Source organism: Oncorhynchus gorbuscha, linkage group LG06 (assembly GCF_021184085.1).
Source record: "Oncorhynchus gorbuscha isolate QuinsamMale2020 ecotype Even-year linkage group LG06, OgorEven_v1.0, whole genome shotgun sequence".
NCBI lineage: Eukaryota > Metazoa > Chordata > Actinopteri > Salmoniformes > Salmonidae > Oncorhynchus > Oncorhynchus gorbuscha.
The window spans coordinates 49591381-49735559 of record NC_060178.1 but is presented as its reverse complement, the minus strand read 5'-3'; the positions used below and the strand labels follow the sequence as shown (position 1 = coordinate 49735559).

Sequence of the window (144179 nt, the reverse complement as noted above, 5' to 3'; positions counted from 1 at the left end):
GAGGTGCAGACAGCCTGCAGGCTCTGGTACACTCTCAGGAACAGACAACATCCTGCACACAACACAAAAATGAAATATGCATCGCAAATTCAGCAGTGCATCATAAATTGTATATCTGAGAACAATGTGTATCATTTTGATGTGAGATGTGTAGTGGGGTGTTTCTGTCAGTATTTCTAACTTCCCTCAGGCTTGATGTTGAGCATGCCTTGAAGAACAACACAGAGGAGGAAGAGAGGGATTCCTCTTCATCGCTCCCTTTAGTGGACTGCTGAACATCCACATATACCTGATGTGAGGAGAGAGAGGGGGAGAGGAGAAAGAGGGAGGATAGAGAGGGAGGGGGTACAGAGAAAAATAGAGAGGGAGGGAGAGAGAGAAAGAGACAGAGAGATAGAGAGAGAGAGAGAGACAGAGAGATAGAGAGGGTTGAGACAGAAGAGGGGATAGAGAGAGAGAGAAAGAGACAGAGAGATAGAGAGGGTTGAGACAGAGGAGGGGATAGAGAGAGATAGAAAGAGACAGAGAGATAGAGAGGGTTGAGACAGAGGAGGGGATAGATAGAGAGAGAAAGAGACAGAGAGATAGAGAGGGTTGAGACAGAGGAGGGGATAGAGAGAGAGAGAAAGAGACAGAGAGATAGAGAGGGTTGAGACAGAGGAGGGGATAGAGAGAGAGAGAGAAAGAGACAGAGAGATAGAGAGGGTTGAGACAGAGGAGGGGATAGAGAGACAGAGAAAGAGACAGAGAGATAGAGAGGGTTGAGACAGAGGAGGGGATAGAGAGAGAGAGAAAGAGACAGAGAGATAGAGAGGGTTGAGACAGAGGAGGGGATAGAGAGAGAGAGAAAGAGACAGAGAGATAGAGAGGGTTGAGACAGAGGAGGGGATAGAGAGAGAGAGAAAGAGACAGAGAGATAGAGAGGGTTGAGACAGAGGAGGGGATAGAGAGAGAGCGAAAGAGACAGAGAGATAGAGAGGGTTGAGACAGAGGAGGGGATAGAGAGAGAGAGAAAGAGACAGAGAGATAGAGAGGGTTGAGACAGAGGAGGGGATAGAGAGAGAGAGAAAGAGACAGAGAGATAGAGAGGGTTGAGACAGAGGAGGGGATAGAGAGAGAGAGAAAGAGACAGAGAGATAGAGAGGGTTGAGACAGAGGAGGGGATAGAGAGAGAGAGAAAGAGACAGAGAGATAGAGAGGGTTGAGACAGAGGAGGGGATAGAGAGAGAGAGAAAGAGACAGAGAGATAGAGAGGGTTGAGACAGAGGAGGGGATAGAGAGAAAGAGAAAGAGACAGAGAGATAGAGAGGGTTGAGACAGAGGAGGGGATAGAGAGAGAGAGAAAGAGACAGAGAGATAGAGAGGGTTGAGACAGAGGAGGGGATAGAGAGAGAGAGAGAAAGAGACAGAGAGAGAGAGGGTTGAGACAGAGGAGGGGATAGAGAGAGAGAGAAAGAGACAGAGAGATAGAGAGGGTTGAGACAGAGGAGGGGATAGAGAGAGAGAGAAAGAGACAGAGAAATAGAGAGGGTTGAGACAGAGGAGGGGATAGAGAGAGAGAGAAAGCAAGAGAAAGAAAGTCACATCTGCTCCTGCCACGCCCTCTAATGCTCATCCTGTGTCTCCTTGACCTGCCGCCACTCCCCCAGTGCTCTCTCCCTCTGTGTGTGTGTGTGTGTGTGTGTGTGTGTGTGTGTGTGTGTGTGTGTGTGTGTGTGTGTGTGTGTGTGTGTGTGTGTGTGTGTGTGTGTGTGTGTGTGTGTGTGTGTGTGTGTGTGTGTCCGACTTTTCGTCAGTCCTGCTACTCTGTCCTGGATTCCCCACTCTATGCTCCCTTGGATTCCCCTCCCGACCTGTTTACCCTGTCTCAACCCCTCTCGCTCCAGCCTCAGCCTCCACTTTTGGTTTCCGGCAACCCGCCCAAGATTCCCCCTGTGTTTCAATAAATACCTTGGTTACCTCATCCCACTCTCCTAGTCTAAGTCTTCTTTTAGGTTCCCCTGTTCTGCTCCGTGTGACAAGAAGTATGTCAAGTGATTGACCTCCCAAGTCTGACCCCTGACCGTGTAATCTCAGGTAAAACTTCAGAACAAGGAAGCCCTCAACCAGAAAACATCTGAATCGCACTGTTGACCTGGGAGTTGACCTTTGAAATATATTGACCTGTTGTGCAGAGGAGCTTTAGCAGATCGAAGTCAACCAACCAGATTCCTACTGTTTCTGTGAGGGAGTCAATAACGAAGACACTTTGTCGTTGGAAAAACATTCTCATGGCAAAAGGGTCTAGAGCCAGGTCTGCACTGAGGGAGACACACACATATTCAGTCTAGACCCAGGTCTGCACTGAGCTAGGCACACACATTTAGTCTAGACCCAGGCCTTCACTGAGAGAGACACACACACATTTCAACACCACAGCTATGGCCCAATCACAGGCCAGCCCACATCCCGGCCTCTCTTTTAACAACACTCAAAGCGAAGTATCAGTTTATTTACAATTAACAATTTAACTTTATAGAACCCATAGCAGCTATCGACAGCCTTTCTTTAAATTACAATAGCGACCACGTACAGCCTTGTTTTTTCGAACAATATTATGTGTCAATTATCTGTCAATATTGCAACATTTACTTGCTAACAACCTGTTGTAGTATTCACATGGCTGTTGTCATCAACCAGAAACCGGAAACAGGGTATGTTGTCATTTGACTTTTCAACAAAAAAAAATGTTTGACTTCATTACTCAAAATGACAGCGCCCGAAGTAGACAACTTTTCACGGTGAAAGAGGCTTTATCTATGTTAGTTGGTGATATGGATTCGCACACATCCTTGCACTTTGAAAAGCGATGATGTCGAGGTGAGTGAAATACGTAAACAGCAGATAAGGCAGTTAACCCACTGTTCCCCGGTAGGCCGTCATTGCAAATAAGAATTTTCAACTTAACTGAATTTAAATAAAAAATAAAATAAACATATATGTTTAGTGTTGTAAATGTTTGATGCTGTGAAACTTGGGGTATAGTTTATAGATTAGCAAGTTCTGTCATGTCATGATGACTTGGTTGGTACAGTCGAGCACATCAGCTGTAGAGCTCAAATGATTGCTCCCTTTACCATGGAAATTGTTGCAGTGTGTATTTGTATATAGTAAGCTAACTAGTTGGTTGTTTTGTCTTGTTTTTTACCGATGTAATTCATATGGAAAAGTTAGCTGCTTGCTAACTAGTTAGTCTGTCAGGCAAGAAAGGTTGTGTGTAGCTGTGAATTTGGGCTGCGCTCACAAAGCGTAAACCTCATCTATCACTTTCACCAGCTAGCCATACAGACAACCAACTAACTAGTCACCGAAATGAAGGCTAGAGTACATTTAGTTTATTTGTTGGGCTTAGTTTATGATGTGTCTTGTTTGCGAGGTGAAGATATTCATAGGCTATACATTTTGTATTATATATATATATATATTTTTTGACCTTATTTAACTAGGCAAGTCAGTTAAGAACACATTCTTATTTTCAACGACGGCCTAGGAACAGTGGGTTAACTGCCTGTTCAGGGGCAGAACTACGGATTGTCTCGTTTTCCTATTATTTGACTGTTTAGCTGTCTTGTTAGGTTAGTAGAGTTGTTTACATGGCGTGGAGTGGAGGTCATATGACGAGTTGGAGAGTTGTTTACATGGCGTGGAGTGGAGGTCATATGACGAGTTGGAGAGTTGTTTCCATGGCGGAGTGGAGGTCATATGACGAGTTGGAGAGTTGTTTACATGGCGTGGAGTGGAGGTCATATGACGAGTTGAAGAGTTGTTTACATGGCGTGGAGTGGAGGTCATATGACGAGTTGGAGAGTTGTTTACATGGCGTGGAGTGGAGATCATATGACGAGTTGGAGAGTTGTTTACATGGCGTGGAGTGGAGGTCATATGACGAGTTGGAGAGTTGTTTACATGGCGTGGAGTGGAGGTCATATGACGAGTTGGAGAGTTGTTTACATGGCGTGGAGTGGAGGTCATATGACGAGTTGGAGAGTTGTTTACATGGCGTGGAGTGGAGGTCATATGACGAGTTGGAGAGTTGTTTACATGGCGTGGAGTGGAGGTCATATGACGAGTTGGAGAGTTGTTTACATGGCGTGGAGTGGAGGTCATATGACGAGTTGGAGAGTTGTTTACATGGCGTGGAGTGGAGGTCATATGACGAGTTGGAGAGTTGTTTACATGGCGTGGAGTGGAGGTCATATGACGAGTTGGAGAGTTGTTTACATGGCGTGGAGTGGAGGTCATATGACGAGTTGGAGAGTTGTTTACATGGCGTGGAGTGGAGGTCATATGACGAGTTGGAGAGTTGTTTACATGGCGTGGAGTGGAGGTCATATGACGAGTTGGAGAGTTGTTTACATGGCGTGGAGTGGAGGTCATATGACGAGTTGGAGAGTTGTTTACATGGCGTGGAGTGGAGGTCATATGACGAGTTGGAGAGTTGTTTACATGGCGTGGAGTGGAGGTCATATGACGAGTTGGAGAGTTGTTTACATGGCGTGGAGTGGAGGTCATATGACGAGTTGGAGAGTTGTTTACATGGCGTGGAGTGGAGGTCATATGACGAGTTGGAGAGTTGTTTACATGGCGTGGAGTGGAGGTCATATGACGAGTTGGAGAGTTGTTTACATGGCGTGGAGTGGAGGTCATATGACGAGTTGGAGAGTTGTTTACAGCTAACAAGTTGCTTGTTTTGTCCTGTTTCTACCGATCCAATTCATCTGGAAACTGTCCCAGCTTCATAACTAATCAGCTAACATTGCTAACAAACTCTGTAGCTAGTCTGTCAGGCAAGAAAGCAATTGATTGCAGGAGACAGAGAGTGTGTGTGTGTGTGTGTGTGTGTGTGTGTGTGTGTGTGTGTGTGTGTGTGTGTGTGTGTGTGTGTGTGTGTGTGTGTGTGTGTGTGTGTGTGTGTGTGTGTGTGTGTGTGTGTGTGTGTGTGTGTGTGTGTGTGTGTGTAATGGGAGCTGTGCAACTGTATCACACAATTTATTATGGAAACCCATTATTAGGAAGAGAGTATGTGTATGGTTGAGAAAAAGAAAGAGTAGAAGGAAGGAAGAGAAAGACCGTGTGAGAAGGAGAGAGGTTAGATTATGTTCCTGACAACAATTGTATCCTATTTGTTGCTCCTCTCCCTAAGTTACTCTTTTCCTCTAGGTCAGTGAAAGTGAAGGAAGTGATGTGGAGAGTCAGGGCTCAGCAGCAAAAACGCAGGGAGGAAGAGGAGTTAGAGATGATTGGAGGGATAGAGATGTGGCGCAAGGAGGAAGAGGAGTGGAGCCTACCTTTCCATAGAGTGTGTCTGCATTCACCCTCGGACCACACTGCCTGGGCCTAAAGTGACAGTGTCAGGGGTGTGGTATCCCAGGAGGTCTACCCCGGGGGATGGTAATAGAGGGGAGGTACGTGAGGCGACGTTGGCTCCCTCTGCTGGGAATACGGGAGCTGGGCACCCCGACACGGACAGCTCTAACTGGAGGTAATTAGAGGAAAGTGTCAACCAGCCGTGGAGGCCAAATAAAAGGAGCACGGTGGCACACTGTGGGAGAGAACGGGGAGACCGACACCAAGCCATAGAAGAAGAAGAGGAGAAGGACAGAGCCAAACCTTTGTGATTGTCTTGTTATGTTTATTTTCTGTGTAAAGTTGTTTCTGCAGACTAAAGCCTCCCTGTCTCTGTGTCAATCTCTGCACGCTCAACCCAACACCCCATGGTTTACCACAAGGGGTTTAGTGTCACGAACGTCGTAGTGAGGAGACCAACCCAACACCCCACGGTTTTACCACAGGTTTTCTTTTTCACTCTGGAACTTATATCAGTTCCAGAGCTTGTAATGGATTACAACAAGAAAACGGGTGCAGTTGACCATCTTGACCAATGAAAGAGCTATTATAATGTTGTACACACAGGCAGAAAATGCTGGAGGTATGTGTTTTGGAAGACCTCACATTCCTGTCAATAGTTGGAGTAGGATGATTGCAGAGCACCCTGCCTCAGACCGTTGAGATGTTCATTTTCTAGCTCTCAAACTACATTCCTGTGATTTATTTTATTAATTGTCTCCCACCTTTGTATTGCAGGATCTTTTCAACTCCCCTGTGTCCTGCTCCCAGCGATCAACCAAATGCTACTCATTAAGCATGAGCTGATTCAATCACCTATGAGGAGAACCATCCTACTGCATTGTGAACTAGCCCTGCCGCCTCTATTTGGACAGTGGGACCACTAGGCATTTGCATGTTGTCTCTCGCTTGTTGATTTTGTCTTACACAGCTAAGTGCATTTTAGAGTTGAAAAACACCCATTTCAGATACACGTGCTTGTTTAACATCTTCATTCATTATTGTCTCCCATGATCTATTCACCAAGTCCTGCAGTTTACTATTAGACAATCAGACCATATAGTCTATGCATTTGCCTGTTGTCTATTCTTTGTGGGTTTTGTCTTGCACAGTGTAGTGCATTTTAGAGTTGAAAAACACCAACTACAGATTCACATTGCTTGTTTGAGAGACTTAAATGAATGCTGCTTCTGAAAAACAGGTTAAAAAAATACATTATTGTAACATTCAGTGATGGGAAATATTGTCCCTGTCGGTAGTCTAGGCTTTCCCCATTAATGGTAGAGTTCTCATCTCTGGACCACATGAGCTTCAGACCACACAAGCATTCTGCAAAGGCACTTGTCTCTCTACATCGGTCAGCTACTGTCACACTCTGGTATTAGTATTTTGTGTTTATCTTCATTTATTTGGTCAGGCCAGGGTGTGACATGGCTTTTTGTATTTGGTGTGTATGTAGTGGGATTGTAGCTTAGTGGGGTGTTCTAGGTAAGTCTATGGCTGTCTGAAGTGGTTCTCAATCAGAGGCAGGTGTTTATCGTTGTCTCTGATTGGGAACCATATTTAGGCAGCCATATTCTTTGAGTGTTTCGTGGGTGATTGTTCCTGTCTCTGTGTTTTGCACCAGATAGGACTGTTTTAGGTTTTTGCACGTTTGTTGTTTTGTTAGTTTATTCGTGTTCAGTTTCTTTATTAAAGTACAATGAATAACAACCACGCTGCATTTTGGTCCGCCTCTACTTCACCGCAAGAAAACCGTGACAGCTACATTGGTGACCAGGGTGGGACCCTTTCGATACGCCTATGAGGCTTAGGCACACAAATGCTCCTAGAGAGAATACTGAAGCTGATGACAGTTCAAAAGTCTGCATCAGATGCCCAGGCTTTTGGCATAGATGGTAAATCTAGTATAGAACAAGAAGGCCCGCACACTGTTAAAGCTCCCAATTCACCACTTTATTGACAACGTTTTGATCTGAAACGGATCTGCATCAGATCAAACACACGGAGTGTTCGTTCACATCCCAAAACATTTCACCTCACATGACCATTGCGGACATGACGCATCGTGGGTGCAACAAACGTTTGTACATCTCTAATGATTAAATAACAATGAGATGGGTGCATGTAATGGTTCCCTAACCTGGAAGGCAAGACAAATCAAAGTCAAGTAAGATATTCAGGTAAGAAATGGACTGATATCAAACTCTTGATTTTGACCTCTAGGAGACATGGTACCCAAACAGGGAATCCAATACAATTCTCTTCTCAGTAATAGATAGTATCTCTGCCTCTCCTGTGAGTCTTAACATGTTCCGCGCCAATGTGTCTCTAAGATGTTGTGACGAGTCTCCATGACATGCGCAGCCACAGGGTTTCTCTGGTCAAGGGCCCTGATATTACTCAATGTGTCTCTAAGATGTTGTGACGAGTCTCCATGACATGCGCAGCCACAGGGTTTCTCTGGTCAAGGGCCCTGATATTACTCAATGTGTCTCTAAGATGTTGTGACGAGTCTCCATGACATGCGCAGCCACAGGGTTTCTCTGGTCAAGGGCCCTGATATTACTCAATGTGTCTCTAAGATGTTGTGACGAGTCTCCATGACATGTGTAGCCACAGGGTTTCTCTGGTCAAGGGCCCTGATATCCTGTGTTCTGCCATCCTTGTTTCCAGAGCTCGTTTGGTTTTTTCCTACATTGCATAGACCACAAATACATTTGATCAGGTATATCACATTTTTTGTGGAACATGTAATGATGCCCTTAATCTTAATGGCCTTGCCCGTAACAGGGTGATTGAACATTGTGCATTTGTTCGTGAAGTTACACTGGGTGGATCCGCCACATGTATAGTTACCGTCCGGCACATTGTCTAGAAAAGTATTGCGTGGCACTGGTTGAAGATCAAACCTCACCACCAGACTGATGTTGGGGGCACATCTGAAGACTGCCCGCGGGGGTTCCTTAATCGTCTTTTCCAGTTGTTGATCAGTGCTCAGGATGTATCGGTGTTTTTTTAATGATGTGGTCGAACTGTTTACCAAGTGGGGAGTACTGAAGGAAGCTTTGGGGTTTTGTACAACATGTCTCCAGACCTACTCACTGCCACAGTCATATTCTGGACCTAGTTTTGTCCCATAGAATAAATGTTGTGGATTTTCATGTTTTTCCTCACGATCCTGGACTATCGGACCACCATTTTATTACGTTTGCAATCGCAACAAATAATCTGAGACCCCGAACCAAGGATCATCAAAAGCCGTGCTATAAATTCTCAGACGACCCAAAGATTCCTAGATGCCCTTCCAGAATCCCTCCACCTACCCTACAAAATCAGCCAATTTAAGGAACAAATTGAGGAACTCAATTTAACCTTGCCTAATACCCTATATGCAGTCGCACCCCTAAAAACAAAAAACATTTTTCATAAGAAACTAGCTCCCTGGTATACAGAAAATGGTATACAGCTTCCAGAGAATGGGAACAGAAATGGCGCCACACCAAACTGGAAGTCTTCCGACTAGCTTGGAAAGACAGTACCGTGCAGTATCGAAGAGCCCTCACTGCTGCTCGATCATCCTATTTTTCCAACTTAATTGAGAAAAATAAGAACAATCCTAAATGTATATTTGATACTGTCGCTAACTAAAAAGCAGCATTCCCCATTAAGAGGATGGCTTTCACTTCAGCAGTGACAAATTCATGAACTTCTTTGATGAAAAGATCATGATCATTAGGGGTGACAGGTAGCGGCTGTGGTTAGGGCGTTGGACAAGTAACCGAAAGATTGCAAGATCGAATCACCAAGCTGACATTGTAAAAATCTGTCATTCTGCCCTTGAACAAGGCAGTTAACCCACTGTTCCTAGGACGTCATTGAAAATAAGAATGTTCTTAACTGACGTGCCTAGTTAAATAAAATTAGAAAGAAAATTACAGATGCCTCTTTAAATCTGTGTATTCTTCCAAATCTCTATTGTCCTGAGTCTGCACAAGCTAAGATCAAGGGAGAAACTCAAGTGTTTCAATACTATATTTCTTGACACATAATAATAATCATGACCTCTAAACCTTCAAGCTGCATACTGGACCCTATTCCAACTAAACTAGTGAAAGAGCTGTTTCCTGTGCTTTGCCCTCCTATGTTGAACATAATAAACGGCTCTCTATCCACTGGATGTGTACCAAACTCACTAAAAGTGGCAGTAATAAAGCCTCTCTTGAAAAAGCCAAACCTTGACCCAGAAAATATAAAAAACTATCGGCCTATATCGAATCTCCCATTCCTCTCAAAACATTTTGAAAAAGCTGTTGCACAGCAACTCACTGCCTTCCTGAAGAGAAACAATGTATTCGAAATGCTTCAGTCTGGTAATAGACCCCATCATATCACTGAGACTGTACTTGTGAAGGTGGTAAATTACCTTAAATGGCGTCAGACCGAGGCTTTGCGTCGATCCTTGTGCTCCTAGACCTTAGTGCTGCTTTTGGAGAGATTGAAAACCCAAATTGGTCTACACTGACAAGTTCTGGCCTGGTTTAGATCTTATCTGTCGGAAAGATATCAGTTTGTCTCTGTAGATGGTTTGTCCTCTGACAAATCAACTGTAAATGTTGGTGTTCGTCATGGCTTCGTTTTAGGATCACTATTGTTTTCACTATATATTTTACCTCTTGGTGATGTAATTCGGAAACATAATGTTAACATTCACTGCTATGCGGACGACACACAGCTGTACATTTCAATGAAACATGGTGAAGCCCCAAAATTGCCCTCCCTGGAAGCCTGTGTTTCAGACATAAGGAAGTGGATGGTGGCAAATGTTTTTTTTTTTAATTCAAACAAAATAGAGATGATGTTCTAGGTCCCAAGAAACAAAGAGATGTTCTGTTGAATGTGACAATTCATCTTGATGTTTGCTCAGTCGTCTCAAATAAAACCGTGAAGGACCTCTCTGCGTTACTCTGGACCCTGATCTCTCTTTTGACTAACATATCAAGATTGTTTCAAGGACAGCTTTTTGCCATCTACACAATATTGCAAAAATCAGAAACCTTCTGTCCAAAAATGTATCCATGCTTTTGTCACTTCTAGGTTAGACTACTGCAATGCTCTACTTTCCTGGCTACCCGTATAAAGCACTAAATAAACTTCAGTTAGTGCTAATTATGGCTGCTAGAATCCTGACTAGAACCAAAAAATGTGATCATATTACTCCCATGCTAGCCTCTTTACACTGGCTTCCTGTTAAGGCTAGGGCTGATTTCAAGGTCTTACTGCTAACCTACAAAGCATTACATGGGCTTGCTCCTACCCATCTCTCTAATTTGGTTCTGCCGTACATACCTACACGTACGCTACAGTCAGAAGACACAGGCCTCCTAATTGTCCCTAGAATTTCAAAGCAAACAGCTAGAGGCAGAGCAGCTCCTATCGAGCTCCATTTTTATGGAATGGTCTGCCTACCCATGTGAGAGACGCAGACTCGGTCTCAACCTTTAAGTCTTTACTGAAGACTCACTCTTCAGTAGGTCATATGATTGAGTGTAGTCTGGTCCAGGAGTGTGAAGGTGAACGGAAAGGCAATGGAGCAACAAACCGCCCTTGCTGTCTCTGCCTGGCCGGTTCCCCTCTTTCCACTGGGATTCTCTGCCTCTAACCCTATTACAGGGGCTGAGTCACTGGCTTACTGGTGTTATTCCATGCCATCCCTAGGATGGGTGCGTCACTTGAGTGGGTTGAGTCACTGATGTGATCTTCCTGTCAGGGTTGACACCCCCCATTGGGTTCATGCCATGGGGGAGATCTTCATGGGCCATGCTCAGACTTGTCTCAGGATAGTAATTTGGTGGTTGAAGATATCCCTCTAGTAGTGGGTGGGCTGTGTTTTGGCAAAGTGGGTGGGGTTATATCCTTCCTGCTTGGCCCTATCTGTGGGTATTGTTTGACTGGGCCACAGTGTTTACCGACCCCTCCTGTCTCAGTCTCCAGTATTTATGCTGCAATAGTTTGTGTCAGGGGGCTAGGGGCAGTCTATTATATCTGGAGTATTTCTCCTGTCTTACTCGGTGTCCTATGTGAATTTAAGTATGCTCTCTCTAACTCTCAGTAGAAGAGGCGTCACTACAGACCCTAGTTCGATTACAGGGTGTATCACAACCGACTGTGATTTGGAGTCACATAGGGTGGAGCACAATAGGCCCAGCATCGTCTGGCTTATGGTTTGGCCGGCGTAGGCAGTCATTGTTAATAAGAATTTGTTCTTAAGCCATTTTGCCACAACTTTGGAAGTATGCTTGGGGTCATTGTCCATTTGGACGACCCATTTGCGACCAAGCTTTAACTTCATGACTGATGTCTTGAGATGTTGTTTCAATATATCCACATAAATGTCCCTCCTTGCGATGCCATCTATTTTGTGAAGTGCACCAGTCCCTCCTGCAGCAAAGCACCCACACAACATGATGCTGCCACCCCTCTGCTTCATGGTTGGGATGGTGTTCTTCCGCTTGCAAGCCTCCCCCTTTTTCCTCAAAACATAAGTATGGTTTCCATGGCCAAACAGTTCTATTTTTGTTTCATCAGACCAGAGAACATTTCTCAAAAAAATAGGATCTTTGTTCCCATATGCAGTTGCAAACCGTAGTCTGGCTTTTTTATGGCAGTTTTGGAGTAGTGGCCTAGCAGCCTTTCAGGTTATGTCGATATAGGACTCGTTTTACTGTGGATATAGATACTTTTGTACCTGTTTCCTTCAGCATCTTCACAAGGTTCTTTGCTGTTGTTCTGGGACTGATTTGTACTTCTCGCACCAAAGTAAATTCTTCTCTAGGAGACAGAACGTGTCTCCTTCCTGAGTGTTATGACAGCTGTGTGGTCCTATGGTGTTTATACTTGCGTATTATTGTTTGCACAGATGAACCCTCAGGTGTTTGTAAATTGCTGCCAAGGATGAATCAGACTTGTGGAGGTCTACAAAAAAAATCTTGACTGATTTCTTTTGATTTTCCCATGATGTCAAGCAAAGAGGCACCGAGTTAAGGTAGGTCTTGAAATACATCCACAGGTACACTTCCAATTGACTCAAATTATGTCAAATAGCCTATCAGAAGCTTCTAAAGCCATGACATAATTTTCTGGAATTTTCCAAGTTGTGTTAAAGGCACAGTCAACTTAGTGTATGTAAACTTCTGACCCACTGGAATAGTGATACAATGAATTGTAAGTGAAATAATCTGTCTATACAATTTTGGGAAAAATGACCTGTGTCATGCAGAAAGTTGATGTCCTAACCGACTTGCCAAAACTATAGTTTGTTAACAAGAAATTTGTGGAGTGGTTGAAAAACAAGTTTAATGACTCCAACCTTAGTGTATGTAGACTTCCGACTTCAGCTGTATATACTACATACATGCTGGGAAGATTGTATCCATGTATACAGTGCCTTGCGAAAGTATTCGGCCCCCTTGAACTTTGCGACCTTTTGCCACATTTCAGGCTTCAAACAAAAAGATATAAAACTGTATTTTTTGTGAAGAATCAACAACAAGTGGGACATAACCATGAAGTGGAACGACATTTATTCGATATTTCAAACTTTTTTAACAAATCAAAAACTGAAAAATTGGGCGTGCAAAATTACCCTTACTTACCCTCGACACCCCCTCACTCACCCTTTCCCTCTCTCATTTACTTATTCCACTAATTCAATACACACACACACACACACACACACACACACACACACACACACACACACACACACACACACACACACACACACACACACACACACACACACACACATCCAGTCAGTTGAGGCAAATGCGGATGAGGCTGTGTCTGGAAGGGTGATGGTGAGCGTTAGCCACAGAGTCGAGGCTGAACGACAACATGGATAAGATTCAGCTGGTGTGTTTTTAAGCTTTTTCGTCAGGATAGAACAGCGGCCTCTGGTAAGACAAGGGGTGGTGGTCGATGTATATTTGTAACAACAGCTGGTCAATGAATTGTAACAAAGTCTCGAGGTTTTGCTTGCTTGAGGTAGAGTATCTCATGATAAGCTGTAGACCATACTATTTACCCCCCAAAAATCCGTAGCTGCCTAAATACAATGACAATCTGATATTGGCACTAAGTACACACTCAATTGTCACGCCTTGGTCATTGTATCTTGTGTTTTTGTTATATGTTTGGGTAGGCCAGGGTGTGACATGGGTTTATATGTTGTGTTTCGTATTGGGGTTTGTATTAATTGGGATTGTGTATTATTAGGGGTGTGTCTAGTTAGGCTTGGCTGCCTGAGGCGATTCCTAATTGGAGTCAGCTGATTCTCGTTGTCTCGGATTGGGAACCGTATTTAGGTAGCCTGAGTGCGCGTTGTATTTCGTGGGTGATTGTACCTGTCTCTGTGTTAGTCACCAGATAGGCTGTAATTAGTTTCACTCATTTGTTGTTTTCTTCTTCAGTTATTTAATGTACCGCATTATCTTCATTAAAAGTCATGAGTAACCTACACGCTGCATTTCGGTCTGACTCTCTTCAAACAACAGACGAACTACTTTACAGAATCACCCACCACCATTCACAGACCGAGCAGCGTGGGAACTGGCAGGATCTGAAGGTGGACGTTATGGACAACAGAAGCAAGGAGTATACTACGTGGGAAGAAATCGACAGGTGGGCGGCAGACCCAGAGCGAGTGCAGGAGCCCGCCTGGGATTCCCTACAGCAATGCGAAGAGGGCTATACACGTATGGAATCGAGAAGGAAAGCATTGCTATACAGAGCGAAAACCGAAGGTAACGGGGGAAAGCGCAGAGAGAGAGTGGCTGAGTCAGGAAACAGACCTGAGCCTACTCTCCCTGTTAATCGTGAAGAGCAGTTGCAATGGGAGAGACTGCATCATTTGGAGATTTGGACATGGGAGGAGGAATTAGACGGTAAAGGACCCTGGGCGCAGCCGGGAGAATATCGCCGTCCCAAGGAGGAAATAGAAGCAGCTAAAACGGAGAGGCGCATGTATGAGGAGGCAGCACGGCGACGCGGTTGGAAACCGGAAAGTCACCCCAAAAAAAATATTGGGGGGGGCTAAAAGGGAGAATAGTTATGCCAGGTAGGAAACCTGCGCATACTCCCTGTGCTCACCGTTGGGCTAGAGAGACCGGGCAGGCACCGTGTTATGCTATGGAGCGCACGGTGTTTCCAGTGCGGGTGCAGAGCCAGCTGCGACACATACCATCCCTTCCTATTTGCCGGGCTAGAGTGGGCATCGAGCCAGGTAAGCTTGGGCAGGCTCGGTGCTCAAGAGCTCCAGCGCAGCCAGAGCCTTTCTCCTCTCCTGCGCTGCCGGAGTCTCCTGTCTGCCCAGCGCCGCCAGTCGGCCCAGCGTCACCAGTCTGTCAGGATCCGCCAGAAGTGCCAGTCTGCCAAGATCTTCTAGATCGGCCAGACAACCTGAATCATCCAGGTCCACCAGCCAGCCAGGATTTACCGGAGCCTACTACCTGCCTGAGCTTCCGCTCAGTACTGAGCTTCCTTTCAGTACCGGGCTCCCTCTCAGTACCGGGCTTCCCCTCTGTCCCGGGCTGCCCCTCTGTCCCGAGCTGCCCCTCTGTCCCGAGCTGCCCCTCTGTCCCGAGCTGCCCCTCTGTCCCGAGCTGCCCCTCGGTCCCGAGCTGCCCCTCTGTCCCGAGCTGCCCCTCGGTCCCGAGCTGCCCCTCGGTCCCGAGCTGCCCCTCGGTCCCGAGCTGCCCCTCGGTCCCGAGCTGCCCCTCGGTCCCGAGCTGCCCCTCAGTTATGTGGGGATCAGGGTGAGGACTATTAGGCCATGGTCGGCGGAGAAGGTGAATTATCCTAGGACGCGAAGGGGAGGAACTAGGACATTTATGGAGTGGGGTCCACGTCCCGAGCCAGAACCGCCACCATGGACAGACACTCACCCGGGCCCTCCCTATGCTCTTGAGGTGCGTCCCGGAGTCCGCACCTTAGGGGGTTGGTTCTGTCACGCCTTGGTCATTGTATCTTGTTTTTGTTATATGTTTGGGTAGGCCAGGGTGTGACATGGGTTTATATGTTGTGTTTCGTATTGGGGTTTGTATTAATTGGGATTGTGTATTATTAGGGGTGTGTCTAGATTTACATTTACATTTAAGTCATTTAGCTGGCTGCCTGAGGCGATTCCTAATTGGAGTCAGCTGATTCTCATTGTCTCGGATTGGTAGCCTGAGTGCGCGTTGTATTTCGTGGGTGATTGTACCTGTCTCTGTGTTAGTCACCAGATAGGCTGTAATTAGTTTCACTCGTTTGTTGTTTTCTTCTTCAGTTATTTCATGTACCGCATTATCTTCATTAAAAGTCATGAGTAACCTACACGCTGCATTTCGGTCTGACTCTCTTCAAACAACAGACGAACTACGTTACATCAATGAGCTGTATACAGCCATAAGTAAACAGGAAACGCTCACCCAGAGGCAGCGCTCCTAGTGGCCAGGGACTTTAATGCAGGAAAACTCAAATCTGTTTTATCCAACTTCTACAAGCATGTTAAATGTGCAACCAGATGTGAAAAAAACTCTAGACCACCTCTAAAACAACAAACAGAGATGCGTACCCTCCTGATTCCTGCTTACAAACAAAAACTAAAGCAGGAAGCACCAGTGACTCGATCAATAAGAAAGTAGTCAGCTGAAGCATATGCTAAGCTACAGGACTGTTTTGCTTGCACAGACTGGAAAATGTTCAGGGATTATTCCAATGGCATTGAGAACACCACATCACTCACTGGCTTCATCAATAAGTGCATCGATGACATCGTCCCCACAGTGACCATACGTACATACCCCAACCAGAAGCCATGGATTATAGGCAACATCTGCACTGAGCTAAAGGTTAAGGATGCCGCTTTCAAGGAGCAGGACTCTAACCCGGATGCTTATAAGAAATCCCGCTATGCCCTCCAACGAACCATGAAACAGGCAAAGCGTCAATACAGCGTCAATAATACTGACCCATAGCACTCATGTCTGGAGCCATGAAGTGCTTTGAAAGGCTGGTCATGGCTCACATCAACACCATTATCCAAGAAACCCTAGACCCACTCCAATTTTAATACCGCCCCAACAGATCCACAGATGATGCAATCTCTGTTGCATTCCACACTGGCCTTACCCACCTGGACAAAAGGAACACCTACGTGAGAATGCTATTCATTGACTACAGTTCAGCATTCAACACCATTGTGCCCTCAAAGCTCATCAATAAGCTAAGGACCCTGGGACTAAACACCTCCCTATGCAACTGGATCCTGGATTTCCTGACAGGCCGTCCCCAGGTGGTAAGGGTAGGTAACAACACATCTGCCACACTGATCCTCAACACGGGGGCCCCTCAGGGGTGTGTACTTAGTCCCCTCCTGTACTCCCTGTTCACCCATGACTGCGTGGTCAAACACGACTCCAACACCATCATTAAGTTTGCAGATGGCACAACAGCAGTAGGCCTGATCACCGACAACGATGAGACAGCCTATAGGGAGGAGGTCAGAGAACTGGCAGTGTGGTGCCAGGACAAAAACCTCTCCCTCGATGTGAGCAAGACAAAGGAGCTGATCATGGACTCCAGAAAAGGCGGGCCGAACAGGCCCCCATTAACATCGACAGGGCTGTAGTGGAGCGGGTCGAGAGTTTCAAGTTCCTTCGTGTCCACATTACCAGCAAACTATAATGGTCCAAACAAACCAAGACAGTAGTGGGCAAGAGGGCACGACAAAGCCTATTCCCCCTCAGGAGATTGTAAAGATTTGGCATGGGTCCTCAGATCCTCAAAAAAGTTATACAGCTGCACCATCGAGAGCTTCCTGACATGTTGCATCACCGCCGTATAACTACATCACTTTGGCCAAGCTTCCTGCCTTCCAGGATCTCTATACCAGGCGTTGTCTGTGGAAGGCTCAAAAATTGCCAAAGACTCCAGCCACCCTTGTCATAGACTATTCTCTCTGCTACCGCACGGCAAGTGGTACCGGAGCACCAAGTCTAGGTCCAAAGGTCTTTTTACAACTCCTACCTCCAAGCCATAAGACTCCTGAACAGCTAATCAAATGGGTATCCAGACTATTTGCATTGTTCCCCCCCCACCCCCATTTTTACACTGCTGCAACTCTCTGTTTATCTTCCATTACAGTGGTAACAATGTGCCTGATTCAGCGAGGAGTCAGAGAGTCTCTTATCACCTAGGTCTGTACCTTTATCTTCAAAAGGAAGCAGAGGGTGAGGTACCATGGCTCCCTTTCACCATGGCAACATCTGACCCTTATCTCCCTGGCCCTCATCGACAACACACTTCAGAAGTTCAATCACAGGTGGAAATTCATTGATGACATAATCATTGCAGAGGGCATTAGGGTGGGCCAGCTCTCCAGCCTTCAACATGGTCTAGAAAATATGTGCTCCTAGGTGGATGAGCACTCCATGCAGTTCAACCCAAACAAATGCTAAATCCTGCATGTTTGCTTTACCAACAACCCACCCCCATTATAACCCTAAACGGACACATCCTACAAACAACATCTGATATTACAATGATGGGTTAACAGGGTGACATGAGGTGGACCAGCAAGGGGAACATGGTAACCCGAACCTCTTTGTGGTTCTCTGTGTCTTCGTTGGTAGAACATGCCCATGAGGCATGGTGGGTTCCATTTTCCAAACCCGGCCTAGTCACCATCTTACGCCACACACACTCAGACCTGTCAGAACAAGAACTGAACGATCTCAAAGATCATCCATCCCCTACACGACTCGGTTATTGAGCAACACATCATGACAGCAACAACAATAGTTCCCTAAAAGTATGCTGCATGCATGTGTCACGCCTTGGTCATTGTATTTAGTGTTTTTGTTTATTGTTTGGGTAGGCCAGAGTGTGACATGGGTTTGTTTATATGTTGTTTTTCGTTTTGGGGTTTGTAGTATTTGGGATCGCGGCTGATTAGGGGTGTTGTATAGGCTTGGCTGCCTGAGGCGGTTCCTAATCAAAGTCATTTGATTCTCATTGTCTCTGATTGGGAACCGTATTTAGGGAGCCTGAGTTTCGCTGTATTTCGTGGGCGATTGTTCCTGTCTCTGTGTAGTGTTCACCAGATAGGCTGTAATAGTTTCACGTTCCGTTTGTTGTTTTCGTATTTCAGTTATTTCATGTACCGCATTTCATTCATTAAAGTCATGAGTAACCTACACGCTGCATTTCGGTCCGACTCTCTTCCTTCAACAGACGAACGTGTTACAGCATGTTCCTTTTGTTCTTTTTTAATTTGATCTTTATTTTAACGAGGCAAGTCAGTTAAGAACAAATTCTTATTTTCAATGACGGCCTAGGAACACTGGGTTAACTGCCTGTTCAGGGGCAGAACAACAGATTTTGTACCTTGTCAGCTCGGGGATTTGAACTTGCAACCTTTCGGTTACTAGTCCAATGCTCTAACCACTAGGCTACCCTGCCGCCCCGCTTCTTACATATATATTTTTTTTCAGAGTTCAGTCGTATTCTGCTATGTGAATGAATTAAATTAATTTGTACTTGTAATATCTAAGAAATAAAAATAAGGACAAAGCACTAGTAATGTCTAATTTTAGCCATGAATTTGCCACGAGCCACAGCATCCTGATAAGTCTTCTAGATTGCTTGTCATCCGCACACCGCATGTGGCAGACTAGGTGATATCTGAGTATGACAGGGTCGACACCGTTAGGAGAATGGCCTTCATCGTCTCCCAATGTAATTACAACTATCGCACAAGGAAGAGATAGAAGGAATAAAGCGACTTGGGAGTAAAACAATCGTCTTGTGAAATCGCCTTGTGAAGGCTACAATCAGGCCATGTTGTGCAGAATGAATTTGAAGTGGAAATCTGTACTGAACAGTGGGGAGAACAAGTATATGACACACTGCCGATTTTGCAGGTTTTCCCACTTACAAAGCATGTAGAGGTCTGTAATTTTTATCATAGTAATTCATTTGCATTTTATTGCATGACATAAGTATTTGATCACCTACCAACCAGTAAGAACTCCGGCTCTCACAGACCTGTTAGTTTTTCTTTAAGAAGCCCTCCTGTTCTCCACTCATTACTTGTATTAACTGCACCTGTTTGAACTCGTTACCTGTATAAAAGACATCTGTCCACACACTCAATCAAACAGACTCCAACGTCTCCACAATGGCCAAGACCAGAGAGCTGTGTAACGACATCAGGGATAAAATTGTAGACCTGCACAAGGCTGGGATGGGATACAGGACAATAGGCAAGCAGTTTGGTGAGAAGGCTGCAACTGTTGGCGCAATTATTCGAAAATGGAAGAAGTTCAAGATGACGGTCAATCCCCCTCGGTCTGGGGCTCCATGCAAGATCTCACCTCGTGGGGCATCAATGATCATGATGAAGGTAAGAGATCAGCCCAGAACTACACGGCAGGACCTGGTCAATGACCCGAAGAGAGCTGGGACCACAGTCTCAAAGAAAACCATTAGTAACACATTACGCAGTCATGGATTAAAATCCTGCAGCGCATGCAAGGTCCCCCTGCTCAAGCCAGCACATGTCCAGGCCCGTCTGAAGTTTGCCAATGACCATCTGGATGATCCAGAGGAGGAATGGGAGAAGGTCATGTGGTCTGATGAGACAAAAATAGATCTTTTTGGTCTAAACTCCACTCATCGTGTTTGGAGGAAGAAGAAGGATGAGTACAACCCCAAGAACACCATCCCAACCGTGAAGCATGGAGGTGGAAACATCATTCTTTGGGTATGCTTTTCTGCAAAGGGGACAGGACGACTGCACCGTATTGAGTGGAGGATGGATGGGGCCATGTATCGCGAGATCTTGACCTAGCCAGGCTCCAGACCTGAACCCAATAGAAACTCTGAAAGTTACGAACTGAAAGTCCGTATTGCCCAGCGACAGCAGGAAACCTGAAGGATCTGGAGAAGGTCTGTATAGAGGAGTGGGCCAAAATCCCTGCTGCAGTGTGTGCAAACCTGGTCAAGAACTACAGGAAACATATGATCTCTGTAATTGCAAACAAAGGTTTCTGTACCAAATATTAAGTTCTGCTTTTTTGATGTGTCAAATACTTGTCATGCAATAAAATGCAAATTAATTACTTAAATCATACAATGTTTTTTTTGTTTTTGTTTTAGATTCTGTCTCTCACAGTTGAAGTGTACCTATGATAAAACATTAGACCTCTACATGCTTGGTAAGTAGGAAAACCTGCAAAATCGGCAGTGTATCAAATACTTGTTCTCCCCACTGTATATGGTCTGATAGCCAACCTGCTGTCAGCCAATCAGCAATCATGGCTCGAACCACCAAATTTGTAACTTACTTTAAAGCCAAGGTAACTTATGACCTGCCCTGCGGGTACTAAGTGGTCATCATCCAACTGTGCCTATAATAAGTATGCCTAGTCTCCTTACAAAATCTGCTCTTATACCTGTAGCTATGTTAGCGTAATTACATACTCTAGCATGCCTACCTGCAACCATGTGGAGCTGTGGGATAAGCAGTGGGGTCACAAACCCTTCATTGTACAAATAGTCCTTATAGTATTAGCTGAGACATAAGCCTGCACACCCCATGTCTCTTCAAGTACAGGGATGGTGACCAATGTCCTACATGCCATGACAGGAAAGGCTCATTCCTTCTGACCCTACATTCTTAGAAAAATTAATGGTGCTAAGTTGAACCCAACAAGGTTCTTCGGTTTGTCCCCATAGGGGAATCCTTTTTGGTGCTGGGTAGAACCCTTTGCAGTGTTCTATCTAGAACCCTCTATGTACGGTTCTTCACAGACCCTTCTGTATATAGTTCTACCGAGAACCCTCTGATTGGTTCTGCCTAAAACTCTATGAATACTTCTACCAAGAAACATTTTATCGTAAGGTTCTTCCTAAAACCGCCTATGAAGGGTTCTACAGAGTTCCACCAGCCTTAGTAGCCTTTAAAATTGTATTATTTATGACAATATATTAAATATATCATAAGGACTTTCTTTGAGGGCCTAGTTATACCCTAACACGGTGGTGTTAGGAAACTCCTGGTTTACAAGCCACATCAGGCCTACAAATCACATTATGCTGGCTGGTAAAGTGATGTGTAATTCCTATTGGAATCCAGCCTGAGTTAGGATAGCCACCAAGTGGAATTGTTAATAACCTGCAACCTGCATTCAAAAGGACTGCCAGGGTAGGGAAGATTGAATACTGAGATGACCTCAAGCATCTAAACTGGAACAACCATCTCAGTAACTGGTGCAATGCATCCAACACATTGGATTAGTTTAAAAAACAATTGTTTTTATTTTCTGTAGCAAACTGTATTAACCAATCAATGTAAATGCAACAACACAGATACAAATAACACCTGAAACAAAAATTATGTTTATAAAAATGCATTGTATTTCCTGGCTGGGGTCATGAAGTAAGGAATATAAAATAATGTAAACAATAAAACAACAGTCTTGATGGTCTGTAGCAGGTAGCAGGTAGCAGGGATGAGGCATCTTGAGGACAGTCAGACAGTCAGGGTGGGTGTGTTTTGGGAGGGGGCTGTGCATGTACACACACACACACCAGTGACTCAGTAACTCCTCTATCTCTGATCCCATTCATTGTTTGCGTTCCAAATGGTATTTTATTGAATAGGTTGACATTTGGAACACAACCATACTTTAGCTCCTATCCAGACATTCTGTAATAACCTGTAGCAGGGAATCTTCACAGGCCCGTCTGATGTGCTGTAAAGGGGTTGTAACAGAACAGTCTAGAAGGGCGTGACAAAGTTCTGTGGCAGGGGGTGGCAGGGTGTTTGTCTGGTAGTCCTGGGTGTGTGTCCGACTCTGCTCCTGTTGTTGTTTCATGATCTCCCGGACCTCTTCCTCCAGCTTGCGTGGGATGATGAGCTGGTTGTCAGAGTCCGGCTGGGCCGGGGTGTTGAAGGATCCCCCCAAGCTTCCGGACGTGGGCATCAGCAGTCTTCTCTATCACGCCTTGGCCTCGTCCCTGACACGCCGCTGAGCAGTTGCATGCTCTTCAACCGATCGCTGCCTGCACCTGCCCGCCTGTCCAACATCACTACTCTGGACGGCTCGGACTTAGAATACGTGGACATCTACAAATACCTAAGTGTCTGGTTATACTGTAAACTCTCCTTCCAGACCCACACCAAACATCTCCAATCCAAAGTTAAATCTAGAATTGGCGTCCTATTTCGCAAACAAAGCATCCTTCACTCATGCTGCCAAACATACCCTTGTAAAACTGACCATCCTACCAATCCTCAACTTCGGCGATGTCATTTACAAAATAGCCTCCAATACCCTACTCAACAAATTGGATGCAGTGCAATCCGTTTTGTCACCAAAGCCCCATATACTACCCACCATTGCAACCTGTACGCTCTCGTTGGCTGGCCCTCGCTTCATACTCGTCGCCAAACCCACTGGCTCCATGTCATCTACAAGACCCTGCTAGGTAAAGTTCCCCCTTATCTCAGCTCGCTGGTCACCATAGCATCTCCCACCTGTAGCACACGCTCCAGCAGGTATATCTCTCTGGTCACCCCCAAAACCAATTCTTTCTTTGGCCGCCTCTCCTTCCAGTTCTCTGCTGCCAATGACTGGAACGAACTACAAAAATCTCTGAAACTGGAAACACTTATCTCCCTCACTAGCTTTAAGCACCAACTGTCAGAGCAGCTCACAGATTACTGCACCTGTACATAGCCCACCTATAATTTAGCCCAAACAACTACCTCTTTCCCTACTGTATTTATTTTATTTATTTTGCTCCTTTACACCCCATTATTTTTATTTCTACTTTGCACATTCTTCCACTGCAAATCTACCATTCCAGTGTTTTACTTGCTATATTGTATTTACTTTGCCACCATGGCCTTTTTTTGCCTTTACCTCCCTTCTCACCTCATTTGCTCACATCGTATATAGACTTTTTTATACTGTATTATTGACTGTATGTTTGTTTTTACTCCATGTGTAACTCTGTGTCGTTGTATGTGTCGAACTGCTTTGCTTTTTCTTGGCCAGGTCACAATTGTAAATGAGAACTTGTTCTCAACATGCCTACCTGGTTAAATAAAGGTGAAATAAAAATAAAATAAATAAGTTGCCCCGCCCCTTATGCCCCAGAGTCCTACTGGCCGAGCCAGAGCCCGCCTCTAACCGCGCCTCTCCACCAATCACACACAGCCGTGCTCCAGTCTCTAAAGTGTATTTGGGTTATACAGTGTCTGTCTCTACCGCCCTCAGCTCCTCTCCTCCTACACCTACAGGGTTATGGATAGGGTCAGGGTTAGGAAATGGCTGAGGAGGGTATGAGGGTATGGCAGGGGGGTGGGGGTAAGTGCACTCCCTCCGGGGGCTACGACCTTCTGTCTGATTGGCTGACACATCCGACAATGCAATCGACCTCACCTTGCTGCTGACCTCACTTCCTGTCACCATCGGCATCGAGGACGTAAGTGGCGGTAATGGTAGCATTCCGTCCGCCGAACTATAGCCGGGGTGGTGGTGTGTGTTGTGTCCATGTTCTCAGGCTGAGCCTGGGGCTGGGTGGGCGTGGAGGGGGCTCACAGCAGCAGCAGCAGTCTTCAGTGATACTCATCTTCACTACCACGGCAACAGATTGGCAACAGATTGTCAGAAAAGCAGTAGCCCTGCCCCAGAGTACACAGCTTATGGCTGCCACTAGGGAGTCTGGGACGTTATGCGCCGCCTTCAACCCCTCAAAGGGGGACATGATATCCCACAAGCCCCAGCTGGCCAGGATGAAGAACTTGTCCTGGCGGGGTGAGGGATACCATGGAGATGTGGGGTCATGGCAGGGAACAGGATGGAGTAGCTCATGAACCTGGTGGAGTCAGTCACACCGTTAACCTTGTTCTCCTGAGGAGGGGGGAGGAAGGGATAGGATATCTCAACAGAAGGACAGACAAAATAGACAGATTACCAGGACGTGTACTCTGAGCACGCACTGAACAACTGGCAAGAGTCTTCACTGACATTTTCAACCTCTCCCTGTCTGTCTGTAACAATAGGTTTCAAGCAGACCAGTCCCTGTGCACATGATCACTAAGGTAACCTGTCTAAATGACTACTGACCTGTAGCACTCAAATCTGTAGCCATGAAATACTTTAAAAGGCTGGTCATGGCTCACATCAACACCATTATCCCAGAAACCCTAGACCCACTCCAATTTGCATACCGCCCTAACAGAGCCACAGATGTGGCAATCTCTATAGCACTCCACACTCTCTTCCCCACCTGGACAAAAGTAACACTTATGTGAGAATGCTATTCATTGACTACAGCTCGGCGTTCAACACCATAGTGCCCTCAAGCTCATCAATAAGCTAGTCATAGACTGTCCTCTCTGCTAACACATGCAAAGCGGTACCCGAGCGCCAAGTCTAGGTCCAAAATATTTCTTAACAGCATCCTCCCCCAAGAATTAAGACTCCTGAGAAGCTAATCAAATGGCTACCCAGACTATTTGCACCCCCCCCCCCAAGCTGCTGCTACTCTCTGTCTCTTACAGTTGAACTTGGGAGTTTACATACACCTTAGCCAAATACATTTAGACTCAGTCTAACACAATTCCTGACATTTAATACTAGTAAAAATGACCTGTCTTTGGCCAGTTAGGATCACCACTTTATTTTAAGAATGTGAAATGTCAGAATAATAGTAGAGAGATGTCACGCCCTGACCTTGGAGATCCTTTTAATGTCTCTATTTTGTTTTGGTCAGGGCGTGATTTGGGGTAGGCATTTCTATGTGTTGTGTTTCTATGATCTCTATGTTTTGGCCTGGTATGGTTCTCAATCAGGGACAGCTGTCTATCGTTGTCTCTGATTGGGAACCATACTTAAATGCCTTTTTTCCCACCTGTCTTGGTGGGAAGTTGACTTTCGTTATGGCACTTAGCCTTAAGATTCACGGTTTTGTTTTGTAGTGTCTTGTTTTGTTCGGCGTCTTTTTCTTTATTAAAGAAAATGTACGCTCACCACGCTGCCACTTGGTCCGCTCCCTTCATCAGCCGTGACAAGAGAATGATTTATTTCAGCTTTAAATTTCTTTCATCACATTCCCAGTGGGTCAGAAGTTTACATACACTCAATTAGTATTTGTTAGCATTGCCTTCAAATTGTTTAACTTGGGTCAAATGTTTCGGGTAGCCTTCCACAAGCTTCCCACAATAAGTTGGGTGAATTTTGGCCCATTTCTCCTGACAGAGCTGGTGTAACCGAGTCAGGTTTGTAGGTGTCCTTGCTTGCACACGCCTTTTCAGTTCTGCCCACAAATGTTGCATAAGATGGAGGTCAGAGCTTTGTGATGGCCACTGCAATACCTTGACTTTGTTGTCCTTAAGCCATTTTGCCACAACTTTGGAAGTATGCTTGGTCATTGTCCATTTTGACGAACCATTTGCGACCAAGCTTTAACTTTAACTTCCTGACTGATGTCTTGAGATGTTGCTTCAATATATTCACATAATTTTCCATCCTCATGAGCCATCTATTTTGTAAAGTGCACCAGTCCGTCCTGCAGCAAAGCACCCCCACAACATGATGACACCCCTGTGCTTCACGGTTGGGATGGTGTTCTTTGGCTTGCAATTCTCTGCCTTTTTTCTTCAAACATAACGGTCATTATGTCCAAACAGTTCTACTTTTGTTTCATCAGACCAGAGGACATTTCTCCAAAAAGTATGATCTTTGTCCCCATGTGCAGTTGCAAATCGTAGTCTGGCTTTTTTATGACGGTTTTGGAGCAGTGGCTTCAACCTTGCTGAGTTGCCGGTCTTTCAGGATATGCCGATATAGAACTCATTTTACTGTGGATATATATACATTTGTATCTGTTTCCTCCAGCATCTTCACAAGGTCCTTTGCTGTTGTTCTGGTATTGATTTGCACTTTTCACACCAAAGTACGTTCATCTCTAGGAGACAGAACAAGTCTCTTTCCTGAGCGACATGACGGCTCTGTGGTCTTGTGGTGTTTATACTTGCGTACTATTGTTTGTACAGATGAACGTGGTACCTTCAGGCTTTTGGAAATTGCTCCCAAGGATGAACCAGACTTGTGGAGGTCTACAAATGTTTTTTTCTGAAGTCTTGGCTCATTTCTTTTGATTTTCCCATGATGTCAAGCAAAGAGGCACTGAGTTTGAAGGTAGGCCTTGAAATACATCCACAGGTACACCTCCAATTGACTCAAATTATGTAAATTAGCCTATCAGAAGCTTCCCACGTGTCTTCCCACCTGTCTATGGCACTTAGCCTTAAGCTTCAGACTTGTGTTTTGTAGTGTGTATTGTTTGACCTCATTTTCTGGAATTTTCCAAGCTGTTTAAAGGCACAGTCAACTTAGTGTATGTAAACTTCTGACCCACTGGAATTGTGGTACAGTGAAATAATCTGTGATCTTGTTGCTTGTGTCATGCCCAAAGTAGATGTCCTAAACGACTTGCCAAAACTATAGTTTGTTTACAATACATTTCTGGAGTATTTGAAAAATGAGTTTTAATGACTCCAGCCTAAGTGTATGTAAACTTCTGACTTCAACTGTATCTGTAGTTACTTTAACTCTTCCTACACATGTATATTACCTCAACTAACCCGTGCCCCCGCACATTTACTCTGTACCGGTACCTGCTGCTCTTTAATTATTTGTTTCAGTTATTTTTTATTTAACACTTTTTTCCTTAAAACTGCATTGTAGGTTAAGGGATTGTAAGCCTTTCACTGTAAGTTCTACACCTGTAGGTTAAGGGATTGTAAGCCTTTCACTGTAAGTTCTACACCAGTAGGTTAAGGGCTTGTAAGCCTTTCACTGTAAGTTCTACACCTGTAGGTTAAGGGATTGTAAGCCTTTCACTGTAAGTTCTACACCTGTAGGTTAAGGGATTGTAAGCCTTTCACTGTAAGTTCTACACCTGTAGGTTAAGGGATTGTAAGCCTTTCACTGTAAGTTCTACACCTGTAGGTTAAGGGCTTGTAAGTAAGCATTTCACTGTAAATTCTACACCTGTAGGTTAAGGGCTTGTAAGTAAGCATTTCACTGTAAATTCTACACCTGTCAGGTTGGATAAGGCTTGTAAATGACTTTCAAATGTAAAAATGTTAAATGTTCTACACCTGTAGGTTAAGGGATTGTAAACCTTTCAAGAGCGTCTGCTAAATGACTTAAATGTTAAATGTTAAATTTCACTGTAAATTCTACACCTGTAGGTTAAGGGCTTGTAAGTAAGCCTTTCACTGTAAGTTCTACACCTGTAGGTTAAGGGCTTGTAAGTAAGCCTTTCACTGTAAGTTCTACACCTGTAGGTTAAGGGCTTGTAAGTAAGCCTTTCACTGTAAGTTCTACACCTGTTGTATTAGGCGCAAGTGACAGATTTGATTTGATTTGATTTTGAGCGGTCTCGTCTGATTGTGCCAGGGTGCAGAATAACTGACGAATATGGCCAGTGTCAAACGTTTGCAAAAAAAGCAGAACTTGTTGCCAGCAGCAGAGTTGCAGTCACCAACTCTCAGGATAACATAAAAACAGCCTAGCCAGCTCTGCTAGGGCGAGTAATGGTCAGTGAGCTGTTCTGTCATTTGTCTTGAAGTAGCTAGCAAGCTCTCCAACGTTTGCCAGTTATCTTGGGTACTTGACTGCTCTTAGGACAGAACGCTCGGATCAACCCTTATAGAGATGGGTGGGGCTAAAGCTTAAGAGGGTGTGAACAATGCTGAATGGGTGTAGACAAAGAAGAGGTCTCCAGTAGGTATACCAAAACATTCAAAGGCCATTTTCTCAAAAGTGATCTGACAAGTTTATCTACTTTCCCAATGTTCTTCAAATGAAGTGTAAGATAAACCATTGTGTAACTCCGTGTCTGCTTTTATCCAATGTAAGATACAGAATTTCAAATTGTGCTATAAAAAAACGAATCAAGGTGGTCAGTCACACATGGATTAAATTGATTTTTTCCCTTGTCAATCTACACACAATGCCCCGTAATGACAAAGCGGAAAAGTTTTATTTTAGCAAATTTAGCAAAAATAAAAAACAGAAACACCTTATTTACTAAAGTTTTCACATCCTTTGCTATGAGCTCAGGTGCATCCGGTTTCCATTGATCATCCTTGAGTGGAGGCCACCCGTGGTAAATTTCAATTGATAGGACATTATTTGGAAAGGCACACATCTGTCTATATAAAGGTCCCACAGTTGACAGTGCACGTGAGAGCAGTCAAGCTGTCGCAACATCTCAAGGATGATCAATGGAAACAGGGTGCACCTGGGCTCAATTTCGAGTCTCATAGCAAAGTGTCTGAATACTTATGTGAATAAGATATTTCTATTTACATAAGTATTTGCAGTTCACATTTATTGTTCTTTTTCATCATTTGTTGATCACAAAATCTGAAAATACTCTGGATACATCAGGAACATGATGTGACATTTCCTGGAAATTGTGGGAAAGGTGGGATAAGACCAGAAAATTACAAGGGTTTGTGTAAGAGGACCAATACTGGTGTCTCCAAGTGGCCACACCAAATAAAAGCATTGTATTCAGGACAAATCATTCACTAACTCTAAACCTCAACTAAATCTTGTAATGAATCACGTGGAAATGGAGAAAGTTGAGAAGACGAAACTGTCATGGTCAAAACATACTAATGCAACGGTAGCCAAGATGGGGAGAGCTCTGTCTGTAATTAAGCACTAATCTCCTTTCTTGACATTTCTATCAACAAAACATGTCCTACAGGCCCTAGTATTGTTGCACCTGGACTACTGACCAGGCTTGTCCCACAAAGAAGGACATAGGCAAATTACAGTTGGCCCAGATCAGAGCAGTACGGCTGGCCCTTAAATACACATGTCTCCCCTGGCTCAAAGTGGAGGAGAGGTTGACTGCATCACTACTTGTCTTTGTGAGAGGTATTGCCATGTTGAAAGCGCCGAGCTGTCTGTTCAAACAACTAGCACACAACTCAGTCACCCATGCGTACCCTTCAAAACATGCCACTAGGGGTCTCTTAACAGTCCAAGTCCACAACAGATTTTAGAAAACGGACAGTACTACACAGAGCCACAGACACTACATGGAACTCTATTTCACATCAAGTAACTCATGTGAGCAGTAAAATCAGATTTTTTTAAAACCCAGATGAAACTACACTTTAACAATGTGAACTGTGATGAGACACACATCAATCAAATAATAAGTGGTTGTAGGGAGGGCAACAGGTCAATACCTCAAGAGTAAATGTCAGTTGGCTTTTCATAGCCGAGTGAGTGAGTGAGTGAGTGAGTGAGTGAGTGAGTGAGTGAGTGAGTGAGTGAGTGACGCAGAACAGCTGAAACTGGAGCAGCAGCACGATCAGGTGGACTGGGGACAGCCAGGAGTCATCAGGCCAGGTAGTCCTGAGGTCCTAGCCCCCCAGCACATAGACTATTGATACCCCCAGACAGGGCAAACCAGGCAGGATATAACCCCACCCACATTGCCAAAGCACAGCATCTACACCACTAGAGGGATACCAACAGACCCCCAACTTACTACCCTGAGACAAGGCTGAGTATAGCCTACGACGATCTCCTCCACCTCACAAGCCTGAGAGAGCGCAAAACCAGACAGGAAGATTACATCTGTGATTCAACCCACTCAAGTGACACACCCCTCCTAGGAACAGCATGGAAGAGCACCACTAAGCCAGTGACTCAGCCCCTGTAATAGGGTCAGAGACAGAGAATCCCAATAGAGAGAGGGGAACCGGCCAGGCAGAGACAGCAAGGGCAGTTCGTCGCTCCAGTGCCTTACTGTTCACCTTCACACCCCTGGGCCAAACTACACTCAATCAAAGGACCTACTAATGACTTAAAGGTCGATACCAAGTCTGTCTCTCGAACATGGATAGGCAGACCATTCCATAAAAATTGAGCTCTATAGGAGAAAGCCCTGAAAACAGCTGTTTACCTCAAATTTCTAAGGACAATAAGGAGGCCTGCGTCTTGTGACCGTAGCGTACGTGTAGGTATGTGCAACAGGACATATGTATGTATGTATGTATGATGGTATTATAAATGTTGTATTTTAGATATGTGGTGTAATATTATGTGTGCCGTTTTATTTGATTAAAAGTTTTGCCTTAATTTGTTTGGACCCCTGCCTTGACAGCAGCTAACGGGGATCCTTAATAAACACAAATAAAAATACTCATCTCCAAAGTAATTGCAATGTACTTTTATGACTCAAAGAAGACTCTTCAACTATAAGGGGCTTTTTTTTGAGCTCTCCTATCTGTGTCGTAAACTACAGAAAGCACACATTGTTCGTTGTTTTGTTTGGAACACAACCCTGCATCCATAACGCAATTACTGTTGCTGTTTGCGCAATGCGTGTGCCGCAGGAACATGTATTCACAATAGATAGGCTCATTCTGTTCAATACAACCCAGGGTATGACGTCGTGTCAGCTTGGAACTGTACATCAAACATCCTAAACTAAAATACATAGATCCTATTTAATAGGAAATAGGGTGCCATTTGGGAAGCAACAAGGTCTATCTATGACTGACAGGAACTACTAATAGACCACTCTTTAACCTGCTACACAATTCCACATTTACAGATCCTACCCACCAAGCTGTCCTTAACCCCAGATGATCTGTGGCATTTCTAATCACAGGCGGTGATAAAACGGACTTCTGATCTGCTGTTTGGGGCCACTGCTACCCATGCATGGCTACACACACAGCAAATATGCAAATGTAAAAAAAATGTCAATTTTGGAGGTTAAAAGTGTGTCCTATATCTGTGTTGATTTGAGTGGGGTTAAAGGTCCTGGACAGTCATCCTGAAAAGTACTTTCTCTCTCATAGCAACTACCAGGAAGTTTGAAAAGACAGGGGAAGTGGGCGGGGAGTTTATATTCATGAGCTCACCTTTATTGACAGCTCTTTGAAATCCCTTTATCAAGCAACTTGGATGCAGGGAAATCATCAAGCAAATTTGGTGAAACACAAAGCAACTTAAAAATGCATCAATTCTATATAAAAAAAATGTTATATTCACATCTCTTCTTGGCATGTCTCTTGTGCTGCAGTTCACAGCAGCACTGATTGATGTGTTGACATGACAACTGCATCAGAATTTTGAAAGACCCTTCCCCCTCCCTTCCCCCTCCCCCTCCCTTTGTTCCATGCTGGCTGAAGACCTAGCTACCCAGTAACTAACTAACACCAGGCAAAGATGAAAGATGAGACATACAAGTATACAGTGCATTCGGAAAGTATTCAGACCCCTTGACTTTTTCTACATTATCTTATGTTAGTCTTTTTCTAAAATGGATGAAATAGATTTTTTTATCTACACAATGACACAGTGAACAGTTTTTTTAGCCATTTTTGCAAATGTATTAAAAATAAACAAAAATACCTTAATTGCATAACTTTATGGACCCTTTGCTATGAGAATCAAATTGAGCTCAGGTGCTGTCATGGTTTTCATGTGGTGAAGGAGAGTCGGACCAAACTGCAGCGTGTATATTGCGATCCATGTTTAATCAACAACGTAACACGAATCCAAAACACAAACTCAACAAAACAATAAACGTAGTGAAAACCGAAACAGCCTTAACTGGTGCAAACTAACACAGACTAAGGACATCAAGACACTAAGGACAATCACCCACAATACAACCAAAGAATATGGCTGCCTAAATATGGTTCCCAATCAGAGACAACGATAAACACCTGCCTCTGATTGAGAACCACTTCAGACAGCCATAGACTAACCTAGAACACCCCACTAAACTACAATCCCACTATCTACACACCACATACAAAAACCCATGTCACACCCTGGCCTGACCAAATACATGAAGAAAAACACAAAATACTACGACCAGGGCGTGACAGGTGCATTCTCATTCCATTGATCATCCTTGAGATGTTTCTACAACTTTATTGGAGCCCACATGTGGTAAAGTCAATTGATTGGACATCACTTGAAAAGGCACACACATGTCTATATCAGGTCCCACAGTTGACAGTGCATGTCAGAGAAAAAAAACAAGCCATGAGGACGAAGGAATTGTCCTTAGAGCTCAGAGACAAGATTTTGTCGAGGCACAGATCTAGGGAAGGGTAACAAAAAATGTCTGAAGCATTGAAGGTCCAAAAAGAACACAATGGCCGACATCATGCTTAAAATGGAAGTTTGGAACCACCAAGACTCTTCCTAGAGCTGGTCGCAGCACCAAACTTAGCAATCGCAGGAGAAGGGCCTTGGTCAGGGAGGTGAACAAGAACCCCATGGTCACACGATCTTCAAAGTTCCTTTGTGGAGGTGGGAGAACCTTCCAGAAGGACAACTCTCTGCATCACTCCACCAATCAGGCTTTAATGGTAGAGTGGCCAGACGGAAGCCTCTCCTCAGAAAAAGGCACATGACAGCCCGCTTGGAGTATGCCAAAAGGCACCTAAAGACTCTCAGATCATGAGAAACAAGATTCTCTGGTCTGATCAAACGAAGATTGAACCTGGCATCATCCCTACAGTGAAGTAACGTGGTTTCAGCATCATGCTGATGGGATGTTTTTCAGAGGCAGGTACAGGGAGACTAGTCAGGATTGAAGGAAAGAACAGAACAAAGCACAGAGAGATCCTTCAAACTTGCTCCAGAGAGCTCAGGACATCAGACTGGGGTGAAGGTTCACTTTCCAACATGATAGAGATTGAGAGGATTTACAAAGAAGAGTGGGAGTAACTCCCCAAATACAGGTGAGCCAAGCTTGTAACGTCATACCCAAGAAGACTTGAGGCTGTTATCGCTGCCAAGGGTGCTTCAACAAAGTACTAAGTAAGGGGTTTGAATACTTATGTAAATATGATATTTTTATTTTATTTATTTATTATTTATTCATTTGCAAAAACTATATATGTTTTGCTTTGTCATCATGGGGTATTGTGTAGATCTATGGGGGGGGGGGGGGAACTATTTAATTATCAATTTTAGAATAAGACTAACATAACAAAATGTGGAAAAAGGAAGGGGTCTAGATAATTCCCAAATGCAGTGTGTGTGTGTGTGTGTGTGTGTGTGTGTGTGTGTGTGTGTGTGTGTGTGTGTGTGTGTGTGTGTGTGTGTGTGTGTGTGTGTGTGTGTGTGTGTGTGTGTGTGTGTGTGTGTGTGTGTGTGTGTGTGTGTGTGACATAATATACAGTTGAAGTCGGAAGTTTACATACACCTTAGTCAAATACATTTAAACTCAGTTTTCCACAATTCCTGATGTTTAATCCTAGTAAAAATTCCCTGTTTTAGGTCAGTTCGGATCACCACTTAATTTTAAGATAGTGAAATGTCAGAATAATAGTAGAGAGTGAGTTATTTCAACTTGTATTTCTTTCATCACATTCCCAGTGGGTCAGAGGTCTATGTACACTCAATTAGAATTTGGTAGCATTGCCTTTAAATTTGGGTCAAACCTTTTCGGGTAGCCTTCCACAAGCTTAAGTTGGGTGAAGTTTGGCCCATTTCTCCTGACAGAGCAGGTGTAAATGAGTCAGGTTTGTCGGCCTCCTTGCTCACACACGCTTTTTCAGTTCTGCCAACACATTTTCTATGGGATTGAGGTCAGGGCATTGTGATGGCCACTCCAATACCTTGACTTTGTTGTCGTTAAGCCATTTTGCCACAACTTTGGAGGGATGCTTGGGGTCATTGTCCATTTGGACGACCCATTTGCGACCAAGCAGATCATTGGGACGCTAGCATCCCACCTCGACAACATCCGGTGAAATTGCAGAGCGCCAAATTCAGATTACAGAAATCGTAATATTAAACAATCATGAAAATACAAGTGTCATACATAATTTAAAAGCTTAATTTATTGTTAATCCAGCTGCGTTGTCAGATTTCAAATAGCTTTAAGGCGAAAGCACGCCATGCGATTATCTGAGGACAGCGCCCCGCACACAAAAGCATTACAAACATTTTCCAACAAAGCAGAAAATCAGAAATAGCGATAAAATAAATCACTTACCTTTGAAGATCTTCATCTGGTTGTAATCACAAGGGTCCCAGCTACATAACAAATGGTCATTTTGTTCAATAAAATCCTTCTTTATATCCCACAAAAGTAAGTTTCAATGGCGCGCTTGACTCAGTAATCCACCGGTTTCCCTCCTTCAAAATGCATATAAAAGGAATCCAGTAAGTTACCAATTAACTTCTTCTAAACAAGTCCAACAACGTTCCTAATCAATCCTCAGGTATCCTATTATGTAAATAAATGATAACATTTTAGACTGAGAATAATGGAGACCAATACCGGAGATAAATAACGAAGTACGCTCACTCACCGGAACGCGCTACAAACACTTCAGCCAAAATGGGACCCACAAGCCTGAATATCTTTCTAAAGACTGTTGTCATCTATTGGAATCCATAGGAACTGCAATCTGGGAGGACTTACTTATATATTCCCATACAGCCATTGTAATCAGAGGTGAGCTGGAAAAAAAAGAATCTGGATGGATTGTCCTCGGGTTTTCGCCTGCCATATCAGTTCTGTCACAGACATGGAACCTTCAGAGTGTTTTCTATCCAATACTACCAATTATATGCACATTGTAAGGGTTTTCTTCTGGTGAAAGAGAGGCGGACCAAAATGCAGCATGGTGGTTATTCATGTTTTTTTAAAAGACGACTATACATGAACAGACTAAACAAAACAAGAAAAGTGAAAACCTAAACAGTCCTATCTGGTACAGAGACAGGAACAATCACCCACAAAACCCAACACAAAACGGGCTACCTAAATATGGTTCCCAATCAGAGACAATGACTAACACCTGCCTCTGATTGAGAACCATATCAGGCCAAACATAGAAATAGACAAACCAGACACACAACATAATGTCCACTCAGCTCACGTCCTGACCAACACTAAAACAAGGAAAACATCTACGAACGATGGTCAGAACGTGACACACATACTAGCTTCTGGGCCTGAGTAACAGGCAGGTTACTTTGGGCACCTCATTCATCCAAGCTTCCAAATACTGCTCCCTAGCCCGAAGAAGTTAACTTCCTGACTGATGTCTTGAGATGTTGCTTCAATATAGCCACATCATTTTCCTAACTCATGATGCCATCTATTTTGTGAAGTGCACCAGTCCCTCCTGCAGCAAAGCACCCCCACAACATGATGCTGCCACCCCCGTGCTTCACGGGTTGGGATGTGTTCTTCGGCTTGCGAGCCTTCCCCTTTTTCCTCCAAACATAACGATGGTCATTATGGCCAAACAGTTCTAATTTTGTCTCATCAGACCAGAGGACATTTCTCAAAAAGTTAAGATCTTTGTCCCCATAGGTTTTTTATGGCGGTTTTGGAGCAGTGGCTTCTTCCTTGCTGAGCGGCCTTTCATGTTATGTCCATATAGGACTTGTTTTACTTTGGAAATAGAAACTGTTGTACCCGTTTCCTCCAGCATCTTCACAAGGTCCTTTGCTGTTGTTCTGGGATTGATTTGCACTTTTCGCACCAAAGTACGTTAATCTCTAGGAGACAGAACGCGTCTCCATCCTGAGCGGTATGATGGCTGCTTGGTCCCATGGTGTTTATACTTGCGTACTATTGTTTGTACAGATGAACGTGGTACCCTCAGGCGTTTGGAAATTGCTCCCAAGGATGAACCAGACTTGTGGAGGTCTACAAACGTTTGCCTGAGGTCTTGGCTGATTTCTTTTGATTTTCTCACGATGTCAAGCAAAGAGGCACTGAGTTTGAAGGTAGGCCTTGAAATACACCCACAGATATACCTCCAATTGACTCAAATTATGTCAATTAGCCTATCAGAAGCTTCTAAAGCCGTGACATAATTTTCTGGAATTTTCAAAGCTGTTTAAAGGCACAGTCAACTTAATGTATGTAAACTTCTGACCCACTGGAATTGTGATACAGTGAATTAAAAGTGAAATAATCTGTCTGTAAACAATTATTGGAAAAATGACCTGTGTCATGCACACAGTACATATCCTAATCAACTCGCCAGAACTATAGTTTGTCAACAAATCACTCACCTAAGTGTATGTGAACTTCCAACTTCAACTGTATACAGTACCAGTCAAAACTTTGGACACACCTTTATTTTCAATACTTTCTACTTTGTAGAATAACACATAATAAGAGATCGAAACTATGTAACAACACATATTGTAGAATAATAGTGTAGACATCGAAACTATGTAACAACACATATTGAGTCATGTAGTAACCAGAAAAAAAACACATTTAGATGGTAGATTCTTCAAAGTAGCCACCCTTTGCCTTGATGACAGTTTTACACAGTCTTGGCATTCTCTCCACCAGCTTCACCTGGAATGCTTTTCCAACAGTCTTGAAGGAGTTCACCCATAATATGGTGAGCACTTGTTGGCTGACGTTCAACTCATCCCAAACCTTCTCAATTGGGTTGAGGTCGGGTGATTGTGGAGACCATGTCATCTGATGCAGCACTCCATCACTTTCATTCTTGGTCAAATAGCCCTTACACAGCTTAAGGTTTGTTGGGTTATTGTCCTGTTGAAAAACAAATGATAGTCGCACAAACCAGAGGGGATGTCGTATCGCTGCATAATGCTGTTGTGGCCACGCTGGTTAAGTGTGCCTTGTATTCTAAATAAATCACGGACAGGGTCATCCTCAAAGCACCCCCACACCATCACACCTCCTCCTCCATGCTTCACGGTGGGAACCACACATGCAGAGATCATCCGTTCATGTACTCTGTGTCTCACAAAGACATCACACCTCCTCCTCCATGCTTCACGGTGAGAACCACACATGCAGAGATCATCCGTTCACGTACTCTGTGTCTCACAAAGACATCACACCTCCTCCTCCATGCTTCACGGTGGGAACCACACACGCAGAGATCATCCGTTCACGTACTCTGTGTCTCACAAAGACATGGCGGTTTGAACCAAAAATGTCAAATATCCATTGCTTGTGTTTTTTGGCCCAAGCAAGTCTCTTCTTATTGGTGTCCTTTAGTAGTGGTTTCTTTGCAGCAATTCGACCATGAAGGCCTGATTTACGCAGTCTCCTCTGAACAGTTGATGTTGAGATGTGTCTGTTACTTGAACTCTGTGAAGCATTTATTTGGGCTGCAATCTGAGGTGCAGTTAACTCTAATGACCTTATCCTCTGCAGTCTTTCTTTCCCGTGGCTGTCCTCATAAGAGCCAGTTTCATCATAGCGCTTGATGGTTTTGCAACTGCACTTGAAGAATACTTCAATTGAAATCTTCCACATTGACTGACCTTCAGGTCTTAAAATAATGATGGATTTTAATTTCTCTTGCCCTATTTCGAGCTGTTCATAATTTTTACTGAACTTGATGGACTTTTACTGAATATAGATATAATATATATTATATAATATATATTATATGAATATAAGATATAGATATCTTCTGTGTACCACCCCTACCTTGTCGCAACACAACTGATTGGCTCAAATGTATTGAGAAGGAAAGAAATTCCACAAATGAACTTTTAACAAGGCACAGCTGTTATTTGAAATGCATTCCAGGTGAGTACCTCATGAAGCTGGTTGAGAGTGTGCAAAGCTGTCATCAAGGCAAAGGGTGGCTACTTTTAAGAATCTAAAATAAAAATAAAAACGCTAGCTGTCTGAATCAACGTTGATTCGTTTAACACTTTTTTGTTTCATAGATTATTCGTGTTAATTCATAATTTGATTTACGGTATATAGGAAACCCTGGAATGACTACGTGTGCCCAAACTTTTGACTGGTACTGTATATATTGATAAAAGAAATATGTGGGGGATTGGAAATGATGCAGACAATTACATTAATGGAAGCTAGAATATTAAATCTGATCCACTCCCCAAAAAAACAACCTGTGCTTAGTCTTATACAGTGACAACTAAAAGATACCAAAAATAATTTTGTATAATCTATGTTACCTAATATGATGTGGCTGTCTATGGTTCTGATTTATGTGTGTGTGCGTGTGTAACCGGTGTGAAATGGATAGCTCATTAGCGGGGTGCGCGCTAATAGTGCATCAATCGCTGATGTCACTCACTCTGAGACCTTGAAGTAGTTGTTTTTGTTTGCTCCCTTTTTGTGGACCGATGGGTAACGATGCTTCGTGGGAGGAAGTTGTAGATGTGTGCAGAGGGTCCCTGGTTCAAGCCCAGGTAGGGGCAGGGGGGGGGACAGAAGCTATACTGTTACATGTGTGTGCGTGCGTGCGCATTTGTATGTGTTCATACAAGTAGAAAAAACATGCTGACTCAATGTACTTGTAGAGAAACGTCAATGCCACCCTCCTCTCTTTCATGTTACGATCTATGACTCTGTCATACAGTACACACTTATTTTATGTTGTCGTAGGCTACCTGGCTAAAATGCTTGCTCTCTAGCCTAACTTCATTTCATGAGTAACGTTAGCTAACCTTCTTCAACATTAGCCTTCTACATCTAGCTACATATTGAACTTCTATCCTCTTAGGCAAGGGGCACAATGTTTGAATTTGGTTATGGTTGGATCACAATTGCCGTTATAATCATTGGCGAGTGTGGAGAATTAAGAAAAGTCCAAATCCATATCTCTAATTTACAAAAGGGCCAATATTAACAAGCTAGCTGGCCACGAGAGGACAATGAGGTGCAGCAATTCAAGTTGTTTCTGTCTGACGTATCGGTCTCGATGTGATTGGAGGGAAGCCAAATCCAAACTGGCTTCCCTTGACATTTTTTTTTTGGTGCACCAGGACCATTCAAACTGATGCAGTAGTAGCTGAGATGGGGAGAAGTCTATAATAATGAAAAGTGGTGCGACACAAACAACACAGAGTTACACATGGAATAAACAAACATACAGTCAATAACACAATAGAGAAAAATGTCTATATACAGTGTGTGCAAATGAGGTAAGATAAGGGAGGTAAGGCAATAAATAGGCCATAGAGGAGAAATAATTACAATTTAGCAATTAAACACTGGAGCGATAGATGTGCAGAATATAAATGTGCAAGTAGAGATACTGGGGTACAAAGGAGCAACAAAACAAATAACAGTATGGGGATGAGGTAGTTGGATGGGCTATTTACAGGTGGGCTATGTAGAGTGATCTGTGGGCTGCTCTGACAGCTGAAGCTTAAGGTTAGTGAGGGAGATATGGGTCTCCAGCTTCAGTGATTTTTGCAATTCATTCCATTCATTAGCAGCTCAGAACTGGAAGGAAAGGCGGCCTTTGTAGGAATTGGCTTTGGGGGAGACCAGTGAAATGTACCTGCTGGAGCACGTGCTACGGGTGGGTGCTGCTATGGTGACAAGTGAGCTGAGATAAGGCGGGGCTTTACCTAGCAAAGCCGTATAGATGACCTGGAGCCAGTGGGTTTGGCGACAAATATAAAGCGAGCCAACGAGAGCGTACAGGTTGCAGTGGTGGGTAGTATATGGGGCTTTGGTGACAAAACAGATGGCACTGTGATCGGCTGGATCCAATTTGCTGAGTAGAGTGTTGGAGGCTATTTTGTGAATGACATCGCCGAAGTCAAGGATCGGTAGGATTGTCAGTTTTACAAGGGTATGTTTGGCAGCATGAGTGAAGGATGCTTTATTGCGAAAAAGGAAGCCGATTCTAGATTTAATTTTGGATTGGAAGGAGAGTTCACAGTCTAACAAGACACCTAGGTATTTGTAGGTGTCCAGATATTCTAAGTCAGAACCGTCCAGATTAGTGATGCTGGGCAGGCAGGCAGCGATCGGTTGAAGAGCATGCATTTAGTTTTACTTGCATTTAAGAGCAGTTGGAGGCCACGGAAGGAGAGTTGTATGGCATTGAAGCTCACCTGGAAGTTAGTTAACACAGTGTTCAAAGAATGGCCAGAAGTATACAGAATGGTGTCCTCTGCGTAGAGGTGGATCAGAGAATCACCAGCAGCAAGAGCGACATCATTGATATATACAGAGAAGAGAGTCGGCCCGAGAATTTAACCCTGTGTCACCCCCATAGAGACTGCCAGAGGTCCGGACAACGATTTGACACACTGAACTCTGTCTGAGAAGTAGTTGGTGAAACAGGCGAGGATTTTTTGAGACATTTGAGAAACCAAGGCTGTTGATTCTGCCGATAAGAATGCAGTGATTGACAGAGTCAAAAGCCTTGGCCAGGTCGATGAATACAGCTGCACATTATTGTCTCTTATTGATGGCAGTTATGATATAGTTTAGGACCTTGAACGCGGTTGAGATGCACCCGTGACCGGCTCAGAAACCAGATTGCATAGCGGAGAAGATAAGGTGGGATTCGAAATGGTCGGTAATCTGTTTGTTAACTTGGCTATCGAAGACCTCAGAAAGGCAGGGTAGGATAGATATAGGTCTGTAGCAGTTTGGGTCTAGAGTGTCTCCCCCTTTTGAACAGGGGGATGACCGTGGCAGCTTTCCAATCTTTGGGGATCTCAGACGATACTAAAGCAAGTTTGAACAGGCTAGTAATAGGTGTTGCAACATTTTGGGCTGATCATTTTAGAAAGAGAGGGTCCAGATTGTCTAGTCCGGCTGATTTGTAGGGGTCCAGATTTTGCAGGTCTTTCAGAACATCAGCAATCTGGCTCTAGGTGAAGGAGAAATGGAGAGGCTTGGGCAAGTTGCTGTTGGTGGTGTTGACCAGGGTAGGGGTGGCCAGGTGGAAAGCATGGCCAGCCGTAGAAAAATGTTTATTGAAATTCTCAATTATTGTGGATTTATTCTTGGTGAAAGTGTTTCCTAGCCTCAGTGCAGTCGGCAGCTGGGAGAAGGTGCTCTTATTCTCTGTGGACTTTACAGTGTTCCAGACCTTTTTGGAGTTTGTGCTGTAGGATGCAAATTTCTGTTTGAAAAAGCTAGCCTTTGCTTTCCTAACTGCCTGTGTATATTGGTTCCTAACTTCCCTGAAAAGTTGCATATCGTGGGGGCTATTCAATGCTAATGCCGTTAGCCACAGGAAGTTTTTGTGCTGGTCAAGGACAGTCAGGTCTGGAGTGAACCACGGGCTATATCTATACTTATGACTGTATTTGTTAGTGACAGAGACATGATTGTTGCATTCATCCATTTTCGGTCCTATGGACTTCACCAAGTGAGATACTAAGGGAATATGTTGTCATTATAATTGAGTTTTAACACAATACTATGCATATTTCAGGCATTATTTTGAGGGCCTAGTTTTACCCTAATACAGGGGCCTGAAACTCATCACATAACTTTGAACCAAAACCACACCCATTATTAATCATGTTTACCAACATGCTTTATTGCAGGTTGATTTTTACAATTGCTTATTTCAATATCTATGTTTGTGCTGGGTTGGGCCCAGTGTACTGGGTTGGGCGCAGTAGTAGGGGCTTCTATGCAAAGCTCGCCAATGTTCTATATCTCCCTGCATCTATGCTGAATGTCCAGTATTAATAGTCTTCTCTGCTATTAGAATCTTGTGTAAGTTTCCATTTTTAAAATCAAGAAAATGAAGCGGTCAGCACTCATTGTCTGCTGTGTTTTCTTCTTCTTCAAATGCCTTCTTATAACTTTTGAAACCTGTTTTAGGTTTGCAGAACGGACAAAGCCTTGGTGGTGGTTTGGTTGAAGATATAAAAAGTGAAATGATGAGGAGCTACCTGAAACTGCTATATTTTAAGTATTGAAACTCACGCATGATTTTAGAGTAGAGTAATAATACTGGACATCCAGCACGGATACAGGAAGAAATAAAACATTTGCTAGCTTTGCATAGAAGCCCCTACCACTTGGCCCCAAGAATGGCTCCTTGTTTTGGGTGAAGGAGTGTCATAGTTTTTACATCTAATACAACTCACCACAGTAATTCATCATTTCAAGTATCCTAGTCTTAACCATGGTCCTAACCAACCAAATCAATCCCTAACTTTTGAGACCTGTTTAAGGTTTGCAGAATGGACGAAGCCTTGGCGATTGTTAAGTTTAGTTCAAAATAGATATATTTGGTTGGTTAGGATCATGGTTAAGACTAGGATGCTTGAAATTATGGTGATTTGTATTAGTTTAGCAAAAACTATGACACTCCTTTACCCAAAAAAAGGAGGCATCCCTACAGTGTAAAAAATAAGAAAAAACTATCCGATGTCATTGTGTGAAATATATTTTATTTTGTTTTTATATCGTTAAAGTAATATTATTTGATGGACTATACTGTGTTTATGTTTTAGGCAATATATAGATAATCTTTGTTTTTAGGTCCTAACCTATCCATATCCTTTCGTGGCCCCTCGTGATTCCATTCGGTGAATTGTTTCAGAGTCGCTTCCTACTCCAGGCTTTCCTTTCCTCTACGGCTCGGCGTTGTTATGGGCAACTGTAATTCCAAAACGTTGTCACCGCCCATGGGATTCACAATTGGACAGTGTTAGTTGTCATCAAGAGAAATATGATATTCCGATTCGTCGACATTAACGTCAATCAATAGGAGTGCTATTTTCATTGGCTATTTTTTCATGTATATGTACCGCCTCCTGGAATAGGACCACGCCGCAAGTTTTTTTCTCTTCAAGGGTTTGGTGAGGTAGAGGTGAGACCTTGGCCTGTGGACATTTGTTATTTACAAAAGTATTGGTTCAACAAGTTGCCTACTGGCGTCCTGGCTTGATGAGGATGGCAGAAGAACCTGCGACAAGGCAAGTGTGCATATTTGCTGTCTAGTTGTGTGGTACAATGTCTGGTGAGTTCATGCAAAACAAACTGCTAACCCGAACGAGCTCATCCATTCAGTCCCAGTTCACTTGTTTTTTTTTTAGTTTCAATGTAGTTGAAACAAGGTATGCTCGCTAAATGCTCGCTAAATAAATACCGTAACAATAACTGGTAGTAGGGGTAGAACGGGAAAAGTGATGGTTTTTAAAATTCTGTTTAAATGGGCATTTCTGTTATAGAGAGCCGGAGATGTGTGACTCTGGCTCGGACGAGGAGCTTCCCGCACCCATGATGGAGCAGGGGAGTCACGACGGGAGTACCAGAAAGGTGAGCGGTACGCAGTTGTGGCTAGAAAAACACGACACTGTACCAACACACGTTTATATTGAAGTACATGTTCCGTCGGGACGTGTATCTGTTATGAACAGGACAATACTATTTGGGCCTAATTGTCAGTTTCATAATGCATACAGCTTAGGTGTTCCACATGATCAATACCATATGAAATGCACCGTTCGGTTATTTAGAATTGACACGAAGTTTAATTACTGAACTGATTACATATTCACTGAGGGCTATCTTGGTCCTGCATTAAGTTGCCATTATGTTGATAAACTGTTGGGTCATTGGGGGTAGATTGTAGCAGGATGCTGTCCTGGGGGAGATATTGTACTGATGGGATGTTGCTGGGAGAGCCAGGTTACTCCTTTCCACCACCTGCTGTCCCCTGGCTGTGGGTACACTTATAAAATATGTTATTTAGCACATCCCTGTGTCTTGTTAGGGATGGCACATGTGAACTTTTAACACAATCACTGTGTTGGCACAACATAATTTGTGTAATTTTCTTTCATCACGTTTTGTGTCAGGTCATGCAATTAATGTGTTAAAAGCTGAAAACCATACACCCTAGATGTATTTGATTATTGACCAATCGCATTGCTCCTCTGAAGTCATCATGCATCTAGGAGAGCTGGGTCTGAGCTAAGGCTGTAGCTAGGGGGTTGTAGCATGGCTATGGCTGAGCTGGATACCGGAGGCAGGGGGTTGTAGCATGGCTATGGCTGAGCTAAGGCTGGAGCTAGGGGGTTGTAGCATGGCTATGGCTGAGCTAGATACCGGAGGCAGGGGGTTGTAGCATGGCTATGGCTGAGCTGGATACCGGAGGCAGGGGGTTGAAGCATGGCTAGGCTAGCACCTTAATCCCTACAAGCACTCTGAGGATTACTGAGCACACACTCGCAGAACAAACACCTCACTAAGAGAGAGGGATGAAGGCAGGGGGGAGAGTGAGGTAGAGAGGAGAGTGAAATAAGGTGAGGGGGAAAAGGGAGAAGGTTGGCTTGCCTGTGAGAGGAAGAGAGAAAAAGGGAGGAATAAGGAGAGAGTTTATCATTTTGGGGATAGCATACCCTATTATGGCCTTTCCTTCCATGTTGTGGTCTGTTTCTTCCTTGTTTCTTTGTACTGTATGAGTAAGAGCCTAGTCAGATGGCTTTAAGGACAAACACACCATGCAGATGACCAGTTAAAAGCAGCGTGTGGCTGTCCTATCGCCTCTGACCACAACATCAGCCGTAATTTTATTTTAATTTCCTGATAATTGTTGGCCTACATGTTGACGACATGTACAGAGCATTCGGAAAGTGTTCAGACCTCTTGACTTTTCCCACATTTTGTTATGTTACATATATATATGTGGTCCTTCTGTAGCTCAGTTGGTAGAGCATGGTGCTTGTAACGCCAGGGTAGTGGGTTCGATCCCCGGGACCACCCATACGTAGAATGTATGCACACATGACTGTAAGTCGCTTTGGATAAAAGCGTCTGCTAAATGGCATTTTATTATTATTATTATTATTATTATATATAGGAATCAGCCGATATTAGCTAAAAATGGCAACATCGGTATCGGCCCTATGTTTAGTGTAACGCCGATGTGCAAAACAGTAATAAGCTTCACGACATTCTATGGAACGCCATTTTGGTCTTGGCGTGTCAAAGATACACATCAAATAACATTTTGACAAGAACACTATTTGACGAGTTAAATAATATTTTAACTTCTGGGATAGCTAGCAGGCTTTAGCTTGGTACCTAGCTAGCACCAATACAACCAGCCCGAAAACAATGACCAGTAGAATCTGCAGTCATTGTCATTATTCTTAGCAATGGTTTAGGAATCCTTGTTAGTAAGTATTAGCTAGGTAGCCACTTGTTCTTCCCCTATTGAAAATAAATAGCTAGCCAGCTACTTAGCTTTGGGCAACATGGTTAACGTTATAAGCGGCCAGCTAGCTTCATCTGGCTAGTGAGGCTCGACCGGACAGAGTTATGTGGTGAGAAGCTAGCCACAATAAGTATTAGGCACGTTAGTGGAATTTGCTGTTTGGCTTCAAACTAAAAGTACCTATTTGAAAGTGATGCAGAAGGTTACAATTGGTGGAATCATGCCATATTTAGACTAAAGAATGTTAAACAAGGTTGGAATATGAAATGGGGTATGAAATGGGGTCTACTCAGTCTACCAGTCTACTCGGTGACACCGACAGAATGCAACTGTGAAGAGTTTACTCAAATATTAGCGTTGTAGCTCTTATCGCGGGAAATCACCTCCCCCAGTCAGCCTATTGTGTGTATTGACATTCATATTGCACTGTACAGCTTTACCTAATCTCTTGAGTCATCTTCATGACCACCACCCACTACTTTATAACGAATGCAATCTAAGTTAACTTTTAGCTCAATGCATGATGTGGGTACTTCAAAATGGGGGACAATTTCATTGTTTTTCTGTCTAACTTGCTAATAGCTTGTAAATAATTTAAACTGAAGATTTGTATTACATACTCTTGTTAAAACACGTTCTGCTGCTGTATGCGTCGTGTGCTCTCACTCTTCGCCCATTGTTCTCCTGCTGTATGCGTCGTGTGCTCTCACTCTTCGCCCATTGTTCTGCTGCTCTATGCGTCGTGTGCTCTCACTCTTCGCCCATTGTTCTGCTGCTGTATGCGTCGTGTGCTCTCACTCTTCGCCCATTGTTCTGCTGCTGTATGCGTCGTGTGCTCTCACTCTTCGCCCATTGTTCTCCTGCTGTATGCGTCGTGTGCTCTCACTCTTCGCCCATTGTTCTGCTGCTGTATGCGTCGTGGGCTCTCACTCTTCGCCCATTGTTTGTTAAAGCGTTCCAACAGGAGAAACACTATATATGCATATACAAGAATCCTGTATTTATGTCAATTATTTGGCTCGTTGCAATTACTATCACTGTCTTAAGACTCATTTTTTATTTATGTAAATTGTGCATGGGGTCATTGCATATACTCAAACGCAACACAGAATATTGTGTGTGTGATGCAGTAGTAAATAATACATTTGCTATTCCTTTGTTTACAGAGTGGGCGTGCAGCAGGGAAACCTAGTAATGCTACTGGTCACTCTACAGTTGTGACAGACACTCGAGCAATCATTTAAAAGGCAGTCTACTTATGCACCCACATCAGAAACCTCACTGCAGCCCTTTTATATTACATTGCAAAGGACATGATGCCATTTCAAAATGTTGAGAGGCCTGGCTTTTTGAGACTGATGAAGGTTGCCATGCCTCACAACAAAGTGCCATCACAAACATTTTTTTCCAAGAATGAAATCCCAAACCTGTACAACCAAGTTAAAGCTACATCATCTTCACTATCCATTACCCCATACTGGCAACTGGAATGAAACTGCCTGGAGACAGTTCTTCCCAGACGATTACTCGGCTCACAAGAGTTTTTTGAGAATTGGGGGATCAACAAGAAATGAATGGTCTGCATAACCAGACAACGCAACAAAAATGATCAATGCTTTTGACGAGTTCCCAGATCTGTGGCTTGGGTGCTTGGGCCATAATCTGAACCTGGCCATCTCAAAGGCTCTGAAAATTCAGAGAGTTGACAGCAGTCAAGGCCTGCCATCTGGTCCAAGGCTTCTCACGGAGCTGGAAGAGATAAGAGCGTCTGCTAAATGACTTAAATGTAATGTAAATGTAACTGAGAGAAGCAAGCTGCCCTCAACATGCCACAGAAGGCTGTAATCCATGATGCGGTGACCCTATATCTACACACAAGATACTTTAGCATTTCATCAGCCAGGCTGTGTGACACTGGCTAGGGAAAGAGGAACATGGCATCTGATGCCGACAAGTGTCATGGAGCAGCTGTGCCAGCTCCTTGAACCTCAGAGCAAGTTTACAGATGCACTTGCCTCAGAGACATGAGTGACGCGGTCAGCCATCAGGCCTGTCCTGGACCACATCACCCGTGATGTTCTGGTGGAAAAGGATATGGAGCCATCCTTGACCAAGGAGACGAAAAGGGTAATGAGAGAAGACCTTAACAGATATTTATTTTATTTAACTAGGCAAGTCAGTTAAGAACAAATTCTTATTTTCAATGACTGCCTAGGAACAGTGGGTTAACTGCCTGTTCAGGGGCAGAACGACAGATTTGTACCTTGTCAGCTCGGGGGTTTGAACTTGCAACCTTCCGGTCACTAGTCCAACGCTCTAACCACTAGGCAACCCTGCCGTCCCAGATACAGGAAAGGCAAAGAGAGTCATGCACATGACTTGTTTTATTGACCCCCCCCCCCTCCACTTCAAAAATGAGCTTTTTAGATGAGCCTGAGGCTGCAAAAGTTGCCAGGAGGCCTTGAAGCTGGCAGCTGCACAAGTCAGGGAAGGACCATAAAGCACGAGCACCACCAACACCCCCACAGCAGCATCGGAAGGGAAAGGCCTGGCTGGGTTGCTGAGAATGATCACCATCAAGGCAGCAGAGAGGCGAAGAGGGTCAGATTCCGACCTCCCCAGAAGACCGAGTGAAAGAAGAGAACAAGGTCTACTTGTCTCTGCCACCCATTCCAGCAGAAGAAGATCCACTGATGTGGTGGTCGGGGCCATGAATCAGACCTGCCTCACCTTGCCAGGATGCTTTTGTGCATCCCAGCAACCAGCGTGCCATCAGAGAGAGTGTTCAGTACCAGTGGGCACATTTTAACAATACTGCGATAATACTGATCACCGTGATAATTTTGGTCACTATGATCGTTGGAAGGTGTACTTTCGCCTCGGGTCTATGGTCCTGAGCACTCTGGAGCAGGTTTTCATCAAGGATGATCAATGTAAACAAGCAAAGGGTCTGAATACTTATTTAAATAAGCTATTTATTTTTACTACATTTGCAAAAAGTGTCATTATGGGGTATTGTGTGTAGATTGATGAGGAAAAATATGTTTAATACATTTTAGAATAAGACTGTAATGTTACAAAATGTGGAAAAGGTCAAGGGGTCTGCATACTTTGAATGCAAGTCTTGTACTTCAGTTATCAGACTACAGTGGAATCAATGTCTAACTGTACCTGTAGCATATGCAGTGGTGGAAAATGTACACAATTGTCTTGTGTGAAAGCAAAGATGCCTCAATAGAAAATGACTCAAGTGAAAGTCACCCAGTAAAATAGTACTTGAGTAAAAGTCTAAAAGTATTTGGTTTTAAATATACTGTACTTAAGTATATTTTTGCAATTACATTTACTTTTGATACTTAAGTATCGAATGTAAAAGTATAAATCACTTTAAATTGCCACTTTAAATTGCTTAGATTGTCCTCTTTGGGCTGAGATCCCGTTAACAGGATTCATATGACAACAGCCAGTGAAAGTGGAGGGTGCCAAATTCAAACAGAAATCTCATCATTAAAATTCCTCAAACATACAAGTTCTTCACACCATTTTAAAGATACTCTTCTTGTTAATCCCACCCACAGTGTCCGATTTCAAATAGGCTTTTATGGCGAAAGCACCAAAAACGATTGTTAGGTCAGAGCCAAGTCACATAAAAACACAGCCATTTTTCCAGCCTAAGAGAGGAGTCACAAAAATCAGAAATAGAGAGACAATTAATCACTAACCTTTGCTCTTCATCAGATGACACTCATAGAACTTCATGTTACACAATACATGTATGTTTTGTTCGATTAAATTCATATTTATATCAAATAATCTCAGTATACATTCATATTTTTATTAAAACATCTCAGTTTACATTGGCGCCTTATGTTCAGTAGTTCCAAAACATCCGGTGATTTTGCAGAGAGCCACATCAATTTACAGAAATACTCATCATAAATGTTGATGAAAATACAAGTGTTATACATGGAACTTTACATACACTTCTCTGAAATACCCATCCCGGATCCGGTATAATTGTCATCAGCAGCGCTGAATAGCATAGTGCCACAGTCAAATAATATTACTAGAAAATATTCATATTAATGAAATCACAAGTGCAATATTGCAAAACACAGCTTAGCCTTTTGTTAATCCACCTGTTGTCTCAGATTTTGAAATTATGCTTTACAGTGAAAGCAATACAAGCTTTTGTAAATGTATTGATCACTCAACAAAACAATAAGTACACTTAGCATCAGAAAAGCAATCAAATTAATCGTTTATCTTTGATCTTCAGATGTTTTCACTCACGAGACTCCCAGTTAGACAACAAATGTTCCTTTAGTTCCATAAAGATATTTTTTTATATCCAAATACCTCCGTTAGTTTGGTGTGTTATGCCCAAGAATCCACCGGAAAGAGCGGTCACGACAACGCAGACAAATACCAAATTATATCCATAATGTCCATAGAAAAATGTCAAACATTTTTTATAATCAATCCTCAGGGTGTTTTTCAAATATCTATTTGATAATATATCAACCGGGACAGTTGGCTTTTCACTAGGACCGGGAGTAACAATGACCGCCTTACTCTTTTGCGCACAACTGATTCTGAGAGCCCCCACCTATCCACTTACGCAATGTGGTCGTTCACGCTCATTCTTCAAAATAAAAGCCTGAAACTATGTCTAAATGCTGTTGACACCTTAGGAAACCATAGAAAATGGAATATGGTTGATATCCCTTTAAATGGGCAATAGGGATGCATAACAACAGAGGTTTCGAAAACAGGGGCACTTCCTGATTTTCCTCAGGTTTTAGCCTGCAATATCAGTTCTGTTTAACTCAGACAAAATTGACAGTTTTGCAAACTTTAGAGTGTTTTCTATCCTAAGCTGTCAATATATGTATATGCATATTCTAGCATCTGGTCCTGAGAAATAGGCCGTTTACTTTGGGAACGTCATTTTTCCAAACATAAAAATAATGGCCCCTAGCTTCAAGAGGTTAATGCAACCGCTGTGTCAGAATAAAAAAAAAAACTTTACGGAAAAAGCAAACCAATAATCTGAGTATGGCGCTTCGAGACCAAAACAACCCAAACAGATGTCCGCATTGTTGGAGTCAACAAATGTCAGAAATAGCATTATAAATATTCACTTAACTTTGATCTTCATCAGAATGCACTCCCAGGAATCCCAGTTCCACAATAAATGTTTGATTTGTTCGCTAAAGTTCATCTTTATGTCCAAATACATCCTTTTGTTAGCGCGTTCAGTTCACAAATACAAATTCATGACGCATGAGCAGACAGTCAAAACATTCCGTTACAGTCCGTAGAAACATGTCAAACGACGGATGGTAGCAATCTTTAGGATGTTTAACATAAATCTTCAATAATGTTCCAACCGGAGAATTCCTTTGTCTGTAGAATTGCAATGGAACAGAGCTCGATCTCATGTGAACGAGCGTCACGATCTCATGTGAACGAGCGTCACGAGCTTATGGCACTCTGCCAGACACCTGGCTCAAACAGCCCTTATGAGCCCCACTTCACAGTAGAAGCATCAAACAAGGTTCTAAAGACTGTTAACATCTAGTGGAAGCCTTAGGAAGTGCAACATGACCAATATCCCACTATCTTCAATAATGAATGAGTTGAAAATGCCAAACCTCAGATTTCCCACTTCCTGTCTGGATTTTTTTCTCAGGTTTTTGCCTGCCATATGAGTTCTGTTATACTCGCATACATTATTCAAACAATTTTAGAAACTTAAGAGTGTTTTCTATCCAAATATACTAATAATATGTATATCTTTGCTTCTGGGACTGAGTAGCAGGCAGTTTACTCTGGTGAACCTTATTCATCCAAGCTACTCAATACTGCCCCCAGCCATAAGTTATTAAGCAAACCAGATGCACACTTATTACTTTATATATATGTATGAATACCACCACGGGGGAGCCATGTCATTGTCTGAATTACAGCTGTAACGACCCTTTGGGAAGAATTCAACTTGGTTAAGCTTCTCTAGTGTCCATGAGTTATTTACTCTGAAAAATAAGAATGTAACACTGCTATAACTTGATGACCCTTCACATACCTAACCATTTCCTTGGCTCTCTTGTAGAGTGTATCCACTGTTTTTAGTGCAATGTTGTCTTGGAGAAGCAGATTCAATGAATGAGCAGCACAGCGAATGGGTGTGATTGTGAGGATAGGACTCCTCCACTTTAGACCAAGCAGCCTTCATGTTCGCAGCATTGTCTGTCACCAGTGCAAACCAGTGCTCCAAGGTCATTGATAACTGCCTTCAGTTCATCTGCAATGTAGAGACCGGTGTGTCTGTTGTCCCTTGTATCTGTGCTCTTGTAGAATACTGGTTGAGGGGTGGAGATGACGTAGTTTATTATTCCTTGCCCATGAACATTCGACCACCCATCAGAGATGATTGAATACAGTATGTGCTCTCGGATTTGCTTGACCTTCACTTGAACTCTGCATTCAGCAAATGAGTAGCCAAAGCATGTCTGGTTAGAGGGGTGTATTCGGGGCGAAGAACATTCAGAAATCTCTTCCAATACACATTGCCTGTGAGGTGATCCAGTTGAATACACAGCTCAAGCAAGACATTCATCAGCATTTCTCTGACTACATTCCTCCATTGAGTCAAAAACAACTTCTGATTCCAGGAGGACCATGAGCTGTTGCTATCGATAAGGTGTCTGATTCATCATTTTCACCTCGAATAGAAGTAGAGGGACTTTTTTCAGCGGTTGCTTGCTGTGAGCGTTGAGGGAACTTTATGCACTTGGCCAGATGATTCTGCATCTTTGTTGCATTCTTCACATATGATTTGGCACAACATTTGCAAATGTACACAGCTTTTCCTTCTTCATTAGCTGCAGTGTAATGTCTTCACACATCAGATAGTGCCCATGGCATTTTCCTGTAAAGATTAGGAAAGAAATTTGTAAAAAAACTCAAACAATTCCCTGTACAGAAATTGTTAAGTTAATTTAATTAAAACAACTCCTTTGTAAGATACATGTTTTAAAATGAAACCTGTATGGAAACAGGTGAATTAACACTCCTCAATAGGCTCAATCAAGTCAAAACCCACATGGTAGTAAAAACTAACTAGCAGAAACTGTTAACAAGTTAGAAATTATATATATATTTTTAAACACTTTACTGTAGGCTACTATTTACTAGTTAACAAAAACATTGTCATAAAATATATTCACCCCACCCAGTATAGTAATCAAAACTCACCAGAAAGCATGTAGTCCTTGGCTCAGACAGTGTAGTAGTGTGGGTTCAATAGCATCTCATTAGATCTTGAGAATCAGCTGTACATGTGATAGAAGAGTGCACTGCAAATGTGATGGAAGAATGCACTGTGCATGCAGAGGGTTCCAATTCCATTGAATTGGCGATAGTATAACCAAAATATGCAAGACCTAGAATTGCCATGTGTATCCCACAAACAAAACGCTCATAAGCTGCCTTTTTGTTTTTTTAGGAATTTAAGCAAAATTACCCCAATTCCAGGGCTTAACTTCCAATGGAAAGTTTCCGGAAAGTTTCCAACCCTACTAGTGACCATTGATGCTGCTGACGATTAGGGAATTTCATGTGACTATTAATTCATTTATTATTATTTTTTTTAATTTTTCTTTTTTATTACCTTTATTTTACTAGGCAGGTCAGTTAAGAACAAATTCTTATGTTCAATGACGGCCTAGGAACAGTGGGTTAACTGCCTGTTCAGGGGTAGAACGACAGATTTGTACCTTGTCAGCTCGGAGATTTGAACTTGCAACCTTTCGGTTACTAGTCCAACACTCTAACCACTAGGCTACCCTGCCGCCCCATTGTCATGCAAATGGTCAGTTGTCATAAATGTGACAATTCGGCTTTTAAAATGAATACCAAAATATACCCTCATGTAAAAAAGAAACTGCTATTGGGTAAACTACCTACTTTAAACCCAGAGACATTTTCCCTGTGTAATGTACTTCACTATTAATATTTTATTTGACAACGTTCACTTTGCTACACTCCTAAAGAAGATTATGTACTTTGCGCTCCATACATTTTCCCTGAAAGTACTCGTTACATTTTGAATGCTTAAAATGGTCCAATTCACACACTTGTCAAGAGAACATCCCTGGTCATCACTACTGCCTCTGATCTGGAAGACTCACTAAACAGAGAACATCCCTGGTCGTATCTACTGCCTCTGATCTGGAGGACTAACTAAACAGAGAACCTCCCTAGTCATCCCTACTGCCTCTGATCTGGAGGACTCACTAAACACAAATGTCTGAGTGTGGAGTGTGCCCCTGGCTATCTGTAAAAATAAAAAAATTATATATATCTGTAAAAAATTTATAATTTTTTATTTTACAGATAGCCAGTGTTACATTCTTATTTTTCAGAGTAAATAACTCATGGACACTAGAGAAGCTTAACCAAGTGTAATTCTTCCCAAAGGGTCGTTACAGCTGTAATTCAGACAACGACATGGCTCCCCCGTGGTGGTATTCAAGAGGATCCTTTTGGATGATGTATTTTGGAAGAGAGTGGGAAGCAGCCTGAAACTCCTGAAACCTATAGCAGTAGGATTGAGGGAGACATTGCCATCCTGTCTGATGTTCAGACTCTGCTTGCAGATGGAAGAAAATAAATCCATACTGCCCTGCCCACTTCACTGTTGCTCCAAACAGAGGAAACTGTAGTTCTGAAATACATCAAAAAGCGTGAAGACTTCTGCCTTGAGCTCATACAAGCCGCAGCGTACATGTTGGACCCCAAGTATGCTGGCAAGAGCATCCTGTCTGGTTCAGAGATCAACAAGGCCGATGGTGTCATCACCACCGTGTCTTGCCACCTTGGCCTGGATGAGGGCAAGGTACTTGGCAGTCTGGCGAAGTACACTTCCAAGCAGGGGCTTTGGGAGGGAGATGCAATATGGCAGTCGTGCCAACATATCTCAGCCACCTGGTGGAAGGGACTTTGGAGATCTGAGGCTCTTTCCCCTGTTGCCTCCATAATCTTCCAAATCCCACCAACATTAGCCGGCTCCGGAGGAGTAACTGGTCTTTGTTCGGGAACGCACTCACCAAAGCACGCAACAGGCTGACCAATAGAAGGGTTGAAAAATGTGTGGCTAACTGGGCAAATTTGAGGCGTTTTGAGCCTGACAACAAGCCATACTCAGCAAGGTTGGAAAGTGACAGTGAAGATGAGGCCTCAGAGTCTGATGTTCATGAGGTGGACATTGAGGAGGTCCAGGGAGAAGACATGGACGCCTGAGAGGAAGACAACCAAAGCTTTAGTTTCTAGACTATCATTTTACAGATATTTGTTAATGTTTTTGGGAGATGTGATGGATCATTCAATATTCCCTTTTGTTTAGTGGAGAGTCAAAATCATTTAATTAACGTTAAATTTGTAACCAAAGTGTTTTTTTTTTCTATTGGAACGTTTTAATAATTTGCATTTATGTTAATTATAAGGTAAAAGGTTTGTCTCCATATGATATGGTAAATATATCCAATGCAAAAAACATTTAAATGGTATTAATAGGCATATTTCCATTTATTCCAGTTAATTCCCACGGAAAGTTTCCACCTGAATATTTCCCAAAATGTGTAATCCTAGTCACTCGTACAGTCCTGATCTAGGTCTAAACTTGATCTCATAGCAGCACCCCATAACCAGTGATTGCACACTTTTTTAAAAATGTATTTTTTTTAAACTCTTCCCAGCTTCATGTGTCTTCTAAGCTGTGATCTCAGAGCCCATTTGAGCCTTTCCATTAGTGTGCTCTGCATAATCATGGATCATTTGGTCTACTCCTTTCCTCAGTTCCAGATCATATGTGAAGGTGTAGGGCTTGTAACTGAATACCACCTGTCGAGGCACAGAGGCACACCTTGAGTTGATCACATGACATGGTGGGGTGACGAAGTTACACTATTAAAAAGAGCATTGGTAACTTTTGGTGCGTGTGTGTGTGTGTGTGTGGTAGGCAAAGGTCAGGTGTAAGAGGTCTTCAAGTCTCCTCTGTTCTGTAGACCATGACGTCTAAGGACTTATCTCACAGCAGGCTACCGACCGAGATCTGCTGGGGCTTGGTCTCCTGGCAACCATCACCACAGAGAGCCAACTACATTGACAACAGGATATTTGATCCTAATTGTGATGGAGGCAGGTGGTCTTAGTCACCCATACTTAATCAGGGAGGGAAGCTACCCAGGTGCTCAGGTGTATGTCTCCCTCAGTCAGGTGTATCTGCGACAGGTTTGTGTAATGTACTGAATAGTCAGTCAACCCCTACCTGTTCGGCTTGGAATACTCTTCCTTACGTACAGTTTGTTTATTATACACTAATATTCAAAGGCATGTGAACTACACATAGAGTTTAGACACAAGCAAGAGGAGATGGACATATGTTGTGGTCTAGCATGTTATGCATTAACCACAATCCCCCTCTTTCTCTCCAGGGTTGTGATCCCTGTTCCCAGACCCAACGCAGTAAGCTGCAGCACCGTAGAGCTCGTATCAACCAGCAGATAAACAAGGAGATGAGGATGAGGGCCGGGGCTGAGAACCTCTTCAGGTGAGCTGGGGGTGGGTGGCAGGGTCAGGGGTCAGGGAAGGGACAGGTCATTGTACAAGTGGTCGAATACTGTCTCTGCTCCTGTGTGTACACAGCTCTGCGGGGCATCCACTCCCCTCCCCTGTGGTGGAAATGGGAACCCCAAGCCCTACTACCTGTGGAAACATTGAGCTGTATCATATACAAACACTGGCAGGTGGAAATATTTTAGGGTATATTGGGAGCACCTCCAAAAACCCACACCATCCTGTTTTTAAATCACTATTTGTCCCATAGTGTGTGGGGGTTGTGTATTGCCTTTCCACAGGTTTGATGCCTGTTATTTTCCACCTTCATTTTTCACGTGTATTTTGTCAGAAGTGTAAATCTCACACACTTTGACCTGTGCTGAACTTTAACAGTTATAATACAGCCTGTTATCGTTCTCTCCTTTTAAAGTCATTTGGGTTTTTTTCTTTCCAGAAAAGTAGCTGGTGGCAGGACATCAACGCTGAGCTTGGTTTTTAAAGTGCATCAAACCAAACCATCTCAAGAGCATTAGCATAATTTTGATCCTCTCCCCCTCTGCCTTTTCTTCTCTCCCCCCAACTCTTATTTCATCAAGTTTATCCTACACTTATTAGTAGTGTTTGAGCCACTGAAGGACATGGTGTATGGATTGGTCTGAGTGGTATAATAGGACACTCTCTCTTTAACATGCATATTAATCTGAGAGGAGGAGATGATGATGAGTAGGACGTACTTATAGCAGTGTGCTTTATTCTTCTGTTTTAGTGGTCTGTTTGGCTGAGTCATTATCTAATAAGACAAACACCTAGAACATCAAGCTAGTTGAAAGAATCATTCCTCCTCTGTATGTGTGTCAACCCTCCCTCTTACTATTTTTCTTTCTTGCCCGACGTAATTAGGTTTTGAGAAAGATGGCAAGTTAGATTAGTAAGATTAGTAAGATCATCGAATGAGTAGATATTTCATGCACCCTGTATCCTGTTCACCAGCGCTTTTATAGTCGAGTCATGGTCAACAGTGTTGATTCAGGCTAGGACATGAATCACATTGTCGTACTTGCGAATATGCAGCTTGGCTTGAGAGAGAGAACTATTAAAAAGGGAGTACTAGGGGATGGGGGTAATAACACCCACCAGCAACACCCAGTCCTTCCCCCATTTTTGGGACTAGGTCACAGAGACAAATAGACCCCCAGTCAGCCACCAATCAACAGGCTTTGTGTCCTGCTGCTGCATCTTTCCCTTTCCATTCCCAGGTAGAAAGAAGGATTCCCAGGGAGGGCAGCTGTTGTAGGAATCTCATTGCTGATTGTCATTGGAAGACCAGGCTTTAGTTCAGTGGGTTAACACATAGTATTTTGGCATCATGCAGGAAACTACGGTTCAGTGCCAGTCGGACAAACGTGTGTGTCGGGATATCCCAGACATAAACAAAAAAACAACTGTTGATCTAAAGTCATCTGTCCTTTCGACCAATTTATTTTTCCATATATATAATCAACTATATGCAAATATATACATACTTTTCCATATATAATCAACTAAATATGCATTGAGCTTGTCTGATGCTTTAAGTTCACTGTTTGATGAAATAAGACTCAAATGACTCAAGGGAGCCAGAGATCAAGATTACCATCCTCATCCTGCTCCAACTGGCTTTTGCCATTACTCTCCTGAAGTTGCCGGTAATAGGCTACACAAGGAGCCAATGTAGCTTACCATTTCTACTGATCTGTGTCCCAGTTATGGTTTTCATTTGCACATTTTCATGGAACCATTTAATTTATAATGTCTTATCTCAAAATCTTTGTCGTGGTTAATCAAAATTCTATCCAAATCTAAATGATAAACCTGAAAAGTAACTTTATTTCCATTGCCAACTACGTAAAAATACCCTATAAAACCAACAAATAAAAACATTGCTGCCTGCAGGTAGAACATTTCCTGAAAAAAATGAAATATCCTATGTATGGTTTGTCTGCAACAAACTTGAAACATTGTATCAAATATTAACTCCAGTCTGACCTGAAGCTCCTTGCAACATTGTATCACACATTCTGGGCCCCAGAGTTTCCGTGCCAGTGAGTAGGCCTATTTTATGACATTTCCACTGGATCAGAGCATTTTCCCTTTCACGCTGAGTGGTTATCGAAAGGTAGAGAGCTGGAAAGATTTTTCGAATGCATTGAGGAATTGTCATTCACAATGGATTTAAGGAACAGCCTTGCTGTTTGAGGTGAAGAAAACATTACTTTGAGAAGTTCCACAGCTCATTAGTGGTGCGCATTAAGTCAATCAGAAATACTAGCAGATCCCCAAATGGGCATTTATAGGCCTACTTCAATGTGTGCGTGTCCTTACTCAACATTGACAGGAGCGCTCCAAACAAAAGACTACCAAATTAACAAAACTCGTAAATTAAATAATCCAAGTCTAGCTTAAATTGTGCGCTCTGCAAACATTTCTTATTTTACCTTTTTTTTTTTTACATTCTAGAATATTAGCGACAACATCAAAACTATGAAATTACACATGGGAATCATGTAGTAACCAAAAAGTGCTAAACAAAATCTAAATATATTTGAGATTCTTCAAAGTAGCAACCCTTTTCCTTGATGAGCTTTGCACACTCTTGGCATTCTCTCAACCAGCTTCATGAGGTAGTCACCTGGAATGCATTTCGATTAACAGGTGTGCCTTGTTAAAAGTTAATTTGTGGAATTTATTTCCTTAATGCATTTGAGCCAATCAGTTGTGGTGACAAGGTAGGGGTGGTATACAGAAGATCAAGTCCATATTGTGGCAAGAACAGCTCAAATAAGCAAAGAGAAACGACAGTCCATTACTTTGAGACATGAAGGTCAGTCAGTATGGAAAATGTCAAGAACTTTGAACGTTTCTTCAAGTGCAGTCACAAAAACAATTAAGCGCTATGATGAAACTGGCTCGTGAGGACAGCCACAGGAAAGGAAGACTGCAGAGGATAAGTTCATTCGAGTTAACTACACCTCAGATTGCAGCCCAGATAAATGTTTCAGAGTTCAAGTAACAGATATCTCAACATCAACTGTTCAGAGGAGACTGCGTGAATCGGGCCTTCATGGTCGAGGTGTGGGGGTGCTTTGCTGGTGACACTTTCTGTGATTTATTTAGAATTCAAGACACACTTAACCAGCATGGCTACCACAGCATTCTGCAGTGATGCGTCATCGCATATGGTTTGCGTTTAGTGGGACTATCACTTGTTTATTTTTTGGTTACTACATGATTCCATATGTGCTATTTCATGGTTTTGATGTCTTCACTATTATTCTACGATGTAGAAAATAATAAATCCTTGAATGGGTGTGTGTGTCAACGTTTGACTGGTACTTTATGGCACACGAGACACCCCTCTTAAACAGTGCATTTGGAAAGTTCAGACCCCTTGACTTTTTCCACATTTTGTTACTCTACAGCCTTAATCTAAAATGTATTAAATAAAATAATCAATATACCCCATAATTAAATATACCCCACACTATACCCCATTATTAAAAATCAAGAACAGGTTTAGACATTTTTGCAAATGTATTACAACTAAAAAAAAATACATTTACATAAGTATTCAGACACGTTGCTATGAGACTAAATTGAGCTCCGGTGCATCCTGTTTCCATTGATCATCTTCTGTGGTAAATTCAATTGATTGGACTTGTGTGCCTTTCCAAATCAACTGTCCATGTAAGGTCCCATAGTTGACAGCAAAAACCAAGCCATGAGCTTGAAGGAATTGTCTGTAAAGCTCCGAGACAGGATTGTCGGCACAGAGCTGGGGAAGGGTACCAAAACATGTCTGCAGCATTGAAGGTCCCCAAGAACACAGTGGCCTCCATCATTCTTAAATGGAAGATGTTTGGAACCACCAAGACTCTTCCTAGAGCTGGCCACCTGGCCGAACTGGGCAATCGGGGGAGAAGGGCCTTGGTCAGGGGGATGATGGAGAACCCAATGTTCACTCTGACAGCACTCCATAGTTCCTCTGTGGAGATGGGAGAACCTTCCAGAAGGACAACCATCTCTGGAGCACTCCATCAATCAGGCTGTTATGGTAGAGTGGCCATACGGAAGCCAATCCTCCGTAAAAGGCTCATGACAGCTGCTTGAGGTTTGCCAAAGGCACCTAAAGGACTCTCAGACCATGAGAAACAGGATTCCATGGTCTGATAATCTTAATTTCAACTTTTTTTGGTCTGAATGGCAAGCGTCATGTCTGGACAAAAGCTGGCACCATCCGTACAGTGACGAATGGTGTGGCAGCATCCTGCTGTGGGGATGTTTTTCAGCGGCAGGGACTCCTTCCAACAGGACAACAACGACCCTAACAACACAGCCAAGAGGACACAGGAGTGGCTTCGGGACAAGTGTCAATGTCCTCGTGTGGCCCAGAAAGTGCCCGGATTTGAACCCGATCGAACATCTCTGGAGAGACCTGAAAATAGCTGTGCAGCGACGCTCCCCATCCAACCTGACAGAGCTTGAGGATCTGCAGAGAAGAATGGGAGGAACTCTCCAAATAATAATAATAATAATATATGCCATTTAGCAGACGCTTTTATCCAAAGCGACTTACAGTCATGTGTGCATACATTCTACGTATGGGTGGTCCCGGGGATTGAACCCACTACCCTGGCGTTACAAGCGCCATGCTCTACCAACTGAGCTACAGAGGACCACAAAGAGGACGTACAGAGGACCACAAATACAGGTGTGCCAAGCTTGTAAAGTCATACCCAAGAGGACTAGAGGCTGTAATTGCTGCCAAAGTTGCTTCAACAATGTACTGAGTAAAGGGACTGAATACTTATGTAAATGTGATATTTCAGTTTTATTTTTAATAAATGTGCAAACATTTCAAATCCATTTTTGCTTTGGCATTGTGTGTAGATTGAGGGGAAACAAAGTAAGAATCAATTTTAGAACAAGGGTAACATTACAAAATGTGGAACAAGTCAAAGGGTCTGAACACTTTCCGAATTGGGGGGGGTGTATTTTATTTATTTGCTACTGCTCGATTAAAACCATTTTGGTCGACCAACAGCCTGTAGACCAGTCGAATAATTGGGGCCAGCTCTAATCTCATTAGAGCTTCATATTATGTGCTGTCATGCTGGTGTAACAGACCAGTGTGTTATCTACTTTGGGAAAGGAATTCTACTGCGAGCGACAGTAACTAGTCTAATCCTATAGGGGATGACATCACTGAGTTCGTTACTGGAAGTCCGAGCAGTACAGGGGCTTTTACTGGGGGTGGTGTGACCGTGACTTAACTGAAGTGATGAGCACACACAGGCCCTTATCTTTTTCCTAGAGTAAAATTACAGTTATGTGACTCAACACAGACACACATTATACACTGGTGGTATCAGACAGTTTAGCAGCAATACTTGGTTGTTTCTTTTCCCTCTGTTGTAGATCGTTTGTGTGTGAAGTGGGATACATGGCAAGCCTTTAAAGCTAACCATAATCCGATTGAAACTGGCTTGTCCTGGAGAGAGAGACGTGCATGTTTTTGGGGTGGGGTGAGGAGTGTAGGAGGGCTGATGTGGGGGGCAGGGGGAAAGAGTCACAGATGCGTGCTTCAAGGTGTGTGTGTGTGTGTGTAAGGACGGGGGTTGTTTAAATGTTATTGATAACCTTATAATTAGGGGACAAGTCACCTGCAGTAGGTATGTTTAACTCGCTCTTGTTGATTCCTAATACTCTTTTTGAAAAGGGAATAGCTATCACAGAATTGGGTTGAGTGGGTTCCTCTTGACTGTGTGTATTGGGGGTAATAGTAAAAAATCAAGTGTGTGTAGTGTGCTGTGTTATGTCCCAAACTGCTTGGGGCCCCAGAAAGTGAAGTAGAAGTAGGCCCCTTTCTCAATAAATACAGGATGTATGAGCTACTGTACATCCATTCAGAACTATGTCGAACCGGATTGAGCTGGATAAAGATCACAAGGTGACGATGAAGAGCGACTCGTGGTCTCGTTAGTACATCCTATTTCAGGTAGGGTGTCTCATTTGAATGTATTTGTGTGTTGCAGAGCCACCACTAACAACAAAGTGAAGGAGACTGTGGCTCTAGAGCTGAGCTTTGTCAACTCCAACCTGCAGCTACTGAAGGAAGAGCTAGAGGAGCTCAACAGCAGTATGGAGGTCTACCAGACAGAGAGGTAACACACACTGAGGTGGAGGGTGTGAACACTCAATGCGTCGATGGCCTATTTGCTTTAATTATAGCTTAATGAGAGTGGCCTGGTATGCTAGTAATGAGGCACTGGTAATCCAGCCCAGCTGAAGCTCAGGGTCACAAGTGGTGCAAATCCTTTGATTTAGACTCATTACAGTTTTTGTTCAGTCGCTTTGGTGCAATTTTCACAACTCTTAGTACGAAACTCCAAACAGATCATCAAAAAGGTAGCTGTTTCAAAACACATTTACATTTGACTAAGTACAACACACAGTCACTTTTGCACCAAAGTGTTTCATCAAGGAATCCATGTTTCGCATTGCAATACATGTTCATATAAAGTAATTGCCTTTCACTTAATCCGACTGCTATTAATTCAATTGAACGTTAGAATGGGGAAAAACAAGTGACTTTGAGCATGGTATGTCTTGCCTAGTTAAATAAAGGTTAAACTATATATATATATTTTAATGATTGTTGGTGCTAGGCACGTCGGTTCGCCGGTTCCAGTGTCTAAAACGGCCTGCCTCCTAAGATTTTCACGCACGACAGTGTCTAGAGAACGGTGCGACAAACTAAAAAACATCCCGTCGGCGATAGTCCTGTGGGCAAAAACAGCTGAGGGGTCGAAGGAGAATGGCAAGAATCATGCAAGCTAACAGGCGGGCCCCAGGCGGGCCCCAAACAGGCAAATAACGACACAGTACAACAGTGGTGTGCAGAACGGCATCTCGGGAACACACAAGTTGTTGGTCCTTGTCAAGGATGGGCTGTTGCAGGAGATGACTACAATGGGTTCCACTTGTATCATCTAAAAACAAGAAGAAGCGGCTCCGGTGCGCACGCGATCACCAACACTGGACAATTGAGTTGAAAAACATTCCCTGGACCGACAATTCCTGGTTCCTGTTACATCATGCTGATGCCAGAGTCGGGATTTGGCGTTAGCAGCATTAGTCCATGGCCCCATCATGCCTGGTGTCAACGGTACAGGCTGGTTGCGGTGGTGTTGGGAATGTTTTCCTGGCACAAGTTAGGTCCCTTGATACCAGTTGAAGAATGTTTCAATGCCACACCTTAGAATACATGCCCTGAAGAATTCCGGCTGTTCTGGAGGCAAGGGGGTTTGTCCCGGTACTAAACTCAGCAAAAAAAGAAACGTCCCTTTTTCAGGACCCTGTCTTTCAAAGATAATTGGTAAAAATCCAAATAACGTCAGATCTTCATTGTAAAGGGTTTAAACACTGTTTCCCATGCTAGTTCAATGAACCATAAACAATTACCTTTAGGGCTGCGGGATTGATATGACAACAGCCAGTGAAAGTGCAGAGCACCAAATTCAAACAGAAATCTCATAATTAAAATTCCTCAAACATACATGTATCATATACCATTTTAAAGGTTGTTAATCCCACCAGTGTCCAATTTCAAATAGGCTTTACAGCGAAAGCACCACAAACTATTATGTTAGGTCACCGCCAAGTCACAGAAAAATTCAGCCATTTTTCCAGCCAAAGAGAAGAGTCACAAAAAGCAAATAAAATGAATCACTAACCTTTGATTTTCATCGGATGACAGTCATCGGACTTCCATGTTACACAATACATATGTTTGATAAAGTGCATATTTATATAAAATAAATCTCAGTATACATTGGCGCGTAATGTTCACTAGTTCCAAAAACATTGCAGAGAGCCACATCATTTTACAGAAATACTCATTATAAATGTTGCTGATAAATACAATTGGTAGACATGGAAATATAGATACACTTCTCCTTTAAAGGACAATAACACCCCCTAAAAAAATGTATTTTTCCAAAACCTTAAAAATGATCTGTGGTTTAAGCTGTTGTGTTTAGAACATAACATCTATTTATAAAAATACATTTTAAAAAATAAAAGTGAATTTGAAAGTGAAAATCTCTAGGAAAACTCAAATGCCTTTCCTTCAGGCGGCCATTTGGGAATCCTTGGCAAAATCACTTCTCCAGACACCACTGGATAGGGCCGATTTGAAAGACTGCAGTCACACACAGCCTGATGTTAAAGGATAAGCAATCCATTCAGTGGGCATAAGTCAACAAGTCCCAATCATATGAATACAAAAACACAGCCATTTAGGCTAAGCATTTCCAAATTCGAAATGTACAATTTATCACTTCCCATTGCATAGAACATTTCACATTTAGCACACACAGTAACCGGCAATAACAAACACAGTTCCACTCACCAGATCATTTGAAACGTCTTGTTGAAAGTTATTATTTAAAAGGGAGAAACTAATGCATTTAGCAACAACATCCTCTTCGATAACACCTGCTGCGAATTAGCCTAAAACAAAAGTTGTTGCACGGTGACCTGTTGGCCTTCTAGAAAGAAGGCAGAAGTTTTTGGGAAAAATGGTCCCACTTATTACAAGTCAAAATGTGATTGGTGATTGGTCCACTGTCACTCCAATTTTTTGCCCTAATATAGTTGAATGGCAGAGGCCTTCCATCTAGCTTCTGATGGTCGAGCCAATGGCTGACTTGGCTAGCTAGATTTATCTCCCCAGAGACCACCAAAGAAAAATCCTGATTGGATATTTATTTTCTCTGCAGCGTTAACTCTTTCCTTTCCAACAAAAACTGAAGTTTATTTTTTATTTTTATTTTTTATTTTTTAAATCGCTATCACTGAAAATAAGAATAGATTTAGAATTATTATAATGATTTGATAATTCCTTAGCCCTTCTCTGAAGGCATAGAAGGCATTGTTCCCCACTGTTTTGGTAGAGTGGCTCGATTTGCCCATCGTTTGTATTTTGCCCACCACATGTATGTCTAAAGAATCTATATTATCTTCTGAAATAAGAGCACGGAAATACTGGATATTTTGAACTCTTATTATAGTGGCGAATTGACAAAATTACAATCATGGTATCATTGGACTTGCATTTTTCTGGTCTTGGACTCTCGTCACGCTCTTGGTCTTGAATTGGTCTCACTTTAGGTGGTCTCGAACACAGCACTGTTATTGCCCAATGTGATAACAGCGTAATGTACTGTGGCATAATACATTCACGGGTAATTTTTAAATATGTATCTTAAATGTTTTGCTATTGGATTAACTGGTTCTTAGAATAACTAAACTGAGAAGATGTAATTTATTGTGTTTTGGTGATTTTTAAACCAATGTACTCAATATATTTCACAGTAAATGTATATTTTTGATCAATGGTTTTATGATAAAATGTCTACAAACAGAATGTATGCACAGTTAAAAGCTATGAATGTAAGAGTGGCTGCGTTACAGTAGTGCTGTGCGACTAGTACTTTTTGAGGCCGGTTCGGTTCCATTAGTAAAAAAAAACAATGGTTTTCGGTTTCAATTTTAAAAAATTAAAAACATTTGAAATGCATTATGAAGAATTGACATTCAAATTATTTTAGAGCTTTTTAATAGGAATTCCAAAGCCAACATTCGATTGCTAAAACAGTGAAAATTATTAATTTATCTCTGTCAGGTCCACATTTTGTAAACCTCAACAGAAAAATGGGAAATCACTATGAAAAAATACTATTTCAATTGTGTAGAGTTGACTTTTATTTTTAAAGTCATCGCATCTCTGCTGAGGCAGTTGCAGCTAGCCAACCAGACAATGTTATCTGTGCTCACCATACTGTACAGTCTTTAGTCATGCTTTTTGGCTTGGCTAGCCTGCCTAAGTATGCTGCAGAGCTGTCTGATGAAATAATTTGACGAGTTCTTCAAAGTACAATATATACAAAAGTATATGGATTCGGCCATTTCAGCCACACCCGTTGCTGACAAGTGTATAAAATCGAGCACACAGCCATGCAATCTCCATAGACAAACATTAGCTGTAGGATGGCCTTACCTGAAGAGCTCAGTGACTTTCAAAGTGAGACCGTCATAAGATGCCACCTTTCCAAAAAGTCAGTTTGTCAAATGTCTGCCCTGCAACTGTAAGTGCTGTTATTCTGAAGTGGAAATGTCTAGGAGCAACAACGGCTCCGCTGTAAAGTGGTAGGCCACACAAGGTCACATAATGGGGCCGCTGTGTGCTGACGCACGTAAAAATCATCTGCCCTCGGTTGCAACACTCACTACCAAGTTTCAAACTGCCTCTGCAAGCAACCTCAGCACAAGAACTGTCGGAAGCTTACAGACGAGCCTAAGATCAGCATGTGCAAGGCCAAGCGTCTGCTGGGGTGGTGTAACGCCCTCCGCCATTGAACTCTGGCGCAGTAGAAACACGTTCTCTGGAGTGATGAATCCCGCTTCGCTATCTGGCAGTCCGCCCGACAAATCTGAGTTTTGTTAATGCTAGGAGAATGCTAACTGCCCCAATGCATAGTGGCAACTGTAATGTTTGGTGGAGGAGGAGTAATAGTCTGGGGCTGTTTCTCATGGTTCGGGATAGGCCCCTTAGTTCCAGTGAAGGGAAATATTAATGCTACAGCAAGCAATGACACTCTAGACGATTCTGTGCTTCCAACTTTGTGGCAACAGTTTGGAGAAGGCCCTGTCCTGTTTCAGCATGACAATGCCCCCGGGCACAAAGCGAGGTCCTTACAGAAATGGATTGTTGAGATCTGTGGAAGAACTTGACTGGCCAGCACAGAGTCCTGACTTCATCAGCCCGCTCCGCTCCAGTTACAAGTATTACCAGTTCTGAGTATTGTAATGAGTTTATTTTTTTATTCACCACATACTTGTGAAAATAGTACCAAAGTGATAATAACGACGAATTACCAGGGAGGGAGGTGGAACATTTAGGAGGGGTGAGGGCTTACTGTCATAATAGGGATGGTGTGGGGGGGGGGCAGATTTGGGTTGGTCTGTGGAGGTATGTGATGTGTCTTTTCACACACATTGATCTCTCTTCTCTCTCCTTCAGTGAAGCCATCAATGTTCCCATGATCCCACTGGGTCTGAAGGAGACCAAGGAAGTGGACCTCACTGTTCCTCTCAAGGTGAGGAGAAAAATGTCTCTCGCTCTTGCGCGCTCGCTCTCTCGGTCTCTTTGTGTGTTTTGAAGTGACTGATCTCTCTGTTGAAGTGACTATCCTCTGCCCTTCTGCCCTTCTCTCTCAGGAATATATCTGTGAGCACTACAGGGAGGACAGCTCTCTGTTTGAGAAGGAAATCAAGGAGTTTATGGAGCTCAGACAGGTTAGAACAGAAGTCAACCGCTCTTGAAAGCACTGCCACCTAGTGTCTTTAGCTATATCACTAAAAATATAAACTGGCCTGCTAAATGTTTGATAATTCTGAGTATCATATCATTTATACACTGTGGGTGTGTAAACGATATTATACACTGTTTTGTGAATTAACAATTGTTTTAGTTGGTAAATGTGGTCACATATTAATGTTGTTGACATAACTTGTAAATGTATTGTTATACAGTCATGTGTTTCATTGAGTGTGTGTGTTCTAAAATATGAGTGTGTGTGCTAATATATGCCCCTGTGATCATCAGGCCATGCGTACCCCCAGTCGTAACGAGGCAGGTTTGGAGCTCCTGGTAGAGTATTATAACCAGCTGTACTATCTGGACCAGAGGTTCTTCCCCCCACACAGAACACTAGGAGTCCACTTCCACTGGTCAGACTCTTAGTCTCACACAAACTCTTCACTTACAGTGCCTTCAGAAAGGACACACACACGGAAACCTTTCTGGGTTCCCCCTCTCCTTTATTCATACCCTTGAATTGTTCCACATTTTTGATATTTTCTCACACTACCCCATAATGACAACGTGAGAACATGTTTTTAGTAAAGTTTGCTCATTTATTGAAAATGAAATACAGACATCTAATTTCAGAGAAGTATTCACACCCCTGAGTCAATACATGTTACAATCACATATTTCTGGGTGTCTCTAAGAGCTTTGCACACCTGGATTGTACAAGTTGGTTGTTGATCATTGCTAGACAGCCATTTTCAAGTCTTGCCATATATTTTCAAGGAAATGTTAATTAAAAACTGTCGCTAGGCCACTCGGGAACATTCAATATTGTCTTGGTAAGCAACTACAGTGTATATTTTGGCCTTGTGTTTTAGGTTATTGTCCTGCTGAAAAATGAATTTGTCTCCCAGTGTCTGTTGGGAAGCAGACTGAACCAGGTTTTCCTCTAGAATTATGCCTGTGCTTAGCTCTATTCCATTTACTTTTTATCCTAAAATACTCCCTTGTCCTTGCCATTGACAATCATACCCATAACATGATTCAGCCACCACCATGCTTGAAAATATGAAGTTGTACTTTGTGATATGTTGCGTTGGATTTTCCCCAAACATAACACTTTTTATTCAGGACATAAAGTTATTTTCTTTGCCACATTTTTTGTTGTTTTACTTTAGTACCTTATTGCAAACACATTTTTATTCTGAGTAACTACAATGTTGATCCATCCTCAGTTTTCTCTTATCATAGTCATTCAACTCGAACATGCTGACCAGACTGGACACGTCGCTTGCGCGAGCGTTGCAAAATAAGTTTAGAAATCCATGTTATTCAATTATTGCACAAAAACTGCTCGCACGCGCCAACGAGCATCTGCGATGCCAAGGGCTAAAATGGAACTCGTTTCTATTTCTGACGCAAATCGTGTTTAAAGTCCTGCCTATCCCATCTCCTTATTGGTTTATAGAAGCGTGTACCCACGTGCCATCTCCTCATTGCTTATACCCACGTGGGTGATTGAAAGATGAACTGTTTTACCTGTAGTCGTGGTAATACTATGAAAGTTTAGATGCCATATCACCATGTAAGTTCAAAGATGAAAAAGCATGGAAGGAGGAGAGATGACTAGAAACGATTCAGTTGGCTGTTTTATGTGTGGATTAATTGGCGGAGTAGAGGAGCTTGTGCATTTCAGGTAAAATAACAAATCAATGTTTATCCCAGGACAAATCCTCTCCGGCAACTGAGTTCAAAATGATACACCATCCAAATTGTAATGAATAACTTCATCATGCTAAAAGGGATATTCAATCTCTGCTTTGTTTTCTTCTTTTTTCTCTACCAATAGGTGCCCTTCTTTGCGAGACACAAGAACTTGTGTTATTGTTAAGCACATTTCTACTCCTGAACTTATTTAGGCCATAACGAAGGTGTTGAATACTTATTGACTAAAGACATTTCAGCCTTTCATTTGTGAATAATAATTCTAAAAGCATAATTCTACTTTGACATTATTGGGTATCGTGTTAAGGCCAGTGACACAAAATCTAAATGTAATCTATTTTAATTTCAGGCTGTAGCACAACAAAATGTGGAAAAAGTCAAGGGTTGTGAATACATTCTGAAGGCTCTGTATCTACCTCACCCACTCAACCTTTTATTTTCTTACACAATAACCTTGGAGGTTAGGAATGACTGGTGAGACAATCTTCGCTCTTGTGTTTTAAGTTTAGAATTACTCTAAACACCTCTCTCTCTCTCATGCCCCCCTAACTGTCTCTAGGTATGACTCTCTGACAGGTGTGCCGTCATGCCAGCGTGCGTTGGCATTTGAGAAGGGAAGTGTGCTGTTCAATGTGGGAGCTCTCTACACACAGATAGGAGCCAGACAGGACCGCTCTGCTGCAGCTGGCATAGACAGGGCTATAGACGCTTTCCAGAGAGCTGCAGGTAGGCCTAAACACACACACACACACACACACACACACACACACACACACACACACACACACACACACACACACACACACACACACACACACACACACACACACACACACATATATATAGCAGGCACACACATACAAAGTACTATTACAGGAACACAACCACAAGGGGCCCTGGTGAGGAAATACCATTGCCTGAGATTCTACACATTAACACACCACAGTTGGAGTTCACACACAACTGCAGATCATACATTTCATATGCAACTGTCATAATTTTTTCTGCGTTTCTAGTTGTTTTTTGTATAAAACTGTAAACTAAGTCGCTCTGGATAAGAGCGTCTGCTAAATGACTTAAATGTAATGTAATGTAAACTATAAAAGTGTATAAAATCTGGGTGTGTCTAGGTGCATTTAACTTCCTGAAGGAGAACTTTTCCAACGCTCCCAGTCTGGATATGAGCGGCCCGTCGCTATGCATGCTGGTCCGGCTGATGATCGCCCAAGTGCAGGAGTGTGTGTTCGAAAGGGTCACACTCACCACGCAGGACACACACTTCACCTCCCAGCTACAAGTGGCTCAAGAGGCTGCACGAGTGAGGGGACCTGTGTGTGTGTGTGTGTGTGTGTGTGTGTGTGTGTGTGTGTGTGTGTGTGTGTGTGTGTGTGTGTGTGTGTGTGTGTGTGTGTGTGTGTGTGTGTGTGTGTGTGTGTGTGTGTGTGTGTGTGTGTGTGTGTGTGTGTGTGTGTGTGTGTGTGTGTGTGTGTGTGTGTAGATAGCCAACATGTTCTTTTCACTGGTGCTCATGACCTTGATCCAGTGCAGAGTTCTCTTCTGTTCACCTCTTTCTCTGTCCCCCTCTCTCTCTTTCTCTGTCCCTCTCTTTCTCTGTCCCTCTCTTTCTCTGTCCCCCTCTGTCTGTGTGTGCCTACAGGACTATGTTTCGCTCGCTTGCTCACTCACTCTCAGACTTGATTCACATGGCAATTTAAATGACTTACATTCTCTAAGGACATGCTATACAACAACAATGGTCAGACTAACAGTAATAGTAGGCCTAGTACTCGTAGTAGTGGTAATGATATTAACTACAACAATAGTAATGAGAACAACATTAAATAAAACTAATTGTGGTAGGCTAGTTTTACATGACTGAAAAGCCATATGGTATACTACAGTACATGACCGAAAGTATGTGGACACCTGCTCGTCGGCTCTCTAATTCCTAAATCATGGGCATTAATATGGAGTTGGTCCCCCCTTTGCTGCTATTACAGCTTCCACTCTTCTGGGAAGGCTTTCCACTAGATGTTGGAACATTGCTGCTATAATAGCCTCCACTCTTCTGGGAAGGCTTTCCACTAGATGTTGGAACATTGCTGCTATAACAGACTCCACTCTTCTGGGAAGGCTTTCCTCTAGATGTTGGAACATTGCTGCTATAACAGCCTCCACTCTTCTGGGAAGGCTTTCCACTAGATGTTGGAACATTGCTGCTATAACAGCCTCCACTCTTCTGGGAAGGCTTTCTACTAGATGTTGGAACATTGCTGCTATAACAGCCTCCACTCTTCTGGGAAGGCTTTCCACTAGATGTTGGAACATTGCTGTTATAACAGCCTCCACTCTTCTGGGAAGGCTTTCCCCTAGATGTTGGAACATTGTTGTGGGGACTTGCTTCCATTCAGCCACGAGTATTAGTGAGGTCGGGCACCGATGTTGGTCGATGAGACCTGGCTCGCAGTCGGCATTCCAATTCATCCCAAAGAGTTTGATGGCGTTGAAAGTCAGGGCTCTGCGCAGGTTAGTCAAGTTCTTCCACACCAATCTTGATAAACCATTTCTGTATGGACCTCGCTTTGTGCAAGGGGGCATTGTCATGCTGAAACAGGAAAGGGCCTTCCCCAAACTGTTGCCACAAACTTGGAAGCACAGAATCATATAGAATATCATTGTATGCTGTAGCATTAAGATTTCCCTTCACTGGATCTAAGGGACCTAGCCCGAACCATGAAAAACAGCCCCAGACAAAAATTCCTACTCAAGCTTTACACAACTCCAGTTGACTCTTGGCATTGCGTATATGGTGATGTAGGCTTGTGTGCTGCTGCTCGGCCATGGAAACCCATTTCACGAAGCTACCGACGAACAGTTCTTGGGCTGACTTTGCTTCCATTTTGGAACTTGGTTGTGGGTGGGTGTTGCAACCGATGAGATATTTTTATGCTCTTCAGCACTCTGCGGTCCCGTTTTGTGAGCTTGTGTGGCCTACCACTTCACGGTTGAGCCGTTGTTGCTCCTAGACGTTTCCACTTCACAATAACAGCACCTACAGTTGACCTGGGCAAGCTCGATCAGGGCAGAAATTTGACGAGCTGACTTGTTGGAAAGGTGACGTCCTATGCCAGTGTCACGTTGAAAGTCACGGAGCTCTTCAGTAAGGCCATTTGACTGCCAATGTTTGTCTATGTAGACTGCATGACTGGGCTCGATTTTTATACACCTGCCAGCAATGGGTGTGGCTGAAATAGCCGAATTCACTGATTGGAAGGGGTGTCCACATGCTTTTTTTGTATGTATAGTGTATGAAAGCCAAAACAAAACAAAATTGCAAATACTATTGTTGCATTGTACTTTTCACTGGCTGGCCCTCTGGTTGTGGCAGGAGGCCACATACTGTCCTTGTCTGCCTAAACTACACATTTTGGTTTTTCATCCCAAAAATATATTTTTTTAATAGTTTTTGGAAAAAAGATTATCATTCATTGCAACGAATTTGAAACTATAAAATAAAACAATCTTAGGTCTAAGTATTTTTCACAGTGTAATAGGAAATCCAGCTCTTTCTCTACCTTTCCCTGGGAGCAGAGTTAGCATAGCCTGTCCTGTGTCGTCTTTCGCTCTCTCTCTGTGGGTATAAGACCTATATACTGTAAAACTTAATAGCCCGGGCATTTATTTGCTTAAATCACTGAACTCCAGTCGCTTATTACAGACATGCTTCTATTTGAGTTAGGCGTCTATTTAATGAACAGCTTTTGCTGATTTGCGTAGTTAATTGTTTAATTTCAGCACTCATCACTTCCAGCATTTTAATACATTTCTCCCTTTTCTGCTATCATTTGCACACTGTCACATTTCTCTCTCTCATATATATTTATAAATGACTCTCTTTTCCTTGACAGAATAATATTATTCTCCTCTTTTAACAGTGCATTTGTCAGTTCTTACTTTTGCCATTAGATGGCACCCTTAGAAAATCAGCAGTGTATGTACCCCTAAAGTTGTTTACTGTTTTTGTGCTAGCAGTTCTCAGCTGTTTCTTACTGGCGATTTAAAAAACGGATGATCGCCATTTATTTTTTGGAGTCATTACTGAATTATTTAATGTAACAAATCAAACATTAAACCTTGTAAACAATTCATGGTGACCTCGTAAATGATTCATTTAGACCTAGAGTTTATTTGAAACCGTGTTTATTTGCTGAAGTGTGTGCCGTTGACCGGCTATTAAAAGGGACAGGTGGCTATTTGAGACTGTGTTCTCATTCTCCTGTCTCTCTTCATCCGTCTTACTCTCTCTCTCGCTATAGGTATCAGATGTGTATAGCTTGGTGCTGCAGACCATGTCTCAGCCCCTAGTGAAGGACTATGTCCCATTCTCCTGGGCCTCCATGGTTCAGGTGAAAGCAGAACACTTCAGAGCTCTCTCACACTACTATGCTGCTGTCGCTCTCTGTGACCGCACACGTAAGTTCCACCGTGCGGGGTGAGGTGGGTTTATGTTGAGTCTGATATTGATGATTACAGGAATGACGATTGTGGTGGTTCGGAAATTGTCCTGTTTGTGTGTGTTTTTAGTATGAGTGTGTGTATTCCAGTAAATGTGTGTCTATCTGCCAGTGTGTGTTGTGTCCCGTAGAGTCCATTGATGAAGAAGAGTGTGATGAAGAGGGAGAGAAGGCTCTCCTCCAGCTCCATGTCAGTATTCCTGCTGGACCCCCACTCAGCCAGGTGCTCAGAGACCCCGAGGAGAGACGCAAACTGGGTGAGAACGCTCGCACTCACCACACACAAACGCATACAGTTGAAGTAGAAAGTTTACACCTTAGCCAAATACATTTCAACTCAGTTTTTCACAATTCCTGACATTTAATCCTAGTAAAAATCCCCTGTTTTAGGTCAATTAGGATCACCACTTTATTTTAAGAATGTGAAATGTCAGAATAATAGTAGTGATTTATTTCAGCTTTTATTTCTTTCATCACTTTCCCAGTGGGTCAGAAGTTTACATACAGTCAATTAGTATTTGGTAGCATTGCCTTTAAATTGTTTAACTTGGGTCAAACGTTCCAGGTAGCCTTCCACAAGCTTCCCACAATAAGTTGGGTGAATTTTGGCCCATTCATCCTGACAGAGCTGGTGTAACTGAGTCAGGTTTTTATGCCTCCTTGCTCACACACGCTTTTTCAGTTCTGCCCACACATTTTCTATGGGATTGAGGTCAGGGCTTTGTGATGGCCACTCCAATACCTTGACTTTGTTGTCCTTAAGCCATTTTGCCACAACTTTGGAAGTATGCTTGGTCATTGTCCATTTGGAAGACTCATTTGCGACCAAGCTTTAACTTCCTGACTGATTCAATATATCCACATAATTTTCCTCCCTCATGATGCCATCTATTTTGTGAAGTGAACCAGTCTCTCCTGCAGCAAAGCACCCCAACAACATGATGCTGCCACCCCTGTGCTTAATATAATAATAATAATATAATAATATAATAATAATATAATAATATATGCCATTTAGCAGATAATAATAATAATAATAATAATATATAATAATATAATAATATAATAATATATAATATATATAATAATATATGCCATTTAGCAGACGCTTTTATCCAAAGCGACTTACAGTCATGTGTGCATACATTCTACGTATGGGTGGTCCCGGGGATCGAACCCACTACCCTGGCGTTACAAGCGCCATGCTCTACCACCTGCGTCGTGCTTCACGGTTGGGATGGTGTTCTTCGGCTTGCAAGCCTCCCCCTTTTTCCTCCAAACATAACAATGGTCATTATGGCCAAACAGTTATATTTTTGTTTCTTCAGACCAGAGGACATTTCTCCAAAAAGTACGATCTTTGTCCCCATGTGCAGTTGCAAATCGTAGTCTGGCTTTTTTATGGCGGTTTTGGGGCAGTGGCTTCTTCCTTGCTGAGCAGCCTTTCAGGTTATGTCGATATAGGATGTAGATACTTTTGTATCTGTTTCCTCCAGCATCTTTACAAGGTCCTTTGCTGCTGTTCTGGTATTGATTTGCTCTTTTCGCACCAAAATACATTAATCTCTAAGACACAATGTGTCTCCTTCCTGAGCGGTATGACGGCTGCGTGGTCCCATGGTGTTTATACTTGTGTACTATTGTTTGTACAGATCAACGTGGTACCTTCAGGCGTTTGGAAATTGCTCCCAATGATGACCCACACTTGTGGAGGTCTACAATTTTGTTTCTGAGGTCTTGGCTGATTTCCTTTGATTTTCCCATGATGTCAAGCAAAGAGGCACTGGGTTTGAAGGTAGGCCTTGAAATACATCCACAGGGACACCTCCAATTGACTCAAATGATGTCAATTAGCCTATCAGAAGCTTCTAAAGCCTTGACATCATTTTCTGGAATTTTCCAAGCTGGTTAAAGGCACAGTCAACTTCGTGTATGTAAACTTCTGACCCACTGGAATTGTGATACAGTGAAATAATCTGTCTTTTAATAACTGTTGGAAAAATGAATTGTCATGCCAAATGTAGGTGTCCTAATCGACTTGCAAAAACTATAGTTTGTTGCCAAGGAATTTTTGGAGTGGTTGACAAACGAGTGGTTGAAACACTTAGTTTGGAGTCATTAAAACTAGTTTGAACTTCTGACTTCAACTGTATCTATATTTGATGCGCAAGCATGGCCTTTGTGAGATCCTACTAAAGCTTTTCCTGTGTGTCTGTCTTTGCGTGAGTGCTCTAGGTAAGGCCCACCTGCGTCGTGCGTTGATCAGACATGAGGAAGCTATGAGAGTACACGGTCTGTGTAAGATCTTAAGGAAGATGGATATTTTACAAGAGGTGCTCTCCTTCGTGCACAAACGCTCTTTGGACAAATACTCTGAGATGGACCGAGAGGACGACTTCGACGAGACAGCAGAGGCTCCCGAGATACACTGTGAGTGTGTTTTGTAAGTGTGAGCACCAGTAATTAGACTGTGTGAGTGCAGTTGTGTGAGTGAGTTTTTTAGTAAAGTCATGTGTATGTGTAGAGATACAGATATCTGTCCAAAATAAAGGAAACCCCATCATAAAGGGTGTTGGGTAACCACAAGCTGCCAGAACAGCTTCAATGCGCGTTGGCAGAGATTCTACATGTGACTGGAACTCTATTGGAGGGATGCATCACACAGCAACATCAATGGTGTACATTTAACTGGAAATATGTGTTAAATGTGCAATTTCAGAGAACGAATGAGTCCCACTGAACTGCTGTTATAATAAGACTTTTGGAAGTGTTCAAAATGTAACTCTATTGTTCACCATTCAACTCCTAGTGTTCTTGATTGTGGTTATTATTTAGTGGGAATATCAGCTTTACTATTACACCTAGATTGTAGGTTCTATCAATTTAATTGTTGTCATTTATTTTGTTTTTTTTTCTATACTACAATTGTTGGGGAAAATGACTTGTGTCATGCACGAAGTAGATGTCCTAACTGACTTGCCAAAACTATAGTTTGTTAACAAGAAATTTGTGGAGTGGTTGAAAAACGAGTTTTAATAACTCCAACTGTATATACAATTTCAGTACAAATTAGGCTTTAAGAGAGACTTAATGCCTTAATATTGAAGTATTTTAATTATATAATTATTATTTATAATATTATTATATAAATATGCTGATTTAACTTGATCTGGTTTGCCATTACAAATAAAGTGGACAAAAAATCTCACATTTTAAAAGGTTGTCAACCAATTTCGAATATGAGATTGTCTTACCTGATGACGTGACCACACTGCACACTGCCCTAACCCACCTGGACAAGAGGAATACCTATGTGAGAATGCTGTTCATCGACTACAGCTCAGCATTCAACACCATAGTACCCTCCAAGCTCGTCATCAAGCTCGAGACCCTGGGTCTCGACCCCGCCCTGTGCAACTGGGTACTGGACTTCCTCATGGGCCGCCCCCAGGTGGTGAGGGTAGGCAACAACATCTCCTCCCCGCTGATCCTCAACACGGAGGCCCCACAAGGGTGCGTTCTGAGCCCTCTCCTGTACTCCCTGTTCACCCACGACTGCGTGGCCACGCACGCCTCCAACTCAATCATCAAGTTTGCGGACGACACAACAGTGGTAGGCTTGATTACCAACAACGACGAGACGGCCTACAGGGAGGAGGTGAGGGCCCTCGGAGTGTGGTGTCAGGAAAATAACCTCACACTCAACGTCAACAAAACTAAGGAGATGATTGTGGACTTCAGGAAACAGCAGAGGGAACACCCCCCTATCCACATCGATGGAACAGTAGTGGAAAGGGTAGCAAGTTTTAAGTTCCTCGGCATACACATCACAGACAAACTGAATTGGTCCACTCACACTGACAGCGTCGTGAAGAAGGCGCAGCAGCGCCTCTTCAACCTCAGGAGGCTGAAGAAATTTGGCTTGTCACCAAAAGCACTCACAAACTTCTACAGATGTACAATCGAGAGCATCCTGGCGGGCTGTATCACCGCCTGGTACGGCAACTGCTCCGCCCTCAACCGTAAGGCTCTCCAGAGGGTAGTGAGGACTGCACAACGCATCACCGGGGGCAAACTACCTGCCCTCCAGGACACCTACACCACCCGATGTTACAGGAAGGCCATAAAGATCATCAAGGACATCAACCACCCGAACCACTGCCTGTTCACCCCGCTATCATCCAGAAGGCGAGGTCAGTACAGGTGCATCAAAGCTGGGACCGAGAGACTGAAAAACAGCTTCTATCTCAAGGCCATCAGACTGTTAAACAGCCACCACTAATATTGAGTGGCTGCTGCCAACACACTGTCATTGACACTGACCCAACTCCAGCCATTTTAATAATGGGAATTGATGGGAAATGATGTAAATATATCACTAGCCACTTTAAACAATGCTACCTTATATAATGTTACTTACCCTACATTATTCATCTCATATGCATATGTATATACTGTACTCTACATCACCGACTGCATCCTTATGTAACACATGTATCACTAGCCACTTTAACTATGCCACTTTGTTTACTTTGTCTACATACTCATCTCATATGTATATACTGTACTCGATACCATCTACTGTATGCTGCTCTGTACCATCACTCATTCATATATCCTTATGTACATATTCCTTATCCCCTTACACTGTGTATAAGACAGTAGTTTTGGAATTGTTAGTTAGATTACTTGTTGGTTATCACTGCATTGTCGGAACTAGAAGCACAAGCATTTCGCTACACTCGCATTAACATCTGCTAACCATGTGTATGTGACAAATAAAATTTGATTTGATTTGACCTCGCTGCTTCCAGAGGGTTCCGAAAGCATGTGCCACGCCAAATGCATATCTTCTGTCAGTGTACATGGTAACAGTTTGCCCTTTAGCCAAAATGCAAGCTCTCATAAGAGCAAACAACTCCGCAGCTTGAGCTGAGGTGTGAGGGCAATTTAGCACTTTCAAGTGTAGTAGATAAGCCACAAGTGGCTCTCCCTTGTCAGACCTCTGAGCTGAACCATCCACACATTTTTCCAAATTGGTACGTCAGTTAAGTCTGACCTTGGTTTGGATACCATCTTGGATACCAGTCGTGAGGTTCTCCGTCTTCAGGGGTCGGCAACAGTGTAGCTGGATTGGGCACAGTGCACCTCTTCAGGGTCACATGAGACATTGTGAGCAGCACATTCCGATTCTCCCTGGAGTCAGGTGTGCTCTCTTTGCCTGTGAAATAAGAGCATGGACCACATGTAGGACGTGAACAGTTAACTGGCACATGGCCACAATATCTGCACACGCTAACACAGTTTCAGTAGCAGCAGCCACCGCCCTTTAAACACAAAACCTCTCGCCCACTGGTCTCTACTTTCCTCCATGTTCCTGTGTCAAAACAGAAGACCCCAAACCATTTTTCTCACACACCAACGGATTAAATGTTTTAGTGGTTAGGGAGCCCCAAGCATGGGGGAAGGAGTCATGAGTTGTTTCAGTTTTGTCAGGGCCGTCAAACCCTCGGGTCCATTTTATCTTATCATTCATAGCCATTTTGTGACCATGAGTGAGATCCGAGAGAGACTGGACAACCTCAGCATAGTCAGGCAGCCACGCTGTACAATAACCTGCTATTACCAGTCAGTGACATGTGTTGCTTGGTAACAGGCTGTGTGACCGAGAGAATGGCTTGCACTCTGTGCCCAGCTGGCAGTGATATCATGACCCAGATATTGAACCGTTTGGGAGATTAGTTGCAACTTCTCTTTTGATACTTTGGCCATTCTCTGACGGAGCTCTTGTGTCAGTTTCTCAGGACTGGAGAGTCTCAGAGCATAGCAATAAGTCATCCACGTACTGTATGAGAGTGCTCCCCTCCGGTGGAAGGAAACCCTCAATTTTGTGCCAATGCGGTTGAAAAAATTGCGGGGGGGGGGGTCCGTGTACCTCATGGGGACCATCAGTCCAAGTAAATCTCTTGCCAAGGAACGTAAAAGCAAACCAGCACTGAAGATCTGTTGCCACGGGGATGCTAAAAAAAACACATTAGCCAAATCAATAACTGAAAACCAATTTGCTGCTGTTAGAACTGCAGACAACAGTGTCGTAGGATTGGGAACCACATAGGTGATGCTGTTTGCGCTCATGCCCGAGGCCCTTCTTACTGGCCAGATAGGGGTGTTGCAAGGTGAGTGGACACAGGACTAACGCTCCGTGTTCTAACAGTGAGGCATGTGTAATACCTGCAATTAGCATCTTTACTAAGTGAATACTTTGCTCTGGAAGGACGCCTGGTATCTTTGGGAGTGACTACAAGGGGCTCAGCCCCCTTCACACTGCCAAAATCATACTTATCCCTTGCCCGTAGGCAATCTCTATGTTCCAAGATGGCGTAGCAGTCGGACGGGTGATATTGTCTTGTCCCATGTAAACATTGTTTTTCCTTGTTTTTTTCTCGTATATATTTTAATATCACTTTCCATCTACGGACTGAATATACTCTCCTGCAACCCGCCTCACCCAAGTGGTACGGATTTGCTATTTTATACTTAAGAATCATGATCCCCCATCAAAAGCTAGCCAGCTAACTGTCTACTAGCAAACTACGGCCCGCTCCTGTCTAGAACACATCGGACTGTCAGCTAAAGAGGCCCATCGGACAAATTCTTTGGCCACTGTACCTTGTTTGCCAATTTGCCTGGTTTCACCACCCGGAACCCTGCTGATCCGTAACTCTAACAGAAGCTAGCCAGCTACTAGCTAGTGGTCAGCTAGCCACTGCTAGCAGTGATCAGCTACCTCTAGCATGGACAACTCTCGCCAGTCTGCACAGCGCAACCCAAACCAGAGAAAATCTGACATTTTTCTCCGGATGCCTACCTCAAGTTCCGACCTTTCTTTCCACCTGGATCATCGCAGCTAGCTAGCTGATATCCGAGTGGCCACTCCTGGCTAATGTCTCTGTCCCGAAGCAAGAACCAATTAGCCTGGCGCTAGCCTTGCTAGGCCCATCTGCTAGGCCCACGGCTCCGCCGTCGCGTTCTCCCCTGACTGCCCATCCGCTAGCATATTAGTCGTGGCCTGCTAGCTATCCAGAGCACATCGGACAAATTCTTTGGCCACTACAGCCATTTTATATTTTTTGCTAATTGGCCTGGTTTACGATTTGGTGATTGGTTCTGGCTCTCCTCACACGGAGCCCTGCTGATCCGTCTGCTGACGTAATAGCACGAGGGGCCCACAACAAGCTTTCTTCTATCGCGCCCTCTTTCCAAGGCCCTTTTTGCTAGCCCCGGCTGCTTGCTGCCTGAAGCCACTCACTGGACTCCTATGTTCACTCGGCTACGCATGTCTGTTGCTAACGTCAATATGCCTTGTTCATTGCGATTTTGGTTAGTAATTATTGCCTTATTTCACTGTAGAGCCTCTAGCTGCTCAATACGCCTTATTTAACACTTTAGTTCTACCTACCACACATGCGGTGACATCACCTGGCTTGAATTACATTTCTAGAGATTATCTTTCATCGTCACTCTATGCACAGGTTTACCCTCACTGTGCTCGCATCCTATCATACGTTATGCCTTTAATCTCTTCTACCATGCCCAGAAATCTGCTCCTTTTACTCTGTTCTGAACGTACTAGGCGACCAGTTATTTTAGCCTTTAGTCGTACCCTCATCCTACTACTCTGTTCCTCTGGTGATGTGGAGGTGAATCCAGGCCCTGCAGTGCCTAGCTCCACTCCCATTCCCCAGGCGCTATCATTTGTTGACTTCTGTTACCGTAATAGCCTAGGTTTCATGCATGTTAACATTAGAAGCCCCAGCACTCTCTGCCAACCCAGATGTCCTGGCTGTGTCTGAATCCTGACTCAGGAAGACTACGTAAAACCCAGAAATTTCCATCCCTAACTATAACATTTTCCGACAAGATAGAATTGCCAAAGGGGGCAGTGTTCCAATCTACTGCAGAGAGAGCCTGCAGAGTTCGTCTTACTATCCAGATCTGTGCCCAAACAGTTAAACCTTCTACTTTTAAAAATCCACCTTTCCAAAAACAAGTCTCTCTCTGTTGCCGCTTGCTATAGACCACCCTCTGCCCCCAGCTGCGCCCTGGACACCATATGTGAACTGATTGCCCCCCTATCCATCTTCAGAGCTCGTGCTGCTAGGGTTAAATTCTCGGGTCGACTCTCTTCTCTGTATACATCAATGATGTCGCTCTTGCTGCTGGTGATTCTCTGATCCACCTCTACGCAGACAACACCATTCTGTATCCTTCTGGCCCTTCTTTGAACACTGTGTTAACTAACCTCCAGATGAGCTTCGTTGCCATACAACTCCCCATGCCGTGGCCTCCAACTGCTCCTAAATGCAAGTAAAACTAAATGCATGCTCTTCAACCGATCGCTGCCATCACCTGTCTGCCCGTCCAACATCACTACCCAGGACAGTTCTGACTTAGAATATGTGGACAACTACAAATACCTAGGTGTCTGGTTAGACTGTAAACTCTCCTTCCAGACTCACATTAAGCATCTCCAATCCAAAATTAAATCTAGAATCTGCTTCCTATTTCGCAACAAAGCATCCTTCACTCACGCTGCCAAACATGCCCTCGTAAAACTGACGATCCTCTACTTCGGGGATGCCATTTTATAAAATAGCCTCCAACACTACTCAACAAATTGGATGCAGTCTATCACAGTGCCATTTGTTTGGTCACCAAATCCCCATATACTGAATGGGAGGCCTGAAGCCCCTACAGTTTTGACTGTTTCACTAGACATGGGAGATTTTGTCATAGCTTTACAGTTAATCACAGACATCGCAGCTCACGTATCAGTAGAAATATTATTGACTCACCATTGATGCAAACCTCCACTGTTGGCTAAATTCGAGGAATGGTATGGTTCTTTAAAAACACTTTTCTGGTTGCTCTGACGATTCTAACTCCATTACTACCTCCTTCGCCCATCAATATTCTCCCTCGGTTGGTTGCTGCCATGGTTGTTGTTGGGCAGGGGGATACCACAGACCTTGTCCTCCTAGTGGACCTCTTCCTCGGGGGGCTTGGGGCTCCTCTGCCTCTGGATCCACCCCTGTCGGTCCTTCTGGGCAGCTAGCAGCAAAATAGCCTGGTTTACCACAGTTGTAGTAATTTTCTTCCTCCAGCCGTGCCTTGGTAGATCGTCAGCTGAGCCTTCCTGAGTTGGGTACTCTTCAGGTTCTCCCTCTTGACCTGTGCCTTCACCTGGGTGCACCGCTGTCTCTCAGCGTGCTTCGTGTTGCACCACAGTCGCCAGTGGCTTCGTCTCCCAACTGATGCACGTCGTTCTCACCGCTCTCTCCAGGTCAGGTGCCAGGCCCCTCACTTGGAAGTCCTTTAACAGGTCTCCATAGGCCGCGGAGAGGACCCAGGAAACAGGGGAGGAGGCGCAGTGGTGGAAGGGGGGGTCTGCGTAAACTGGCGGGGTGTAGTTAAATGGTAGTTGGCCTCTCCCTCGGCTGCGGCCACTGGTGCTGGCAGCACTAGGTAGAGATTGGGAGGGAAAGAGTGTGGGGGGGGGATCTCATCCTCTTTTTTGGTTATTTCTCACTATCTTGTCTTTATCGGTTTTCCCTTCCTCCTCAGTCTGCACTACCATATTCTGACGGGGCTGTCCCCTAAATGGATCCTGTCTTTGTGCATGCCTTTCTGCCTCTCTTTCCCATTTTCAATATTTAACCCAGTTTAATCCATACACTCTCCCTGACTTTGTCTAACATTGTTAAACTCAGTGTCCCTATGCCATAATTGCACCTGGTCCAGAATGTCCCTTCCCCAACTAATCTTCCATGACCTTCTGCGCCCCCGTGGGGGGGGGATCTGGAATACCGTGTCCCATGGTGCCTGTTCCACTCGCACACCACAGACAGACCAACACAGAGGGGTAGACAAACAAAGAAAACTGTTTAGCGCTGTTTATACTTTACTCTTTCCAAAAACACAGGGAAACCCATACCATTATCAAAATATTGTAAATTGGATGGGCCTAGGGCAGGGTGTTGCCTCCACACCAGAATTTTACCTACTGCAATAATGGTGGAATAGATCCTTTTCTGTCTATCCAGATAGGCAACACAGGTATTCTGTAGGTAGTTTTGCATATCTAATTGTGTAACATGGTCCCAAAAATCCAAACTTTGTATTTTCTAACCTCCACTTCTGGTGAAGTGTCAGGTATTACAAAACTCACAATAACATCTAACAATTGTAACCCAGGGCATACCTGTCTATTCTAATGTCCAATTTAATCTATTCAAGTGTCTCACCCCGAATCAAAACGTGACACACAGACTCAGCTGGCTCTGGTCCCTCACCTAACTGACCTCACTGGTCTGCTGGGGATCAATCCAACCAACCAGACTTTTGGTTACTCTAAACTGGTTCCTCCAGCAATCAATCCCAGAGGACACTTACTCTGAAATAATTCCTCTGAGATATTGCCTGGTTTAGCCAGTTGTAATTCCTTAAGGGAGTCTCTGCTTCTGGGAGTACCCTCACAGGAGCATCTTAGACTATTGTTGGTTTAATCTGCTCACCTCTCAAGTACTGCTAATACAAATGTTTTGCCCCCACATGATATCACAAAACTTTTCAAGTGAGATTGGAGGAACTTGACGAACATTTTTAATATTTTACATCCTCATTCAAATTCACTTTTGCTGAGAGAAGGATTTCTACATCGATTGTGACTGACTATTTTTTGTAGGTTCTTTTTGGACATGTTTCTATATTGAAGATTTAGGAAAAACTTGGTGCATTCTTCGCTGTTTTCCATCCAATTTTCTAAATTTTTTAAAAATAAATGAAACCTGATCCTTCCTGAATAAGTTCCTCAAACTCATTTTGTTTTGCGTTGAGTTTATTCAATGCTTCTGCATTACATTGATCTACACAATTGATGTGTTATATTTTCTATTTCTGCTTTACATTTTTTCTCTGACTGATACTGTTTTTGTGATGAACACTTAATTGAATGGCCTTTAAAGACATCCCATATGATGAGTGGTCTGCTGAACCTGTACTTTGCCCCCCCAAAAGTTATTAATTCCTTTAACAAAAACAAAGTACATTTACATTTAAGTCATTTAGCAGACGCTCTTATCCAGAGCGACTTACAAATTGGTGCATTCACCTTATGACATCCAGTAGAACAGTCACTTTACAATAGTGCATCTAAATCTTAAAGAGGGGGGGGAAGAATGATTACTTATCCTATCCTAGGTATTCCTTAAAGAGGTGGGGTTTCGGGTGTCTCCGGAAGGTGGTGATTGACTCCGCTGTCCTAGCGTCGTGAGGGAGTTTGTTCCACCATTGGGGGGCCAGAGCAGAGAACAGTTTTGACTGGGCTGAGCGGGAACTGTACTTCCTCAGTGGTAGGGAGGCGAGCAGGCCAGAGGTGGATGAACGCAGTGCCCTTGTTTGGGTGTAGGGCCTGATCAGAGCCTGGAGGTACTGAGGTGCCGTTCCCCTCACAGCTCCGTAGGCAAACACCATGGTCTTGTAGCGGATGCGAGCTTCAACTGGAAGCCAGTGGAGAGAGCGGAGGAGCGGGGTGACGTGAGAGAACTTGGGAAGGTTGAACACCAGACGGGCTGCGGCGTTCTGGATGAGTTGTAGGGGTTTAATGGCACAGGCAGGGAGCCCAGCCAACAGCGAGTTGCAGTAATCCAGACGGGAGATGACAAGTGCCTGGATTAGGACCTGCGCCGCTTCCTGTGTGAGGCAGGGTCGTACTCTGCGGATGTTGTAGAGCATGAACCTACAGGAACGGGCCACCGCTTTGATGTTAGTTGAGAACGACAGGGTGTTGTCCAGGATCACGCCAAGGTTCTTAGCGCTCTGGGAGGAGGACACAATGGAGTTGTCAACCGTGATGGTGAGATCATGGAACGGGCAGTCCTTCCCGGGAGGAAGAGCAGCTCCGTCTTGCCGAGGTTCAGCTTGAGGTGGTGATCTGTCATCCACACTGATATGTCTGCCAGACATGCAGAGATGCGATTCGCCACCTGGTCATCAGAAGGGGGAAAGGAGAAGATTAAATTGTGTGTCGTCTGCATAGCAATGATAGGAGAGACCATGTGAGGTTATGACAGAGCCAAGTGACTTGGTGTATAGCGAGAATAGGAGAGGGCCTAGAACAGAGCCCTGGGGGACACCAATGGTGAGAGCGCGTGGTGAGGAGACAGATTCTCGCCACGCCACCTGGTAGGAGGGACCTGTCAGGTAGGACGCAATCCAAGCGTGGGCCGCGCCAGAGATGCCCAACTCGGAGAGGGTGGAGAGGAGGATCTGATGGTTCACAGTATCGAAGGCAGCCGATAGGTCTAGAAGGATGAGAGCAGAGGAGAGAGAGTTAGCTTTAGCAGTGCGGAGCGCCTCCGTGATACAGAGAAGAGCAGTCTCAGTTGAATGACTAGTCTTGAAACCTGACTGATTTGGATCAAGAAGGTCATTCAAAGAGAGATAGCGGGAGAGCTGGCCAAGGATGGCACGTTCAAGAGTTTTGGAGAGAAAATAAAGAAGGGATACTGGTCTGTAGTTGTTGACATCAGAGGGATCGAGTGTAGGTTTTCAGAAGGGGTGCAACTCTCGCTCTCTTGAAGATGGAAGGGACGTAGCCAGCGGTCAGGGATGAGTTGATGAGCGAGGTGAGGTAAGGGAGAAGGTCTCCGGAAATGGTCTGGAGAAGAGAGGAGGGGATAGGGTCAAGCGGGCAGGTTGTTGGGCGGCCGGCCATCACAAGACGCGAGATTTCATCTGGAGAGAGAGGGGAGAAAGAGGTCAGAGCACAGGGTAGGGCAGTGTGAGCAGAACCAGCGGTGCCGTTTGACTTAGCAAACGAGGATCGGATGTCGTCGACCTTCTTTTCAAAATGGAAGTCATCTGCAGAGAGGGAGGAGGGGGGGGGATTCAGGAGGGAGGAGAAGGTGGCAAAGAGCTTCCTAGGGTTAGAGGCAGATGCTTGGAATTTAGAGTGGTAGAAAATGGCTTTAGCAGCAGAGACAGAGGAGGAAAATGTAGAGAGGAGGGAGTGAAAGGATGCCAGGTCCGCAGGGAGGCGAGTTTTCCTCCATTTCCGCTCGGCTGCCCGGAGCTCTGTTCTGTGAGCTCGCAATGAGTCGTCGAGCCACGGGGCGGGAGGGGAGGACCGAGCCGGCCTGGAGGATAGGGGACATAGAGAGTCAAAGGATGCAGAAAGGAAGGAGAGGAGGGTTGAGGAGGCAGAATCATGAGATAGGTTGGAGAAGGTTTGAGCAGAGGGAAGAGATGATAGGATGGAAGAGGAGAGAGTAGCGGGGGAGAGAGAGCGAAGGTTGGGACGGCGCGATACCATCCGAGTAGGGGCAGTGTGGGAGGTGTTGGATGAGAGCGAGAGGGAAAAGGATACAAGGTAGTGGTCGGAGACTTGGAGGGGAGTTGCAATGAGGTTAGTGGAAGAACAGCATCTAGTAAAGATGAGGTCGAGCGTATTGCCTGCCTTGTGAGTAGGGGGGGAAGGTGAGAGGGTGAGGTCAAAAGAGGAGAGGAGTGGAAAGGAGGAGGCAGAGAGGAATGAGTCAAAGGTAGACGTGGGGAGGTTAAAGTCGCCCAGCACTGTGAGAGGTGAGCCGTCCTCAGGAAAGGAGCTCATCAAGGCATCAAGCTCATTGATGAACTCTCCGAGGGAACCTGGAGGGCGATAAATGATAAGGATGTTAAGCTTGAAAGGGCTGGTAACTGTGACAGCATGGAATTCAGAGGAGGCGATAGACAGATGGGTAAGGGGCGAAAGAGAGAATGACCACTTGGGAGAGATGAGGATCCCGGTGCCACCACCCCGCTGACCAGAAGCTCTCGGGGTGTGCAAGAACACGTGGGCGGACGAAGAGAGAGCAGTAGGAGTAGCAGTGTTGTCTGTGGTGATCCATGTTTCCGTCAGTGCCAAGAAGTCGAGGGACTGGAGGGAGGCATAGGCTGAGATGAACTCTGCCTTGTTGGCCGCAGATCGGCAGTTCCAGAGGCTACCGGAGACCTGGAACTCCACGTGGGTCGTGCGCGCTGGGACCACCAGATTAGGGTGGACGCGGCCACGCGGTGTGGAGCGTTTGTATGGTCTGTGCAGAGAGGAGAGAACAGGGATAGACAGACACATAGTTGACAGGCTACGGAAGAGGCTACGCTAATGCAAAGGAGTAGTGTCTGTCAATAAACCCTGGTTAATTTGCCCGCCTGGAAAGTCTGTCATGGTTACATGAAGGCCAATAAGCTGATGGTCTGATCACATTTTGGCACAATAGAAAGGATACCAGAAAATAATCAATCCGACCAGCTTGATTAAGCCTCCCAAGTATATCTTATGAGATCCAGGTGTTTTAAGCCTTCAAATATCCATAAATTCTAACACGTCCATAATATTTGATATTTTTGCGCACCAGACGGTGATAGTTGGTAGTATGATTGCCTTTCTGGTCCAATGATGTACCTAAACTGTGTTGTAGTCCCCTACCCTGTATTTTTTTGAGCAATGTATAATGGAACACTAAAATGACACATCCTAGATCTGAATGAATGAAATATTCTTATTAAATACTTTTTTCTTTACACAGTTGAATGTGCTGACAACAAAATCACACAAAAATTATCAATGGAAATCAAATTTATCAACCCATAGAGGTCTGGATTTGGAGTCACACTCAAAATTAAAGTGGAAAACTACACTACAGGCTGATCCAACTTTGATGTAATGTCCTTAAAACAAGTCAAAATGAGGCTCACTAGTGTGTGTGGCCTCCCTACAACGCCTGGGCATGCTCCTGATGAGGTGGCGGATTGTCTCCTGAGGGATCTCCTGACCTGGACTAAAGTATTCGCCAACTCGTGGACAGTCTGTGGGGCAACGTGGCGTTGGTGGATGGAGCGAGACATGATGTCCCAGATGTGCTCAATTGGATTCGGGTCTGGGGAACGGGCGGGCCAGTCCATAGCATCAATGCCTTCCTCTTGCAGGAACTGCTGACACACTCCAGCCACATGAGGTCTAGCATTGTCTTGCATTAGGAGGAACCCAGGGCCAACCGCACCAGCATATGGTCTCACATGGGGTCTGAGGATCTCATCTCGGTACCTATTGGCAGTCAGGCTACCTCTGGCAAGCACATGGAGGGCTGTGCGGCCCCCCAAAGAAATGCCACCCCGCACCATGACTGACCCACCGCCAAACCAGTCATGCTGGAGGATGTTGCAGGCAGCAGAACGTTCTCTGCGGCGTCTCCAGACTGTCACGTCTGTCACATGTGCTCAGTGTGAAACTGCTTTCATCTGTGAAGAGCACAGGGCGCCAGTGGCAAATTTGCCAATCTTTGTGTTCTCTGGCAAATGCCAAACATCCTGCACGGTGTTGGGCTGTAGTAAGCACAACCCCTACCTGTGGACGTCGGGCCCTCATACCACCCTCATGGAGTCTATTTCTGATTGGTTGAGCAGACACATGCACATTTGTGGCCTGCTAGAGGTCATTTTGCAGGGCTCTGGCAGTGCTCCTCCTTGCACAAAGGCGGAGGTAGCGGTCCTGCTGCTGGGTTGTTGCCCTCCTACGGCCTCCTCCACGTCGCCTGATGTACTGGCCTGTCTCCTGGTAGCGCCTCCATGCTCTGTACACTACGCTGACAGACACAGCAAACCTTCTTGCCACAGCTCGCATCGATGTTCCATCCTGGATGAGCTGCACTACCGAAGCCACTTGTGTGGGTTGTAGACTCCGTCTCTTGCTACCACTAGAGTGAAAGCACCGGCAGCATTCAAAAGTGACCAAAACATCAGCCAGGAAGCATCCTTTATTGGGGGTGTCTTGCTAATTGCCTATAATTTCCACTTGTTGTCTATTCCATTTCCACACACATGTGAAATGTATTGTTAATCAGTGTTGCTTCCTAAGTGGACAGTTTGATTTCACAGAACTGTGATTGACTTGGAGTTACATTGTAGTGTTTAATTGTTCCCTTTATTTTTTTGAGCAGCGTATTAAAATAATTTTTAACTTGGAGACAAATTTGATTATAATAAATGTTTTCAAAGAAGTTTGGATCGTCATTATTCAGTCTATGAGCCATAACGGTTCATCAAGTAGTATATTCTATCTGTGTTCTTTGACCATCTACTTTAACGGATTGTACCTCCATTATCATTTGTTTTTATAGGATCATTACACCTTTTGAATTTTACATTATCATTTGTTTTTATAGGATCATTAACTTCTTTTGAACTTAACTTTGGGCTCATTGGAGCGCATCGACAACATCTGGTGAAATTGCAGAACGCCAAATTCAAATGACAAAAATATTAATAAATAACATTCATGAAAATACAAGTGTTTTACATCGGTTAAAAGACTAAGGAAGATTGTGGATTTATTGAAGCAACATCTCAAGACCTTAGTCAGGAAGTTAAGGACAACAATGTCAATGTATTGGAGTGGCCATCACAAAACCCTGACCTCGATCCTATAGAAAATGTGGGCAGAACTGAAAAAGCATGTGCGAGCAAGGAGGACTAAAAACCTGACTGTTACACCAGCTCGGTCAGGAGGAATGGGCCAACATTCACCCAACTTATTGTGTGAAGCTTGTGGAAGGCTACCCGAAACGTTTGACCCAAGTTAAACTATTTCAAGGCAATGCTACCAAATACTACCAAATAGTGTATGTAAACTTCTGACACACTGGGAATGTGATGAAGGAAATAAAAGCTTAAATAAATCCCTCTACTTTTATTCTGACATTTCACATTCTTAAAATAAAGTGGTGATCCTAACTGACCTAAGGCAGGGAATTTCTACTAGGATTAAATGTCAGGAATTGTGAAAAACTGAGTTGAAATGTATTTGGCTAAGGTGTATGTAAACTTCCGACTTCAACTGTGTGTAATTATTGGCTGAGAATCACGTCATGTTTTTCAATATACAGTAGGCCTACCGTAGGCGACAAGAGTCTCACTAGTGTTCAGTAATGTCCTGTTAAAAGTGGTGTAATTCTTTAGTTTTTATAAGAGCTTATTGAAGTTAGAAGCAATAGGATTTGAAGCAAAAGCCTACAACTTTTTAGCACTATTTTGCACTGCTCTGAGACCAGCATGGTCTTGATAATTGATTTTTATTTTCATCTGCCTTTGGGTATTGGTTAGACTAGAATTAGAAAATGATGGTTCAGAAATGTTATGCTTTTAGTGTAACCTTTATTTAACTAGGCAAGTCAGTTAAGAACACATTCTTATTTACAAGGACAGCCTACTCCTTCCTCCCCATCGGGAAATTGAACCCCAGTCTCCCACGTGTCCGCATTGTCTAGTACAGCCATTATTGAAGACTATCAAATACTTCTCAAAGATGCCCTCTGGTGGACGAACTAGCACTAACTAGCATTAATGGTATTGGTGGTTCACACTTAAATAACATGCCATAGAATTCTACGTCATCATGCAAGCAGCGCCGCAGCATGCTGGAACTTTAACTACTTATGGGCAGTAGCGTCCCACCTGGCCAACATCCGGTGAAATTGCAGAGCGCGCAATTGTCAAATTACAGAAATTTAAATATTTAACATTCATGAAAATACAAGTATTATACATCAAAATAAAGCTTAACTTCTTGTTAATCCAGCCGCTGTGTCAGATTTCAAAATGGCTTTAAGGTGAAAGCACACCATGCGATTATCGGAGGACAGCGCCCCACATACAAAAACATAAACATTTTTCAACCAGTGCAACACAAGTCAGAAATAGCGATATAATAAATGCCTTACCTTTGAAGAACACTCCAAATGTCCCAGTTACATCAAATGGTCATTTTTGTTCGATAAAGTCCTTCTTTATATCCATAACTTAGTTTAGCTGGCGCACTTCATTCAATAATCCACCAGTTTCCCTCCTTCAAAATGCATACAAAATGAATCCCAAACGTTACCTATAAACTTATCCAAACAAGTCAAACAACGTTTATAATCAATCCTCAGGTACCATATTACGTAAATAAACGATAAAATGTAAGACTGAGAATAGTATTTTCATTACCGGAGATAAATAACAAAGAACACGCTTTCACCCACGCGTCCAGAAGCACTACAGCCAGTTAGGGAAAAACGACCATTTCTAGCTCATTTTTCCAAAAACCAGCCTGAAACTCTTTCTAAAGGCTGTTGACATCTAGTGGAAGCCCTAGGAACTGCAATCTGGGAGGACTTCACCTCGTAATAAACATGAAAGCCATTGGAAACAGTGGAAGGCTGAATTATTATTATTATTTATTTTTTATGGTTTGTCCTCGGGGTTTCGCCTACCATATCAGTTCTGTTATACTCACAGACATCATTTTTCTATCCAAATCTACCAATTATTTGCATATCCTAGCTTCTGGGCCTGAGTAACGGGCAGTTTACTTTGGGCATGCTTTTCATTCGGACTTGAAAATACTGCCCCCTACCCAAGAGAGGTTAAATGAGAAACCACTGTAGCTCTTTGAAGAGTTCCAAACTTCTTTGATTTAAGAATGTTGGAGGCCACTGTGTTCTTGGGGACCTTCAATGCTGCAGACTTGTTTTTGGTACCCTTCCCCAGATCTGTGCCTCGACACAATCCTGTCTCTGAACTTTACGGACAATTCCTTTGACCTCATGGCTTGGTTTTTTTCCTCTGACGTGCACTGTCAACTGTGGGACCTTTTTACATAGACAGGTGTGTGCCTTTCCAAATCATGTCCTATCAATTGATCAAGTTGTAGAAACATCTCAAGGATGATCAATGGAAACAGGGTGCACCTGAGCTCAATTTTTATTCATTTATGTATTTATTTTTTCATTTTTTAAATATATTTTCACAAATGTCTAAACCTGTTTTCGCTATGCCATTATAGTGTATTGTGTGTAGATTTTTAAAAAAAAATCAATTTTAGAATTTGGCTGTAACTGTGGAATGTATAAATAGTGAAGGGGTCTGAATAATCTCCGAATGCACTGTATAGTATTGGCCAGACTTAAATGCGCTCTAGTCAAACTTGTCCTATTTTAAATCCAGGCAAAGGTTTTGACACACCTACTCAGTCAAGGGTTTTTCTTTATTTTTTTACTATTTTCTACATTGTAGAATAATAGTGAAGACATCAAAACTATGAAATAACACATGGAATCATGTAGTAACCAAAAAAAGTGTTAAACAAATCCAAATATTTCAGATGCTTCAAAGTAGCCACCCTTTACCCTGACTTGGGTGGGGTAGGCTGTCAAACTCCCCTGCCCTCCCCTGAACAACAAATTTGTACCTTGTCAGCTCGGGGATTCGAACTTGCAAACTTTCCGTTACTAGTCCAACGCTCTAACCACTAGGCTACCCTGCCGCCCCAGTGATGACACAGTGCTTTCTCAGTGTATGAAATTAATACCTTTTTAGTGTTACAAAACTATAAGGTGTAAAGCCTAATTATCATATATTCGTGGTTGCTTTTTCTTTTTTGAGTGAATTGTAGAGTTACCACCCATGACAGTATTTGTTAGTGACAGAGACATGGTTGTTTAATTATTTAATTCTAAAGGCCTGTGGCTTTCATTGAGTGAGTACCAAGGCAAATGTTACCATTATAATCTATGACTATGCAATACTTATATCATAAGGACTTACTTTGATTGCCTAGTTTTACCCTAACACAGTGGTGTTATGAAACTCCTGGTTTACAGGCCACATCAGGCCTGTAAATCACATTATGCAATGTGATGTGTAATTCTTATTGGAATCCAGCCAGTTAGGATATCCAACATTTGGAGTTTTTATTCACCCACACCTGCATTCAGAATGAGAATGATAAGAGTATCTATACCATTTAAACTCTAACAACCGTTTCAGTAACCGGTGAAATAAATGTAAGTAACTGATTTGGATCGGTTTAGATTTGTTATTTATCTTTTGTGAAGCATAAGATTAATCAATGTACATGCAAAAACACATACAGTGGGGCAAAAAAGTATTTAGTCAGCCACCAATTGTGCAAGTTCTCCCACTTAAAAATATGAGAGAGGCCTGTAATTTTCATCATAGGTATTCAACTATGACAGACAAAATGAGAAGAAAAAAAATCCAGAAAATCACATTGTAGGATTTTTAATGAATTTATTTGCAAATGATGGTGGAAAATAAGTATTTGGTCAATAACAAAAGTTTCTCAATACTTTGTTATATACCCTTTGTTGACAATGACAGAGGACAAACGTTTTCTGTAAGTCTTAAAAAGGTTTTCACACACTTGCTGGTATTTTGGACCATTTCTCCATGCAGATCTCCTCTAGAGCAGTGATGTTTTGGGGCTGTTGCTGGGCTACATGGACTTTCAACTCCCTCCAAAGATTTTCTATTGGGTTGAGATCTGGAGACTGGCTAGGACACTCCAGGACCTTGAAATGCTTCTTACGAAGCCACCCCTTCGTTGCCCGGGCGGTGTGTTTGGGATCATTGTCATGCTGAAAGACCCAGCCACGTTTCATCTTCAATGCCCTTGCTGATGGAAGGAGGTTTTCACTCAAAATCTCACGATACATGGCCCCATTCATTCTTTCCTTTACACGGATCAGTCGTCCTGGTCCCTTTGCAGAAAAACAGCCCCAAAGCATGATGTTTCCACCCCCATACTTCACAGTAGGTATGGTGTTCTTTGGATGCAACTCAGCATTCTTTGTCCTCCAACCACGACGAGTTGAGTTTTTACCAAAAAGTTATATTTTTGTTTCATCTGACCATATGACATTCTCCCAATCTTCTTCTGGATCATCTAAATGCTCTCTAGCAAACTTCAGACGGGCCTGGACATGTACTGGCTTAAGCAGGGGGACACGTCTGGCACTGCAGGATTTGAGTCCCTGGTGGCGTAGTGTGTTACTGATGGTAGGCTTTGTTACTTTGGTCCCAGCTCTCTGCAGGTCATTCACTAGGTCCCCCCGTGTGGTTCTGGGATTTTTGCTCACCGTTCTTGTGATCATTTTGACCCCACGGGGTGAGATCTTGCGTGGAGCCCCAGATCGAGGGAGATTATCAGTGGTCTTGTATGTCTTCCATTTCCTAATAATTGCCCCACAGTTGATTTCTTCAAACCAAGCTGCTTACCTATTGCAGATTCAGTCTTCCCAGCCTGATGCAGGTCTACAATTTTGATTCTGGTGTCCTTTGACAGCTCTTTGGTCTTGGCCATAGTGGAGTTTGTAGTGTGAAAGTTTGAGGTTGTGGACAGGTGTCTTTTATACTGATAACAAGTTCAAACAGGTGCCATTAATACAGGTAACGAGTGGAGGACAGAGGAGCCTCTTAAAGAAGAAGTTACAGGTCTGTGAGAGCCAGAAATCTTGCTTGTTTGTAGGTGACCAAATACTTATTTTCCACCATAATTTGCAAATGAATTCATTAAAAATCCTACAGTGTGATTTTCTGGATTTCTTTTCTCCATTTTGTCTGTTATAGAGAAAGTGTACCTATGATGAAAATGACAGGCCTCATCTTTTTAAGTGGGAGAACCTGCACAATTGTTGGCGCTGACTAATTACTTTTTTGCCCCACTGTACTAAAAACAATCCTAAAGTATCGACCTTCAGTAGGGCATGCTGGGAAATATGAAAATGATGGGTGTGGTTTTGATGTAACCGTTTCTCTCCACAGTGTAAAGCAATAACAGGTTATTAACACTAACACTGGGGGTTATTTTATACCCCTTGCAGAGTGCATTTAACTCCTGAATCAACACTAGAAATGTTACACTGAAAAATGAACATTGGCCAATGTGCTGTGCACAAGTCTTCCACAAGAATTTAAATAATTTTATGTTTTGTTGATTGTGTTGGAAATTGCTGTCTCAGGCGTCACTCCAGAATCTCCCATAAGTGTTCAATTGGGTTGAGATCTACTGACTGAGACACATACACACACACAATTTAAACCCTCTATGATCCTCCTCTTTCAAAGTCACTGAGAACTTTTTTTTTTTTTTTTTAGCTATGATTGCCAAAATAATGGGCATCTGGGCATTTTTATATATGACCCTAAGCACCTGCTTTGAAAATACGTTGTATCCCTCATTTACTCACGTGTTTCCTTTTATGTTTTTACAGATTATCTGTGAGAAACAGTAATTGATCATTTGTCTCCTCTTCTTCCTCAGCTCAAACCCAGCAGAAGCCTGATATAATTCCACCCAATTTCTCCACTGTCCAAGTCACTGACATCTTCCGAAGGCTGGTAAGTCTTTTTTTATTTTATATTATTTTTTTGTGGTCCACAAGAGAGCAGAGAGAGAGATCATGATCAGATTGGCTCCCACATTTTTCAGCATGTTTTTACAAAAAGATGGATTTAGATAAACTTGGATTTTTCCGCAAGGACATATACAGAATTTCAAATACAACAGCCACAGGACAACTTTGTTTGGATGTCATAAAGGACCATTCGTTGAAACTGAAGAGATATAGCTAGCTAACGACCTCCTTTTCCATGTGGGGAAAAAAACGGACAGAGACTTGCTAGTTAGGCAAAACATTTCTTCAAGGAATCTGCCTCCCAAAAAAAAGCTTCCAAGTGGGTGTGACACCTACTCCCGTTGCTGGACTGGTGCTTGGATTCCACCTGGTTTTCTGTTCACTGTCTGCCCTGGCCTGTCTCTCCCTGTCTGGTACAGGTACCCCCACCACACTCCCCCCTCTCTCCCAATCTTTCACTCGCCTCCAGCACACACGCACTGTTGGCGCGAGTGACTCTGAACTTACAATGGCTAGCCCCAAGTCAATATTTTTTTTCTTGTGCTTTATGCTATTTGCTCCATGACTCCTGTGTGCTTTGTTGACTATGAACTTGCTTGTTTACCCAACCTTGGGATAGACTGTTTGTTCCCACACTCAGGACTCTGACTCTCTATTGGTTACACAGACTTTTGGCCTCCCATCCTATTCTAACCACCTCTCGCCGGCTTTGTATTTATGTTACCTGATGAAATTGCTGTACGATATGATCGTGTTGCCATATAATGCACATTCAATTGTCATAAATCAACACTGTAGAGATCTGCCTGATTGTATTACTGCTGATGATATCTGGAAATGTGCATGTACACCCTTGCTAGCTCCAATTCTGATTTCTGCTCTGATATTTGCTTCACTGATTTCTGCTCTCGTAAAAGCCTGGGTTTTTTGCACGTCCACTAGAAGCTTATTACCTAAAATGGATAAATTGAAAATGTGGGTTCACAGCTCCAATCCTGATGTGTAGGTCATTACTGAGACGTGGTTAATGAAAGAGTGGGTTCCCAGCTCCAATCCAGATGTGTTGGTCGTTACTGAGACGTGGTTAATGAAAGAGTGGGTTCCCAGCTCCAATCCAGATGTGTTGGTCATTACTGAGACGTGGTTCAGGAAGAGTGTTTTGAACACTGATGTTAACCTTTCTGGTTATAACATTTTTCGGCAAAACAGATCTTCCAAAGGTGGTGGAGTGGCAATCTTTACCAAGGATCACCTTCAGTGATTGGTTGTCTCCACCAAGTCTGTCCCCCAACAATTTGATATGATGGTTTTAAGCGTTAAACTTTCAAATAGCTCTTTGTTGACTGTTGTGTTATCGTCTACCATCAGCACCGGCCTGTACCCTAAATGCCCTAAGCTCTCTCCTGGCCCATTTAACCTCTTGATACTACCCATCCCGGGTCCGGGAGTGTAATCATCAACTGACACTAATTAGCATAACGCAACGGACATAAATATTACTAGAAAATATTCCTATTCATTAAATCACAAGTGAAATATATTGAAACACAGCTTAGCCTTTTGTTAATCACCCTGTCATCTCAGATTTTGAAAATATGCTTTACAGCCAAAGCAAGACAAGCATTTGTGTAAGCTTATCGATAGCCTAGCATAGCATTATAACTAGCTAGGCGCAGGCAACCTGGTCACGAAAATCAGAAAAGCAATCAAATTAAATTGTTTACCTTTGAGCTTCGGATGTTTTCACTCGAGACTCCCAGTTAGATAGCAAATGTTCCTTTTTTTTTTAAAAATATTATTTTTGTAGGCGAAATAGCTCCGTTTGTTTTTCACGTTTGGCTGAGAAATCGACCGGAAATTGCTGTCACGAAAACGCCGAAAAATATTCCAAATATCAGGACAAGATGCTAGAATATGCATATAATTGACAGCTTAGGATAGAAAACACTCTAAAGTTTCCAAAACTGTAAAAAAAATATTGTCTGTGAGTATAAGAGAACTGATATTGCAGGCGAAAGCCTGAGAAAAATCCAATCAGGAAGGGACTCTTATTTAGAAAGCTCTGCGTTCCTATGCGTCCCTATTGAGCAGTGAATGGGATATCAACCAGATTCATTTTTCTATGGCTTCCCTAATGTGTCTAGTGTCACAATGCATAGTTTCAGGCTTTTATTTTGAAAAATGAGCCTGAACGACAACATTGCGTCAGTGGTCAACTGGAGGCTCTGAGTGTTTTGTGCGTAATAGACAAATGCAGCCATTGTTTCTCTCTTTCCTATAAGACGCCACCTGTCCCGGTTGATATATTATCGGAACAGATATTTGAAAAACACCTTGAGGATTGATTATTAAAAAAAAACATTTTCCATGTTTCTGTCGATATTATGGATCTAATTTGGAATATTTTTCGGCGTTGTCGTGACTGCAGTTTCTGGTGGATTTCTCAACCAGACATGAAGTACAAACGGAGGTATTTCAGCTATGAAAAATCATCTTTATGGGACAAAATGAACATTTGCTGTCTAACTGGGAGTCTTGTGAGTGAAAACATCCGAAGCTCATCAAAGGTAAACGATTGATTGCGTTTCTGATTTTCATGACCAAGCTGCCTGCCTGCTGCTAACTAGGCATAATGCTATGCTAGGTTATCGATAAACTTACACAAATGCTTGTCTTGCTTTGGCTGTAAAGCATAATTTCAAAATCTGATGACAGGGTGATTAACAAAAGGCTAAGCTGTTTCAATATATTTCACTTGTCATTTCATGAATATGAATATTTTCTAGTAATATTTTTTTGTCCGGTGCGTTATGCTAATTAGTGTCAGTTGATGACAATTCTCCCGGATCCGGGAGAGTGAGTTCCAAGAGGTTATTAAGGAGCAATTCTCTCTGTGGGTCTAACCCTAAGAAGTTCTGTAAAACTATTAAAGACCTCACAACTACCCATGTCCCTTAATATTGATGTGGTTGTTACTGACAAGGAGAACATGGCTGAGCATCTGGAGCCCCGATGCTCCTCCCTCTTTTCCCTCTGCCCCACTACAAAGTTTCTCCCAGCAGGCAATCACTGAGTCAGAGGTGCTAAAGGAGCTCCTTAAATTTGATGGTTTGGTTTTGGGTCAGATGGTTTAAACCCTTTCTTCTTTAAGGTTGCTGCCCCGATCATCGCCAAGCCGATCTCTGACCTTTTTAACCCGTCTCTCCTCTCTGGGGAGCTTCCCATTGCTTGGAAGGCAGCCACAGTGCATCCTTTATTTTAAAGGATTAGCTTGATCTCCCCCAACTGTTATAGGCCAATTTCTATTTTGCCCTGTGTTTATCAAAAGTGTTAAACTTGTCAATATTCCACTGACTGGCTTTCTTGACATCTGTATTATTCTCTCTCCAATGCAATCTGGTTTCCACTCAAGTTATGGATGTGTCACTGATGATGTCACCATTGCCCTTGATTCTAAGCAATGTTGTGCTGCTATTTTTATTGACTTGGCCAACGCTTTTATACGGTAGACCATTCCATACTTGTGGGCCGGCTAAGGAGTATTGGTGTCTCTGAGGGGTCTTTGGCCTGGTTTGCTAACTACCGCTCTCAAAGAGTGCAGTGTATAAAGTCAGAACATCTGCTGTCTCCGCCACTGCCTGTCACCAAGGGAGTACCCAAAGCTCAATCCTAGGCCCCACGCTCTTCTCAATTTTCATCAACAACATAGCCCAGGCAGTAAGAAGCATCCATTTATATGCAGATGATAGCTTATACTCAGCTGGCCCCTCCCCGGATTTTGTGTTAAATGCTCTACAACAAAGCTTTCTTAGTGTCCAACAAGATTTCCCTGCCCTTAACCTTGTTCTGAACACCTCCAAAAAAAGGTCATGTGGTTTGGTAAGAAGAATGACCGTCTCCCCACAGGTGTGATTACTAACTTTGAGGGTTTAGAGCTTGAGGTAGTCACCTCATACAAGTACTACTTGGGAGTATGCCTAGACGATACACTGTCCTTCTCTCAGCACATATCATAGCTACAGGCTAAGGTTAAATTTAGACTTGGTTTCCTCTATCGTAATCGCTCCTCTTTCACCCCAGCTGCCGAACTAACCCTGATTTCAGATTACAATGCTAGATTACTGAGATGTAATTTATAGATCGACAGGTAAGGATGCTCTCAAGCAGTTCTTTACCATTCGGCCATCAGATTTTCCACCAATGCTCCTTATAGGACAGATCACTACACTCTATACTCCTCTGTAATCTTCTCATCTCTGTATACCCGTCGCAAGACCCACTGGTTGATGCTTATTTATAAAACCCTCTAGGCCTCATCCTCCACATACAACACCGTTCTGCCAGTAACATTCTGTTAAAGGTCCCCAAACCACACACATCCCTCCTCTTTTCAGTTCGCTGCTGCTAGCAACTGGAACGAGCTGCAAAAAAACTCTCAAACTGGACAGTTTTATCTCAATCTCTTCATTCAAAGACTCAATCATGGACACTCTCTTACTGACAGTTGTGGCTGCTTCGCGTGATGTATTGTTGTATCTACCTTCTTGCCCTTTGTGCTGTTGTCTATGCCCAATAATGTTTGTACCGTGTTTTGTGCTGCTACCATGTTGTTGTGTTGCTGCTATGTTGTTGTCTTTAGGTCTCTCTTTATGTAGTGTTGTGGTGTTTCTCTTGTCGTGGTGTTTTTTTTATTTTTTTAAAGTTTTTTTCAATCCCAGCCTTTTGCCTTTTGGCAGACCGTCATTGTAAATAAGAATTTGTTCAAACCTCTTAGGGAGGCTGCGAATTCTCGCAGCTTTTTGTTAAAAATCGCGCAACATTTCAAAGTCCTGCTACTCATGCCAGGAATATAGTATGGGCATATGATAAGTATGTGTGTATAGAAAACACTCTGAAGTCTCCAAAACTGGTTAAATCGTGTCTGTGGCTATAACATAACGTGTTTAGGTGTAAAAATCCCTCGAAAAACTGTTCACCAAAAACCCCCCAAAAATATGAATCCGCCAGTCAATGTATTGTCTAAGGCGACCGACAAAAAACGAGGCCCTCGGTACAATTCCTACAGCTTCCACACGATGTTACCAGTACTGGCATTTTTTTCCTGCTTTATCCTTGGTTAGATGACGTACAGGCACTTCCTTTCTTGGGGCTTGCCCCAGGATGTTGTGAAATTGAAAACATGGACGATGATTTCAAGACTTGCTGCTATCGAATACAGATCGCCCCGTGATCAATTTTATAGATTATTATCGTTTAGTAATAGTAAAGTTGGTTTAGAAAAGTAGTTTAAAGTGATTTGTAAGAGTTTATAGGCAACTTTTGTAATTTTAAAAAGTGACGTTGCGTCTTGTAAAAGGGAATATTCCTGGCTCAGATCGGTCTTCAGAAAACAACATTTTGGCTATACAATGACGGATTTAATCGGGAAAAAGACCCAATTGTGATGTTTATGGGATATATAGGAGTGCCAAGAAAGAAGCTCGTCAAAGGTAATGAATGTTTTATATTTTATTTCTGCGTTTTGGGTAGCGCCGGCTACCGCAAAATGTTGTGAAGGTCTTGTATTCTGGGGGGTGCATGCTATCAGATAATAGCTTCTCATGCTTTCGCCGAAAAGCATTTTACAAATCTGACTTGGTGGCTAGATTCACAACGAGTGTAGCTTTAATTCAGCACCTTGCATGTGTGTTTTAATTAAAGTTTGAGTTTTTTTATCAAAAACTATACGTGGCGCTCTAAAATTTCCGCTGATTTGGTTCTGCCACAGGAACACTCCTCCATAACAAGTTTTAACTGACTTGCCTAGTTAAATAAATAAAATACAAATGGTAAGACTGATGATGGTGACGATGATGTTCATTCCACCTAGCTGTCTTAAGATGACTGCACTAACTGTAGGTCGCTCTGGATAAGAGTGTCTGCTAAATGAGTTAAATGTAAATGATGACACCGATGGCTGACTGATTTTGACGGAGATGTTTCTTTAAATGAACGATGAGTCGTATAATGAAGATGGGTCTCTCGCTGTCTCCCCTGCAGGGTCCCTTGTCAGTGTTCTGTGCCCGGGCGCGCTGGGGGCCGGTGCGTTTGGTGTGTCTCCAGCGAGGGAAGGGGGGTCTGGGGCTTACTCTCAGAGGAGACTCTCCTGTTCTGGTGGCTGGAGTCGTGCCGGGGGGATGTGCTGAGGTGAGAGTAGTTCCCTGTCTCTCGTCTTAACCCTCTTTGCATGCCTATTATTCCTATTTCCTCGAACTGAAAATGTACAGTATTTCATGCACCACTGGAATGTACTGTGTGTGTGTGTCTCAGGAGGCAGGTCTGAGAGAGGGGGACTACATAGTGGCGGTGGATGGAGAGAACTGTAAGTGGGCTAAACATGGAGAGGTGGTCCACAGCCTGAAGAGCTGCAGTGACCGAGGAGTGGAGCTCAGCGTCATCACACTGCACACACACGACACACAGGTAGTTTTCTGTGTGTGCGTTCGAGTGATTTGTCTGTGTGTATGTATTACTGTGTCTGCATGTGTGTTTGAATGCTTTGGTGCATCAGTAATGTGTGTTGTGTGTGTTTTGTTCAGGTGGAGAGGAGGTCAGTGATGCTCTTCCCCAGAGGAGACAAAGAGAACGCTTGCCAACGGCCCATGGGCGGGGCTAAGGCCCAGAGCTCCGTCTCCTTACTCAACTGGAACAGGAAGAAAAACAGGGAAGGGGGAGGAGTCACCAAGAGACTGGGCAGCACCTTCAGTCTGCCATTTGGAAACCTGGGAGACGGTGAATCCATGTACTGAGATAGACGGAGGGCAAGCTGAAATGGTGCTCGATTCCATACAGTGCACTTCCAGCCAAAAGTAGTGCACTCGGGAGTAGGGTGCCATTTCAGACTGTGCTATAGACAGACAAACCACTCAGGGATTGGCAAAGGGACATGTTCCAATACAAGGATGAGTTGTATATGACTGGACAGTCCTAGATACTGTAATGCATTATTGCAGCGATTGCATTCCGAATAGGATTATTGTACTAAGAGAAGAGGAGGGGGGTGCTATGTCCAGATGCCCAGGGAAACTACAGTGGTTTTAGAAAGCACCCAACTGCAGGTATATGTCACTGAAGGGGTTAAGAGCATGATGTAAATTGTCTTAAAATAGACTAATAGTTGTGGCCCAGTATTATTCTAGCTGACTTACTAAACAGCTAAAGGTCTTTAGAGAGTTGAAAGAAAATTATCTAGACTTACTGTCAAACTACAGCCTCTGGTCTTACGACAATGTCATCATGTTGTTTTAATGTTGAAAACGTGTTGTTTTAATGTTGAAAACGTGTTGTTTTAATGTTGAAAACGTGTTGTTTTAATGTTGAAAACGTGTTGTTTTAATGTTGAAAACGTGTTGTTTTAATGTTTTACTGTATCCCAGAGTCTTGCTTTTCCACTCCGGTCTTAATGAGGTTACTCTCAACAGTAAAAACAACAGTCACAGCTACATCCATTCAGTACCTGAGCTCTTACTTCCTCAAGCTGTGAATCTTTTTTTGTTGTTGTAAGATTTAAGTTTTATTTGATGTTTAACAAGGCACACAAATGACATCACACAAACATCAACTACATCACACCTGCCCAGACTTATTAGCACACACACCCCCATCTCCAGTGCCCAGACTTATTACCCCCATCTCCAGTGCCCAGACTTATTACCCCCATCTCCAGTGCCCAGACTTATTACCCCCATCTCCAGTGCCCAGACTTATTACCCCCATCTCCAGTGCCCAGACTTATTACCCCCATCTCCAGTGCCCAGACTTATTACCCCCATCTCCAGTGCCCGCATAATTTTCCGCCACATGGCCTCAAACTGCATCATTTTATCTCTCCGTAGCCCACTCACTCTAAATGTTTTACAATAAATCATTTGATTTTTCCATTGTGTTAACGATGCCGAATTAATTGATTTCCACATTTTTAATATACGTTTTTTTCCAAAATGATTGATGAGAAAAGAATCGTCCAGCCCATTGGGTATCTCACAACACAACATTGGGTATCTCACAATATTCCATGTCTTGAAATATGCTTATAGATTAAGAGTAACATTGTAATACTTCTGACAGCCAACTTTATTAGCTCCGCCCGCAAAAAAACTGGGTTATTGAGTCATTGGATGCGTTTGTAAATTCACTCTGGATATCTACTCCGATTTCAGAGCTCTCTGGACTGAGTGCGCCAGAGTGCAGAATAACTGATGAATTTACCAACATTTGAATATGGACGGTGTCAGTAAACATCAGAAGAAAAAAGTAATTCAATTGTTGCCAGCAGCACAGTTACGGTCACCAACGCTCTAGACAACATGAAAACACCCTAACCAGCTTTGCCAGGGTGAATAAAATGGTCAGAATGAGGTGTTCTCTCATTTATGTCTGGAAGTACAGTAGCTAGCAAGCTAGCCAACTTTAGCCACTTAGCTTGAGTGCTTGACTGCCGTTGTGAGGTCAGAACATTCGGATGAACTTTACTCCTCAGCCAGAGCGCCCAGTGTGCGCTCTGAACGCTCAGAGAGCGAAACACTGAATTTGCCATTAACAATGGACAATCTGATATCCGTTCTGAATATTACGAACACCCAGAGCGCACTCTGAGCTCACTCTCTGGCACTCCAGAGTGAATTTAGGAACACACCATTATAGTTTTACACTTGGGACATGACTGCTGTTGTGCTGTAGAATTGGTGAATTCTGTGTCTTGTACTGTATCATCAATTCCATGGATAAGTTTATACTGGGTATAGATTTTCGTTAACTGTAATTTCATGAGTTATGCGCCAACTTTCCCTCCATCTTGTGCCAACATCCAGTTCTTTTTAGGTCTTGGTTCCAATAGTTTCTTTTTTTTTCTAAGAGATTGTCAGTTTGATTTGCTCCTGGCAAGGTTTTGTATATCGTCCCTGTCATATCAACATCCTTATCTGACTCAAATGAAATTCCTTCAAGGTTGCTCTGATGTCCAAAATATCTGTAACTTTAAAATTGCAATGTAATTTGAAACTATATTGGTCAGTCCAAAATTACTTCAATACTGTCATGGAAATAAATGTATTCCTTGTTGCCAAGTCATTTACAGTTTCTATGAATTTAGTGTTCCAATGTATCTGTGAATTCTGAAAAGCTATCTTAAGGATTGTTCCATAGAGTTGTGTTACGGAGTGATATTGGTTCTAGAATGTTTCAGTTTATTCCATGTTGTTGTAGTGTTCTGAACTATGAAGTTGTTAATGTTCTTAGCTTAATGCTTTGAAAATAGACACGTAAAAAGCCGTGGGCATCTTCTTGAAGCACACAGAGAGTTTACAGCGGTAGCCATGTTACTGCATTCTGTGCTCCTACCAGTGTTTTATTTTGTTTCTCTTTTGTCATCTTGATTGTTGGGTACAAATGACTACCCACAAGGCACTACAATAGCTATGTCACAGGAGGTTGGTGGTACCTTAATTGGGAAGGACAGGCTCATGGTAATGACTGGAGCGGAATTAGTGGAATGGTATCAAACACATAGTTTCCAGACATTAATATGAGCCGTCCTCCCCTCAGCAGCCTCCTGTGTTATGTGTATTTTTTTAGTTTTTATTCTGGTGTTTTGTAGTTTTTTAATTTTGTACGACATTCTTATGCACCGGGACTTCATAGGAGGAGGAAAAACTAACGCTCTACGTATGTCATGACACTGAAATGGTTAACGTGGTAATATGCACATTAGGGGATTGACTAAAGACTTTTATATGTCTGGTACTTAGTAGAGTTGAATAGGAGAATGGACAGTCTACCATGTAGAAACCAGCTATCAATGTAACCATAGAAGCATAGAGGAGAGCTGACACAATTGTTAGATACTTTTATTTTTATTTTTTTATGTTCACATTTTCAATATTTGGATGCAAACACTATTTTAAATTGTAATCCGTTTGTTTGTTTTTTTCTTCAAAATAATGATTGAGATATTATGTATTTCAGTTTGTGAATGAAGTCTGCCATTGTGATCTGTGGTGTCTTGTTTGAGTGAGTGTAATTGTGTAAAGGGATCTATATTTCTTTTGTTTATTATGTGAAAGACTGATAATCCTGGCTGGCTGCTCATATGATCAACCATCAATTCCTCTATTTGAGGTGTGCTTGTGCGCACGCACGTGAATCCTTTTCGTGTGTTATTTCTAGAGTATTTGCACAGAATTTTGTTGATGAATTAAAGGAGTGGATCAATGCATTTTCTCACTCTCACACTGATTTGTCTCCATTGGTGCTAACAGATTCTGGTGGTTCTCAGGGTTATGTTCAGTTGTTACCAGCATCAAAATAGTTACCGGCATAATGTGTGTTTAGTGGTTTCCAGCAGGTGTCACTATATCCAGGCTATTGTGTCAGATGGGGCCAGTTTGGTTTGTGAAAGTATTTTAAAGCAGACAGATGTACACTATATAAGCAAACTTATGTGGACACCCCTTCAAATGTGTGGATTCGGCTATTTCAGCCACACCTGTTGCTGACAGGTCTATAAAATGTAGCACACCGCCATGCAATCTCCATAGACAAACATTGGCAGTCGAATGGCCTTACTGAAGAGCTTAGTGACTTTCAATGTGGCACCATAATAGGATACCACCTTTCCATCAAGTCAGTTCATCACATTTCTGCCCAGCTACAGCCTCCCCAGTCAATTGAAGTGCTGCTGTTTTGAAGTGGAAAAAACGTCTCAGCCGCGAAGTGGTAGGCCACACGGGCTCACAGAACAGGACCACTAAGTGCTGAAGCACGTAAAAATCATCTGTCCTTGATTGCAACACTTGTTTCTGAGTTCCAAATTGACTCTGGAAGGAATGTGAGCACAAGTGCTGTTTGTCGGGAGCAGCCTAAGATCACCATGCACAATGCCAAGCGTCGGCTTTAGACTCTGGAGCAGTGGAAACGTGGTATGTATGTATCATGCTTCACCATCTGGCAGTCCGACGGGCAAATCTGGGTTTGGCGGATGCCAGGAGAACGCTACCTGCCCGAATGCATAGTGCCAACTGTAAAGTTGGTGGAGGAGGAATAATGGTCGGGGGCTGTTTTTCATGGTTTGGGCCAGATTCCTTAGTTCCAGTGAAGTGAAATCTTAATGCTACAGCATAATGTTATTCTAGACGATTATGTCCTTTCAAACTTGTAGCAACAGTTTGGGGAAGGCCCTTTCCTGTTTCAGCATGACAATGCCCCCTTGCACAGAGCGAGGTCCTATAACCCCTCTTGCATGAATCTACACAGATGTTTATGCCTCTGTACCACCCTGTGCGTGCACATACACACACTCTATTTCCCTGTCTCTCTCTCACACACACACACACATTCTCTGTCAGTCCAGTTGTAAATCTAAGTGGATGTGTATTCCCCTTTGACCCTTGGGCAGAGTGCTCCTGTGTTTACTCCTCAGACAATCATTTGTCAATCAGTAATCAATGAACAAAGCAGCTGGGAACTATTGACCCAAGCCTAGGCCCAGCACCACACGATGATAACCCAGGGAGGTCTGCAGTGTTTGTTTCCGCACGCATCTGTGTGTGTCTGTGTAAGCCATATGCATTTTTAGGTTAAAAAATATATACATTCAGGGTGGACACCAATCATAGAACAAGGAATCACAAACACTTTCATTTACAACTTGGCTTCATGGTGAGTGTGTGTATGTGATGGTTATATCCTCTGAGCAGCAGACTATTTATGTCTGTCAGTGAGGTGTGTGTGAGTATTTTTCAATAGGTTACGGTCACATTACCCTTAGCGAAGGAACTCCACCCTATCTTCCTGTTCAACCCCGACAGCCAATCAGATGCTGCGTTGGTGTCGAGGTCCAGGGTACTGCATGTTCTCACCTGACCAATTCTAAATCCATCTGGATTCCATTCTTTATTAGAGCTGATGCTGGTACACTTTTCAGTGTATTAACACCTGTGGTGCAACACGTTGTTGGGTGTTGTTTTACCATTGTAGGGTGTAAAGCCTTATTTACATATTTATTTTCCAGGTTGCCTTTCCAGTGAATTGTAGAGGTACCTGTACCACCCCTGACTGTGTTTGCTAGTGACAGAGACATGGTTGTTGCATTAGTGGATGTCATTCCTGTAGCCTTCACCAAGTGAGTGTCTAAAATTAATTATATTACAATAAAAATGTATTGTTGACAATACCATACTCCGACAGCCTAGTTTTATCCTAATACTGTAGTCTGAAACTACTGCAGTAGTCACCTTTGCAAGTCATATTATGCTGGCTTGTAACGTGTTATATAATTCCTATTGGAATCTAGCCGGAGTTTAAAAAAATATCCAACAATTTGAACTTGGCACCACCCGCAATCTGCAGTTAAAATGACTGCCATTGTAAAGAAGATTGATAGATGACCCTACCTAAACCTTAAAACTGGAACAACCAGCTCAATAACAGTTGAAATACGTTTTGTAGATTGGATTGGTTTCGAAAAATGTGTAATTTATCTTTGTGTTGTTTAAGATCAATTCATCAATCAATGTGCAGAAACATAGCTATTAAAACAAACTATTATAAAAGTATGCCGGGAAATAGGATCATCAGACCCCTCCCATGTCTTTTTCACTCCGAGACAGGAAATGGAAATGATAGGATCATCAGACCCCTCCCATGTCTTTTTCACTCCGAGACAGGAAATGGAAATGATAGGATCATCAGACCCCTCCCATATCTTTTTCACTCCGAGACAGGAAATGGAAATGATAGGATCATCAGACCCCTCCCATGTCTTTTTCACTCCGAGACAGGAAATAGAAATGATAGGATCATCAGACCCCTCCCATGTCTTTTTCACTCCGAGACAGGAAATGGAAATGATAGGATCATCAGACCCCTCCCATGTCTTTTTCACTCCGAGACAGGAAATGGAAATGATAGGATCATCAGACCATGTCTTTTTCACTCCGAGACAGGAAATGGAAATGATAGGATCATCAGACCATGTCTTTTTCACTCCGAGACAGGAAATGGAAATGATAGGATCATCAGACCCCTCCCATGTCTTTTTCACTCCGAGACAGGAAATAGAAATGATAGGATCATCAGACCCCTCCCATGTCTTTTTCACTCCGAGACAGGAAATGGAAATGATAGGATCATCAGACCCCTCCCATGTCTTTTTCACTCCGAGACAGGAAATGGAAATGATAGGATCATCAGACCATGTCTTTTTCACTCCGAGACAGGAAATGGAAATGATAGGATCATCAGACCATGTCTTTTTCACTCCGAGACAGGAAATGGAAATGATAGGATCATCAGACCATGTCTTTTTCACTCCGAGACAGGAAATGGAAATGATAGGATCATCAGACCATGTCTTTTTCACTCCGAGACAGGAAATGGAAATGATAGGATCATCAGACCCCTCCCATGTCTTTTTCACTCCGAGACAGGAAATGGAAATGATAGGATCATCAGACCCCTCCCATGTCTTTTTCACTCCGAGACAGGAAATGGAAATGATAGGATCATTAGACCCCTCCCATGTCTTTTTCACTCCGAGACAGGAAATGAACAGTGCAGTAATAGCAACACCACCTGGACAACACTTTGTTTATTCACCGCAGGTTTTGTCCATTTCAACCCCTAAAGAATCAACACTCAGATATAACACTCACAACACTGTTTACCTCAAAACCGAGATTTTAACACCCGCAAATTCAGCCTCACCAGCCTCCCAATGACACTGTGGCATCAACGCGGGGGCCTTGTACACTTCCAGCCCCAGGGGAAGTTGGAGGGTAGTGTAAGGGGCAGGATAGAGGGTGGGATTGGATGAAGGTGAGGATTGGAGGGGTACCACGTGAGACTCCCAGTTTCAGAGTCAGTTTGTGACCTATATCTTCACTGACCCCTTCTTCAATCCACTGCTACAAAGAGATAAATATACTTATGTGCTTCCTTTCTACCTAATCCCTCAAACGCCTTTTTCCTTCTCTCTCTACCTCACTGACTGTCTCTCTCACCCTCCCTCTCGTCTCCTCCCTCCACATTCTCTCTCTCTCTCTCTCTCTCTCTCTCTCTCTCTCTCTCTCTCTCTCTCTCTCTCTCTCTCTCTCTCTCTCTCTCTCTCTCTCTCTCTTTGTTATCGAGGTCCAGACTAGTAGATGTATATTTTATGGTTGGCTCTGGAGGCTTTTACCATTAATTATACAATACCACTAAGCTCTCCATTTGGAGGACAGGTGTTCTTTTTTCTTTAGGGGAGAAAGGGGACTGCTACTCCATAATTTAGAGGTACTCCTGTTCACCAAGAATAAATAAATAAACAAAGCAACAAACAAACCAATGTAGGCACACTAGAGCTCGGCTACTGCACACATGTGGAGACAATGTAGGCACACTAGAGCTCGGCTACTGCACACATGTGGAGACAATGTAGGCACACTAGAGCTCGGCTACTGCACACATGTGGAGACAATGTAGGCACACTAGAGCTCGGCTACTGCACACATGTGGAGACAATGTAGGCACACTAGAGCTCGGCGGCTACTGCACACATGTGGAGACAATGTAGGCACACTAGAGCTCGGCTACTGCACACATGTGGAGACAATGTAGGCACACTAGAGCTCGGCTACTGCACACATGTGGAGACAATGTAGGCACACTAGAGCTCGGCTACTGCACACATGTGGAGACAATGTAGGCACACTAGAGCTCGGCGGCTACTGCACACATGTGGAGACAATGTAGGCACACTAGAGCTCGGCGGCTACTGCACACATGTGGAGACAATGTAGGCACACTAGAGCTCGGCTACTGCACACATGTGGAGACAATGTAGGCACACTAGAGCTCGGCTACTGCACACATGTGGAGACAATGTAGGCACACTAGAGCTCGGCTACTGCACACATGTGGAGACAATGTAGGCACACTAGAGCTCGGCGGCTACTGCACACATGTGGAGACAATGTAGGCACACTAGAGCTCGGCTACTGCACACATGTGGAGACAATGTAGGCACACTAGAGCTCGGCTACTGCACACATGTGGAGACAATGTAGGCACACTAGAGCTCGGCTACTGCACACATGTGGAGACAATGTAGGCACACTAGAGCACACTGCACACATGTGGAGACAATGTAGGCACACTAGAGCTCGGCTACTGCACACATGTGGAGACAATGTAGGCACACTAGAGCTCGGCTACTGCACACATGCACACACTAGAGCTCGGCTACTGCACACATGTGGAGACAATGTAGGCACACTAGAGCTCGGCTACTGCACACATGTGGAGACAATGTAGGCACACTAGAGCTCGGCGGCTACTGCACACATGTGGAGACAATGTAGGCACACTAGAGCTCGGCTACTGCACACATGTGGAGACAATGTAGGCACACTAGAGCTCGGCGGCTACTGCACACATGTGGAGACAATGTAGGCACACTAGAGCTCGGCTACTGCACACATGTGGAGACAATGTAGGCACACTAGAGCTCGGCGGCTACTGCACACATGTGGAGACAATGTAGGCACACTAGAGCTCGGCGGCTACTGCACACATGTGGAGACAATGTAGGCACACTAGAGCTGGCACACATGTGGAGACAATGTAGGCACACTAGAGCTCGGCTACTGCACACATGTGGAGACAATGTAGGCACACTAGAGCTGGAGACAGACAATGTAGGCACACTAGAGCTCGGCTACTGCACACATGTGGAGACAATGTAGGCACACTAGAGCTCGGCTACTGCACAGACAATGTAGGCATGTGGAGACAATGTAGGCACACTAGAGCTCGGCTACTGCACACATGTGGAGACAATGTAGGCACACTAGAGCTCGGCGGCTACTGCACACATGTGGAGACAATGTAGGCACACTAGAGCTCGGCGGCTACTGCACACATGTGGAGACAATGTAGGCACACTAGAGCTCGGCTACTGCACACATGTGGAGACAATGTAGGCACACTAGAGCTCGGCTACTGCACACATGTGGAGACAATGTAGGCACACTAGAGCTCGGCTACTGCACACATGTGGAGACAATGTAGGCACACTAGAGCTCGGCTACTGCACACATGTGGAGACAATGTAGGCACACTAGAGCTCGGCGGCTACTGCACACATGTGGAGACAATGTAGGCACACTAGAGCTCGGCTACTGCACACATGTGGAGACAATGTAGGCACACTAGAGCTCGGCGGCTACTGCACACATGTGGAGACAATGTAGGCACACTAGAGCTCGGCTACTGCACACATGTGGAGACAATGTAGGCACACTAGAGCTCGGCGGCTACTGCACACATGTGGAGACAATGTAGGCACACTAGAGCTCGGCTACTGCACACATGTGGAGACAATGTAGGCACACTAGAGCTCGGGCTACTGCACACATGTGGAGACAATGTAGGCACACTAGAGCTCGGCTACTGCACACATGTGGAGACAATGTAGGCACACTAGAGCTCGGCGGCTACTGCACACATGTGGAGACAATGTAGGCACACTAGAGCTCGGCTACTGCACACATGTGGAGACAATGTAGGCACACTAGAGCTCGGCTACTGCACACATGTGGAGACAATGTAGGCACACTAGAGCTCGGCGGCTACTGCACACATGTGGAGACAATGTAGGCACACTAGAGCTCGGCTACTGCACACATGTGGAGACAATGTAGGCACACTAGAGCTCGGCTACTGCACACATGTGGAGACAATGTAGTGCATCAGCACATGCATAGTAGTGGACAGACCCATTTAGAGTGAGAAGTATTTTTCGTCTTGCGTCAGTAGATTGAAACTATATTCTTGTCGTATTTCTGGTTGTTGTCATAGGGTCTGGTTCACATTTAGTAAATATATACCTTTCCTATGCACTTCTAAATAGTTGGTATTCAGACTTACTTAATGCAGGTGTGTAATGCGCCTTACAGGTGTGTCTAACTTGCGCGCACTGAGTAAATGTAATTCAACCACTGAAAACCCTCCCACTTGCTGGCAAACATATTTTCTCATGGAGTTTTCATTCAATAGGGGTTTCAGCACATTTATATTAAGCCACTCCTTTAAATAAGTGTGTACCTTTACTTTGAAATTTGTTGACAGACTTGCTAGAATACATTGTTTAAGAATATAGGGATCAGTGAAAGAAATCCATCTAAATATATGCATATTCGTCTCCGTTTCAAACCCAACTGGTAGATTAAGAAATACTCTGATTTTGTAGATTATTTAGAAACATTTTATGCTTCAGAAAGTATTCACACACCTTGACTTTTCCCACATTTTGTTGTGTTACAAAGTGGGATTAAAATGTATTTAGTTGTCATTTTTGGTTAGCAATTGACACAAAATACTCTGTAATGTAAAAGTGGAAGAAAAATTTGAACATTTATTTTAAAATGATGACAAATAAAACACGAATATATATATATTTGATAACTATTCATCACCCTGAGACAAAAGACGTTAGAAACACATTTGGCAGCAATTACAGCTGTGAGTCTATCTGGGTAAGACTCTAAGATCTTTGAAGACCTGGATTGTAAAACATTTGCCCATTATTCTTTAAAAAATTCCTCAACTCTGTCAAGTTGGTTGTTGATCATTGTTAGAAAGCCATTTTCAAGTCTTGCCATGGATTTTTCAAGCGGATTTAATTCAAAACTGTAATTAGGCCACTCTGGAACATTCAATGTTGTCTTGGTACGCTACTCCAGTGTAGATTTGGCCTTGTGTTTTAGGTTATTGTTCTGCTTAAAGGTGAATTTGTCTCCCAGTATCTGTTGTAAAGAAGACTGAACCAGGTTTTCCTCTAGGATTTCGCCTCTGCTGTATTCCGTTTCTTTTTATCCTAAAAACTCCCCAGTCCTTGCCGGTGGCAAGCATACAGTACCCATAACATGATGCAGCAACCACCAAATATAACACTTGCATTCCTTTTTATTTTGTGCAGTATTACTTTAGTGCCTTGTTGCAAACAAGATGCATGTTTTGGATTTTTAAAATTTTGTACAAGCTTCCTTCTTTTCACTCTGTCATTTAGGTTAATATTGTGGAGTACCTACAATGTTTTCTCATATCACAACTATTAAACTCTGTAACTGTTTTAAAATGACCATTGGTCTCATGGTAAAATCCCTGAGCAGTTTCCGTCCTTTCCAGCAACTGAGTTAGCAAGGATGCCTGTAACTTTGTTGTGTATTGATACACCATCCAAAGCCTAATTAATAAACACCATGCACAAAGGGTTGTTCAGCATCTGCTGTTATTTAATTTTTTTAAATGTACACATCTACCAATCGGTGTTCCTTTTTTGTAAAGCATTGTAAAACCTCCCTGGTCTTTGTGGTTGAATCTATGCTTGAAATGTACTACTTGATTGAGTGAGCTTACAGATAATTTAATTTGTGGGGTAAAGAGATGGAGTAGTTACTAAAAAATCATGTTAACCACAGTGACTGTACATACATACCCCAACCAGAAGTAATGGATTACAGGTAACATCTGCACTGAGCTAAAGGGTAGAGCTGCTGCTTTCAAGGAGCGGGACTCTAACCCGGACACTTATAATACATTCTGTTATGCCCTGCGACGAACAATCAAACAAGCAAAATGTCAATACAGGACTAAGATTGAATCGTACTACACCGGCTACAAAGCTCGTCGAATGTGGCAGGGCTTGCGAACTATTACAGACTACAAAGGGAAGCACAGCTGCGAGCTACCTGTGACACAAGCCATGCCAGACGAGCTAAATAACTTCTATGCTCGCTTCGAGGCAAGCAACACTTAAGCATGCATGAGAACATCAGCTGTTCCAGACGACTGTGTGATCACGCTGTCCGTAGCCGATCTGAGTAAGATCTGTAAACAGGTCAACATTCACTAGGCCCCAGGGCCAGATGGATTACCGGGACATGTACTCCAAGCATGCGCTGACCAACTGGCAAATGTCTTCACTGACATTTTCAACCTGTCCCTGACCGAGTCTTTAATACCAACATGTTTCAAGTAGACCACCATAGTCCCTGTGCCCAAGAACACCAAGGTAACCTGCCTAAATGACTACCAACCCGTAGCACTCACATCTGTAGCCGTGAAGTGTTTAGAAAGGCGGGTCATGGCTCACATTAACACCATTATCCCAGAAACTCTAGACCCATTCCAATTTGCATACCTCCCAAAAGATCCACAGATGATGCAATCTCTGTTGCACTTCACACCTGGACAAAAGGAACACATACGTGAGAATGCTATTCATTGACTACAGCTCAGTATTCAACACCATAGTGCCCATAAAGCTCTAAGCTAAGCTAAGCTAAGGACCCTGGGACTAAACACCTCCCTCTGCAACTGGATCCTGGAATTCCTGACGGGCCGCTCCAGGTGGAAAGTGTCGGTAACAACACATCTGCTACACTGATCCTCAGCACAGGGGCCCCTCAAGGGTGCATGCTCAGTCCCTTCCTGTACTCCCTGTTCACCCAAATCAAATCAAATGTATTTATATAGCCCTTCGTACATCAGCTGATATCTCAAAGTGCTGTACAGAAACCCAGCCTAAAACCCCAAACAGCAAGCAATGCAGATGTAGAAGCACGGTGGCTAGGAAAAACTCCCAAGAAAGGCCAAAACCTAGGAAGAAACCTAGAGAGGAACCAGGCTATGTGGGGTGGCCAGTCCTCTTCTGGCTGTGCCGGGTGGAGATTATAACAGAACATGGCCAAGATGTTCAAATGTTCATAAATGACCACCAGCATGGTTGAATAATAATAAGGCAGAACAGTTGAAACTGGAGCAGCAGCACAGTCAGGTGGACTTGGGACAGCAAGGAGTCATCATGTCAGGTAGTCCTGGGGCACGGTCCTAGGGCTCAGGTCCTCCGAGAGAGAGAAAGAAAGAGAGAATTAGAGAGAGCATATGTGGGGTGGCCTGTCCTCTTCTGGCTGTGCCGGGTGGAGATTATAACATGAACATGGTCAAGATATTCAAATAATAGTAAGGCAGAACAGTTGAAACTGGAGCAGCAGCATGGCCAGGTGGACTGGGGACAGCATGGCTGCATGACTGGGGACAGCATGACTGCATGGCCAAGCACAACACAAAAGTCAGAAATAGCGATTAAATGAATCACTTTTCTTTGATGATCTTCATATGGTTGCACTAACAAGACACAATAAATGTTTGTTTTGTTCAATAAAGTCCCTCTTTATGTCCCAAAAACTCTGTTTTGTTGGTGCGTTTTGTTCAGTAATCCACTGGCTCCTGGGCAGTCCAAACATGCAGACGAATACATCCTAATAGTACCGGCAAAGTTCGTTGAAACATGTCAAACGATGTTTATAATTCATCCTCAGGTTGTCTATTGTCTAAATAATCAATCATATTTCAACCGGACAATAGTGTTTTCAATAGAAAGGAAAAACAACAAATGGCACACTATCGGTCATGCGTGCAAAGCACCTCTGCATAAAGACTGGTGACATCTAGTGGAAGCCATAGGAACTGCAATCTGGGCCCTAACCCATAACATAGTCAATAGGCATTCAATTGAAAACAACTCACATCATAAAAATCCCACTTCCTGGATGGATTTTCCTCTGCTTTTCACCTGCAATATCAGTTCTATTTTACTCACAGATATTATTTAACAGTTTTAGAAACTTCAGAGTGTTTTCTATCCAATATTACCATGCATATGCATATCCTAGCTTCTGGGCCTGAGTAACAGGCAGTTTACTTTGGGCATGTTTGTTAACCAAACTTCAAAATACTGCCCCCTACCCAAGAAAGGATAACAAACTTTCCCTCAACGTGATCAAGACAAAGGAGATCATTGTGGACTATAGAAAAAGGAGGACCAAGCACTCCCCCATTCTCATCAACAGGGCTTGAGTGGAGCAGGTTGAGAGCTTCAAATATCTTGTTGTCCACACAGCAACAAACGATCATGGTCCAAATACACCAAGACAGTCGTGAAGAAGGCACGACAACGCCTTTTCCCCCTCAGGAGACTGAAAAGATTTGGCGTGGGTCCTCAGATCCTTATAAAGTTATACAGCTGCACCATCGAGAGCTGACTGGTTGCAACACCGCCTGGTACGGTAACTGCTCTGCCTCCGTCCTTCAGAGGAAGGCCAAAAACTGCATTGTTGTTTAAGGGCTTGTATGTTAGAATTTCACTGTTAGTTCTACACCTGTTGTATTTGGCGGTTATGACAAATAAAATTATATTATATTTGATTTGATATTATTGAACACAGAAAGAGTCCATGACACCTCATTATGTGATTTGTTAAGCACATATTTATATTATATATTATTTATTCACATATTTACACTTGAACTTATTTAAGCTTGCCAAAACAATGGGGTTGAATACTTATTTTTATAAATATCTTTTACAAAAAAAATTCCACTCTGACATTATGGGTTACTGTGTGTGGATCAGTGACACAAATTCAGGCTGTAACACAACAACATTTGGAAAAAGTGAAGGGGTGTGAATAGTTGTATATGAATCACTGTATATATGAATCATAAAGACAACAGCTGTTGTGTATTGATACATTGGGTTTGGTTCATCCTGGAAGTAAGGTTTCCATATTCAATTGCTCAAACCATAAAATATTGGAAGGTGAGAAAAGTTTGACAGTCGTCTACAAGGTAGTCTATAAATCTACCCTAATAATCCTCACTAGACATGGAACTGATAACAACTGTCCAGTCGTCGAGAACCATGCGCCACGGCTTCAGGTGTAAACTATTGCTAGCGATCCTCAGGAACAACCACACTCACGTGTCAGTGAAAAGAAAGGTAAGTTAATGATGTAATGGGAATGATGCAAAATGTAAGGAAGTTACAAAAGTCACAGTTGTAAATGTATATCGGTATAACCATAGAGATCCTATTAAATTCCTATTAAATTCATATTCCTAATTATATGGGTGTAACTAAAGGTGGCTACAAAGAGTGGCTAATATTTTACACGATGCAAATTGCAGAAAAAACACGAAGCCTCCAAGTTTCCTCCCTGCTATAAGGCCAGCATTTACCTCACTGTGGGTGATACGTTGATATGCTTCAGTTTGCTGCCATTAGTTGGTTTCACATTTGTCTCTAGCGATCATAAGGTAAAACAGATAGAAAACAATAGTAATTTCTATTTACAATCCTCTTATCCAAACGGCTTACTCCTTTACCTAGCTCTTATCAATATGTAAATTGCAGTGCATGGTGTTATTTCTATCGGGGAAAATAAAAGTAGGTTGCTCAACCTTACTCGTCGTTTCATCACGCATACGGGTAAGGGAATTAAATCAAGGTCGGGATATGGCGCGTCTGTAGACACACCGCCACACCTTCATTTATAGCATGCTGTTATCATGCTTAAGTTAATGGTCAGAATGCATATAGAAAGAACAGAGCATTAAAAGGAAAGTATGTTCCCTGTATGCACACTAAATACGGGTTGGAAATTCCCCCATACAGATAATAACCAAAAGCCTGTGTTCAAAATGTCCTCTAATATCTAGCCCTAAAATGTTACATTTTATATTTTGAATTAAAACTGAAATTAAATGAGGTAATTACATTTGAAAAATAGAATAGTAGAGGAAATTAGAAATTAATATATGTTTAATATTTATTCATAATTAGGAAAATCACAGTAAGTCAATCAAATGTGATGCATTTAGTACTGTAACAGAGAAGCAGTGTGTTATGTGTTAGGTATCCTGATGTCTAGTCTTGTGGTTTGGGGTCTTGGGACCACTCTCCTCGCCTCCCACAGGCAAGATGATATGCACCCCAGAGTTAGGCAATGAACACTCGCCCCTAACACACACACACACACACACACACACACACACACACACACACACACACACACACACACACACACACACACACACACACACACACACACACACACACACACACACACACACACACACACACACACACACAGGGATAATAGGAAATGGGTTGGAGGAATCCCTGTGTTTTAGAGAGGAATCCCTGTGTTTTAGAGAGGAATCCCTGTGTTTTAGAGAGGAATCCCTGTGTTTTAGAGAGGAATCCCTGTGTTTTAGAGAGGAATCCTATTAAATGTGTATGAGTGTGTCTGTCTAGGAATCAGAACACCGCTCTCCTCCTCTTCCTCTTCCTCTTCCTCTTCGATAGCATGAGGCTCAAGCATGGTGTGTGTGTGTGTGTGTGTGTGTGTGTGTGTGTGTGTGTGTGTGTGTGTGTGTGTGTGTGTGTGTGTGTGTGTGTGTGTGTGTGTGTGTGTGTGTGTGTGTGCGTGTGCGTGTGTATGTGTGTATGTATGTGCGTGTGTGCATTGGCTTATAACTCATTTATGATGGATGGTATTAGGTCATCCTGTGGTGGGTGTCACCCTGCTGGACACACTGATACTGTCAAACACATGTACACACACACACACACACACACACACACACACACACACACACGCACACGCACACACGCACACACACACACACACACACACACACACACACACACACACACACACACACACACACACACACACACACACACACACACACACACACACACACACACACACACACAGCAGAGACAGCAGAGGGGAGGATGAGGATGTTGATATTGATGAGAGGAAGAGTAGAGGAAGATAGGTGAAACGGGTATTGAGACTAACTCAACTCTACACTGCAGTTTGGATGGAAACCTCATCTCATTGACTTTTGACACCTGACACCTAACATCTATACTGCCGTCATAATTATCCACCGATATAGTGACAGGGACAAATACAGTTAATTCAGTTCAATTCAATCACTTTAGGTGTGTTATATATAAATGATATGCTAGTTATTAGCAGACCATCTTTGTTATTAGGTGTGTTTTCCAGTATTTATCATTTGTAATAGCTGTACTGGTCATTGGTATCTACATCCATCACATCTCAGAGAATGAGTGAATATCCAATATTTCTCTTATCTGCTGCCCTTTCCAATTCTATAGCTTTGTGTCCTGTCTGACTGCCCTTTCCAATTCTATAGCTCTGTGTCCTGTCTGCTGCCCTTTCCAATTCTATAGCTTTGTGTCCTGTCTGACTGCCCTTTCCAATTCTATAGCTCTGTGTCCTGTCTGCTGCCCTTTCCAATTCTATAGCTTTGTGTCCTGTCTGACTGCCCTTTCCAATTATATAGCTCTGTGTCCTGTCTGCTGCCCTTTCCAATTCTATAGCTTTGTGTCCTGTCTGACTGCCCTTTCCAATTATATAGCTCTGTGTCCTGTCTGCTGCCCTTTCCAATTCTATAGCTCTGTGTCTTATCTGACTGCCCTTTCCAATTATATAGCTTTGTGTCCTGTCTGACTGCCCTTTCCAATTCTATAGCTTTGTGTCCTGTCTGACTGCTCTTCCAATTCTATAGCTTTGTGTCCTGTCTGACTGCCCTTTCCAATTCTATAGCTTTGTGTCTTGTCTGACTGCCCTTTCCAATTCTATAGCTTTGTGTCTTGTCTGACTGCCCTTTCCAATTCTATAGCTTTGTGTCTTGTCTGACTGCCCTTTCCAATTCTATAGCTTTGTGTCTTGACTGCCCTTTCCTATTCTATAGCTTTGTGTCCTGTCTGACTGCCCTTTCCTATTCTATAGCTTTGTGTCTTATCTGCTGCTGAAAGGCCATCAAGTCACTGGAGGTGACATCTGATAATAAATATTTCATTTTCTACAGGGATGAATCTACTATCAACAGCCAAAAGAATAACTCTGAAAGGTGCACATTAAATGGAGATGCGGCATACCCTATTTCACCAAGTGATAATATCCAAATAGAAATGAGCTTACATTTTCTTGTAGTCTTTGATAAAGGTTTTAAAACTAGAATCATTCATTGAAACAATAACAAATGGGGTACTCCACCTCTGTTTTGGTAAATAGCTAAGAGACCTGGAGACATGGAACCACGCTCAGATTGATAGACAGAGCTATGGATGCAAGGACTGACCATCCATGATATCAAAATGACAGTTGTAACCATGTTTTGAGGCTACAGAGCGCCCGTTTACGTTCCCATTGTTTACAAACAATGGAGTAATCCAAGCCCATATGTCGGGTTCTGATGGGGTACGACAGTTGAACTAAGCTCATGAGGCATTTGTAACTTATATTCTTCAAGAATCAATGGGTATTCATTTCTAAGTCCAAAAAAAGGATTTAGAAACTAAGGATACGAGCTTGAATCAAATCATTTTCACGTTAGTTGTAGCCTAGAATATTTAGGCTAAATGCACTCAGTAATTAAACGCATATTAAAATGATTGTAATAATGTAAGATAAAGTGCTAAAAGACAGAATATAATAGATGACAATATATAGTTGTAGTACAGAAGACAACATCGATCCAAAAGTGTTAAGGAACTATACAAAATTAAAGTGAACATCAAACATGAAATACAATTATTATAATAACAAATAATATTACATTATAATCAATTTTGACATTGTTCGTTTTAAGCATTAAACAGGAATCATTATAATACGGTTTGGTCATTCATCTTAATGTTTCAAATCAATTATAACTCATTTGCGTATTATTCTATTGCTTTATTAAGCAAAGGATTTTCAGAGATTACTGCTGGACCAAAATAAATTCAGAAAAAAAGGATGGATGATTCAAACACATATTGTACAAATCTTGGTGGCGTTTCGTTTGAAGTTGCTAATGTTGATAAATCTTTTTCATACAAATTAACATTAAATATGTAAATATTGTTAAATGTAACATTTTAATATCTGTCTCATAAAAATGTGTATAAGCGAATAGCGCTCACCAATACACTAGGTCTACTACACGCAGAACAAGCACATTGCCTCCTCCACTTCCACCCTAACTTGTCTGTCAGTTTGTTTTGAGTTGGTTTGTTCAGCACGATGCCTCTTAAAATTTAGGATTTTATTAGGATCCCCATTAGCTAGTGCCTGAGCAGCATTCACTCTTTCTGGGATCCACAACTCTTCCTGGTCTCTCTGTCTCTCTCTCCCTCTCGCTCTCTCTCTCTCTCTGGCAGGGACAGTTAAAAGACCCTCGGTTCAGTAGAGATCCGATAGACACCAGGAGGCTGCAATTAACATCCTTACCAAACGGTGGCGCTGCTCGCAAACAAATCCAGCCTGCTGCCATAAAGAGAACGTATGTATACACACCAACATCATGCAGTACCTTAGGACACCATCATAGCCTGCTATAAAAAGAGAGCGGACAGTGAGTAGTTTAAGACGTTTTTATTCCAATACACAAATCATTTCCTTTATCGTCTTGTTTCACTTCCGCCTTGTTTCTCATCGTCGTTGGAAACCAGAAGGAATGCAACTTTAACACATCAGTGATCTGGGTTTCTGTATCCATTGTGTTAAGCTTCAGGTAAAGAGCAATAAACACGGATGATAAACAGATAAAGACAACTGTCCATATTTATACCCAGACCAGTGAAAGAAGCTCAGGCGTAAGACGCTGCTCAGGACAAGCTTTCTTCCAGGCTGTCGTGTCTACAGGAATGGCCTCTCTCGGGAGAAGTATCTTGCTCCCCTTATTTCTCACCTGGCCTCACCTCTCCTCTCTTCTCTTATCTTGCTCCCCTTATTTCTCACCTGGCCTCACCTCTCCTCTCTTCCCTTATCTTGCTCCCCTTATTTCTCACCTGGCCTCACCTCTCCTCTCTTCCCTTATCTTGCTCCCCTTATTTCTCACCTGGCCTCACCTCTCCTCTCTTCTCTTATCTTGCTCCCATTATTTCTCACCTGGCCTCACCTCTCCTCTCTTCCCTTATCTTGCTTATTTCTCACCTGGCCTCACCTCTCCTCTCTTCCCTTATCTTGCTCCCCTTATTTCTCACCTGGCCTCACCTCTCCTCTCTTCCCTTATCTTGCTCCCCTTATTTCTCACCTGGCCTCACCTCTCCTCTCTTCCCTTATCTTGCTCCCCTTATTTCTCACCTGGCCTCACCTCTCCTCTCTTCTCTTATCTTGCTTATCTTGCTCCCCTTATCTTGCTCCCCTTATTTCTCACCTGGCCTCACCTCTCCTCTCTTCTCTTATCTTGCTCCCCTTATTTCTCACCTGGCCTCACCTCTCCTCTCTTCTCTTATCTTGCTCCCCTTATTTCTCACCTGGCCTCACCTCTCCTCTCTTCTCTTATCTTGCTCCCCTTATTTCTCACCTGGCCTCCCCTTATTTCTCACTCTGGCCTCACCTCTCCTCTCTTCTCTTATCTTGCTCCCCTTATTTCTCACCTGGCCTCACCTCTCCTCTCTTCTCTTATCTTGCTCCCATTATTTCTCACCTGGCCTCACCTCTCATCTCTTCTCTTATCTTGCTCCCCTTGCCTAACCTGGCCTCACCTCTCATCTCTTCTCTTATCTTGCTCCCATTATTTCTCACCTGGCCTCACTCTCTCTTATCTTGCTCTTCTCTTATCTTGCTCCCCTTGCTCCCCTTTCTCACCTGGCCTCACCTCTCCTCTCTTCTCTTATCTTGCTCCCATTATTTCTCACCTGGCCTCACCTCTCCTCTCTTCTCTTATCTTGCTCCTCTTATTTCTCACCTGGCCTCACCTCTCCTCTCTTCTCTTATCTTGCTCCTCTTATTTCTCACCTGGCCTCACCTCTCCTCTCTTCTCTTATCTTGCTCCTCTTATTTCTCACCTGGCCTCACCTCTCCTCTCTTCTCTTATCTTGCTCCCCTTATTTCTCACCTGGCCTCACCTCTCCTCTCTTCCCTTATCTTGCTCCTCTCCTCTGTGAAAGGTGTCTCCCATCCTGTGTACTCTCCCTGGCGATGCTCCAAGGACGGATGGAGACGGAGTTGGTAAAGGGAGTAGAATGAGCAGGGAGAGCGGCAGGGGGGGCATCTGGGTAGCGTGTGTGCGTGTGTGTGTGTGTGTGTGTGCTCTGCGCTGCGGAGCTGACAGCTGTCACTTTGGCTGGCGCTAGTGCAGATGGGCTAATCTGGAATGGGCATGGACAAGCTCACAGCTGAGGGCTCACAGTGTCCCAAGGATCACCACACCGTGTCACTGACCGACTCTCTCCTGCCTGAGAGGCCTGCATTCTCGCCCTCTGTGCCCTATTTGGAGCAATAGGTGTGTGTGTGTTGGGGGGGGGGACTGGAAAATAAACAGGTACATTCTGGTAAAGAGATGCAGGGACATTGTGTATAGTTTTATCTTTAGTATGAGATGCAGGGACATTGTGTATAGTTTTATCTTTAGTATGTATGAGTCAAGGGGGGGGGGGCAGAAAGGTTTGTGTGTGTGTGTGTGTGTGTGTGTGTGTGTGTGTGTGTGTGTGTGTGTGTGTGTGTGTGTGTGTGTGTGTGTGTGTGTGTGTGTGTGTGTGTGTGTGTGTGTGTGTGTGTGTGTGTCCCTGTGTGCATTTGAGTGTGTATCGGTGTGTGTATCTGTCCGCGTGTGTGCAAGCTCAGAGTTGTGTGCGTGTGTGTGTGCGTATGTGTGTGGGTGAGCTCTAAAGTGTGTGTGTAGAGCACTGAGGAGGTGGAGGGTGCCGGGGTGGCCCGGGTGACGGGGTGGTTAATGGGTAGGGAGAGATAAGGGAGCGGATATAAGAGGGGTCAGCTGGGGTCACAGTGTGGTTAGCACAGACAGCAGGGGGAAGGAAAGGGATCCAACAGCTACTGAAAAACCAGACAGGGAGGGAGGGAGGGGAACAGAAAATATAGTGACCAGGGGAAGGGAATACGTTTTCGATGTCCATCCATGTCTGAGGACATCGGGAGACGACGAGGAAACCGGCCTCTAGGGGGCAACAGTGAGCACTGTTACCTTCAAGTAGGTTTCAGTTTTGCTAGAGGGTTTTCTAATGATCAATTAGTCTTTTAAAATGACCTAACACAACGTGCCATTGGAACACAGGAGTGATGGTTGCTGATAATAGGCCTCTGTACGCCTATGTAGATCTTCCACAAAAAAATCTGCCGTTTCCAGCTACAATAGTCATTTACTGTCACGCCTTGGTCATTGTATTTTGTGTTTTTGTTATATTTTGGGTAGGCCAGGGTGTGACATGGGTTTATATGTTGTGTTTCGTATTGGGGTTTTATTAGCATTGGGATTGTGTATGATTAGGGGTGTGTCTAGTTAGGCTTGACTGCCTGAGGCGATTCTCAATTAGAGTCAGGTGCTTATCGTTGTCTCTGATTGGGAACCGTATTTCGGTAGCCTCAGTTTCGCTTTGTATTTTGTAGGTGTTTGTTCCTGTCTCTGTGTTGTAGTCACCAGATAGGCTGTAATTAGTTTCACGTTCCGTTCTGTTGTTTTTGTATTTCAATGATTTCATGTACCGCTATTCTGTTCATTAAAGTCATGAGTAACCTACACGCTGCATTTCGGTCCGACTTTCTTCATTCAACAGACGAACGCCATTACAGAAACACCCACCGCTCACGGACCAAGCAGCGTGTAAACTGGCAAGATCTAAAGGAGGACGTTATGGATGGTAGAGGCATGGAGTTTACGACGTGGGAAGAAATCGACAGGTGGGCGGCCGACCCGGAGAGAGTGCAGGAGCCCGCCTGGGATTCCCTACAGCAATGCGAAGAGGGCTATAGACGAATGGAGTCGAAAAGGAAAGCACGGCGGCGCAGTGCGAAAACCGAAAGTAACCCCCAAATATTTATTGGGGGAGAGCGCAGAGAGAGAGTGGCTGAGTCAGGAGTCAGACCTGAGCCTACTCTCCCAGTTAATCGTGAAGAGCAGTTGCAGTGGGAGAGGCTGCCCCTCCCGGCTGACCCTGGGCGCAGCCGGGAGAATATCGCCGTCCCAAGGAAGAAATAGATGCGGCTAAAGCGGAGAGGCACTGGTATGAGGAGGCAGCACGGCGACGGGGGGGTAGAAGGGAGAATAGTTATGTCAGGTAGGAGACCTGCGCAAACTCCCTGTGCTCACCGTTGGGCTAGAGAAACCGGGCAGGCACCGTGTTATGCTATGGAGCGCACAGTGTTTCCAGTGCGGGTGCAGAGCCAGGTGCGGCACATACCAGCCCTTCCTATTGGCCGGGCTAGAGTGGGCATCGAGCCAGGTAAGCTTGGGCAGGCTCGGTGCTTAAGAGCTCCAGTGCGCCTGCACGGTCCGGTCTATCCAGAGCCACCTCTACACACCAGTCCTCCGGTAGCAGCTCCCCGCACCAGGCTTCCTGTGCGTGTCCTCGATCCAGTACCACCAGTTCCAGCACCACGCACCAGGCCTCCAGTGCGCCTCGCCTGTTCAGCGCAGCCAGCGCTTTTCTCCTCTCCTGCGCTGCCAGAGTCTCCAGTCTGCCCAGCGCCGCCAGTGCTCCCAGTCGGCCCAGCGCGGCCAGTGCTCCCAGTCGGCCCAGCGCGGCCAGTGCTCCCAGTCTGCCCAGCGCGGCCAGTGCTCCCAGTCTGCCCAGCGCCGCCAGTGCTCCCAGTCTGCCCAGCGCCGCCAGTGCTCCCAGTCTGCCCAGCGCCGCCAGTCTGCCCAGCGCCGCCAGTGCCGCCAGTCAGCCCAGATCTGCTCGACAACCAGTCTCTTCTAGATCTGCCAGCCAGCCAGGATTTACCGGAGCCTACTACCTGCCTGAGCTTCCTCTCAGTACTGGGCTTCCTCTCAGTACTGGGCTGCTTCGGTCCCGAGCTGCCCCTCTGTCCCGAGCTGCCACTCTGTCCCGAGCTGCCCCTCTGTCCCGGGCTGCCCCTCTGTCCCGGGCTGCCCCTCTGACCTGAGATGCCCCTCTGTCCTGAGATGCCCCTCTGTCCTGAGATGCCCCTCTGTCCTGAGATGCCCCTCTGTCCTGAGATGCCCCTCTGTCCCGAGCTGCCCCTCTGTCCCGAGCTGCCCCTCTGTCCCGAGCTGCCCCTCTGTCACGAGGTGCTCCTCAGTTATGTGGGGATCTGGGTGAGGACTATTAGGCCATGGTCGGCGGAGAAGGTGGATTATCCCAGGACGCGAAGGGGAGGAAATAGGACATTTATGGAGTGGGGTCCACGTCCCGAGCCAGAACCGCCACCATGGACAGACGCCCACCCGGACCCTCCCTATGCTCTTGAGGTGCGTCCGGGAGTCCGCACCTTAGGGGGGGGGGTTTCTGTCACGCCTTGGTCATTGTATTTTGTGTTTTTGTTATATTTTGGGTAGGCCAGGGTGTGACATGGGTTTATATGTTGTGTTTCGTATTGGGGTTTTATTAGCATTGGGATTGTGTATGATTAGGGGTGTGTCTAGTTAGGCTTGGATGCCTGAGGCGATTCTCAATTAGAGTCAGGTGCTTGTCGTTGTCTCTGATTGGGAACCGTATTTAGGCAGCCTGACTTTCGCTTTGTATTTTGTGGGTGTTTGTTCCTGTCTCTGTGTTGTAGTCACCAGATAGGCTGTAATTAGTTTCACGTTCCGTTCTGTTGTTTTTGTATTTCAGTTATTTCATGTACCGCTATTCTGTTCATTAAAGTCATGAGTAACCTACACGCTGCATTTCGGTCCGACTTTCTTCATTCAACAGACGAACGCCGTAACATTTACAACATTAACAATGTCTAAACTGTATTTCTGATCAATTTGATGTTATTGTAATGGACCAAAAATGTGCTTTTCTTTCAAAAACAAAGACATTTCTAAGTAATCCCAAACTTTCAAACTGTAGTGTATGTCTGAGTTTCCTCCTCTCGCTGCATTCGGTAGCAGTAGCCGCTGTGCTGAATCAGCTCGTTATCTGGTGGAGCCGTAGACAGAATGGGTTTAAATCTCAGCATCGCCGCAAGGCCCTCCAACATCCTCTTCATCTACTGTTTGTTTTCTCCTCCCTTTTACGCACACACGCACGCACGCACGCACGCACGCACGCACGCACACACACACACACACACACACACACACACACACACACACACACACACACACACACACACACACACACACAGACACACTCACACACGCACACAGATGCACACACGCACACACACACACACACGCACACACGCACGCACGCACGCACGCACACACACAAACGCACACGCGCACACGCACACACACACACGCACGCACGCACGCACACACACACACACACACACACACACACACACACACACACACACACACACACACACACACACACACACACACACACACACACACACACACACACACACACAAACGCACACAAACGCACGCACGATTATTGATTTCCATTACCATTAGTATCTATGTATTTATCCAGATACTGTTTAACTGTATATATTCAACAAGCTCTTACAGCCTCACATCCGAATTAGACGTTCATCCATCTCTAAAGTAAAATTGTCGAAGTTGTTCCAAATGTCAAATTGGTTTGGTTACTTCTCTGTATCGTTCCAAGGTTTAGCCATTAAATCCACCACACTTATACTCAATCACTATTATTAGTAGTAATATTATTAGGATTAGTTATCCTGCCTGTCACTTTCTCCTAATCATTGCCTTACATGTAGATATCTACCTCAAATATTCCACTATCCCGCCACTATCCCTGCTCATTGTACATTTACATATAGCGTCCCCTCTTATTTATTATTTGTCATGTTATTTAAAAGAAAAAGAAAATGCAATACTTTTTTTATTGAATACTGCACTGTTGAGTAAGGCTTGCAAGTTAAGTATTTCACTGTACTTATGCGTGTGACAAATAAAACATGAAACTTGAAACCCACACATTACTAATGCACGCACAAGCACACAAGCACACGCACACGCACACGCACAAGCACAAGCACACGCACACGCACACGCACAAGCACACGCACAAGCACAAGCACACGCACACGCACACGCACACGCACAAGCACACGCACAAGCACACGCACACGCACACGCACAAGCACACGCACAAGCACACGCACACGCACAAGCACAAGCACAAGCACACTTCCTTACTTTCACCTTTTGCCGGCATGGGCTTATAAAATTTAAGAAGACTCTTTCTCATCTGTTTATTTTTGAGCAGCTAGAAAGTGTTCAAATAATACATCAGGAAAGACATTCATTTGGAGATTATCCCCCAACAGAAATCTGTTCATTAATATCAACGGGTAGTTCTGGTGTTAATTCAGGCTCACGGTCCGCTAGACTAGTCATCAGGATAATCTGTCTATTACAGCTGGATTACAACAGGTTAGAAAGATAGGACCTGAAACTGGGTTTTGGGCTTCAATAAAACTTGCGTTACGCTCATTAGCATCATCTAATACTAATTTAATATTAGAGATAATATTATGGACAAGCTTGGGACATCCTTATATGTTCATACTCATACGGGCACAGCTAAACATAGGCTCAAAGGTCGTGCGTGTGTGTCTGCACCCAGAAGAAATGGTTGTTCAACATGCCCCCGTCTACGTACACATACTGACACATAGTCACACGCGTTGTCACGCTTAACACACCAGGTCTGTGCCACTGTGACTGCACTCCTCTCTCTCCTCACCATCCCCCCCTCCTTCCGCCTGCCCTGTCCCTTCCGTTGGCCCACAAGTCCGGTGTGAAATGCACGCAAACGTTTTAATATTTTAGACAGTGCACTCGCTCAGCCATACACACACACACTGTCCTTGACATAGCTCAAAGAGAGAGAGAGAGAGAAGAGAGAGAGAGAGAGAGAGAGAGAGAGAGAGAGAGAGAGAGAGAGAAAGGGAGAGAATGGGAGAGAGAGGGAGAGAATGGGAGAGAGAGGGAGAGAATGGGAGAGAGAGAGAGAGAATGGGAGAGAGAATGGGAGAGAATGGTAGAGAATGGGAGAGAATGGGAGAGAATGGGAGAGAATGGGAGAGGGCGAGAAAGAGAGAGAGAGAGAGAGAGAGAGAGAGAGAGAGAGAGAGAGAGAGAGAGAGAGAGAGAGAGAGAGAGAGAGAGAGAGAGAGAGAGAGAGAGAGAGAGAGAGAGAGAGAGAGAGAGAGAGAGAGAGAGAGAGGGAGAGAATGGGAGAGGGCGAGAAAGAGAGGGGACATATGGAGATAAAAGGAGAGAGAGGGTGACAGACAGAGAGAGGAAGAGAGAGTGAGAGATATCCCAAGAGGGAGAGAGTGAAGGAGAGAGAGGGAGAGAAGGAGTGTAGAGGTAGAAAGAAAGTAGAGAGAGATGTGGGGTACCAACATCTTCATAAATAGTCCATGAGAAATGGCCCCTCCTCAACTTGTCAAAGACACACAATGATTTATTTATTTATTTTATTTGTCACATAAAAATGGAAACTTTCTATTTCCCACTGTCGCTATTTCTCTATTTCCCTCCATCTCTCACTCTCTATCCCATCCGTCTGTCTTTCCCTCCTTTCTTCCTCTCCTTCTCTGCCTCTCCTCTGTCTTTCCCTCCTTTCTTCCTCTCCTTCTCTGCCTCTCCTCTGTCTTTCCCTCCTTTCTTCCTCTCCTTCTCTGCCTCTCCTCTGTCTTTCCCTCCTTTCTTCCTCTCATTCTCTGCCTCTCTGTCTTTCCCTCCATCTCTCACTCTCTATCCCATCCGTCTGTCTTTCCTCCTTTCTTCCTCTCCTTCTCTGCCTCTCCTCTGTCTTTCCCTCCTTTCTTCCTCTCCTTCTCTGCCTCTCCTCTGTCTTTCCCTCCTTTCTTCCTCTCCTTCTCTGCCTCTCTGTCTTTCCCTCCTTTCTTCCTCTCCTTCTCTGCCTCTCTGTCTTTCCCTCCTTTCTTCCTCTCCTTCTCTGCCTCTCTGTCTTTCCCTCCTTTCTTCCTCTCCTTCTCTGCCTCTCCTCTGTCTTTCCCTCCTTTCTTCCTCTCCTTCTCTGCCACTCTGTCTTTCCCTCCTTTCTTCCTCTCCTTCTCTGCCTCTCTGTCTTTCCCTCCTTTCTTCCTCTCCTTCTCTGCCTCTCTGTCTTTCCCTCCTTTCTTCCTCTCCTTCTCTGCCTCTCCTCTGTCTTTCCCTCCTTTCTTCCTCTCCTTCTCTGCCTCTCTGTCTTTCCCTCCTTTCTTCCTCTCCTTCTCTGCCTCTCTGTCTTTCCCTCCTTTCTTCCTCTCCTTCTCTCTGCCTCTCCTCTGTCTTTCCCTCCTTTCTTCCTCTCCTTCTCTGCCTCTCTGTCTTTCCCTCCTTTCTTCCTCTCCTTCTCTGCCTCTCTGTCTTTCCCTCCTTTCTTCCTCTCATTCTCTGCCTCTCTGTCTTTCCCTCCTTTCTTCCTCTCCTTCTCTGCCTCTCCTCTGTCTTTCCCTCCTTTCTTCCTCTCCTTCTCTGCCTCTCTGTCTTTCCCTCCTTTCTTCCTCTCCTTCTCTGCCTCTCTGTCTTTCCCTCCTTTCTTCCTCTCCTTCTCCGCCTCTCTGTCTTTCCCTCCTTTCTTCCTCTCCTTCTCCGCCTCTCTGTCTTTCCCTCCTTTCTTCCTCTCCTTCTCTGCCTCTCTGTCTTTCCCTCCTTTCTTCCTCTCCTTCTCTGCCTCTCTGTCTTTCCCTCCTTTCTTCCTCTCCTTCTCTGCCTCTCCTCTGTCTTTCCCTCCTTTCTTCCTCTCCTTCTCCTCCTCTCTGTCTTTCCCTCCTTTCTTCCTCTCCTTCTCTGCCTCTCTGTCTTTCCCTCCTTTCTTCCTCTCCTTCTCTGCCTCTCTGTCTTTCCCTCCTTTCTTCCTCTCCTTCTCTGCCTCTCTGTCTTTCCCTCCTTTCTTCCTCTCCTTCTCTGCCTCTCTGTCTTTCCCTCCTTTCTTCCTCTCCTTCTTCCTCTCTGGTGTGTGTGTGTGTGTGTGTGTGTGTGTGTGTGTGTGTGTGTGTGTGTGTGTGTGTGTGTGTGTGTGTGTGTGTGTGTGTGTGTGTGTGTGTGTGTGTGTGTGTGTGTGTGTGTGTGTGTGTGTGTGTGTGTGTGTGTGTGTCTCTGTCTTTCCCTCCTTTCTTCCTCTCCTTCTCTGCCTCTCTGTCTTTCCCTCCTTTCTTCCTCTCCTTCTCTGCCTCTCTGTCTTTCCCTCCTTTCTTCCTCTCCTTCTCCGCCTCTCTGTCTTTCCCTCCTTTCTTCCTCTCCTTCTCTGCCTCTCCTCTGTCTTTCCCTCCTTTCTTCCTCTCCTTCTCTGCCTCTCCTCTGTCTTTCCCTCCTTTATTCCTCTCCTTCTCTCCTCTGACAAAAAGCAGCGGAGGACAAATCGCCGCTTGACATGTTGAAAAGAGGGGGTTCCCTCGTGTGTGTGTGTGTGTGTGTGTGTGTGTGTGTGTGTGTGTGTGTGTGTGTGTGTGTGTGTGTGTGTGTGTGTGTGTGTGTGTGTGTGTGTGTGTGTGTGTGTGTGTGTGTGTGTGTGTGTGTGTGTGTGTGTGTGTGTGTGTGTGTGTGTGTGTGTACTTGAGATGCTGCATAGACTATACATTATATTTTCTAGCATGTTGTCACTGGCATCTCTTTCTTCTGTATTCTGATTGGGTTCTTTCCCTCTTTCTATCCCTCTCTCTCCCCTCCCCCTCTCACTCTCTCGCTCTCTCTTCTCTCTAGCAGAAAAATGATATTTATCTTACATTAACCTTATACTAGTTGTCATAGACTGTACTGTCTGAGACATTTAAAAAAAACTGTTATTAAAAGAACAAACATTCAGTCAGGGTCACAATCATAATTTATTATCGATTCTAATTCTAATTACACTGCAGCAGCTTAATACAACATGACTGTTATAAATGTATAAACTGGCACAGTTCTGTCCCTTAGTTCCCCGTTGAGGCCTCTGAGTGTTCTTTTTGGTTGTTGTTTTCCCAGATGAGTCTCTCCCATCGCTCTTTCTCTTCTAACCTTCAATCTATTTCTCCTCCTTTCCGCTCTCTTGTGCGTCATTAGACTGTTGCTGTTTCGCCTCTCTTTCTTCCGTTCTTCCTCGTTCTCTGTCTAGCTGTCTCTTATTCCCTCTCTCTCCATTCCTCTTCTAGCTGTCCCTCACTCCGTACCCCTCTCTCCCCTCCTGTGCCTCCCTGACCCTCTCTTAGGTTGTGTTGGCAGACATGTCGAAGATATCTGTCAGTGAGGGGGCAAGCCCAGTCAATGACCCTGGCAGTGTGTTTGTGTGTGTGTGTGTTCGTGTGTGATTGCACGTGCTTGGCTGCGTGTGTGTGCGTGCGTGTGGCAGGCCCAGTCAATGACCCTGACAGTGTGCAGTTATCGTCCTAATTAAGATGCCACACTTGAGTTAAACCGGAGCATTAGGATTTGATGGGGAATTGATCAGTGTCAAGGGGTGGGGGGGGGGCTTTTGAGGGAGTATGACTGACATATAGGAGAGGGGATGGAGACAGACAGAGAGAGAGGGGTGGGGCTTCCTGTCTCTGCGTTGATGATGTCTGAGTTAGAAGGTCAAAGGTTAAGATGATCCTTGAGTCGATCACCTCACATCTCCACTCGATGAATTTAATGACTGGGCTACAGAGAGCTGTTTTGTGTGTGTGTGTGTGTGTGTGTGTGTGTGTGTGTGTGTGTGTGTGTGTGTGTGTGTGTGTGTGTGTGTGTGTGTGTGTGTGTGTGTGTGTGTGTGTGTGTGTGTGTGTGTGTGTGTGTGTGTGTGTGTGTGTGTATGCTCGTGTGTGTATTTGTATTTGTATTTATTATGGATCCCCATTAGCTACTCTTCCCGGGGTCCATGTGCCATGGTTTGTTTTATCAGAACAGTTGTTGATTGTATACAGTAAAGACCGGTCTCAAGTAGGGCTGTTGTGGTGACTATATTATCGTCACACTGGCAGTCACGAGTCACGAAGGCCCATTTAGTCACTGTAATTAGGCTTCTCCAAACTCTGCTACTGCTGACGGACATTAGTAGCCTACCAAATTGGCTAGCTACCTGTTACTCAGTACTCTATTGTCTCTCTAATCCCTCTGACATCAATGCAAATGTAATCTAAAATCTAATCAAACACTTCATGAGAGCCAATGAGCTCAACATTTCTATAGGCTTTGCAATGGTGTGACAAACAGAGTGATGTCCTCTATTAAAAAGAGGAGGATCCCATCAGCTTTCTACAGGCTAGGCCTACTGTATTTATTTCTCAAATGTCCTAATATTAAGCACATTGCTTATCTTTGCAGCAGGAGTATAGCCTACCTAAATCAAATCAAATCAAATTGTATTTGTCACATACACATGGTTAGCAGTGAATGCGAGTGTAGCGAAATGCTTGTGCTTCTAGTTCCGACAATGCAGTAATAACCAACAAGTAATCTAACTAACAATTCCAAAACTACTGTCTTATAAACACACGTGTAAGGGGATAAAGAATATGTACATAAAGATATATGAATGAGTGATGGTACAGAGCAGCATAGGCAAGATACAGTAGATGGTATTGAGTGCAGTATATACATATGAGATGAGTATGTAAACAAAGTGGCATAGTTAAACTGGCTAGTGATACATGTATTACATAAGGATGCAGTAGATGGTATCGAGTGCAGTATATACATATGAGATGAGTAATGTAGGGTATGTAAACAAAGTGGCATAGTTAAACTGGCTAGTATTACATAAAGATGCAGTAGATGATATAGAGTACAGTATATACGTATACATATGAGATGAATAATGTAGGGTATGTAAACATTATATTAGGTAGCATTGTTTAACGTGGCTAGTGATATATTTTACATCATTTCCCATCAATTCCCATTATTAAAGTGTCTGCTAAATCATTGTGGCTGTGGATATCACATTTAGATTTTTTTTATTCTGCTTTGCCACTAAAATCTAAATAAACACTCAGAACTAAAATATTGTGTTTAGTTATATTCATAATAATAATTGTATTATTGTGTGCAGTGGAGAGAGGTAGTTCAAAAAATGTACCCCAAAAAGTTTCTTTGAGGATCCATTAAAAGGGGTTATTTGAAGAACTTATAGGGGTTCCCCCACAGTTTCAATTGGAAGAACCCCTAAAGGATACTACTTTTGTTTAGAGTGTGATGGAGAGCCTTGTGAGTGAGAAGTGCGGAGCAGGCAGCACTTAGGGAGAAGGGCTGCAAAAGGCATGGATTTTTTTAAGGTGCATTATGGCCACACTTATAGGAGTACCTGTTTCTTTGTTAACAGGCTCAACACAGAATAGCCACATGTGCGCACTCCCTCAAACTCCCTCAAACTCCCTCAAACTCCCTCAAATCGTTTGAAGAAAATATCCTTTCTACTTTGTTCAATTCTATTCTTCATACTTTAAAATAATATAAAATAACGCCACAGAATTCTAGGCAAATCTTGTCTGCTAAATGAACTAGTGTAGGCCACAGCCATATGGCATAGCCACATCAGGACCTAACATAAGGACAACTCTGAAATAGACTACATTTTCTTCATATCATGCTTCTTTAGACCTGTCTAAAATAAATAATGGATGTATTGTGAAGATGTAATCTATATTACATGGATTTATTAGACTTTTTTAAATGTAGATGTTCCAAAGGTCTGCATCAGTGGCTTGTAGGGCGGGAAGCCAGGAGATGTTAAATGTGTTTAGGTTACTTGGCTCATTGCGCTCTAGCAACACATTGGTGAACCTGGCTTCCAGGTTAAGCAGGCGGGTTTGGCGGGTCATGTTTCGGAGGACACATGACTCGACTGTTGCCTGAAGCAAGGATATGCATATTATTGATACCATTCGAAAGGAAACATTTGAAGTTTGTGTAAATGTGAAAGGAATGTAATATAAATAAAATAAAACACATTAGATCTGGTAAAAGAGAATACAAATAAAGAATATTTGAAATGCAAGAGAAATGCCACAATGTATTATTCCAGCCCAGGAGCAATTTAGATTTTGGCCACTCGATGACAGCAGTTTACGAGCAAAGTTTTAGACTGATCCAATGAACCATTGCATTTCTGTTCAAAATTTGGTATCAAGACTGCCCAAATGTGCCTAATTTGTTTATTAATAACTTCTCAAGTTCAGAACTGTGCACTCTCCTCAAACAATAACATGGTATTATTTCACTGTAATAGCTACTGGACAGTGCAGTTAGATTAACAAGAATTTAAGCTTTCTGCCGATATCAGACATGTCTATGTCCTGGGAAATGTTTGTGTTACTTACAACCTCATGCAGCTAGATTAACAGTGCAGTTAGATTAACAAGAATTTAAGCTTTCTGCCGATATCAGACATGTCTATGTCCTGGGAAATGTTTGTGTTACTTACAACCTCATGCTAATCGCATTAGCCTACGTTAGCTCAACCGTCCCATGGGGGACCCACCAGTCCTGAAGAAGTTTTAATTGTAGATGGGCGTGGAAGGGCTCTGGCGTTCCTGTTTGGACAGCTCGGTTACCTGGTCAATACCACCGTACATGGAGCCGCAACACGACCTATCAAGCACCCGTCATGCTATTGACCAACCACGATCTCTGACCTCAAACCAAACAGGACGTTTTAAACCTCTCAGATGTGGAACTGTTGTTTCTGGATATTTTCCTTCGTCCATATAAGGGTTAATGCATTATCAATGTGATATTGTCAATATGAAACAATATTCATGATTTACATACTAGATTAAATGGTTTCGTAGCCCAGCTCGGTAGATAGAAGTCGGAGTGTAAACCAAAATGAATGCTCAAATATTGGAACATACCAAAGCTCAGACAGCCACACTATCCTAACCTACCTCGTGACTGGGTTTGACAGCTGTAAGAGAAGTGGCGGCTGTCAACATAGATTTCCCCTCTTCTCCTCTGGCGTGCTCTTGATGTTTACCATATGTCTGTCCTGATGACCCTAATCTCTGAATGGGGAGCAAAGACACATGGAGAGGCTGTCACAAACCACCTGAGGCATGATGTCATTGACATTGTCATAAATGTGTTTCAGTAAAACCACTCGGGACACTTTGCCATGGCGACATGAAAGACACCTGACAAGTGGACGCGGAATGCTGTCTGACGGAGAAAGGACTTGAGAAGTGACACTAGAGAACTTTGGAGAGACCAAATGGAACGCTAGAGAATACAGTAGCGCTTGAGGTTAGAACCACAATATGGAGCCTGGAGTTGATGAAACCAAAAGAGGATAAAGATTAGCCTACTTATCATATAAACAGATTGATTGTAAATCCCTCTGGATAGTGACTAATGTAATGTAAAATGTAATAGATTCTTTCATAGTGGTGGTGTGACCCTTGTAATGTCATGTCACCTACTGGATGAAAATCAAATGAAAATGCTTACAATAACATTTAAGTAGTTTAGCAAGGCATATACCAATCATTGATGGCCACTGATAATCATCATCATCCGTACAGGGATGTTCAAGCTTCAACTATTCTCTGATACGTAAAACTATCAAAGGTAATGTTTGCAAAATAATGAATTTCCTTATTATTGTCACGGTCCATATGCACCTGTCTCCAAACTCCATGATCTCACTCTCTCTCTGTCTCCCTCTCTCTCTCTCTTTTTCTCCCACCCCTCTCTCTCTCAAGGGGGTAGCAGAGCAGTGGTATCAATTAACCATCAATCTGTGCAGTGGGCCATTTCTCCTTGATTCAGCAGTCCACACCTCCTCCATTATAGCCCATAATTTAATCTACACAACCAAATGACCCTCAGAGACAGAGGGAGAGGGAGTGACACCCCTTCCCCAACTCCATTTTCTTGACCTCCGTTTACCCATCTACATTAGCTGTCAGTTACTGTGTCTCTCCCTCTGCTCCCTTCTCTCTCAGGCCTTGCTAACCCCTTTTCTTCCACTGACCCATGACAGTGATGTTATAGCTCCATGTACCTCTTGTATTGAGTCTCCCACCTGTAAACTCTACTGACCCTCAAGATCAGCGCCTACAGCCGGTTATGGTTACAGCTGGTTAAAGCCAATTTATGCTTGCGCCGACCTCCGGAGGGTTGCTGAGGCCAAATACAGTTCTGTACCGCATCACCATGCGCCTCCCAAATTGTGTAACAATGTGGAGAGCTCCGTATGGCTCCACATTGACATGATGCATTGACGGTAGGTGGGGGCGGGAGGTCCTGTATAAAGACAATCTAACTTACTATACAACAGCTCTGCTCCACGAAGTGCAAGAAGTATGAATGCCCTAACCGAGTTTGGGAAACCCTATCTTACAGGACAGTTATGAGCAGGGGTCAGTGTATTCATGGATGCCAAGGGAAGCCAGGCTTCCCCCCAAAAAGTTACCAAGAAAAAAAGACAAAAATAATGTATCGTTCTTCTCCTTGTATTTCATAATTTTCCTTCAATTTGCAAGAGGCTGAATGATTCTCACTAGAGAAAGCATCCGAGTGAATGAAACAGCCACCACTTTCTCAGTATGTGTAGCGATCTGATACTGTCTGGTCATAAAGAGTATGACATTGTTGCCGCCTCTAGCATTGAATGCAAGGGAAGCCAGTGAGCATTTGTCTTTCTTGATAATATATATTTTTTTAAAGCTAATCAGCATTGAGCTAATCTGAGTGAGCGCAACTGTGAATGGTCCTGACGCACCCCAAAAAAAACATGTAATGGGAAGCCTGTTTGGATTTGGCTTCACACCAATCACATCACATCAAAAGGAGAACATAATTTAGATTTAAAAAATGTCATTGTCATCTCGTTGTGTTGTTGTACTCCGGTGGCTAGCTTGTTAGCTAAAATAATCCCTTCCTGAATTGGCCATGGATGGAGATAGCAATGTGGACTTGTGGTTTTACTTAATTCTCTGGCCAATGAATATAACAACAATTCTGATCCAACCATAAATTCATACATTGTGTCCCTGGCCTGAGAGGATGGAAGTTCAATATGTAACTACATCTCATTCCAAAATCATGGGGATTAATATGGACTTGGTCCCCCCTTTGCTGCAATAACAGCATCCACCTTCTGGGAAGGCTTTCCACGAGATGTTGGAACATTGCTGCAAGGTCTTGCTTCCATTCAGCCACAAGAGCATTAGTGAGGTCGGGCACTGATGTTGGCCGATTAGGCCTGGCTCTCAGTCGGTGTTAACAATTCATCCCAAAGGTGTTCGATGGGGTTGAGGTCAGGACTATGTGCAGACCACTCAAGTACTTCCACATCGATCTCGACAAACCATTTCAGTATGGACCTCGCTTTGTACACTGGGGCATTGTCATGCTGAATCAGGAAAGGGCCTTCCCCAAACTGTGGCCATAAAGTTGGAAGCACAGAATCGAATAGAATGTCATTGTATGCTGTATCGTTAAGATTTCCCTTCATTGGAACTAAGGGGCCTAGCCCGAACCATGAAAAACAGCCCGACCATATTTCTCCTCCACCAAACTTTACAGTTGGCACTATGCATCGGGTCAGGTAGCGTTCTCCTGGCATCCGCCAGACCCAGATTAGTCCGTTGGACTGTCAGATGGTGAGGAGTAATTCATCACTGCAGAGAACGCTTTTCCACTCCTCCAGATCCCAATGGCGGCGAGCTTTACACCACTCCAGCCAACGCTTGGCATTGCGCATGGTGAACTAAGGATTGTGTGCGGCTGCTCACCCATGGAAACCGATTTCATGAAGCTCCGATCAACAGTTATTGTGCTGACGTTGCTTCCAGAGGCAGTTTGAAACTTGGTAGTGAGTTTTGCAACCGAGGAGAGACGATTTTTACTCGCCACACGCTTCAGCACTCGGTGGTCTCGTTCTGTTGTTGCTCCTAGACAACTTCACAATACAGCACTTACTGTTGACCAGGACAGCTCTAGCAGGGCAGAAATTTGACAAACTGACTTGATGGAAAGGTGACATCCTATGACGGTGCCAGTCACTGAGCTCTTCAGTAAGGTCATTCAACTGCCAATGTTTGACTATGGAGATTGCATGGCCGTGTGCTCAATTTCATATACCTGTCAGCAACTGTGCGACTGAAATAGCCGAATCCACTCATTTGAAGGTTGTGTCCACATTCTTTGTATAAATAGTGTATTTATCTTATGTTGATTGGACTAAATTGTTTTTGGTATCTTTTAGTTGTCACTGTATTAAACTAAGTGAGGAGCCAAGCTGCTTTGGAGTCCTACCAGAGAGTAGGAAGCAAAGACACCGACCGAGACAGATGTAGCAGGGTCTTAGTGAGATTAAGACTCCGGGCGACCCGTCCTCCATTACCGAGCATACTACTCGCCAATGTTCAGTGATTCGTGAACAAACTTGACAAACTGAAAGCGAGGATGTCCTTCCAGAGGGGCATCATATACTGAAACATACTCTGTTTCTCTGAGACTTGGCTTTTCTCTGACATCAGACATTATATACAACCAGCAGGTTTTACAGTTTTTCGAGCGGTTAGAAAGCGAACTCTCTATGGCAAGACCAAGGGTGGTGGGCTCTGCTTTATGACCAACAACACATGGTGCGACAAGGGAAATATACAGGAACTTGCGAGCTTCTGTTCACCCGACTTGGAATACTTGGTCAAAAATATTATCCTCTTTATCTTTGGAAAGAGTTCACAGGCATTGTTGCCATTGCTGTGTACATCCCGCCCCAAGCCAACACCAAAAAGTCTCTCAAAGATCTTCATTGGACCCTGAACAAACTGGAGACAGTATTCCCGGAGGCAGCGCTCATTGTTGAGGGAGACTTTAAAAAATGTATTTGAGAACCGTGCTCCCAAATTATTACCAACACATCGATTGTCTAACTAAGGGAAATTCTACTCTTGGCCACTGCTACACACCTTTTCGACATGGGCATAAGGCTCTCTCCAGTCCTTCTTTCGGAAAATCCCACCATGACTCCATCTTCCATCTTGCTTCTAGAAGGAAGTTCCAGTGGTCAGGTCTGTACAGCTTTGGTCCAACCAATCAGAATTCACGCTCCAAGACTGTTCTGATCAAGTGGACTGGGATATGTTCCGGGTCACCTCTGGAGACAATGTCAATGAATACGCCGACTCAGTCAAAATGCATAGATGATGTGATACCGATACTTTCAAAACTTTCCTGAAACCTTGGATTGATAACAGCCTTGTAGGAAAACAAAGAGAGAGATGCTGCTTACAAACAGGGTGACTGGGGACAATAGTATAACTTTCGGAAATATGACTGGCACAGATTGATCAAGATGGCGCAGATTGCTCAAGTATGGAGACAAAGTGGAGCAATTCAGCGGGTCGGACACAAGGCATATGTGACAGGGGCTCCTAATGATCACAAATTACAAAAAGAAAGCCAGCCACATCACGTTCACCAACGCCACCCTGCCGGGCGAGCTAAACACCTTTTTCTCAAGATTCGAGCACAATGACCCTGAGCTGCTGAGGAGAGCCCCAGATGACAATGTGGGCTACACACTCACAGTCTCCACTGAGGACATACAGTATGTAAGTCATTCAAACGTGTTAACTCTCGCAAGGCTGCCGGCCCAGATGTCATCTCTAGCCGTACCCTCGGAGATTGTGCAGACCAGCTGTTGTGTTCTCTGACATTTTCAATCTCTCTCTAGCTCAGGCCTCTATACCCACCTGCTTCAAGATGTCCACTATCATCCCTATGCCCAGGAAAGGGAAAGTAACTGAACGACAACCAACCAGTAGCACACATCATGTGTGATGTGTGTCACATCTTCGAGAGGCTAGTCACAGACAATATTACCTCCTCCCTCCCCAACAAACTCGACCCTCTCCAATTCGTCTACTGCCCTGACTGATGCACGTACAACGCAATCGCCATTGCACTACACACTGCCCTTACCCACCTGGACAAAAATAATGCATATGTGAGGATGCTGTTCATCGACTATAGCAGCTCGGCCTTCAATACCATAGTGCCCTATAAGCTCATTAAAAAGCTCACGGCCCTGGGTCTGAAATCCTCCCTATACAACTGGGTCCTCGACTTCCCGACGTGCCTCCCCCAGATGGTGAAGATATGCAACATTACCTCCCCACACTAATCCTCAAACATGGGGGAAAATCTGCATCCTGGCCACGTGGTTGTGTCTGAACAGTCAAATCTGATTTATTTGCCTTCAAGTGATTTTTAGACTGTTATTTGGCATATCCTGTTGCTTGCTAGCTACTCTGTTGACAGTTTGACAAGAAGCTAACTAGCTTGTTAATTGCTAACTAGTTTGTTAGTTGTTCACAAACACATTAGTGAATGTGCTAGAAAGCTAAACAGCTACCTAGCTAGCCAGTTGACTGTTGTGGCTAGCTAAAAAGGACTTGTTTTGAAAGTTAGATAATCTCGTCCTTTGGGGCTTTAAAAGTGTTCTTACACTATGATTGTGAACATTCAAAACAACTGGGAAACATCCATGCCAGGCGTTGTTGTCACCTTAATTTGCTACATAACTTCTACATGGTAGGAAGCATGAGCACTAACACCAATCAGCCTAAACCACTGATAACACACCTGGCATTACTATGACAACTAGCCTAGCCATTTCAGCAAATGACTGCTTTCTGAACACACACAAATACGATTGTGTCACTTATAACTTGATGTATATTATAACTTAACAGTATTCCAAAACAGATTTGGAAAAAAAACTGATTTGAGCAGTATTAAGGCCTGCACTGTGAACAAAACTTTAGAGGTTTCATAATGCTAGTACCTAAACCAAAGTACAGAATTTTAAGATTGTTCTATACATCCGTTGCGGTCTCTATAAGCTTCAATATGAGGTGCTAAACCTATCATGAAGGTACATCCTTGAAGCTGTATACTGTAGTCAAAATGTTTGCCTTGGGATAAGTAGAGCCAATGGCATTTGGATACGTTGAGAGCAAGATCCTACACAGTCATGGTCGGTGAGAAAAAAAGGGAATGAGATGAAGAGTAGAGATGGAGGGGGAGGCTGAAGGACGAGAGGAAGAGAATGAGTGTCCAGTCACCTTTGGGTGTGTGTGATGATGATGATGGCTAATCTCTCACATGACACCAGCAGGTTGAGCATCTCTCTCTCTCTCGGTCTCGACAAAGCATGGGTCCATCATGGCTCCAACATAGCTGTGTCATGTGTTACAGCTAAACCGCATGTCACGTAAGTGTGAGACCATTGTTGACCTTTGTCACCTGTCTCTTCATCCACTCAGGAGCCATCACTCTCCACAACTATCGAGCGTGTCTGTCTGAATCACTTACTTTGTGTGTGCGGCAAACAAACAAGCGAAATGTCAGTATATATACAAAGTGGATTCGCAATTCAACGGCTCAGATATGAGACGTAAGTGGTAGGGTTTACAGACAAGCACGGACAACAAAAGGAAAACCAGCCACGTCACGGACACCGACATCTTGCTTCCAGACAAACTAAACGCCTTCTATGTCAGCTTTGAGGATAATACAGTAGCACCGACGCGGCCCGCTAACAAGGGCTTTGTGCCCTCCTTCTCCGCGGCCGATGTAAGACATTTAAACATAAACCCTCGCAAGGCTGCCGGCCCAGCCGCGTTGTGCAGACCAGCTGACTGGTGTGTTTACGGACATATTCGATCTCTCCCTGTCCCAGTCTGCTTCAAGATGGCCAACATTATTCCTGTACCCAACAAGGCAAAGGTAACTGAACTAATGATCGCCCGTAGCACTCACTTCTGTCATCATGAAGTGCTTTGAGAGACTAGTCAAGGATCATATCACCTCCACCTTACCTGTCACCCTAAACCCACTTCAATTTGCTTACCGCCCCAACAGGTCCACTGACGATGCTATCGTCATCACACTGCAATACCTATGTAAGATTGCTATTCATTGGCTACAGCTCAGCATTCAACACCATAATACCCTCCAAGGTTATCATTAAGCTTGAGGCCCTGGGTCTCAACCCTGTGCAATTGGGTCCTGGACTTCCTGACGGGTGGTGAAGGAAACAACAGCTCCACTTCGCTGATCCTCAACACAATGGTGCGTGCTTAGCCCCTCCTGTACTGCTTGTTCACCCATGACTGCATGGCCATGCACGCCTCCAACTCAATCATCAAGTTTGCAGACGACACAACAGTAGTAGTCTTGATTACCAACAACGTTGAGACTGGTGTCAGGAAAATAACCTCTCACTCAACGTCAACAAAACAAAGGAGATGATCAGAAAACAGCAGAGGGAGCAGCCCCCTATCCACATCAATGGGACAGCAGTGGAGAAGGTGGAAAGTTTTAAGTTCCTCGGCATACACATCACAGACAAACTGAAATGGTCCACCCACACAGACAGTGTGGTGAAGAAGGCGCAACAGCGCCTCTTC

General features: G+C 43.6%; 1 protein-coding gene across 1 annotated transcript; it reads left to right on the top strand.

Annotated features, from left to right (window-relative positions):
* Positions 1–43051: 43051 nt before the first annotated feature.
* LOC124038055 (rhophilin-1-like) lies at positions 43052–103297 on the top strand. The gene is made up of 16 exons (XM_046353456.1): positions 43052–43196; positions 43452–43539; positions 55942–56057; positions 62137–62265; positions 67188–67263; positions 67385–67462; positions 67773–67897; positions 69763–69929; positions 70334–70521; positions 73520–73676; positions 73849–73974; positions 75953–76147; positions 95916–95992; positions 102049–102195; positions 102319–102471; positions 102588–103297. Exons 1-16 carry the CDS (start codon positions 43168–43170, stop codon positions 102795–102797), a joined length of 2061 nt encoding a protein of 686 aa, XP_046209412.1. The 5' UTR covers positions 43052–43167; the 3' UTR covers positions 102798–103297.
* The last annotated feature ends 40882 nt before the right edge of the window (positions 103298–144179 follow it).

Coding starts and splice junctions, on each gene's coding strand:
- LOC124038055 (XM_046353456.1), top strand. CDS start 43,168: ATGAGGATGGCAGAAGAACCTGCGACAAG. Junction 56,058..62,136: donor GGGGCTGAGAACCTCTTCAG/GTGAGCTGGGGG, acceptor TGTGTGTTGCAG/AGCCACCACTAACAACAAAG. Junction 70,522..73,519: donor TGGCTCAAGAGGCTGCACGA/GTGAGGGGACCT, acceptor CTCTCGCTATAG/GTATCAGATGTGTATAGCTT.